This window comes from Desmodus rotundus, chromosome 3 (assembly GCF_022682495.2).
Source record: "Desmodus rotundus isolate HL8 chromosome 3, HLdesRot8A.1, whole genome shotgun sequence".
In the NCBI taxonomy this organism is placed as follows: Eukaryota; Metazoa; Chordata; class Mammalia; order Chiroptera; family Phyllostomidae; genus Desmodus; species Desmodus rotundus.
Window position 1 is genome coordinate 188,966,127 of NC_071389.1, and position 143,534 is coordinate 189,109,660.

Consider the following 143,534-nt stretch of genomic DNA (forward strand, 5'->3'; position numbering starts at 1 on the left):
AACGGAATAGGTAGGAAACTTTTTTTTTTAAATTATGTAAACATGACCTGCCAAATTACAGAAAATGATGAAATGAAAACATTTAATATTTATAATTCATTCTAACTGTAGAAATGGCCCTAAAGCATGCTGCATAATTACTAACTTATGTTTTCATTATACATGTTTATATTAATGGGTTATATCAAATGTCACCATTTCATAGTAAAGTATTGCTTTTCTGTTTTCTCTAACTTCCCTAAAATCATCTTCTTTAAAAGGGATAGAACATGTAATTAGAAGGGAATGAGATAGATGTCCGTTCCTTATCCCCACATGCCATTTATTTGATCAGTCGGTACTAGGTGGAGGTCACGTGCTGACTGTGTGGATGCCTACAGTTGAGAAGAAACCGATAGGTTATTGTTTTGCCTTTAGTTCAAAATGATGTCACTGCAGTCTGGGTAAATTACAGTAAGTTCACATATTTGAAATCTCTGAAAAGATTAAGCATATTTAAATGTTTAATATTAAAGTGCTGAGAAACAGGGCTTGAGTGTTTCACACCTAAGTTAACATACGCATTTGGATGATGGTTTTCCTTCCTAACATATTAACGTTAATATTTTCATTTTTTTCAGACATACTGTAATTTAAAATTAGTGTGAACATTTGTTGTAAATTCACAGAAAACTTAATAATGTTCAGATTCTCAGGAATTAAGTCCTAACTATAACATTGTCAGTTCTAGTTAAATTTTGTAAAAGATGGCAAGTTTGTTACTTGAGTAGGGCCTCCCTCTCCCTCAATTCTAATAGAATACAATATGTATAATAAAACATTAATAAATATAATTTCACAAGTTTACTTCCCCTGGATGTTTATGTTCAAAATTAAGTATCTTAAGACAGTATTTAACATTAACCTTTTTGGAGTTCCCTTTAATCTTTCACGTAGCAAGAAATTTCAAATATAAGATCGGCTCTGGCTCCTCCCCATGCATCCCAAATGAAGAATCTTTGTTTTCTTTCCATCTTCTTGACCTTTCTGTTGCTTGCTATTTTCATATAAAAAGAACCTACATGACTAATTTAAAATCTTAATCCTGGGATCATTTAGTTTGCACTGTTTAATGTTAGAAGTAACTGTGGTGCCATTTGCAAACATGACTTGAACTGAAACAGTAAATGAGAGCCTTTCAAATATTATGCTGGAACAGACACGAGCCTTTTAAATAGCAGCAGAAATTGTTCTTGGTGAAGTCTGATGCTCCTTTTCTGAGGTAGGACATTTTTAAGATTGTGGGAAAGATGAGATAATACCATCACATTACATCATCATGGTTCTCTTTTATGCTGGGTTGGCTAAGTGTTAAAAGGTAGACTAACCAATTTTATTAATTTTAGTTCTTTATCCAGCTGAAGTTGCAGATGTTTCAGACGGATGGTATTTCTTCTCTAAGAAATAAAAAAGTTCTAATGCTACGTTTAAAAAAAAAAGGCTTTAGGATGTTAGGAATAACAGGTTGTCAAAGATTTCAGTTAAAAAAGTATCCCGAGTAAGTGGAAATCTAGAGATTAAATGAAGTCATTGGACTATTCAGCAAACTCAGAGATGGTGAAGGCAAAGTTAGAGTTTAGCTTACACAAAAAGTTCTTATATATTGTATTATATATAAAAAGCCTATATAGGCAAGTTTATGGATATTTTCTTCTATTTTAGTAGTTTGGTTCTTTACCACCTCGTGTACTTGATAGTTCCAGTTGTTCCCGTTAGTGGATACTTACTCAGTAAAGTAGATGAAATTTATCTTCCAGTCACTAGATCTGATGTCTAATTCTGGGATCATCTTCAGGGACTATGCATTCTGTAACACTTGTAAGATCTCTGGGTGGTGAAACATTCCACAGTAATGATCATTAAAGTGAGGGGAAAGGAGTGAATACTTTCATACCCTGAAGCACCTATCAGATTTTTATTATTTTATTTTTTTTAAGTATTTTTTTATTGACTATGCTATTACGGTTTCCCAATTTCCCCTCTTTATCCCCCTTCCACTCTGCCCTCCAGCATTCCCTGCCTCCCCTTAGTTCATGTCCATGGGTTGCACATATAACTTCTTTGAGTCCTCTGTTTCCTATACCATTTTTTACCTTTCCCTATTTTATGCCTACTAATTATGTGCTTCTTCCCTGTACCTTTCCCCCCCTATTTCCTCCCTTCCCTCTCCCCACTGAACTCCCTCTGTGTGATGTCCATTTCTCTGATTCTGTTCCTGTTCTGATTGTTTGGTTTTTTTCGTTGTTTTTCTTTTCTTTTAGGTTCATTTGTTAATAGTTGTGACTTTGTTGTCATTTTGTTGTTCATATTTTTGATCTTTTTCTTAGGTAACTCCCTTTAACATTTCATATAATAAGGGCTTGGTGATGATGAACTCCTTTAACTTGACCTTATCTGAGAAGCACTTTATCTGCCCTTCCATTCTAAATGATAGCTTTGCTGGATAGAGTGATCTTGGATATAGGTCCTTGACTTTCGTGACTTCAAATACTTCTTTCCAGCCCCTTCTTGCCTGTAAGGTTTTTAAAATTCATTTTCTTTAAGTGAAAGAAGCCAGAAACAGTTCACCTGTTACTCTCTTCCCACCCCGGGAACCACCAATCTGTGTCTATGAGCTTATTTTTTTTAACTTATTTTTTTTACATTCTACATGTAAGAGATTATATGGTATTTGTCTTTCCCAGATTTATTTCACCTAGCATAATGTCCTTGAGGTCCATCCGTGTTGTTAGAAATGGCAAGACTTTCTCCTTTTTTGTTTTATGGCTGAAGAGTTTTCCATCGTACAAGTATACCAGTGTATGTGTTCATCATGCATTGATGGTCTCAGGTTGTTTCTGTATCTTGGCTACTGTAAACAGTGCTGCAGTGAACATGGGAGTGCAGCTAGCTACCTTTTGGAGTTACTGTTTGTCTTTTCCTGATAAACACCCAGAAGTAGAACTGCTGGATTATATGATAGTTCTGTTTTCAGTTTTTTGAGGCACCTCCATACTGTTTTCCATAGCGGCCACACCAAATTACATTCCCTCCAGCCTTGTACTTTTCTCCACATTCTCACCAATACTTGCTATTTTTTGTGTTTTGGATGTTAGCCATTCTAACAGGTGTGAAATACAGTTTTTATTTTCATTCCCTGGTTATTAATGATACAGAGCATCCTTTCATGTACCTGTAGCCCATTTCTTTTGGTTTGTGGGACGATGCCCAACCCACTGAGCTACAGCAGGCAGGGCAATGCTCATCTCTTAATCAGATTGGTTTGCTATTTAGTTGTATGAATTTGTTGTGTGTGTTTTGGGTATTAGCCTCTTAATCAGATAGGATGGCAAATATTTTCTCCCATTTAGTAGGTTGCCTTTTCTTTTTGTTGATGGATGTAGAATCATTTTAGTTTCATGTAGTCGTCCTTGTTTAGTTTTGCTTTTCTTTTTGCTGTCAGATTTTTTAATATTCTTAAAAGTTTCTGTTTTGTTTAAGATTTCATTCATTCATTTTAGAGAGAGGAGAATGGAGGGGGGAAAGGAGGAGAAAAACAGATCAATTGCCTCTTGCACATGCCCCGACTGAGGACAGAATCTGTAACCAGGCAAGTACTCTGACTGGGAATCGAACTGGTGACCTTTCGCTTTGTGGGATGATTCCCAACCAGTTGAGCTGTACCGGTCAAGACTGGTGTCAGATTTAAAATAATCATCACCATGACCTTTGTCAATGAGCTTACTGGATGTTTTCTTGTAGGAGTTATATGGTTTCAGGTCTTACATCCAAGTCTTTAATCCATTTTGAGTGAATTTTTGTGTGTGGTATTAGGTAGTGGTCCAGTCTTCCCAAGACCATTCATTGAAGAAACTGTCCTTTCCCCACTGTATATTCTGGGTATAGTGATTTTTTGCTGGTCGTGACTGCTGTTAGGCTCCATTAATTTTGTTTTCATTCTGTGGTATTTTTGTGATTAGTTTTAGTGTACTGAATTTCATTGTTTTTCTTATGACTTGCATGCTTTGTTGCTTAGTTAAGCCCACACATTCTTTAAAATTTTTTTTAAAAGATCAATTTTAGTTTCCAACAATATTATTCATGACTTGCGATTTCTTCCCCTCCCATTCTCAACAGTTGTAAGCAAGAAAAAGAAATTCTGGGGACTGTGGCTCTTGCAATCTGTCAGAGAACTTCCTGATCTGATACAATTATGATATATACAAATTTGTAAGACGTTAGTTAACACTGAAGTAATAACTTTATGGTGTGTAATCTCATACTCAGACCAGCTTAGTGTGTCTCTGATTGTGTACACATTATACAAGAAGGTTTCTCAGATGGACCCTATATAACATTAACCTAATTTGGGGTTCCAAAAATTATTTTATTAATCCACCATTTTAAAAGCAAGACCTTTTAAAAAGTTGGCATTGAGACCCCATTATTCTGCTCATGTTGAATACAGGTATTTTTTGATGGTCATCCCCTCCCCTTGTGATTTCATTCTGCTCTAGTGTTTTAGAAATTATCAACTTTAGTTTTCTTCCAGGGATGTTCTAGAAAATAACCACAAAAAAGCAAAAGAAAGAAACAGAATGATAGATTTTATTTGCTAGCATTTACTGCTAGGTTAATTTATTACAAAGACAACGACATTCTGTTGAATTGGATTATAATTAAATACACTGTACCAATTCAAGATCATGATACTTATTTCACGTATCAGGGGAGAGTGGAGTCTGCTGGGGTGCCAGAGTGGAAGTAGGAACTTTATACCAAGCCCCACCACCAACTGTTTTTCAAGTGAGTTTTAAAATTAATCGGTTCCTTCCTTGAGGAGGGTCTGGCTCAGAAGAAAGAGGACCGGGCAGAACTGCACGTGTCCATGGAGATCTCCTACTAAAAACAATACCACCTACAGGACTGTAAACTTTGGAATGCTGGTTCATTGAGGATCCACTGTGCAGCCAAACATCTGTGGTTACTACTCGTCTGCCAGTCGTTTTACTGCATGATGCCTGAACAGCTGTCAGAATAGACCTGCATTTTCGCTAGTGCTTGGGCCTCAAAGCAGGGCTTGTCACCTAACTGCACAGATTAATGCTGGTAGGACCAATTACGAGACGAGCTTGATTATAAATACATGGTTTTCAAAATGACAGGCACTTAAAGCTTATTAAGTAAAATACAAAAATAGATTATATTAATAGGAAATATTTAGTGTTTATCAAATTGTAAATCTAGGCTTTTGCTATTTTTAAAAAAGGATTCTGGAAACTGAAGAGATGAAATTCAAATAAAGTGAACATTGCATTTTCTCACAACTTTCATTCTGCACACTGAGTAACAATCTAAGAAAAGGACTTACCACAAAGCACCTAAGATAACATTTGTAGATGGCTAGGAATGCTGTCCACCATTTCTTACTGTCTCCCTCCCAAGTCTCAGTACCAAGGTATGAGAGTGAGCGATTCCATGAGCGATTGTCAGCATTCTGAAACCAGGCCGTGTGCCTGTGTGTTGGAGAAGTTGAAGACCCTTAAGGAGGTAGCTCTCCTTCTGGGTGCTCTTCCCCCAAAGGCACAAGAGTTACGCTTCAGATTCTGCGCCTCTGTTTTCACTTGGAATTCCGTCACTGTCATCTGGTTGATCGGTTAATAGTACATACTTTCCATCATTGGTTAGTGGTACGGACAGCATTAATTGAGCCAATGCTTCTGGATCCTGAGGTTATGGGAGTTTAAGAAGGAGAAAAGAAAATGCTTAAAATGCACTTAAAACCCCTTTGGCTCGGCTTGCATTATGTTCTGTCCTCTAGCCTCATTCCTTCTTACTCGTCTATGTGTGCCTCCAGGTGAGTCTTCTTGCTTCTCTGAAAAAAAACTCAATTGTGTTACTTCTAGAACCTAGGCGTGGGTTTTCCTTTTAGCCATAATACCACCACACACACAGATCATCGTCCTGTCTCTGTCTGAGGGTTTGCAAACTATGGCCATTTGGCTCACCACTTGTGCCACGCCCACGTATTTCCATACTATATCTGTGGCTGTTTTTGTGTTACAACAGCAGAGTTGTGTCAGTGAGACAGCAATGATCAGCCCAAAAGGTGTGCCATCTGGCACTTTACAGAAAAGGTGTGCCAACCCCTGACCTAGACTGTGAAATACTAACTTGCATTGCTTGTCACTTCATGTATGTCGGTGTTAGTCCTTGTCTACACTGGAGGAATAGAACCACACTAATACGGTTCTCACTAGCTCCATGTTAGTATTTAAATTTAAGTTAAATAAAATTTAAAAATCCAGCTCCCCAGCCACACTAGCCACATTCAATCTGCATATTTCCCATTATTGCAGAAAGTCCTCCTGGACAAGGCTGAACTCTACAGTAGCAGCCCCTCCCCCAGGGCCAGAACTGCATCTGTCTTGCTCACTGCTTAATTCCAGGGTATTTCTTAACAACCTTGGATCTCAAAAGCCTGGTGGGTAAATGGAAGACAGTAAGCTGCTGAAAGGGAGGTGTGAATCTTCATTTCTAATAAGTTTCTGGGTGATGGGTGCTAGGCCCGTGACCACTCTGGGGAACAAGGCCTAGGAGCGCACGGCAGGTGCTTGAGTTTGTGCCGTCCTAATATGGAAGACAGGAAACCTAGACAACAGCAGCAAGCGAAAAAGAGAAAACAGGCTACAGCAGTGACGTTCTTAAGAACTCCACCTGTGTTGCCAGTGACTATGGGAACTAGCTGATCAGAAACGTGGTTAGACACTCAGGAAACCCCAAACTTGGCCGCACTGCCTAGGGAGCATTGTTGCTTTTGGGGAAAAATACTAATGTGTATCGTTATCTTTTGAGAAGCTGCTAAACAAGCATTAAACTGGACCTTACCTTTTGAACCTCAATGATTTCTTTTCCCAAATTAATAGCATAACATATCTGTAAAAGATAAGAAAAGTGGTGTTTGGTAACAGTAGAAAAGGATTAAGAATTTTAGGAAAAAATGTGATTATGGAAATACGAGGTCACCGTCTGCTCACGTCAACATGGGGACGTGGCTGTAGGAGACACATCACATGGGGCTCTGAACACGAGCGCCCACCTGTCCTGGTCTCCTGTTGCCCTTTTGTGTACAAAGCATCCCAGCAAGTGCAAAGAGAAGTGACCGCGTTTGAGAGCAGTGGCAGAGGGGTACTTGCTGAAGGAAGGGCTGGTTAGTGTTGATTACTTCTAAGTAGCGAGTGCAGTCAGTTTTTCGTGCTAAAGAGAACAGTGTAGATGTATTTGGTGTCTGCTTCCTTGGTTTGCTTTCCGAGATTAGATTTTCTCTGCTGTAAACTTTTGCTTTGAGGAGAACTGCTTTTAATATGTACTAATAGCTCTACAAAACAATTAGTATCTCACCAGTACAGTTCATCATCATTCAGTGTATTCTGGTAAGTATTTCCCACAGGGAAATTTTCCTTCAGCGGGGCCTTCCTAGGAGGTATATTATCTAAACTCCCCAATGGGGACTTGCGCAACAGGCAACTATATGGGGGGAGGGGGTGCAAAAAAACCTTTAAATATATATATATATTTTTTACTAAGAATCTTAAGATGAAAAAAAATAAGACCTTTTCGCCTTCCGAGTTGCTTTCAAAAACATATGTGCTCAGAGACTCTCCGCCCGTGGATTCAGGCAGGCGGACCACAAAGCCAACCAGTCTCTTGTTTTCTTGATGAGCAGCGAACTGGGTGACACTGTTAAGCTCAAACTGGAAGACACAGGAATAGACTTAATATCACAGAACACACTGGGATTGAACAACAGACAAGGCATTCTCCATGGAAAAAGTCACGACCGTAAGTGCGTTGGTGACAGTCATTTAGCCTGTGTTTAAGGTGCTCACAGAGATGAAAGGAGGAGCAGTCACCAAAGTCGGCGTGTACTTACATTGGCTCTGGATACTTGAGTCTGAGGATCTATTAACCTGAAATTTTAAGAGACACTGTATCACAAATGGTGGATAAACTTAGAGGAGTTTGTGGGTTGTCTTTGCACTTTTCTTTTTGACAGCGTTTTCTGATGAGCTAGGGTTTTTCTGTGCTTTCACATACAGTTACTCTGATGTGTTTGGTGACCCTTATGAGGACAGTGAGCCAATGCCTATGAAAGATTCAGGACGCACTTGGAGAAATGCTGTAATACATAGCAGGTTTATTCATAAGAACCCAATTCTTTGTAACAAATGAACTGATTTCAATGAATGGAAGAAATGATATTCTAGTTTTTGCCACAGACCTGGCTAACTTTTCTGGAGCTAACACTTACTGAACACTTTATCTTTGTGCCGGTCATGGTTATAAATGTTTTACATGTATTAACTCATCTATTCCTCATGACAACATGAGGGGGGGGGTGTAGATAGTTATCTTTCATTTTATAGCTGAGGAAACCAAGGCACGGGGTTAAATAACTTGCCCAAGGAAGGTCCTACAACTAATAAATGCCAAAGCCAGGAATAAACCTAGACATTTTGGCTCCAATGCAGTGCTGCTGTTCTGTAGAAACAGTGTAAGCCTCACACATAAAATTTCTTAGCAGCTACATTTTAAAAAGTAAAGCAGATGGAATTAATTTATTTAATAGACCTAAAAGACATGTTACTAATATAAAAGTTATTAACGAGATACTTTGTATGTGCCAGGGGCAGGACGAGAGCTTAGAATTTTACATTTGCAGCACTTCTCACTTCAGGCTGGCTGTGCTTCAGGTGCCGCGTGGGGCTACAGAGCCGGGCAGGGCAGCTCTTAGAAAGCCTGTGTAGACTGTGGCCTGAGAGGTGTACCATAGGTCTTATCACCTGAGCCCCCAAGGCATTTTAAATTGCTTGGCTTCTTGATTTCACACCCAACAAATATTGATCACATTTTCTTTGTGGTGGTCTTATCTCAGGCAGGTTTATGTCCTGTATTTATTGTTAATTTTCATAGATAGTACTGAGAAATGACAAAAAAAAATCCACTTTCCATTTTCAAGCTCTGAGACAGTAACTCTTGAATGATGGCAACCTCATGAACAACAGGATTCACTTGCCACTAAATTCCTAAAGCTATCACTAATGGAGCATCTTCAATACATCTTACAAAATTGAAGTAAAAGGAATGGGGCAGAAACAAGAGTAGCATCTTCACTTAATCCAACTGAATATCCTAGTTATGAACATCCTAAGTGGGTAAATGTGCCTGGAAACAGTAACCAGATAAAGCTGTAAGAAGTTCGAAAATGAAAGTGTACCTCAGAGCCTGACTGGTGACCATCAGATGGGATTCAGTCATACGGAAAATGTTATGAATGGCCCGTGCAGCCAACACTTGTCTCATCGCTTCGTAAATCACTTCGGTAGTGTGGTCTGTTTTAACTGCCATCGATCCCAAAAACCGGACTAGGAACATCTGTTGCAAAAGAGAATCTGCAAGACAGCATTTTCTGCTCAGGATCACATTCACATCCTGCCTGTGGCTGCCTTGCACCCCGTGTCCTACGTGATGGTCTGAGAACTACGACCTCAGGTTTGCTCGGCTTTCCACCCAAGTCTCAGCAAACTGCCAAAGCTCCGAACCTCCTGCCGTCTACATTTTGCCTGTTTGGAACTACTGCTTGGACTAGAAAAGCCCTGCTTTTAGCAGTGCCAGATGAGCATCCTCCTGCACTAAAGCTAGGGGACTGTGTGCAGGTGGCATTATATGCATCGTACCTTTCCTCTGAGAATAGTTTTTCCACCAGAAAACACAAAACCCCTGATTAAGTCCTCATATAAAAGAAGGCTTATTTGAAGAAAATAAGGCCTGATGTTGGGTCTTTCTTATTTATGATAGAAGGGCAGTGATGTTGCACTCCATAAACTAATGGAGATCTCAAACTAAGTTTGCTTATCTGATCTATTGCTCTTCCTGTGCTGGCTTCCTGGTCACGGCACATAAGTGTTTGTCTAGACTGCTTACAAACTGGTCTGTGTGAACAGGCAGGCAGACGTAAGTGGAAAGTCAGAGTTCAGGCAACATTTTTTTTTGCCTGAAGCTTGATATGAGGAGTGCCATTCTCAAGTCCTACTTTCATGTGTAAATAACTAGCATTTCGTTCTAAATGAGTAATGACTCCATGTATGACATGTCAGTTATATTTTCCTAACTCAGCTCCAGTCACGCAGCCGGGCTACAGAGTGGTCTCGCCGGCCCCTGCCCTGGCTGGGAGCTCCAGTCTTGCGCTGTGGAGCAGGGGTTACGGGTGTAAATTGAAAAACACGAATTCAAGTAACATTCACGTGACCTTCAAATTCAAGAATGAGTTACTTGTGCTTTTGGTTTTCTAAAATGAAATAGCACATTTATAACTCACCCAGGCTGCGTTTAATGTGATCGTTTTATCCCCCGATTTGTTTTGTAACAATGTGACACCAGATTGGGATCCCGCAACTTTCTAAACAGCAGGAGATACAGAAAGGTGTGAATGTGGCCAGCGGTGCAACAGCTGTATGAAGCCTGTCAGCTGCCCCTCAGTTTTTATCCGAGACCCAACTGTGCGCGTCCCGGTCAGTTTTCAGAGAACGTGTCTGTGGGCCATACCTTCAATCGGGTCACTGCTTTTTCAGGTCACTGCTCTCCAGAATGTGATGTCACATCTGTTCATGGCCCTTGTCATTTTGTGCAGGGGAAAGAAGCAGTGCAAACCACTTACCTTCTGCTTCTGGGAATGTGTCATCCTCAGTCTCACCAAAAGGGTTGATCCGCCTAAGGGAATGGCCAGAGTCAAACAATCATGACAGCTTCAGCTAAAAGGACACTGAGCACTTGACCTCTAAGTCAGAATGCCTTGGAGGTGGGTGGGGACACAAGAAACGTCAAATTTATTTTCATTTCTTCCAGGGCTGACCTCCCATAGCCCATACCTGCTTCCTCGGTTCTGATCAAGGAATTCCGTAGCAGGAAGTACAATGTCAAACTGAATGGGCGTCCCAGGGGCAATTAGTTCTTCAGGTTCCGGCACAGTGACTGTCGCTTTGGGAACAATGTCGTCATTTTGCATCTCTGAATTTTCCAGGTTCTGGCTAAATTAAAGTACAAGATAGGAGGGGAAAAACAAAATCCCTTTTAATCTTATGTCTTTACAATCAAATGAATATATGTTGAGTGCTGATGGAGACCAGGGAGATTTCAATCAGGCCCTCAAACCATTCTACAAACAAATCTTCATAAAACGTCATCCCATGGTTGAAACACTTCGGATCATCCACTGCCTGCAGGCAGAGCACTCCACACCCCTGTACTACTTTTCACTACCGGCCGGTCTCCTGTCTGTATTGCGTTGGCCAAAAGTCCGTGGTATTCTTTCTGCACGACGGCTCTAGTAGTGCTTAGTTGTCTTCAACTTCATTAGAAGTTGTTAACATTTTGTTAGACTGTACTGTGACAGCTGTCATATCAGTGTGCGTTAAAAAAACATCAAAATTGGTGAATTTTTGTCCAGACATTTCACTATTGAAGATGGAAGAAGATATGCAACATTTTTGGCATTATTATGCTTTATTATTTCAAGAAAGGTAAAAACTAACTGAAAAAGATTTTTGCAGTGTATAGAGAAGGTGCTGTGACTGATGGAATGCATCACAAGTGGTTTGCAAAGTTTCTTGGCACGATTGACACTTTGGCCAAACAATTCTTTGCTGTGGGGCCGTCTCATGCATTGGCTGATGTTTAGCAGCACCCCTGGCTATCCCAATCAAGAAAGTTATTGGTGAACATGAAAAAATATGTCTTCTAATTCATGGAAAAAACATAACAGACTTTCTGGCCAACCCAATATCTTTCTCCCTGTGAGACAGGTTTTTGAGGACAGAGCTAAAATTAAATCATATTTCTTACTTGGTACATAGCAGGCAGTCAAAAAAGTTAGCTGAGTAATATTTCTTGGCTTAGCAAACCTGGCTCTCACCTCTCCCAAGAGCCGCCTCCTTCTCCAGAGCTACACCAAGCACACCGCATGCTCTTCCTCCTTCCCGTCTCCATCCCAGTCACACAGCAACTCTCTCGTGCTTCCAACACCAGCTCAAACTCCTATTCACCCACTAGATCTTTCAAGCCTGGTGGGCCCTCTTGTCCCTCTGCATCCCTGTGGCTCTTCTAAGTCACAGGGACAGTATTGTACCTCTCTGTGCTTCCTGAGCTATACCGGTTCTGACCACGCCACCCATTCTCAAAGCCTTCGGTGCTGCTCAACACTTAACACTACTAAGCAGGGCACCTAATTCTGTCAGACAGACTGAAACCTATTTTCTGGCCTTACCTTCGTCTCCGTATCATGTATGCAAAGCAGTGGGAACACTAGCCCCACGCTGCACAGCACCGAGACCCTGAGAGTTACTTTCCTGCCTCTCCCGGGGTCATTCGCGAATATCTGTAAAACACTTAGTGGGGTTCCTTCTACCAGGCCACTGGAAAATGGGTACCAATACCGTCAATTCTAATTTGCCCTTCGGTGCCACAACAAATCAGATGGCTCTCTATAATGTAACCACATGGAAACTCCCATAGACAAAAAGGAGGGACTCCTGGAACGAATCCCGAGGTAGTATTCAGGACGAGAGAACAGGTACGTGCATGAAAATGCTCCCTATAAATGAAGACAGCAGACGGTGGAAAGGGCAGCAACCTAAACAGTCAGTGGCTAATAGTGATGGAATAGTGTGTCGTATTAAAAGGGACAAAAAAGGGTAAAAATATGGGAAACTGACGTGTGAAGAGGCAAAATAAACGCACACATGAAGATACCGATGTGTGTGCAGCCCTGGCAGTGACATGGACACACAAAAGGTGGTTTTGTTCCTCATTTTTAAAAAAATGTGTGTTTTGGTGCCATAACTTTGTTGATGCTGCTAGTAAACGGGTGGGGGCAACCTCCCACCAGCAGGGCCCTCCATCGCAAGTCCTTCGTGCTTCGCGCTCGCTCGGGCTGCAGCAGCGCGGTCGGGGCGGGGAGGCCTGCATGTTCTCCGCCAGGTCTGAATCTGGGCGCTGCCCCTCCCCTGAGCTGTGCCTGCGGGAACATGTTTAGCCTTTCCCGGCCATTCCTGGCCAGTTAATGCTTTTGGAGAACTGGGCTGCACACCACCCCGGTGCTTGTGGGGATGAAATGACAACTTGTTCAAATTCCTAACTCACGTTTGGCTCCACAAAATCTAGCCTTCCTTTGTCCTTTAGTTACCTGGGACATGGGCTTTCTTGTTTTTTTCTAAAACTTGTAACGGGAGTCACTGCTTGGAGAGCCGTCTCATTCAACTTGATGGCGACTGCCTAGAAATCCGCAGGAAGACAGGCTCAGTCCCAGGAGGCGGACGCTGGGCTTGGAGGCCGAGAAAAGGGCGAGGTGCGGGGAAAGCGGCCGTTCGTTACCTCGGGGTTGTCGGTCAGGTAGATCTGCCTGGAGATGTTGTTTATTGCGCATATCCACTGTGGAGGACATGGAAAGAAACGCTGAACCCCAGAGTCCCAACGTACTGGGAAGGAAGGGAAACAAACAAAACCTTTACCTCCTCATTCTCCTTTCTGCTTTCCGCCTGGAGGATTATCCCCCTGAAATAAAGAGCATCTAAGTAAGTGCTTCCCAGATTTCAGCGACTGAGGAGTATGCTACAGAAACAACTCTGCCGGCCTTGCATGGAAAAGGCCGGGAAGGCAGCAAGTGGGAAGGAGAGAGAATGGGGTTCCGGGTCTGGCTCTGTGGCTCATTCACTGTGTCGTCTGGACAAACACTTCCTCTCCCTGGGCCTCAGCTCCTCGGCCCAGGTCTGCGATTCCTATTACAGTGTTGACCACCCCAGGCCCCCCCACCCCCTTAGGCAACCTGGGCTCTGGGCCAGCCACTGCTCCCCACCCCACCCAGAGAAGGAGTTTGCAGCCATTCCACCCCTTCCCTGAGTGGAGAGAGCTCCGCCTCTGGGACAGACAGGTAGTACTGCCCTGCCTTTGTGAAGGCTTACTCTAAAGGGATCCACGTCTGCCAGCTCCTCGTTCCTCATCTCATCCGGGGGAGGCGGGGAACAAGGACCGTATCCCTACTTCACATCGGAGGAAACTGGGGCCCAGAGGAGTTACGTGTCTGCCTCGGATAAAACCCGGGCAACTTCATTCCTAGGTCATTCCTCATCGCTCAGGGAGGAAGGTGCTCGGCCAGTCCGGGGAGATGGTCACCGCTACACCAGCAGTGCCGCACCCTCCCAAACAAGCTACTGTTCAAATCACAACTTGGAACCCCAGCAGACAGCGAGGGCCAGCAGAGCAGCTCTGACTGCAGGACAGGCTGCCGTGCCCCACAGGCAGGTGAACCTCAGCACCTCCCACTTCCTGGGGCTCTGACCTCCCTGGAGCACAGCTGCGAATCCCTGCTCTAAGGGGGAGCAGCTCCCACAGGGGTGGGGTGGACTGTGAATGACTACCGGGCTGCCAGTTTGAAAGCAGGACCCTTCTGGGCCGTGAAGTGTGGGGACAGCAGGCTAAGGAATGACACTCCTGCAGCTGAATGTACTGTTCACATCTCCCATTTCAGCTGGAAAAGCCGACTCCTCAGGCAGATCCTCCTTCCTTACTGACTCTCCTTCGGATACGAACTCCCCACTGGATATGAACCCAAATGCTTTGGGAACAGGTGGGGCGTAGCCACAGCCTTCCCTGCCTGAGAGTCTGTGCCAACACACAGCCCCCCTTATCGCTGTCTTACATGCGGGTAGTCTCTTCTCTAAACCACAGACAAACCTTCACTGAGCCCCTTACAAAAGGCAGGCTGGATCCCAAGGGGTCATGTGTCCTTGCTTCAAGAGAACATAAAACCGTCTTCCCAGGACCAGCTGCTCCAAGGAGGAACGAGCTGGGAGGCCAGGCAGGGGTGGGGTCACTACTCATCTTCTCCACCCCAGTAAAGCCACTGACTTACGATTTCCCATTGGGCGTGGTGATCTGGAAGCAGTAGCGTCGGTCTTCGCAATCCACCGCCATCACAGAGCAGTTGTCCAGGTCCTGGATCAAACCTCCAGCCACGGCTCCCCGGGGCTGACACATGAGATTGCCGCCTTGGGTGAAGAAGTAGAGTCTCTCCCAGGTAGTGGTGACCAGCCCTGTTTTACTGTAAGGATTGTGCCATTAGTACCAGGAAGCATGAGCAGCACCTCAAAGTCTGCCGCCTCCCTATGGGCATCGTGACACTTTAGAAACAATGTCTTCCTTTAAATTAAAGCAAAACTGCCTTGAAAATAATTCAAGTGCAAAGAGCAGCAGAAAAGGTGCAACTGAGCTTGAAGGACCTGGGAGGTTACGACCCAGCTCACACGGGGATGCCGGTCCCAGGGTCAACTCCACCAGAGGGCGGGATGCGCCTAGCCCTGCAGCCACACTGGCTGCTCCACCCGGTACCTGGAACAGAACCGGTCCGCATCATTAGGCACTGAGACCTGGGAGGTCCTTTCTCTAGGACAAAGAGCAGAACGGCTTGGTATCTACTTAGAGTCACCAGGGTCACCTCAGCCCATGGCACACCTGCCCAGCATCCTGGGGGCTTTTACCAGATTCGGTTTTGTTCTAACCAGATGTTATTGTTTTGTGGGCTGTTTACAAGAGGGAAATCGGTTCCTGGCAAAGAGCACCAGGACCTTGTGGAGTTTTCTCTCTGTGCAGAACTAAAGGAGACACCTGGCCTGTGATCAAGAAGCTCACAGACCTTTGAGGATCTTCCTCAAAGACAGCAGCTGGTGGTTCCTCTCCGCAGGCCCTCTGCCGCCGGGGGCCACTGAACACACTGGCCTGATCCACTATTTACTGACCAGCGACTTGGAACAAGTTTACACAGTAGGTGCAATCATCAGCTCTATTTCACAGATGAAGCTGTCGAGGCCGCACCCCCCCCCCCCCCCCCACAGAATCTGTTGCCAAAGTCAGTCTTCCCCACACCCGCCAACAGCCTCTCTCCGCTCTTAGATGCAATGAAACCCGACTGTCCCTCCAATTCCAAATGGACGTTCAGCGACCTGAGTGTTAAGTGTGTGGCTCAGTCTAGATGAACTGAGATGACTGAAAGCTTCGGGCCCTCAGCCTCTGCCTCAGTGGGAGGTCTCTTCTCCGGTCAGGGGACTGGGGGGAGGGGAGGGTGGGCCAACGCTCAAAGGTCCAGGATGATGAGAGTTAAGAGCAGTCTGTCTACAAACGGCCACGGTGGGCAGGGACCGGGTGGCCTGTGGTGACTTGGGAGCCCACGCGCTCAGTTCTTACTCCCATGACTCACGCCCATCTTGCAGGGCATCTGGGACCTGGGACCCTGGGGTGACGCGGTGGGAGTCCCTCCCCAGCCTCGCCCACCCCCACCCTGGCACGGCCACTCTAGGAGCGGGCACCAGCATCCTCACTTTCTAAGGTTCAGGTAGCCAGCCTTCTGGATGAGGTTCCTGTTGACCTGTGGGGCAGCCACGTCCGCGTCTGGGGTGTAAACAGATTCGTCAACAGAGAGGAGTTCTTGCTGGGACACCCGCATCTTTTCTGCTTCAGCTTCCAGTTCCGCCTGAATGCTTAAGACAGAGAGGAGTCAGGTCAGTCACTCCGCACGGGCCGGCCCAGCACAGAGGGGTGGCAGATGGCAGAGCTGCCCCCACGGCGCCCTGCCTCCCAAAGGGACCCGCAGCTCTCCGCCTCTCACGTGGGCCCCGGACGCTGGAGATCAGGGACTCAAGGCCATGTGACTCGAAGTGTTTACATGACCTCTGATTAAAACAACATAAAGAACACCAGTGAGCCATGCACGAACCCAGTGAACCGGAGTCTCTGCCGACAGAGTGGGATCCGTGCTCAGGACCACTGATAAAAATTTTAGGAGAGCTTTGATGAGCCCGTTCTCAGGGGCAGCACGGGCAGGCGGCCTTGCACGTGCCGGAAAGGCAAAAAGGAAACAGCAGTCCTTCCTGCCCCCGTCTTGGTTCAGGCAGGAGCCGGGAGACGGCCAGTGGACACAGGAAATGACCAGGAGCGGTGAAGGGGCAACCACCAAGCCAGGGTGACGCTTTTCCTTTTAAGAAAGCCGTAAGACTGCCCTGCCCGGTGGTGGCAGGCTTGGTCATGAAGGCCTAACACAGTCTGCTTACAGGACATGAGACAGGATTACAAACGCAGTGTCCCACCACGGGAGCTCCTCAGGACGTTCTCCGGCAGGGGCCTGCCGGGAGGTCAGTCTGGGCTTGCCCACTCGGCACTCTCTTGTCGGAGACGCACCTGCCCACCGCCTGCGTCGCATTTAGCGCAGCGGGTTCCAGCAGTCGTCTGAGGGAGTTTTGGCTATTTTGACATTTGAATGAAATGACTGGGGACTCCAGGACTAGTGGCCTCAGGACAGGCCACCTGGAGAACAAACCTCATTAGCTACACCTGCTTGTCATTGCCAAGGCGAATAGAATGGAATATGAGAAAAAAGTTAAGCAGTACAAGGGAAGAGAGGCGGGAAAGAGCCAGAGGCTTACAAAACTGCTTAGGACGGTTCTTAAGCTTTTGTGGGTGATAGAAGTCTTTGAGGACCTGATGAACGGTAAGGATTTTCTCCCCCGGAACAATGCTCAGGTGCTGGTACCAGCAAGACAGAAAGACACAGTTCTGTCCCCCAGAAACCATGGGAAGTCCTCAAGGAACCACGTCTCATTTCCTGACGGAAGCACCCTGGCACTGGAGGTGCCCGCGAGCCTCCTCCCAGCTCACTGTTGTGACGCTGATGACAGGCGGCACGGGGGTCAGAGCAGCCGCCACATCCTTTACCTGTGGGCAGGGCAGTCTGAAGAGATGATGCATTTTTTAAAAGCAGCAGCTGCAAGACTGAACTGCAGTCTGTTCCACTGACTCGGAAAAGGCTTATTACTGCCTGAGCATCTCTCATCGGTCAGTGCGGCGACCAGGGCGCCTGCGAGGCTGCAGCACGCCTGCCTGCTAACCCGGCCGCCCTCAGAGGAAAGCAGAGCACTCTTCTGAATCGCCCACAGCACGTCCGCACCGGGCTCAGCCTTCTACCCTGTGAAACCTCAGTATTAACAAAGGAAGACCCTAAGCACGGGAACTTGGACTTAATGGAAAGGACCCCTGTGGACATTTTCATCTTTTATTGATATGTAATCTTCGAATGTAGCAGGTGGGACTCTCTCTGGGCTCCCCACAAGACAGGAACTGAGGAAATCAATGCTTTTTAGCTACACTACTCACAAACGTCGGCAGGTAAGAAGAGGGTGCTGTGTCTGCCTTCAGGGCGTGGCCAGAACCCCCCCCACCCCACCGCCCAGAGGGGCCGAGCCAGCAGAAAAGCGAAAGGCACAAAGACCCAGACTAGAGCGCAGCTTTACCTCTGAACCATGTCCGCGACGGAGGATAAAAAGCTGTCCATACTTTGGGAAAACATCTCTGCTCCCTTCTTAAAAAAGTTAATCTGAAAGACATAATTCCGGTAGTCTGAAAACAGTCCAGGAAAGGGGACCGGTGACTTTACGGTGAGACTGACAGTGAGGAGACAGCAGACACTGGCTGGCCGGCCCTTCCTCACCCGCAGCATAGGTGGCATCCCTACGAGCCCCCATCCCACCAGCTGAGTTACCCCCAAAGCCTCGGGTGCACGTGTAGAAAGCGGACGGTGAAACCTGCTGTGTTGCCCTAAGGCTGCAGGGCTCAGGAATTAGGAAAGTTAAAAAGCTTGCCATATACCAGGTGTGTCAGTAATTACTACGGAGAGTTAATTTTGTCGTTTATTATCAGCCTTTTTCCCGGGTGAATTTTAGATCGTGGGTTTCCTGAGGGCAGGGATTAGGTCTTTTTCACCTCTGCACCTGCAGGGGCTAAATCGGTGTGTGACAGGTGACAAGTGACATGCACAGTCCCAACAAGAAACAAGCAAGCAGCGTGAGGTGGTCTCCCAGAGGGGAGGGCTGCCCCCTGACCAACCCCGTTCACTGATCCACGTGCAGCTCTGAACGCAGGCTGGACGGTGGTGACGTGGCCGCAAAACTGCTGAGGGAACTGGGCTGGAGACCCTTAACAGGCCCCTCCAGCCCTGACACCGGCAGAAAGGGGGCCATGCACGTAAAGGACGCAGCGGGGCCCTGGTGCTGCACGGGTGCTCAGTGCAGGCGAGGCCTCCCCCCCTGTGTTCTGTGATGGGAGCGCGCTCCGCCTGGGGGAGAGCGGCCGGAGCAGACCTGAGGACTATGCGGTCTGAAATGAAACTGTGGCCGCTGGCTTTCTGCGAACCAACAGAAGGAATCCCTTACTTCCTGTGAGTCCCGGGTATTCCCGGCTGGGTCCCCTGACAAACCTCGGAGGACAGGGGAGGACAGCCGCCTCTGTGCCTCACTGACATTTGCAACCACCCCACCCCGAAAAGCTCGAGCTTCCATTTTTCTGTGGCGAGGTGAGTTTTGGCATGAGCTGCCGCTCCCTTTTACACACCTGTCTGCAGAGAGGTCACAGCTGCAGACCTGCGTCATGAAGGAGGGACGACGTTCAGCGCGGACATGGGTGTTGTCTCAAGTCACCCAGCCTGTCCGTCTGACCTGAAGCAGCCCTGCCCTGGTGGGGCGCACAGACCTTGACCTCGCACCCCGAGGAGACTAGCAGGCGCTATCAGAACGGTTCTGAGGCCTGGGAAGTACGGACACCACATCCTGAGTTTTCACAGCGAACACGGATGATGATCAGGATTATCCTAACGCAAGGCAGTGCAGGCAGGGAGATGTTCTGGCCCCACGATCTCTGAATCATACAGCGACGAACACAGTGAACCCTGGAAACACCCACCACCAAAGCCTGTTACGTGGGCATTATGCATCTCTAGGGCCACACTGTCCTGGTGCCTCTTCCTCTCCTGCCCCTCCCTGGACAACCTGGAGTTTATACTTAGCTCCTTCACCGTTTGCTCAGCTCCTAGGACAGTGCTCACGTGTTCCCTCAAAAACCTGATGAATGAGTGGGAGGAAGGGCTGAGATACTGGCTTCCAGAGCCACGTCACATGCCACTCGCCCCATAAACACTGCACTGGAGTTCGTCCGTGTGCTCTCGTGGACCTGTACACAGATTACACACCCATTGGTGTGCAGGCCTGAGGAATGCATCAGGACTCAATGGAAGACCTGTTTAACTGCGGCCAGGCAAGGCAGGAATGGAGTCATACAAACATCATCCTCTCCCCTGCGGTAGATGATGGCGGTAGGTCTGATTTACAGGAACGTCGTCCGAACACCAAAATTCATGTGCCTTTGTGAGCGGTGGGGAGTACCATGGTCAAGGACCATCAGCTAACAAAGGTGACACTCAATGAACACTGATGTGAAAGGGCTGCTCCGGGCCCTGGCCAGGTGGCTCAGTTGGCTGGAGCATCATCCCATACACCAAAAGGTTGCGGGTTCGATCCCCAGTTGGGGTGGCAACCAATCAAAGCTCTCTCATACTGTTGTTTCTCTCTCTCATTCTCCCTTCCTCTCTCTCTCTAAAAAATAAATATATCTTTGGGTAAGCATTGAAAAAAAAATTAAAGGGGCTCCTTCTGAATCACCCAAAGATTCATGGGGTTAGACAATGACCTGGTCTAAGGATTAAAAAGTCTGGAGGGTCAGGGGCTGTTTGGTCTTGTGTCTTGAAATCTGGATACTTTTCACATGAAAAATGGACGTGTCATCCTCAGTCCTCAACAATGCTGCCGCTGCCCAGCAATACCTGCGTGCTGTTCTGCTTTCCCAGGAGTGCTCGCATTTGCTACCATGTCCTCTTCTCCCGAGGCGAGCAGCATGTGCTTAAAGGTGCAGGCTGGGGAAGAGGGGTAGTCCCCGGCCATGAACAGTGAAAGCAGCCACTACCCAACACATCCCTGAATCTTTTAAGGCCCCTCCTCTAACTAACCAGGCTCCCAACTCTGTCCCAGGCTGGTAGGCGAGGCCCATCAGTCAGGGGGGACAGTGTGACAGGAGGGTTTCACAAGAGCAGAGGGAGCACTGCATTCTCCGCCAGGCCACCAGGGCAGAGCTGCAACACTTCCCGGAAGGACAGAGGAGGGCAACAGGGAGGACACACGTGTGGGCACAAGTGCGTGTCGTGAGCAAGCTGGCCACTCCCAAGGAGTTGCTGAGGGCTGGAGCCCACAGCTAGGCAGCGCCGGTTTTGGCTCAACCCCCAGCTTTACTTGGATGACACAGAAAGATTTTATTGTTCCATTTAAGTATTATCACTGAAGGCATAAGCTGACTCTAGTGTCCTCCTCATTCAAGAAGGTAACAACCACATTAAGATGACCGACGTCTGATTTTTGGATGTTTAAAAATCCTCTCCTTCCCCCTTTCCCTAAATGAAAGTGATGTTGCATTTTATTTTAAAATATATGCATTTTTTAAATGTATTATTAAAACAATAGGTGCTCACATGTGGGATTTTTTTTTTAAAGTTGCCAACTTCTTCCTTCTCAACACTTCGCTTCCTCACATCCCTCTCTGTCCCTAGGTCACCTGAGAGAAGGTTCCTGGTGTGTTTCTCACAAGCAGGAGGGAGGTGTGGAGTCAATATAAGTGGGGCGAAAGCAGGGCGGGGTGGCGGGTGAGGGCCGGTGTCCCTGGCCTCGCATTCCCACTCCCTCCGCCCTGGCCAGGCCGGCGCTGCGGCCCAGGCCCCGTCCTGAAACTGCAGCCTCCCTGCAGACCATTCAATGCGGGAAGGAACCCAGCACGTCCTCCACAGCGACTTCATCAAGTGCTGGCAACAGGTCTCCGCAAGCCGAGCTGCTGGCACTCACCCCAGCCACGTATCACCTGAGCACGGCCCAGCTGAGGGCAACCTCGCCGCACAGGGCGGCAGCGGACCGGGCGGAGTCCCAGCTGGTGAGCCTGGCTCTACAACCTGAACCGTCAGCTGCTTCTCAGACAGAGGCACCAGTCCTGCCTGTCACCTGGATGAGAGACAGGGCCATGCCGGCTCCTCCCCACAGGAGGCATGAGGTCAAGGCCGTCATCTCCTGCCTGTACGTGCGGCCTAACAAGTCCAGCTAACACAGATCCAGCCCAACTGGAAGCTCTCCCGGTGCTGAACATGGAAAGTTCCCCGGGAGGCTGTGCACTTGTGCTTCTTCCTCTGATGGCGCTTCCCTCCGTCCTGTGTGCTGCTCCCCCCGCAGAACACCGTGCCGCCCTCCACGGCCGGCCTGGGTCTTACCTGTCCGTGGGCAAAGCCCAGCATGGGCTCCATCATGGCCACGCGCTTCCTGTGCTGCAGCGCGTTGAGGGCACAGTAGTACTGGAGGGACGAAAGGTGCTGCTTCCGCCGGGTGGCCGTCACCTCTTTCACCACTTCAGTCTTCACCTGTTTGAGAGGTGGGAGGAAAACCTCAAGTTGTCTAATGGACATGGCCGTTCTATAAGCTCATGCAACTTCCAAACATGTCCGTTCACACGTTAGAACCACGTCTGTGACAAAGAGAATAAAACACAGACAGGGCTCCACCTCGTGTTTTTAGAAGTCCAAACTAAAACCACCAAAACAGCAGCATCTCAGCATTTGAGAGGCTGCACCGGGGTGAAGCCAGTACCCTCCTCTCCTGGCGGCACCACGAAGTGCCACGCCCCTTCAGGAGAGCCGCAGGCCCGAGCACTGAGCGCCGCAAACACGGAGCTTCACCTGTGTGGCGGTACTCCAGGAGGCCAGGCCACAGAAACAAAAGTTACATGCCCGAAAACATTCGGTATTTCTTACAGTAGTAAAAAAAGCTGGAAGCGTGGGTTCAAAACTCAGAGTGAACACCCAGGGCTAGAGGTCCAGCGCCTGCGTGGTCTGGGTCAGTCGCACGCACACCCAGCGTGAGTGAAAACCATGTGCGGCTCTCACTTTACAGGGGTTCCGACTTGGTGTTTGACAATCAGTGTTTAAAGCTGGAATTGGGAAGGGGAAGTCTACTTAGAATTAAAAAATTAAGAAACCCACGTACAGGAAAAAAAGGTAAGAAATTAAGACATCCTCGAGACTACAAACTCGCAACAGACGCAAAAGGAGCTTGTGAATGAGGCGAAAAACACCACGTAAGGCAGGTATTCTTACCTTTTCATTCTCCTTTTTTTTAGGAAGCCTGCTATACTTTGCCATCGAGAGGTCATGCTCTAAAAGTAGAGAGACATTTTAGCACCAGACAGGCTGAAAGGCAAGAACACTCACTCAGCATCTCTGGCCACAGACACACTGAACTCACACGCATCTCCAAACCCAAACGCCAAGAACACAGATGCCTACCGCTGCTGGCGAGTCCAAACAGATCCTTTAAAGTGCTTACTTCTGCACAAGAGAAAAGAAACATCTTAGAGCACTGAAAAACAAAACGAGCCAACCCAGAGCTTCATGCCTTCCCAAGAAAATACAGGTGTCTGCGGGGGTGAGGGAGGCGCTGCCAGCAGCTCTCGGTCCTCTGCCCTCCCGGGCTCGGCCTGGCGGCTGGGAATCCTGGTCTCATGGAGCTCAGGCTGCAGCCGCACTCCACGCTCAGGGAGCCCTCGAGGGTCAGTGACGGAGAGGGCACTTAGGGACGAAGGCTGGTGGCCAGGTACCATTCATGGAGATGGGGAGTAACAATGTAAGCTCTGATTCTTCAGCCCCAATGTGTTTTAGTTCATCTTTCCTCAGAATGCCCTGACTACACCCAAACCCCAGAAATTTCCTGTCACTGCCATTTTAACATCTGACAAAGGAATACACGGCGCTTGTTTTAACGAGAAAACGTGAAGCAACCTATAGTACTGTACTGGCAACGAGCCCACCCCAGTAACTGTCACCCCTGGGGGTGCTACAGCCATCACCCACAAAGACGGCTGAACAAAGTCCAAGACCAAAAGAACCACGAAAAGATCAATGAGACCGAGGAGTGTTTGAGGTTAAAAACTTAAAAACACAGACATCTAAAAGAAAGTGGTATCTTCTACAACTTTAACTCTATTTTTAGTTTGTCAAAGCAAAGCATTTTCACGTGTTTTATGCTGCTTTTCAATTTGCCTCAAAACTGCCTCTAGTTTTTCAATTTCTCTTCCTATCATTTTTACCCGTTCTGATATGCTGCTTTCTGTCTTTCTCTTCGTGCATTTTTCCTTATTTCTCTCTCACTTTTTACTTCCTTTTGGAGCAGAGTTGTAACGTTTTTCCTTATCAATTTTAAATACCTTTCTTAATGGAAATGGCAGCAAAATGAAACTCCGCTGTCTCGGGAGGGGGTGCCAGACTCTGAGTTGGCTCTAACGCTGACTCAGGTGCGACCTGCACCAACACTTCAAATTTGCCTTGCGTCACCCAGAAAGGGTGCTGTTAGCCTGTGGCCTCCTCGGGTGAGCCAGGAACACAGTGAGGGTTCACGAAGAGTTAAACTGAACTGTTCAGAAGAAAGGGCATTTCTCAGTGACCCACACACTTAAAGAAATTAGTGCATACACATTATTCTGAAGGTATGAATAATGAATTAATATTCTGAAGGTAACTGGCACTGAATTCAGTGACTTTACCTGTGAGATCCTTTTCTCGAAATTGTACGATAGGTAGAACCATTGTGTCTGCCAACTGTTTGGCCAGCTCTGTATGGAGAACATTAAGCTGAAAGAAAGAGAAATCTATTAAAGAAAATTATATCCACTATTACTCACACTGTCTTACTTAACCCAGAAACCACAGTGCACACTTCTGAGTGGTTAGACAACTCAGTTACATCTCCTTAGCAAATAAATACCCTCAAAAGGCAGAAAATGACAGAGGCCTAGAGGTGCTAAAAACTAAACACAACCCGTTGGCCGTGTATGAAAAGGCTGCAAATTCGATTCCCAGTCAGGGCACATGCCTGGATTGGGGGTGTGATCCCAGGCTGGGGCGTGTGCAGGAGGCGGCCAACTGAGGTCTCTTTCTCCCCTCCCCCCACCCCTAGAATCAATAAACTTGTCCTTAGATGAGGATTGAAGGAAGAAAAACAAAGGTGGCGTTCTCACTGAGCAGGCAAGTTTGCTAAAGGAGTCTCTGCACCCACAGTTACTGCTTGTTTACCGGGTAAACTCAGGTGCAGTGTGGTCGGTCTAAGCCACACCCGCCTGGGGAACGCCATACCTTCCCGTGCCTGCGGTGCATGCAGCTCTCCCAGAGCTCAGCACAAGTCGCCACTCCCCAGGCCACTGTGAGCTCTCTCTCTCAGAGGGCTGGAGTCACACTTCAAAGACAGGCCTGCTGGGAACCTGCTAACCCTCAAACCACAGCCAGCTGTGGGCCTGGAAATTACTCTCTGGAGAGAGAAAGCTCCCCACTGAAACAACGCAGCTGGATTCCAACCCTCTGCTTTTTAGAAAAGAATCTTTCTAAGAACAACAAGGCGACTGCATCCACAAGTGATTCTCCACATCAGATAATTCTAACAGCTCCTGGTTCCTTCTCCCCCTCTACCTCAAGGCCTTACTAAAGTCCTGTTGTTGTCAGCGGTCATGGGGAAATGAGAATGGTCCCCGTCAGCACTACCGTCTGGAGTTCTTTTTGTAAAGCGGCTTCCCGTGCTGGACACCATTTAGTGCCCACCTGCTCTGTGAGTGAGGTGTTATTTAGCACCCCCGTTTTACAGACAGGCAGGTGAGGCTCCCAATCCAGACAGCGCATACGTGGCACCACTGGGATCCAAAAGCCATGTGCTTCCCTCCCCCGCTATCTGAGTCACACAGTTTGTCTTTCATGCTCTCAAAGCTGCCGAAACTCCAGACGTCAGCCGTGAACACAGAAGAAGGGATTCCTTCCCCTGCGCCGCAGACTTTCCAAGATTACTGAGGATGTTCCAGGATTCCTGCCGGGTGAACAGGGGGAATCACCCAGCAAGCATTTTTTGCAGTGAACACATGGCAAGGTTTCTTTCATCAGTGACAGCAGTAACATACGTGTCCCCTTCTGCACAGAGATCTCCCCCGCCCACTACAACTGGTCCTTCAGGGTTGTGCCTGCAGAGGCTGCTCTGATGCGCTCGCCTAAGGTCAACCACTTGCCAGGCAAGGAGCTATAGGCTGAGCTGGTCCTGTTCTCCCTGCCTTTCAGACAAGCCAAGGCAGGGCAGCTTCACTCAGCTGGGAATGCACGGAGACGGTCGTGCCAATAAACTAGCCATCAGGACAGAACGCGTTAATGATTTTTCCTGAATAACTTCAATAAGAACTGCACTGTATTTTACTAACACGTAATCGAATGAAAGTCAACAAGTATACCTACTATGTGCCTGAGTCTGTGCTCAATGCTCTGATATAATTATTTCATTTAACCTTTGTAATATTCCAATTAAGCAGGCTTTCCTGCTACTGCCGTTCACAGGTGAAGAAACCAAAACTCAGGAAAGTTAAGTGGCTTTCCAATGATTATTCACCTCAGGAATGGCAATTTCTTAGATACGCATTTTCTTCCTCATTTCTTCTTAAGGGTCAAAGGGAGTGCATCATCAACTTTCTGCCTTGGGGCGTTTGAGAGGAAAGGCACCACCATGTCTAAACACAGTGCCTTCACTGAGCGGAGTGGACAGAGCACGCACTCACTACCTCCTGGTGCTTCGGCAGCATCACACAGAAAGTGGGGACAACACCGTCTTCCTTGCGTGGCCACTGTGAGGATAAAGCAGTAACTTGGACAGAAAACACTCGCAGAGCAGAGCTGAGGGCCTGACACCCGCTTGGCAGATGGAATCTGCAATGGTAACGACTTCCCGTCTCAGATGCACTCCAAGGAGTGACCGAGAAACCCTCTTTTGGGGAAGTTACCAAGGACAACGATCTCTGCACGCCCACCACACAGGAGATCTGGTCCCGAGGCCTTCTATTAAATATAAACCGCACAGATCTGAACTTTCAGTCGTTTTCTTTAACTTCTCAGTCACGTCACTGGTCTTGAGAATTTTTAACCTGGTTTAGGCCCAAGGAGAGAGAACAACCTCCAAAACTGGTCTTCTCTTCCCCCATGAGCTAACCGCTTTTACTCACAGTCGTTAGAAAGAAGAAAACTTTGGGGAGGCCATCACCCTACTCGCTCTTCCAGGCTCCTGTCCTTTGGAAATGATTCGCTCTCCACTAAGCTAATAATCACTCCTGCCCATGAAGATACAGTTGTGAGTAAACATCTCACACTGGGGATCTTGGTTCCGGGGTTTTGACAACTAACCCTATTTCCTTAGCAACTCTCTTCTAGTCCAGAAAACACGTGACTTCCGTAGGTGCTGTCTTTGCTCCCCGCCCTGGTTATTTATTCACTGTTAACTAATAAATATTCTTCTCTTCATTTTCCAAAAGAAATTATTTTTGCCCCTTTCTAGTTACATTATCCATCCACTGTAACACACATTTTGGAGGAAGTTACAGTAGCGAGATAGAGGAAGACACTCCACAAGAACCAACCTGTCTCTTACATCGCCAGCGCCCAGCACAGCAGCTGCTAAACAGCAGGTGGTCAATCATGTTTGTTGAACGAACGAGGAACTTTGGACTAATTCGTTCAATGAATGAACGTGCTATCAGTATAATTTTATATGAATATTAGTTTCTCATTTTATAAACTAAAGGCAGTGTCCGCTTCGTATTAATGATTCAACAGTTAAGTGGCATCTGCATAATCCCTTTTTTGCGTATTCTTTATCAGGATTTTCTATGACAAGTTTGCAAACTCCTTGAGATGAACAGTTTATTCCTGCCTAACTTTGCAGAGGGTTCTGCCCCGCACTAGTAGCATCTGAGCTCTCTTTTTACAATTAGGATCCATGTACTTCACTCCTACAACAATGGCTGTTTTTCACAAGTCTTCCAAGTGTGTGGCTACCATACGGCTACAAGGGCAGCTGTGTGAAACCTTGGGGAGTGGGCTGAATCGTGCCCTGGCGCCACCTCCCCTGCCCCCACCGAAAGAAATGTCCTCCTAGGACACATAAACATTTGAGAAATGGCCTTTTCAGATGTAACAGAGGATCCTGAAATGCAATCATCCTGGGCTAGGCAGCTGGGGCCTAAATCCAATGACAAGTCTCCTTATTAGAAGAGAGGACACAGACGGGAGAGAAAAAGCATGGGGGTGAGGTGGAGTCGGGGGAGAAGGCCATGTGAAGTCAGGGGCGGAGATTGCAGTGAAGCACTCACAAGCCGAGGACACCTGGAGCCACCAGAAGTGGCCAGAAAGGATCCTCCCGCAGAGCGGCTGGAGGGAGCACAGCTCTGGGGACGCCTTGATGTCACACTTCTGGCTTCCAGAACTACGCGAGAATAAATTTCTACTGTTTTGAGCCACCTACTTATAATTTACTGCAGCAGCCTTGAGAGACTAACACGCCCTCCTCTGGAAACTAAATCCTTGGGAACCTTTCTTTTGGCCTGTCGTTCATGTATGCCAAAGCCCGTCCCTCAAACCAGGAGCTAATATGACAACATGCAGCCTCTTTTATGAGACAAACCTTGTCCTATCAACGAGCTGAGGTAAAGTCTCAGATATTTAGGTAGATACCTAAAAATGGAAAATAGACCAAATAAAAACTAAAAGAAAGTTCAAAAACAGAATCAAAAAAAATTTTACCACATTGCCATCTTACCTCATCCACCACTTTGGAAAAATAGTGAAGTGTAGAAATTACTTCTTCATCGCCTTTGCCAAGAGCAAAATTCTAAAACCAAAGAACAAAAGAGCCAGGTGTCACCTGAACGCTGGGGAATTCAGCACCACACTCTCCACGTCAGCCTCCTTTCTTCTCCCAAGAGCACACCACGTCAGAGCGTCTAATGGCAGAACGTGAGCTCTCCCCTTCGTCTGCCCCGACAGTGCACCCCACCGCCCCTCCCAAACGACTCCTCCCCTGGCCAGCACGCTTCTGGTCGGACAGCGTGGTATCTTTGCATTCACTTCTGGAGTTGTTGGTGTCAGTGCACCTGCAGCCCCTCGGGGACCGTGAGCACCCCCTGAAGGGCAGCTGAGGATTCCTGTAGGCTAAGGAGAACACATGATACAGGCTCTGAGATAATCGCCAGTTAGAATTCATCCGGGGGAAGGAAAAGGCGATCAGAAAGAAAACAATGGAAAGGGACTATGGGAAAAAAGAGAGGGACGGAGGCCACGGGGGCGGGCATGAGGGAGGTTGGGAGGCCTCTAAAGAAGGCCTTCGGAGAGGTTCTTTAAAGAGCTCCGGTTAAGGGATTCCTGAGCACAGCATCGCGGGCCACATAACTGTCGAGTTACCTGCTTTTCATATGCCAGGAGTTGCTTAGAGAGCTGCTGAGTGGCCAGGCACATTTCGTTCTGCACGGAGAAGAGAAAAGCAAGTCAGACTAGTCCAGTGCATACACAGTCTCTGAAAAACGGCACCTCAGAGAATTCCTTAAAAATATGTGCGTGTAAAATAATTATTTTGTTCATAAATTATTTGGAAAACCAAAATCAAAGGTTAAAGCTTGCCCCCCCACCCGACACCATTTACAAATGACTGCTGCTTCTGGTTGTCGAGCCAGTAAACAAATGCAGTGAGTGAACAAGTATAATGTGCTCAGCAAGGACACGGCCCGTCCTCCCGGGGCTCACAGGGGAAGCAGATACCAAGAAATAGTTACGAGCGTGACGAGAACCACAAAGGAAACACTGGGTGCGTCAGGGGGTTCTGAGAGGAGGGCCCAGAGGGTCTCTAAGGAAGAGATGTTTTAAGCAGCCCCTGAAGAAAGATTAAGAGTTAGCCCTGGGACAGCTCCCCAGAGGGCGGGGCCCCCAGTGGGCGAAGCGCACAGCCTGCCTGTTGGAAGAGCTTCAGAGCAGAGTGCAGTGGGAACAAGGGGTGCAGGGCGTGGAGGCGGGACGAGGCTGCCAGGGCAGGCAGAGCGAGGGCACGCAGGACTCGGTGGCCCAGATTTAGGCTTTATTCTAAGTGCAGCGGGGACTGAAGCAGCACTAGGACACGATCAGATTGTACCAAACTGAGAGCGCTGGCTCAGGAATGATGGATGGTACCACAGAAGCACAGCTGCAAAGCTTGGGGAGGCCCCTTCTGTGCCAGTTTTCACCCGCCAACACTGTCCATTTTCCTCTTCTCTTTCTTATCCCTCTAATCTCTGGCTGCACAGTTTTCTACAACTACCTCCTATCACCCCCTCCCCACCCCATCAATGGACCCAGCCTAGAAAACGTGTCTTATATTTCTAAAGCTCAGCAAAAGCTTCTCTTCAGATTCAGGGCTTATTCCCAACAGCAGAGTAGTGCCACCAGGTCCGGCCTGGAGCAGATGGGGGCTGGGGGGCTGGCCTGCCATGGCCTTGGCCTTGGCCTCGGCCTCCACTTACTTTAATACTCCTGGGTTTGCTGTTCCTTTGGGTAAGGACTGAGCTTTACAGGGGCTTGTTTTATTTTTCATGGTTCTCCTTTGAAAGACCGAGCAGAGCCTAATCCAACGTTTTTAGGACCCTTTTTGCAGACAGCTGGCTAGCCCCTTCCCTGGTTTCCTTCATTTGCCCCAAGGACAGGCATTAATGGACCCTGGAACGGGGCTCTCTCCTTTTTTCCCCAAAATAAAGTCAGGTGAGTACAATAAACATTCCTGGCTTTGGCACCCTGCTGGGGAGCCACCGCTTTCCAAACTAGCCGGAGCCGGCAGCTGAGAGAAAGGCAAGTGGGCAGGTCCACCAGCACTACGCCAGGCATCTGGACAGGGACGGGCCACAGTCCCCAGCACACAGCCGGCACCCGGCAAATGATGGATGAACAAACAAATGAATGAACAAACAGGGTCAGGGGATTCATCTAAATTCCAAGTTTAAAACAATACCCTCGATTGTGGTGTGAGGAGAAAAATACTGCCTAATCCCAGCCGGAAACATCACAAACATCAGGGAGTGGGGGGGGGGGGGTGAAAAATAAAATGTGACTGCTGGTCAGGGATAAAGCAACAGAAGGACACAGCCCACTGCCACCTTCAGCAGTGTTGTTCTGAAGATCACGGCGTGTGGGAACCAGGGTCTCAGCCCACTCACTGGGCTGATTCTCTGCTGTATCAGCAGCTCCCTTACTCCTCTGAGTTATTAGCACTGGGTTTAAGACGGATGTGTTCAAGCTACCGGGGCGTCTGCCTGGGGCCGCGCCATGCACGCTGTGCTTCACTGACCCACAGCATCACCACGGCAACAGCGGGGAACATTACAGGGCACTTAATTCCTGCCACACGCCACCCTGAGTGCACCCCAGCATTATATTCTGTCGTCCTCTCCCTTAATTCTGACATCCCTGTGAGGCAGGCTCTGTTTATTAACTCAGTTTTACAGATGGAAAAACTGAGGCACAGAGAGGTTAAGCCACTTGCCCAAGGTCACGCAGCTAGTCAGCAGCTGGGCTGGGATGTGAATCCAAGTCTGTCTGATTCTAAAACCCACGACGTTAAACACTACTCTCTGAGATCCCAAGTCCTGCTGAGAGGTAGCTGAGAAGGTCTCTGCTTTAGACTAGAGTTGACAAACTTCCTGTAAAGGGACGGTCATTGTTCTCCGCGTGAGGTGCGTGGTCTCTGTCACAACTGCTCAACCCTGCTGTTGCACCACGGAAGCGGCAGGAACAGCCCACAAACGAACGAGTGCGACTTCACTCCAATAAAGCTTTATTTACAAAAACGAGAGGCCAGCCCAAGGGCAGGTCATCTCCGACCCTGCTTTAGCCAGTAAATGTTTCAGATGCGCCACTTTTCTGCCACAGCCCCCTCCGGAGGCGCTCCATTAAGCTACAATATTTCAGATTCAAGAAAAGTTTTCTATTTTTCTAATTCATTCTTTTTTCTTTTTAACTTTGGCTAAGTCTAAAACATTACTCCCCCACGTCTGTAGCCTTTAGAGACTGGTCAATAGATACGATAACCACCCTCTCTGCCTTCGAAACAAGAGGGGGCCACAGGCTACTTGAAGTCTTCTCTTCTCCGGAGTTCACTGGCAAGTGCTCCACAGCTCACGGAAAACCGGCCAGGGAGCTGCCAGCACCACGCTGCACGGGGGCAAGGAGACCGCACATGTGCGCGCTCACACGGCCCCAGGGCGCACGGAAGGAGGGCGCACAACACACAGCAGCTGCTTTCCAGACGACTGTGGGCAATGGATCTGCCTCATCTCTGCTAGAAATGCTGGATGAAAAGCTGCGTTTTCATGCGTGTGTGATTTCAGGCGGCAAGATGCTGTTCTACCAGCATGACCTCACTGGGAACGAGCCAGAAGCCAAAAATGGCGCGTCACCCATCCTGAGCTTTCCTGCGTGGAGCACATTACAAGGAAAGTCTTCGAGCCGGGCCAGCTGTTATCTGACTCAGCCTCATGGGCTGCGCACCAAGGTTTTATGAACGGCTTTACCCACACCAGCTAATTAATCCACACCCTTGCAGGTGAGTCTGCACAATTATCTCTGCAACGAGACTTGCCAAACTGGAGCTTGAGTAAAGAGTAAACCTGAGTAATCACGACAATGAGGATAGTTGCTACCCTTTATTGGGCCCCTCCTAGCGCTTGACACTGCTGTTAAGTGTTGTGCATGCACTACCACGTTTAATCCTCGGAGCGTGCCTACGAGGTAGGGACCATCAGAAAGGATAATGACTTCCTAAAATCACACGACTTGTAACTGGCAAAGACTCAGCTCAGATCCGCCCGAAAGCTAAAGCTCGAGTTCTTAACACTATGCTACTCCCACCCAAAGCCCCAAGTGTGTGTCTAGTCAGTTCTCGGTGGGCAGGCCCCATCGGGCCTACGATAGGGACGTAAATCCCACGCTTTTCTAGCCGCAGTCCAGCAAAAGAGGTGGCCCACGACTTAGATTCGTCGTGGGTTTCCGCGAGTGCTTCCTGACACTCTGGAAGAACTCTCTGGTCACTGTCTACGCCACTTGGTGCCTCACAGGAACCCTTCACAAAGATGGCCCGATGAAGGGTTTCCTGACAGGCGTTCCCATGTTAAACAGAACCTCCCGATGCTGTCACCAGGGCAGAAAGACCCGTGGTTAGCAAATCTGGAAGGGAAACTGAGATTTTGGCAAAAGAATGTTTATCTTAAAGTGGCACAGGGCACTTCCTAACTGCAAATGTCACCTGAAACCCCTGTGGACGGCACCGGCTGGGAGCAGGGGCAGAGGAAACCCAGTAGTCACAGTGGCGATGTGGGCATTTGCTTTGATCTATACCAAGTAGTTGACCAGAAATGCTTCCTAGAGCCAAGTGGCTGACAGTCCCACCTACCAGTGCCTACCACAGAGCCGGGTCACGGGGGCTCTAGTTCAGGAGCCCTGAGGTGGGAGGTACGTGGGCGGGGGGAGCACAGCAGGATCCGGAGGCAGAGAGCTGGGTTTGGGGGCAGCCGTGATTCCCGAGGCAACAGGGAAGCCCTGAGGGACTTGGGCAAGCGAACGACAAGACCAGATGGGAGCTGAGAGAAGTCATGAGCGGCTCTGGTGGAAAAGAAACGGTGAAAGGAGACAATGGCACGAGGGTCAGGAGATCAGATGAAGAAGGCAAGTGAGAGACGGACACGGGTCTGAGCCGGGACCACAAAGCGGAGAAGGTAGCAGAGATCTGCAGCGTATTCCTGCGTCACAACCAACAGCGTGTTCTAGGTGAAGAAGGGGGAGGAGCCTAAGAAAACTGGGCTCTAGTCTGGATGATGCACGGAGGATAATGCCCCTAGCTAAGGACCCAAGGAGGGGACAGATCTGGGAGTGACAGTAAACTGTACAGTGGGGCCAGGCATGGTGCTGGGCATCGGAGACAAAGAGAATCTGCTCTCTGGGAGCTCGCAGTCCACAGAGGGACAAGGAAACCCCACTGGCTGCACCTTAAGTGCACTGGCCAATGAGTACACAGGGCACCTGGCACATAGGTGCATCCTGGCCAGGAAGGGAGAAAAGTTAGAAAGCAAAGGTGTCAGACACATCTTGGACCTCAGGTTAGTTTTAAGAGCCGGGAAGACCATTTGCCATGGAAGGGCCGATGGGGCTGCCTGCCAGCAGGAATGGCATAGCAAAGTCTTGAGATGTGTAGAGGGGATGACACATTCTAGAAGAGCCAAAGGCGAGGCTGATAGTGCATGAAGGTCTCTGAGCGCCTTACTGAGTGTAACCTCTGCCTTGGTTACAGGGACTCACCGAAGCATCTGCAGACAGCGAGGGAAGGGAGGTTTGGATGTGATCAATTCAGCTGCAGAGTGGAGGAGGGATTGAAGGCCGAGATACCTCCTGAAGACAGGAAGACCGTTTGGGTCAATGCTGTGAGCGCCCGGGTAAGAGTATGTATACACTTGCCTCTACTCAGACACTATGGAGATTCTGAACTTATTTAGCTAATAGTTTGAAACATAGCACATCTTTCTAAGTAACCTGTCTCTGCTGGGTTCGTGCCTGAGAAAGGTGTACAGCTTCCGTCATCCAAACGACCAGTAACGCAGCACTCCGTCCCCACCCTGTGCACTCCGTCCCCACCCTGTGCAGAGGCCCGTCTGACAGAAGAAAGGACCAGACGTGACCCCAGGGCCTGCTTCAAAGTGCGGAAGGCAGCGTATAGCCTACAGCTTCATTCTAGTGCTTCAGCCAAGTAAAATTTAAAATCTCCCCACAATCAGCAAAACTGCTCACGTAACTTTCCTCTAGTTGTTGTCGCCCTTCCCCTTTCTGAAACAGGTATGGAGGGCACCTGCAATCTCAGAACACAGAAATTTACCATGAGGTCTGATTAAAATACCTTTTATGAACATTTATCATTTATAAGCAGCATAAACCTGGTTTTTAAAATATAACAAAAACCTACATCTTACTAAGTATCTCTGTTTTCGAAAACAAAATTATAAAACTATATGAATCTAATTCAATAGCTCTAGGTATAAAGTATTTAAAAATAATGTTTCTCTAAGTTATATTTAAGAAAATATAACAGAGAAAATGGCAGAATGAAAACACTGAGAGAAATATATATACCGATCAAAGAGAAATCAGAAATGTTTTCTTTTTTAAATTCAAAACAAAACAAAACACCGAAGTCTTCAAATAAACCCGAGAACCGCACCAGCCCTGACCCAGCTGATCTGAATGCCAATGGCCACTGCCTGAAGCTGCCACCGAGTCCGGTGGCACTGACCAGATGTCCCGCTAGCCTCTGCCGCAGGAAATGCCGGGGCAGGAGGAAGGATTTCTGGCCGGGAGGAGAGCCCATGTGATGATCATCTGGTGTGAATTAAAAGCCAGCTACAGCCTCTTGAAATGCAAGACCCACTTAACTTTGGCAAAACTTAAGTTTTCTGGCTTGAAAGACAAAACGCGTAAGAAAGTGCCTGAACATCAAGTAAATGATTCTGACAGATAAGGAAAGGCAGCTGAGAGACTCCTGGGAGTAGCAGAGACACAGGCCCTTAAGTCTTGGTGCTCTGATACAATACTTGAAACAGAAAAACAAATCACTTAATGACCATATTTAAATTACTGAATAGCAAGCAAGTTCAGGTATAAGCCCAGTCAAAATATTTTACTTTCTTAAATTTTGAATATTTAGGGGAAAATACAAAACAGACAATACAAACAAACAGGGCTTAAAAAATTGACAAAGTATGTCCCCAGTTTCTGAATGTCTTACCAACAAACATGCAAAACTGCAAATGAGCACAATTCATTTGGTCATTAAAATAGTTCCAATTAATAAGCAACACTTAAAATACAGTATAGTCTGCAATTCTCTATCTCTGGCCTGACCTCTGGCTATGAACTTTCAACGAGATCTCTTTCCCCACCTCTGATGACCCACGGACATCTCAAAATCAGCCTTTCAACAGAATTATGCTGATGTATCAACCAACACACACGCATCCGTCTCCTCTTCCCGTGTTCTCCCAGCTGTCCACAGCTGGTGTTCAGGCTGAGTCTTCCTCTACCCACAGATCCCTTCACATCCAACTAGACGCTGATCCACCTCCCAAACTCCCCCACTTCTTCCCATCTCCACTGCCGCCTGCCCAGTGCAGCGACCATCCCCAGGCTTAGTAGTTACGAGTCCGGACCCTGCCTTCAGGCGGACTTGCTCTGCCATGTATTAATGGGGTGAACTTGAACAAGATACTCATCATCGGAATCCTTAAGTCTCCTGACCTATATAAAGTGAGGATAATAATAACACCCACCCCACAGAGTTGTCGGGGAATTTAAATGAGTCGATCCAGGTACGAGCCCCTGAAACCGTGCCTGCAAGCTACTCAGTGTTCCATAAACCTCGACGGTCACAACCATCTTCCCGTGAGGTGCCCAACACAGTTCTTCTGGGTCAGCTGACGTTCGCTCTCCCAGCACTGCTGACGCTCTTAGGTGGTTGTCTGTCTGTCTCTCCACCCGCCTGTAAGCTCCCTAATGGCTAGGGTTGCGCCTTCTTCCCGTACAGGACGTGAATGACCGACTACTGAAACAGTGAGAGGGAATGACTGTCCGTGAGTATCAAGAGCGATACAATGAGTACAATGAGTATCAGTACATGTTGTTATTAAATACAGAGTGTGCTCTTTCTTCAGAGACCATCGATGACGAAAAGAAACATTCACATGTACAGGTTTAAGTCAGCAAAAAATCAATAATCGAAAGAATCAGCTGCCACAATATTCTGATGTGTGACACACTGGATTTTACTTTTAAGAAACTCTCTTGGAAAGTAACATACATGAGCACTTCTTGATCTTATAAAGATTCGCTTTTGCTACTCAGCAATTTATTTTCCACGGTTTTGCAAGCCAGAGATATTTGTTCCTCAAAAACAAAGAAGCCGCCCCATAGTTGCAGAACTGCGGCTCAAGTCCTTTCAGAGGAAGCGCTTGAAAAAACATCCCCACCCGCCTGCACTGCCATCTCAGGCTGCCGTTTACGAGCAAGACAAAGAGCATGTGTCAGAATACTGAACCCACTCATTCACAACGCGGAGCAGCAGACTCAAACGCTTCCCTCTGCGGCTGAATTTTTAAAAAATTAAAAAGCAATGATGTGGTCCCTCTCTACCGGTGCTACTAGTTACAGGGAAATTACTCTCTTTCTTCAGCAATGAAAACAGATTGTCCTCGTTTTGGAAGGTGAACCGAAGTGAGATCAACAATTCTGATTTTATTTCCAAATTGTAAATGGTGTTGCTCTGACTCAAATTTCTCAGCCTCCTGAGAGAAGTTCCAGATGAGGGCGGAGGGCCCCTCCTCTGCTCCTCTCCAGGTGAGGGGACAGCGGGGTACCTGAGCTCCATAGACGCGCTGCATCGCCTGGAGCAGCTGGTTGGTGTAGTCCGTGAGGGTGCCAGCATCTTCCTCAAACACACTCAGTAAAGAGCGAGTCTGCAAGGAAAGAAGAAAAGAGGTCAATTTCGTTCCTAAGTGGAAAAGTTTCGAAGGAGGTAGAACACACACACACACACAGACGGGGGAGAAGGGGCCTGTTCTCTGGCTTTACTTTTTACTGGCACGAGTACAAGTCGATTCCTACAGCTTTAATTTAGGACTCCTTTTCTAATCCTTCAGCCTACAGCACAGGGACAAACAATGCAATTTGAGTATTGGGGCCAGAAAGGAAAGCCAGTTTTTAAAAGATTAAGACTCAGGACTATTATCTGTCTCGACGTTAGCCTCTACCTAAGCTCCAGTTAAGTCCATCCAATAACTAAGAGTGTAAAAGGGCAGCCTCTCCCTTCGAGCCCATAAACCGAACACCACGTCGGCCCTGTCTGTGTCCCTGGGGCGTGGACATCATCCCAGCGCTGCATCGTCCCAGCAGCTAACCATCTGTCTGGGTCTGCCATCTTGGACTTCGTACAGGAGTGTGTCATTCTTTCCTCTCACAGGACTGCAGTCAGTCTCCTCGTCTCTCATCTTACATTATCCAACCAATTTTCAATTTGTGTACCCTGGGTCCACCAGTGGTAGATCTGGGCACAAAACTCAAAGAGCAGCTTAGCAAGAATCCAGCTCAGTTTCTTCAGGAACACGAAGGACGCAGAGCTCCAAGAGCAGGGGCAATGCCACCAGGTGAAGGCGGCGCCTATCTGACACACGGTGAGCACGAAGGAAGCACTTCCTTACTGGGTGGCATCTGAAGCAGCAGCGAGGCATCATGGAAGGGACCACATCTACACAAGGGACTTTTGTTAGTGTGCCCAGCACAGTGGGAACTTAAAATACTAAGTCAGTGATAATGAGATCTGTATTTCAGAAGTAGATCTAAAACGGAAATAAGTTACAGAAATGCCTTTACGAGGTGATATCAAGACGCTTTACAAAGAACAATTCGTTAGAGCTTATTATTTCTTTTTCTCACCTATCTCAGGTAAGAGAGCAGCAGTAGCTGACCTCACAGCACCTCAATCACCTGGAGCAGGAACCTAGGCGTTTGGATCGGTGGTTCCACCGCTGACTTTGTGCCACAAATTCCAGCGCACTTCTCAGCGGTGCTGCTTACCCTGACTTTGCCCCAGGTGATCGTTAAGGCTAAAAAACACGTGCTCTGAGATCACTGTACTCCGTTAGATACCAATCCTTATCTCCAGGAGGACCAGAACACCATGAGTAAGGAAATGTGAGAGAGGGTTTTAAAAGCTCTCAGTGAGAGCAAAACATCACGGGGCGCACAGAACGTGTGATTCGTATGTCAGAATGGAGTTCTTCAAACTTTTACAATTAAGACCCGCGGTACAAAACGTATTTTACCGAACAATATCATTAGTATGCATACACAATGATTTTTTCCCTATTCTGTTCTGTCCTATTTGTAAACAAAGATCACAGTTGTGACCCACTGCATCTACTAATCCATTAATGGATGTCAATCCATTAATAGATGAAAAACACTGGTTTGGAATTCTTCACTACATCTCTTCCAAATATACTTTTTATTTGGGAAAGAAACAGACAGTCAGAAGACATTCTCAGAACCTAGTCTGGGTGGTCCGTCACTCTCTATTCATTTGTTCTGCACGCATCTCATCTCTCCTTCCCCCAATACGCGATGAGACACTGTGCTGGGAACCCAGACGCAAAGGCGATGAGAACCAGCTCTGTGCTCTCCAGAGGCTTATAGTCTGTGGCACCTCTCAAACGATCTGGGATCAGCTCGGGACCCCGTCAGTCCTGGACCCAAATCTGCAGAGTTAGATAATGAATGTGCACGAAGCGTCCACCAGTGCCTGACATGTAGTGACAGCAGATGATATTGACTATACAGAAGATAATGAACTTTCGCTGATACATTCTGGATGGTAAGGGCTTTCCATGTACGATTTCACTTCAACTCTGCAGCAATCCTGCCATCCACACAGCTGTCCGTAAATGTCACCTAACGGTAGAGGACTTCTCCTGCCCATGGTGCCTGTGCTGGAGGAGCCCACCAAATGCTGTAACTCTGTTACCTTTCTTTGCTACAACTAACGTGTCTAGGAGAATGGGCAGGAACAAGAGTGATACAACTAGATTGAGGATATTTAAATTTTTTGCTACTACTGATATCCATTTAGTTGAGACCTATTTATGGTTTTTAATACTCTTAGGAATAAAACAGAATGAAAAATGAGAGGTAAGATGAAAAGAAAGGACTTGTGTAAACGTCCTCCACAAAGAGAACAGAAAGAAAGCTAAAGCTGCCATTTCCTCTGTACCTACGTGTCAGACACTGTGCTGAGCACTCAATATTTGTTACTTCATTTAATGCTTCCAACAACTTTATGAGGTAGACACCATGGTTACACTAACCCTATTTTATAGATAACGAAACCAGTTCATCGAGGCCAGGAAAATTGCTGGGCCTCCCACGCTGGGAAGCAGCTGGCGGGATGTAACCCGGGTCTGCTGGCTGCACCGGCTGTGCTTCCCCGCTGCAGGAGTCTGCATCTGTCCCCTAGAGGGGTGAGTTCTACCAGTGGGCATGCGCTTTGGTCCGAGGCCCAGAGTCCTGCCTGCAGGCAGGAGAAAGGCTGCCTGGAGCTGGCTGTTCTTTGGTCATCTACGGTCATGCTCTCACCTATAATAACTTCCAAAGAACCACAATGCAAGTGTTGTTTTTTTTTCTTATTTATACTTTGGACATATCTGACATAACACCCATTAAAACTGACAGGAAAACTCCAATCTTCCCTTTTTAATTTAACTAGGTCATGATCTCCCCTGGAAAAAAATATCCCTAGCTATCTCAGAGACCGTTTGGATTCTGAGGCAGGACAGTAAAAAGCCAGGAAAATTCCCTGGCAAGGGGAATGGGGAAACTGAGGCAGGCGGCTCATTCAAACTGGCCCCATCCAGCACCCTGACTCACCTGCCTCCTTCTCCCTTGCACGACCACTACCTTAATCACTAAGCCCTCAGGACAGTGAGGTTCTGGTCGGCATCAAGTAACCTTAGGAACAAAGCCTTGGGTCTGTTGACCACAGGGAGTTCTAGTCAAACTAGAGGTAACATCTAGGTCTCAGTGGTGTTTCAGCTCCAGGCCCAGAAAAGTGGCAAAACCAAACTAAGCAACACCGTGGCTGATGTCAGACAGGCTGCAATGACTAATGACCCCCCAACCTAGCGCTGACCAATCAGTAGAGACCCCAACCCTGAAAGGACAGACCTGGAAAGCTGATGAATAGTCTTGAGATCCTCTCCTGAGACATCCCCTAAAATTCCCAGTGTTACAAAACCCTTAAGGCAAAGGACCCAGTGCCAGGTCTCCCCAGCATGCCCCGCACCCCTCTTCCCTGCTTCTTTCCTCAGGCACATACCTTTGCTTCCCTTCTCCTAAGCTCCAAGGGCCCTTCTTTTGCTTCTGTAACTTGTTTCCTGAGTCAACGCAGCCCAGCTGTCTCACTTCTGCCTCCGTGACTTTCTTCCTAAAAGGCTACATAAACTTCTTGCGCTAGAGTTCTTGGCTCTGAATTTTCTTTGCTGAACTCAAGAACCAAGGTCCAATACCGCCATTAGCAATTATCACTTACCAGCTCCACATCTGCTTAAACTTGCATTTGGAACAACAGGGATGTTCTGAGACATAAGGAAGGAATGAGACCAACGACAAGGCAAAGGTACACCAGTTCAAAATTTCTACAAAAAAGTCAGAAAGCCATCACTTACAAAGACAGCAACAGCCGTCACGTACGGAGGCATGAAGACCCTTCACATACGCTACTTATTCTTCCTAAGAATGCCATGAAGTACCTATTTTCATTCTGATTTTAGAGATGTCAAAACACGAGCTATGAGAGGTTGAGCAACTCACTTAAGGTAACAGTGGCAGAACCAGGATTTGAATTCCATCCCTTTTCTACTATCCTACACTCTCAAGAGGATGCCTGGCCAGAAATGCAAAACCAAACACCCTACGGACGCGACCTCAGCTCCGTGTCAGCCCTCTATCTCAAAGGAACTGGGCGTTACCTAACAAAATAGTCCTAGACATTTTTTACTCAAGAATAGCCATCTAATTATATAATGGTACCATTTTAATGGCTCTGATTGTAAAACGTGTATATTTAAATTATAAGTAAGTATTTCATAATGTAAAAGCAATTAAAGTCCTTCGACCTATAAGTTGGCAGAGGGAGAGAATGTCTCTGTAGAGCCGAGTCTACTGAAAGAAAAAAATGTACTGTAAACGAAGAGAACAGCAGTAAAGTCTTCTCCACAGTGAAGACACGACCTCCAGGCCATGTCTGGAGGCATCTCGCCCGACTACAGACAGGTCTGGTTTAGTCAGAGAGAGCTATTCCCAGCTTGACTACTCACTGCACAGCCTCAGAGCTAAGTCTTCTATCTCTCTGTGCTTCAGTTATGCCAACTGCAAAGGAAACAAGCAAAAAATCAAAACCAAACAGCAAGCAATAGTGCTTTTGTCCTCCACTTATCTCAAAAGCAGACTATTTGCACCAAAGAGAACATGTGACGAAGGATGAGCTGCAGCGGCTCAAAGCCGCATCTGTGGCCTATCACAGCAGTGCCCACGCTGTACTGGAACTGCAGCTCTCCCGTCTCCGGGAACAGACTGTGAGCCCGTGGACGGCCAGCACTCTCATCTCCTCTGTCACTGCTTCCCAGCACTAGCAGCGCCTGCGGGGAAGTACAGGCTTACTCCCAAACAGCAGTGGAGACAAGTATGTCAGTCCCTGAAACTCTGCCTCTCGTAGATAGGAGGTAGCAATGTGGGCACACACGTAGACTAGTTGTATTAGACATCATGCAGTACTGAAAAGGAGGAAATGAATCGGCGTGCGTAAAGTCAGGCAACTGCTATTCAGACCTTCCTGGGCCACTCAGTTCAAATACAAAAGCTTTTGTGTTCGCTTAATGAAACCTATGCAACCAGGTTACTGGAGCAACCTTCATAACTACTCCACACAAAACTAGAGGAAACGAACAACAGGTGTTTCTTAGGATCTTTTCCTTTTAGTGAAACAACATTTTAGGTCACTCATGCTAGACAAGCCGGGTGTTAGGTAGCTGGGCTAACTTGAAGGGTACAGGAAGACTGTGCGGGTTCCAGCCCTGCCACTGGATTGAACTCTGCCACTTGATCATGTATAATCTTGGGCAAGTTATTTGACTTCTCTGCTCCCTGGTAATTTTAACAGAGCACCTACCTCAAAAGAGTATTGGGAGGACTGAGTGAATTAATATAAGTAAAGCATTTAGAACAGTGTGGGACACGTAAAATGCACGTGGGATACAGGCGTTTGCTATCGTTTTTATTCTTTACTCATAAAATGAAGGAGCTGGATTAGATGCCTCTCAGTTGCAAGTCTGAGAGTCTCCTGAACAGTGAAGCTGCACCAGGCACATGGCCACACGAGAGTGTTAAATAAATGTGCTCAGATGATTATCAAAGACCTTCCTGAAGGTCAGCATCCATTCAATAACCTTACCCAGAAACCTAGTAGGGGGACACCCAAGTTTCAAAAGCAATGACAAACTCCCTGCATTAAAGGAACACTTCAGGAATGACAATGCCTCTCAACCTCCTCTTCCACACAGAAGCTCCGACTGAAAAGCCATGCTGATAGTGATAAAATGTTAAGCTTCCAAAGCCCCTTAAAGATCACCTGCTCCTGGTCCCTCATTCGGCAGAGGAGAATACTGAGCCAGGATGGGGATAGTGACTTGCTCAAATCACGTGGGAAGTCAGCCTTAGGGCCAGCATTAGCACCCAGGTCTCCTGACTTGTTTGCCGGGCCTCTTTCTACTTCCTCAGAGCTCAGCAAATCCAGTAAACCCCTCGGAAATAGAGCCAGAAATTCGGGTGACTTATCAGTGAGGGCTCCATGGAGAATCAGGGCAACCTCTCTCACCTCGCTCCACCACCACCAGGTTCAGTTAGGAAAGCAATGTGCTTTGCACCTCGGTTTCTGCAACTTCAAAGCAAGCGCAAATCCTCGTTCAAAGTGTTATTGTTAGAAATTCTACATGACTAACTTCGATCCCACACAATATGCGTGAGAATGGATGAAGGGCTTCTATGGGGTACTATAACATGCCAAATGTCAAGAGACTTCAAAGAGGACTTTAAAAGTCAACCAGACCAGCAGGTACCAATTAGAGAAAACAAACAAGAAAAACAAAACCAAAATCACTGCTCGCTTATAATTCATTACAAAGAAATGGGCACAAGGCAACTAAGCCCACAGCCCCTCTTATGACTTATTTGGAACCGGAGAGATGCAGAGTGGCTGTAGCTAAGCCCAGAGGATCATCCCAGGACTGCAAACCACTAGGAAGAAAATGGAAAGGAACCAAAGAGAAGAGAAACTGTGAGCGGAAAAGAGGTTAATCTCATTCTTATTATCCAAGGGTTTAGACACCAGGGAATAAAGAGACTTATTTAAATATCCCAGGGATGCAGAACCAGGAAAGTAGGTACGAAGCTGGGGAAGTGTTAATGGAGAACAAAAGTTCCCTGGGGCAAGGTGCACTGAATTATGAACTAATGCCATTCTGCAGCCGAGCTACAGGTACACACCAGCTTTCACCTGCAGAGCTCAAAGGACCTGACGCTCATCTCGAGGGCGCTGATGAAGCTCTGCGCGACAAATGGGGCTGGTATTGCTAATCTTCTCTTCGCAAATGAGAAAACAGTGCCAACGGGAGGCCTGGAACCGCCCGGAGAGAGATCCGGGCTGTGCCTCCCATTCTGGCCCTCAGTGCACCAGGTCCCATGACATCGGTAACAGCAGTAGCAGCAATAATAAAGGTGACTCCTTTCTTATATACAATGTATCCGGCACTGTGTGTAACAACTTTACAGGCACTTGCTTATTCAATTCTAACCCCTCGGAGAGGCAGGTATGATTATTACCCCTATTCCACAGATGACCAAACTGAGGCACAGAAAGGTTAGTTCTCTGCTCGAGGCACTCAGCTGGTAAGTGGTGGAGCCCGAGCAGAGGCCGGGCAGCCTCGGTTTCAGCCTACTTTGGAAAGAGGTCAGGACACAAAGGCTCCGGCCGCGCGGGGCTTGCCCGGGTTCTCCAGCTCTGCCAGCAGAACGCCCGCTCCCGGGGCAGCCCGGGCTCGGGCCGCGGGGCCGCGCCCGCCCCCTCCTCGTCCCGGAGGGGACCCCGAGCACTCCCTGCCTCCACCCCCGGGCGGGCTGGAGGGGCCTCCTCGGCCTCAGCCCTCGGGCGAGGGCGATCGGAGCGGCGGGAGGTACCTGCGGGCTGTCCTGCAACGCCTCCTCCAACAGCAGCTTGTCCACGGCGGGCATGGTGCCGCGCGGCGGGGCTGAGGGCCGGACGCACGGGCGGAGGGCAGCAGCCGCGGCCACCGAGGATGCTCCTGGCTCAGCAGACCAGGCGCACGCTCTGTGCCCGCGACCGCCCCGCGCGCGCCCACGCCCGGCCCGCGGCCGCCCCCGCCCCCTCCCGCCCCCTCCCGCCCCCTCCCACCCCCAAGCCCAGCCCACCGCGGAGCGCGATCAACAGGAAGTGCGGCGGGAGCCCGGCCTGGCACCGGAAGTGTGGCGGCCGCTTCCGCCGCGCCCGCGCCCGCGCCGGGTCAGCTGCCCCAGACCCTCCGCGGCCCCGGCGGCTTCTTGAAAGCTTGGGGTGTCAGCCTCCGCGGTTAAGGGGCGGTACTTGCGCCTGTGGATGCAGGTGAAGCCCAAAAAGGGGAACTCGCGGGCGGAAGGATAAGGTTTTATCTGTCTGTGGCTGCCCAGAAAACCTTTGCGTCGGAGGAGCTGGCGCGAACAGATTTTGCTGTTGTGAGTCCTGTCACTTTTTCTTAGGGCAGGAGAACTCGACACTTCACCACTTTTTCTAGGCAAATCTCAGTGCTCCAGAAATAACTCTGAGACCAGAGAGGTCATCTAGTTTTAAGAAAAACCGGATCACTAAGTCATTTGTGACACTCATTTTGGAAACCACAGCAATTTGATTTGAGCAATATGATGAGGTCTCGTCCTCGTGGTTTATGTTTTGTTGTTTTGGAAAAGTTCATAATCAAGTTTTTAGAATTGGAAAGTTTAGGTATTCCAGTTCAGTCTTGTCGTGTATAAAGAAAGGTTTTAAAAAGGGGCCCAGAGAGTGAAGTGATTTGGTCAAACAGTTAAGGAAAGCTAGAGGAAGAAGAGGAGGAAGGGAGAGACGGAGCCAGGAGGGAAGAGTGGGAAATGGAATTTGACACTTTTTCTCACCAAAGACGGGGGTTTCAGAGTTTCTTCTTTAGGAACCAGTAGGATATGTCCAATAGGATACATGTCACCAAAATCGACAAGCAGAATATGATGAAATTACACAAATTCTATATTCTGCAGAAACGCCTAGGTATATTAAGGCACAATCTGATTTGCAGACGACGCCTTTGAAAGGCTGATCCCTTGCTGCCTGACCCCGTGAAAACTCCAAAGCCATTATTTCCAGCGAGCTCTAGCCAGCATCAACCTTTCCCCAGCCATTGTATGGCCTCCACGGGGAAATCATCCAGCATCCTTTTCCCCACTAAATTCTTTCTTCTTGTGTAGATAAGTGCTCACATCTGTATTTTCTGTCAAGTACCATTCAGGTATTTTCACCTCATGCAGTCTCCCAACTCTCTCCGGACTGAAACCCTCTTCCACAACGTCAGACTCAAACTCTCCCTTCCCCTTCCTGGCCCTAGAGATCACTCCGTCCCCTGAACCGCGGTCACCTTGATTGCCCTCCAACGTGGCTTAGCCAGCAGCACTTTTTCTGTGTGTAGGTCTTACTCCTGGAAATAGTAAGCCTCTGAGGAGCACAGCGTGTTACATTCCTTTATTCTGAATGCGGAGACACATGGTAGCAAATACACCAGTGCTGTTTGTGACATGCTCATCTATTCCAACTCTTCCGATTACTTAAGTGTCCCCCAAGCTTCCATCTTGCTTTGCTCCTGCCCTTCCATCCAGTTAGAGACACAACAGTTATTAATCACCTACCAGGTAAGCTATAGTGATCTTGCTGATGATAAGAAGAGTATGATTGTCTCTCTCTCTCTCTCTCTCTCTCACACACACACACACAAATGGTATGATTGTACCAAGGGCAAGAAATGCATACATTTTAATTTGAAATTAGATATAAAAAGGAGACAATCTGGAACCCTGGAAAGGTCTCAGAAGTCCCCTTGGGAATCACACTTTTCATCTCCTAATTAAAGTTACTTTTCCTCAAACACCAGCATTCAAAACTGTTTAATCGGTGTTTTCACACAATGCCATTAGTGTTTTTACATTTTATTTCTACATTATGGGCTAAACAGCCTTAGTGAGATTTCTTGACACTTAAGTATCACTTATAACATTGTTTCTATGGGCCAATGCACCCCAAATTCAAAACAACTAAGTTACGAAAACCAACTCTGGGACTACAATACGTTTGCAAACGGTTAATTTAATTAATTTCATCCATTAATTCTTCCAATCACTTGTTCATAAATATAAACCGCTCGATGTTAAGCACTGTGTCTCCTACTTATTCTACTGCCTTTAGTATGACTCATTCCAATCCTGGAGCCAATTATCTTCTTCTTCAACAGATACTCTGTGAAAAACTATGTAACAGGAATTTTATATAAGCATGAGAATTTTTTTAAGTTTTATTAAAAAATATCTGTTCTTATTAAACTATTATGAGGGTGGAATTCAAACATTTACCCAACTGCATCTGAATCGCTGGACAGCTGTGAGGGCGGCGACAGAAAGTACAAAGGTGGGCAGTTCAGAGCTGCCGTATCCTCTGGGGAGAGGAGGGATGAACTCCACGGACCTGTAACCTTTTACCCATTGAGGCCAACAGGGGAAAGGGCAGGAGCTGTTTCCACAGGCACCTATCTATGTGTCTTGTATTAGCCAGGCCTTTTCCGTTTGCAAATAACAGACACCTAACTGCAATTAGCTTAAAGAAAACATAAAACTCTGGAAGAGACTGAGGGAGATTCTGTATTTCTTAGATTATGTGCATACTGATGAGAATGACCCTGCAGAGGGGCGGTGGCAGGGGTAGAATTGAAGATACAGGACAGTGAAGTGGCAATAGCAGGAGCACAGTCCTTGAACAGACAAGAAAGGGGTAGCATCCAAATCGCATATGAAGGGGATAGAAGCAGGAACAGTGCATTTGGACGGATACATGGAACAGTGGGTTGGTAGATTAAATGGAGGAGGATGAAGGTGTTCTTTTTCGATTGCTTTTATTTTCTCAGTAAAATAAGAAACGAGGTCATCAGCTCAAAGCATGAGGGTGACAGGGTGTTTGAAGTTTGAGAAGAGAGGGAAGGGGGTGGCAAATTCATCTTGTGGCATGAGAAGATGAGGTATAAGTATTAATATGCCCATTTTACAGATGCTGAAACTGAGGCTCAAACAAATGACATGGCAGAGACGAGGTTCCAAAGGCCAGGACTGTGCCTGCTGCACCCCAAAGGGAAAAAAGTGGTCAGCTCAGTAGGAAGCCTAAGGCTAGTAGACCCAAGGACCTCTCACCCCTTGCCTCCCGGGGGCCTACATAGCATCTGCTTTTTAAATGGTTGCTGACTGTTCCTGTTTTCTCCACCTGAGACTCCTGTGACATCAGGCTGTTGCTTCACTGACTGTCATTTCATCTGCTTTGCCTCCCTCCAGCCAATCCGTGGCAGCCAAGAGAGAAAACTGAAGACCTCCACGGAGGTATGTAGTCCTTCAGGTCTGAGAGACCACCATGGAAAACAATAAAAAAGAGAAATAAAAGGAAAGAGCTTTGTCAGTTCTGAGTATACATCTCCCAGTGGGGATTGGCCTATGACTTTCACTGAAGAGACAGATCTGATCACAGTACCCTGCTGTTTAAAACCCTTTACGGATAACAGGAGCAAAAACAACAATAATAATGAATGGGCACTTACCGAGCTATTTTATGTGCCAGGAACCATACCTGCATTTCACCTGCATTAATACTTTACTTGCATTACCTCCTGGCATCTTATCTAAAAGCTCCTTGGTTGTTTGCTGTTATAAGCCCCATTTTAAAGGTGAGGAAACTGAGGCCTAGGAAGGATAAAGAAATGCCCACAATTAGCTAATTTCAGTGGTGGCATTCAAACACAGGCAGTCTGCCTCTAGAAGGTATTCTTACCCAAACTCTTCAGAGGTCTTCTTCAGAAGGTCCTCATAGCCTACAGTGCCCCATCTGCATTCTTCAGCAGGGACACAAGCCCCTGAATGATCTAGCCCTGATTCACCATTTGCCATGACCCTTTGCACACCTGCCATCTGAAGGTCATTGCAGTCACTGAACACGTTCTGTTGGGCGTGCCTGTGTGCGTGCAGAGATTTTTTTCCCCTCAGCCCCAAAAGCCCTTCCCTCCCGGAGCCACTTGACATATTCATCTTCTGAAGCTCGGCTAAGTATCACTTCTGTGGTCAGTGAAATTCAATTCAGTGCGTATTAATTCAGCATGTACTTTGTTCCAAGCCCCAGACAAGGTACTGAAAGTTTAATGATGTAAAAGAGACATGGGTTTCCTGCCTTCAAGGGAGCTTCTGTTCATTACAGAGATGAGCGTTCTGATGAGGGATGTCCAGGCTTCAGGGTGCACGTGGTGGAGGCCACGGCTGACACTTCTGGAAGTCAGGACAGGAGCGTGGATGAGAAAAGTGGCCACCATTGGCCAGTCAGTCTCGCCTGCAGCTGTTGCCGTGTCTTTACATTTGTGGCTCTGTCTGCTGCTCATGGTAAGTCATTCTTGCAAGTAAATATATCAATATCAGTAAGTTTATATGTATAGTATACTTTATAAATCTTTTGAGCAGTACTCCAAGAAATAACAAGTTTGGGAAGAAAAATGCATCCTTCATTAGCAATTTCCACACAAGATCCTGCACTGTGAGCTGGCTAGAGGAGATGAACGGTACAGCTCTGGGGAAGCTGGGAAGTTGATCTCTCATCAGGCTCAGTGCACTCTGCTAAACACCGAGCCTTCGTCCCACAGACCGCGGGGGGAATGTGACATGGCGCTGCCCCCGTGGAAAGCAGATCGGCAGCTCCGCAACGTGTTCGCATGACCCAGCAAGTCACTCCTCGTGTGCACCCAAGAGACCTGAAAACGTCTGTCCACGCACAAACGTGGCCATGAATGTTCAAAGTATCAATATTCCTAATAGCCCCAGAGTGGGGGGAAACGCTAACGTCCATCCACTATAGACGGTTTAACAAAATCCGGCATTATGTTGTGCCCGTACGATGGAATGTTGTTATTATCTGGCAGTAAAAAGGAATGAAGTACACATGTTACAATGTGGATGAACCTTGAAAACAATATGCTACATGACAAAGCCAGACACAAAAGGCCACATATTAGATGACTCAACCTATGTGAACTGTCCAGAATAAGAGACTGCATAGAGATAGAAGTTGATTAATGGTTGCCAGAGAGGCTGGAGGGAGGAGAGAATGGGAGCCACTGCTAACGGGTGTGAGGCGTGGCGGGGAGGGTGGCAATGAAATGGTCTAGAATTAGGCAGTGATGGTGGCTGGACGACCTTGTGAATCGACCAAAAACGCCATTCAATTGTATACCTTAAAATGATGAATTTTATGACATGTGAATTATAGCTCAAAAATAATTGTTTTTAAAATGTGGGGTTCTGTTATTGAAAGGGAAGAGGAATAAGTAACAATTTGGGGACAACAGTCTCTGCCACAATTCCCTAGAATGAGTTAGAAAAGATTCCCTTAAGAATACATTGGGCTAATGGGAAAGTAGGGAAAGAAGGTTCTATAAAGAGAATGTGACAATAAACAGGGAGGCAGGCTCGAGGAAAGGTCACAGAGAGCTTTTCTCAAGATCTGAAGCCTTGGGCTCAGTTTGTTATCACCTCCTTGTAACTCTGTTGGGAATTAAGACGTGACTTTCCATTTGAACTCATAAAACAAGACAAAGTTTAGAAAAACAAGGTTTCAACGATAAGGTCATTGACTTTAAACTTATGTAAAATTAGTAACGAGGCCCTCTGGCACCAGTGACTTTTAAACTGGGAGTAGTCAGAGCCTGGGAAACGTTCCGGAGAACCCACTGTAGGGCCCTCTTTGCTTTTGGTCATTAAGCAAGAGACTTGAAAGTTCAGCAGTGTGATTATCCCTAAATTTGAAGTCCTGAGTTTAAAGAAAGGAAAGCCGAGAACAAGGAACGTGTTAGGAAGAAAGTGGGGCATCAGAGAGAGATGACTGACTTTGGAGTGAGACACGCCTGCCTTTGAGCCTGGGTGTGGCATCTTGCTGGTCAAGAGACTTTGGGCCGTTCTCCCGAGCCTCAGTTCACTTCTCCGTGATATGGGAGTAACATCTGTCACAGGTGGTTTCCCGGAGCACTTAGCCACATGTCCTGTACTAGTCAGGGCTCTTTCAGTCCAAAGGGACAGAGCCTTAACTGCAGGTAGCTTCAGAAAAATAGAAAAGGCTGGAAGAGGGTAGGTGGAGGGGAGTGAGGGGAGACTGGGTTTCTTAGTCCAGTTCCCTGGAAGGGCAGAATGCAGCTCAGAACTGTGGGATCCAGGAACTCAGAGGCAGGGCACAGGCTCACTGCTCATCCTCTCTGTAGGCTTCACTCTCAGACCCGAGTCTCAGGGTCACTCAGCTTTGTTGGGCAACTGCAGACTCACTTCTAGTGCTAAAGAGGAAAAGGACACCTCCTAGCTTTAGTTTGAAAAATCCTAGGGATGGGCTGTGATTATTTTGGCTGAGGAAACCTACCTGCTCACTCCTTGGACCAGTAACTGTGGCCAGGTTGCAGAATGATTCCCAGCCTAGGTCACAGCTACACCCCAGAGGCCCGAGGAGGTGAGGTCTGTACCAGAAAGTGGAGTGAGAAGCACTGTGCAGACCCAGCAGAGAAGTCTATCTAACCCAGGTCCCAGACCAACCTTCACCTTCAGCCCATCTCTCCTCCCTCACCCACCGCACACTCTCTCTTCCTCCTGCCCCACATCTCAGGGAATGGCATAGTCAAAGGCTGAAGCCAGAACGCTGGGAGTCAAGCTATATTCCTCCCTCTTGCTTACCTCCCGTATGGAATGAATCACCAGCCCCAGGAGTCTGCCCACCAACTCCTTGTGCTCTGCCCATTTCTCTCATCCCCCGCCCTGCTCTCACATAGGCCTCATCGACCTTTCTCCTGGTTGTACCGCACTCTGCTGAGGGCTGTTTTCCAAAAAACAAAGATAATTTTCTTATCATGTGTCAAGACTTTCTGATGGCTCCCCATCAAAGCCAGCTACATAAATTCTGGGACCCGGTGCGAAATGTTTAAGAAGCAAGGGAAAATGCCATTAAATGTACTAAAATATGAAAGTATGAAGCTTTTTCCTTTCCTTTTGTTTTTAGTAGTCTCTCTCTCTCCCCCCCTTCTCCCCTCTCTCTCTTTTTCTCTCTCTCAACTTGGCATGGTGTTTTTATTTGCCATTTAATGTAAACAAAAATTCAAATTATAAATTATTAGCACAAACTTTATTGTTCACCTTTACATTGTGCAATGCCTGTTGTACATGCAAATACAGGAGCCTTTAACTCATATGTGGAATCACTGAAATGATACAGTTTGTATTTTGTAGCCCATTGCACAACACTAACCCAACTGTTTTATCTCACTTCTTAGTATGCACACATATTATCAAACCTCAGTAGGAGCTGGTAGCCTCCATAATATGTACTTGTTCTGAGTTGCAAAACTCCCGCGCATAGTAGGTCCACTGGAATTCTGAGCTCATGGGCCTTCATGAATCCCACATGTGAACGAAGCAGAAAGATAGTGTAGACATGCATATCGCATATACCTTCTCTGCTATGCGCTGGCATCATTGTCCCATTGGACTTCACTTACAAAACACACATTCAAAGACAAAATTAGTAAGAATTTCGAGACAGCCGACAGCAGAGCGGTAAACCGAGCCCGGGGCCCAGCTGGGCATGGAGTACTGTGGGACCACACAGGTCGCATGTCCACGAAGCTGGTGCTGCTTCCTGTCTTCCAGAGAGTGAGTTCAGACTACTTCCGATGACATCCCTTTATGATGAGGCCAGAGCCTCCTCGCTTTCCTTTGTCAATTCAATCGTCCACTGTCTATGTTCCACTGAATTTTTTCTCTTGCCAGGATGAACTCCCTGTAATCTTCCCTCACACCATTCTCTTTGCTGAAATGTCTGCGATCCTCCGCTCCTCTTAAAGTCTCAGTTCAAAGGCTGTCTTCCCTGTAAATGCTGCCTCCATTCTCCCAGGGAGCCTGAGGCCCCATCTATCCTTCCCCCCAGGCTGTGACAGCCTGTGACCGTTGCACATTGCTTCGCCGTTGCTCGTGCATCTATCTCCCCAACGCTGTAAGCTCTTGGGGGCAGAAACGGTCCCTCTACTGCTTAGAGTTCTCAGTGCCCAGCAGAATGTCTGGCAAGTGATAGGACCGCACTCAATAAAATCCTTGTATACTGAATGAAAGAATGAAACAATGCCCAGCATACAGTAGGCATTCATTAGTTAATTGATTCTTTCAAAAATATCTACCGAGTGCCAACTATATAGCGGGCTCTGTGCCATGTCTTCCTTCCCACAACAAGTACTTACTGAGTTTCTCCTGCATGTCCAGGCCTATGTTAGGGGCTGGGAATGCATTGGGAACAAGACGGGCAGGACCCCCCTCCTTCCGAGACCCTACACTCTAGTTGGTTCTCAGTAAATGTCATTTTACTTCCTTCTCCTTTCCCTGTGCCTCCCAAGAGGTAACCGAATCAGCCATACATATTTTAAGGCTTTCTCTGCTTCCACCTTCTGCTCAGGATTCTCTTTCTCGGCTCCATTCTCAGGCACCAAGAGATGGATGTTTGATCTTCCAGGACTTGTTTTGTTTTTTTCAACCACTGCAGAGGCCAACACAGAATGCACATGAAACCAGCCCGTCAGCCCCATTAAATCATTCCAGAGATTACTCCACTGAGTCTCAAGAAAGTCACAAGGGCTGACTCCTGTTTCCAATCTCTTCTCCTCACCTCACTGTTTCTCTCACCAATTAACTTCCTTGTAACACGGATCACACCTGGTAATCAGAACTGCATGTGTCTCCGCTGGAGTGCAGTCGGCTCCAGAGCTCGGCTCAGGCTAACCAGAGACCGAACAGAACTGTTGTTTGGAGGCTGGAGTTCTTGCTGAGATAGGCCTATTTTCCACCCTCCCCTCTCTTACCCTTGACCTTCCCTCCGCTTCATGTAATTTCTAAGTGTGTTTCAGTGGGAAGGAATGTCATGAAGGCTTCTTTTATCAAAGGACCTTTGCTCATACAGAGCTGATTCTCTCCATTGTTCTCCCAGCTGAGATGAAATTCTTTATGCTCAATCATGGCTAAAAGAAGAAATATTTTGGAAAATTTGAGAAAACTCACTTCAGAAACTATTTATGTCTTAGAGAACGGAATTAGGTTTTAGGTGAAGAAGTTGCTGAAGGGTCAGACTGTGGGCTGAGTTGTGCCCCTCCCCTCACCAACTTCATTTGTTGAAGCCCAAATCCCCAATGTGCTGGTATTTGGAGATGGGCCCTCTGGGAGGTAATTAGGATGGGATGAGGTCCTGAGGATGGGACCCTCATGATGGGCTTAGTGGCTTTATAAAGAAGAGGAAGGGAGAGAGATAATTCCCTCTCCACCAAGTAAGGACACAGTGAGAAAGCAGCCATCTGCAAGGCCGGAAGAAGGCCCTCATCCAGAACTGAATTAGCCAACGTCTTGGACTTCCTAGCTTCTTGAGGCCATAATTAACTTCCACATGCCTCTTCTGAGTGCTAGTCACTGTTGAATAGTTTGGGTCCCCCGAAGATGCTGCTGTTGAATAGTTTGAGACCGTTCACGGCATGTTAGAGGCTAGACTGAACACATCAACTGTCTCAGCCACTCACTGCACTTTATGATTTAAATGATGACCCCATCTGACCTCTGACACATTGGAAAGAGTAGTGGGGTTGCTGGATCCAAAGATTGCTTGAAAAAGCATTCATGGACTTGATTCCCAGTCCGTGAATAGATTTTCATGGAATTCTTGTTCCTGAATAAAGTGCTGTTTATGGAGGACTCAGCTCTTAGTCACAGTGTTTTGGCTCACTCTGCTTCCCCAGAAGGTGCTGGAGGAGGTCATCGAGAGGATCTGACCACAAGTTGACCTGAGAGCTGGACCCGGGCAATCAGAGGCTCCTCCCCCCTCCACCTCTTTGGAATATGTGCTCCACCCACCGTGCCCACAGTGAGAGCCTTTTCAAGGACACAGCCCTGAGAGAGCTAGGTGTCATTAAGACCATCACGAAATACATGACTGAACACAGTGAAGGCCTCTGTGTAAACTTTAAGATTCTAGCGGGTGAGTGGGGAGATTCCACTCTTGCTACTGCCCGAGATGAGCCTTGTCAGTAAGTCCCTGGCTTACTAAACCTCCTCCTGCCACTGGAGCAGTCTGCCTCTTTCTTTGGTCTCTCTTTGCACTCCATGCATGGGGGCCAGTTACAAACCAAAGGAAGTTCGCTGAAGATTTAAACAAGACAGATGGGACTGGCCCTCTCTAGCTTGAAATTGTTCGTTAGCAACTTTGCCCATCAAATACAATGTTTTAGAATACGTGGGAAATAATACTAATACTACTAAAAATAATTAATAGTAATAATACCAATAACAATAATAGACAGTGACAACTTCCATGAATGGAGGCCTAATATACGTATGTAGACCTTGTGCGACATGCCACAGACATCGTATATGTATATGATCTTCCAAAAATCAGGCAAGGCGTGTATCATTGTCCCTGCCCTGCGCGTTAGGAAACGGAGGCCCCGTGGCCAGCGTGGACGTGGAACTGAGAGTTGGATTCAGAGCTATCTGACTCCAGTGCCTCTGCTTTGTTCACCGCACGGCGCTGGCCTCTGTGCCCAAAATGCCATTCCGTTCCTGGATCCTGCCTTCTGGGGTCCTGTGTAATTGAGTCAGTGTTTGATGTTAGGAAAGCACAACTCTGCTGGTCCGGGGAGCAGTGAGAACATGTCTGAAGTCGGACGCTTCCTGCAAAGACGCCTTTGATCTAGCATTTGAGGAATGGCGTGTGTTTCCCGTATCATTGCATTGTCACTTTGTTATTAAGAGAAACCTTTTTTGGGGAGAGTCTGAAAATCTTTGAACAAAAGAGCCTGCATTCTTATTTGTTTTGTTATACAGAATAGACTGGGCATAACTAATTCTATTCTTGGCGCGTCGAGGCCATACTTTATGAGCACGGGTTACGATGGTCTGACATGGACACTGTCTCTCCCGGGGCCACTGCGGGCTACTTATGGGGAGCTTTTGATCTATACCGACTGGCACGGTCTGCTTTCTGTTTTGTTGGTTTCTGTTTCTTCTGTCTCTCTCCTTCCTCCTAGGCAGCTGGCTGTCACTTTTCCTGACATACTTCCCCACTCCCCCATTTTCCAATATGCTATATCAGAACTGCTATTTAAAAATCACCTTGAGTTTATTGAGTTAGAAACCTTATTTTTCAAAAAATTTCCATTCACTGTGGGTAAAGGTCTGTGGTTGCCTTTAGACCCTCCCCTGCAGGCAATGTGCGTGGGCCTATGATGGTGCTTATTCTTACCTTCCTTTCTCTGTTTAATTCTGGGTTTGGGACTGTGTTTTGGGTATCGTAGCCTGCTGTCAGTCTGGCCTTTGAACAAGATGGCATGACTTATACGGCAATGATGGATGCTTTCACTTCCAAGTAAAAGACAGCCTCCCTCAAACTGGCTTAAACAATTAGGAAATGTATGATTTCACACAACACTAAGTCCAGAGATAGGGCAGGCTTCTGGGTTGTTTGATTTAATGGCTTAACCGTGTGATCAGGGACCCAGATCTTTCCACCCCTTGGTTCTGCCATCTGCAGAACAGCCATGACAGCAACTGGGGCATCATCGATGGAATTGAGGGAACCCTTGCCCACACATAAAACATAAGTTCTTGCCATTAATCTGATTGGCCAGTTTAAGCAACAAGCCTGTCTTTGGACCAATGACAACTGCCAGGAGGAATGCAGTGCTCTGATTGGCCTAGACCAGGGGTCAGCAAACTTTTTCTGTAAAAAATCAGGTAATAAATATTTTAGGTTTTGTGAGCCATATAGTCTGTGTCACACAACTCTGCTGTTGCACCAGAAAAGCAACCACAGGAAATGATGGGTGTGGTTGTTTTCAAATACACATTATTTATAAAACAGGTAGTAGGCCCGTGGGTGAACCTCTGCCCTAGACCAACAAGGATCCGCCCTGGAACCTGAAGATGAGCCAATGTCTCCAGAGCCATGTAGGGAGGAGCAGGCCTGTGTGAAGAACTGGGGAATGAGTTCTGTTAGGGGGAAGAGGGATGCGCACCCCTAGCAGGCAGTGGGTCATTGTGTTGTCCTTTGGAGGACTAGAGTTTGAAACCACTGTCTTTTCAACTACAATGAAAAACAAGGAGAAGGACCATGGATGCTGGTCAACTATCTCAATATAAATTTGATATACCTTATCATTAAACTGGTTACTTTAAGAACCACTCTCTTCTTTGCCTCTTCTTTCGTCACCCCTGTGCTCTAGCCTTAGAAGGCAGCACATCTCCTGGAAGGGGACAGGCTCTCCCGAGCACTTGCTCCTCCTTTTCTTAGAAACATGTCCTCCCCTCCTTGCCACCCCTCTTGGATACGTCCTAGTCATCTCTCAAAACTCTGCTCCATCATCAGAGACCTTCCCTAAGGTGGCTGCTTCTCACTCAGGGCCCACACAGCCCTGCACATCCTTCCATTAGGGCACGTGGCACCCCACACTGTACAGATCTGTTTATAGGCAGGTCTTCCGCGCACCTGACTGCACTGCCCTGGAGGCCCTGGCCCTGCTGTGTGTCCCATCCCCTGCTTAGCACAGTCCCCCCCAGCAGCCCCTCAGTGAATGCTTCATGAATGAATGAGTGTTTATGCCTTGGACAGTGAAAGGGAATTAATTACTCTTTTAGTATGTTTTGGTGTTATCATGAGGCTGAGTAGCAAAATGTATAAATCACTTTTTTCCAGATGTCTTTCTTGTTAAATATGAATTTCAAGTGTTTGAGCCTCTGGTCTTTATGTATAAATCTGATTTGATGGTTACCATGTGCCTGTGTCATTGGGTCTGACTTCCGACTTCAGTTCCACAGCTGTGCCCATGCGGTAAGACCCTGCTCAATCCAATATTCCCACCCCCACCCCCCCAACCTACTCATGAACAGGTGCATCTTTCTAGCCTCTGGCTTTTTGCTGAAAGGCCAGTGCAGGAGTGTCCGACTCTTCACTTTTGTCTGGTCCTCTGCCTGGGTATATCCACTGGTCCTTTTGCTGATAGTGGAATCCCATTCCTGGCTAACTTGGCATTTGCCGTATGGAGCTTGATGTATTTGGAAGTAAAGCTCTCCCGTGGGCAGAGGAAGGGTCTCTCCTCCGCCCGCCCGTACCGCAGCAGTCCCCAGGAGTGGTTAATGCCTGGCCTTAGAGAGATGGCGCCCTGCCTTGGCTACAGATGAGCTGTTTACTTGGCTTCTCTAATCTGCAGCTACCTCACTGATAAGGTAGAGCTATAAAAGTCCCTACCTCATAAGGTTTTTATGAGGATTCAATCAGAAATGCATATAAAGTATAGCATAGTGCCTGGTATACAGTAAAGACACAACAAAAGCTACTACTGAGGCCCAAAATGTATGTGATTGTGTGCATTAGTAATTGAGGATATCAATACATTTAATTTTTCTGTCTAGAGATTCCAGATATGACTCATCTAAGCTTCTGAGGGAGGGTTTTCCTTTTTTAATTTTTGACGTTAGAAATTTCAAATACACCAACCAGGAAGAGCAAAATGCAATAGAGTTTCTGGACTAGATTCAGCTGTAAGAGCAACTTCAAATATCCGTGGTTTAAACAACATGGAAGTTTCTCTTTTACGTAAAAGCCCGGAATTGGCATTCTAGAGCTGGTATGGTGGTTTCATTCTCTGAGGGCCTCTGGGATCTTGGCTTTCTCCCCACCCCGATTTTATTGAGGTGTAATCCACAAATAAAATGCTATATATTTAAAGCATACGGCTTGATGATTTGATATGCACATACAGTGTGAAATGATTGCCACAATCAAGTTAACACATTCATCACCTGGCAGTTACCGTATTTTGCATGTGAGAACACTTGAGGTCTACTTGCTTAGCAAGTTGCAGGTATACAATACATCACTGTTAGCTGCAGCCACCACGCTGGGCGTTAAATCCTCAGACTTGCATGTACTCATCTTATAATTGCAAGTTTGTACCTTTGATTGACACATCCGCATTCCCCCACCCCCCAGCCCTCGGCAACAACTATTCCCTGTTTTTATGATTTTGACTTTTTTTTTTTTAAGATTCCACTTATAAGTGATACCATGCAGTATTTATCTTTCTCTGCCTGGCTTATTTCATTTAACACAATGCCCTCTAGTTTCATCCACTTTGTTACAAATGGTAGAATTTCATTCTATATGCAGGTATCTATATACATACCACAGTGTCTTTATCTACTCACCCGTTGATGGACACTTAGGTTATTTCTCTCTCTGTCTTGATGCTTCACCATCTGTAACCTCCCTAGATCACTTTATGGTCCAAGAGGGCTGCTCAGTTCCAGCCCTCAAATCTACATTCCAGTCAGTTAGAAAGTGAAAGCAACAAAGAAGTGTGCCAGCTCTCTTTTAAGGGGGATTCCTAAAAGCTGCCACATGACAGTCCCATTGGCTAAAGCTGAGTCCCATAACCTTGCCTAGGTGCAAAGGAGGTTGAGAAATTTAATCTGCATTCTGCATTGCCATGTGCTCAACCAAAAATCAGGGATTCTAGTACAATTGAGAAAAGGGGAAATGAATACTGAAAACGGGCTCTGCCACAAATACCCATCCATTTCCCCTCATGATACTCTTTGTACTCAGAGCCCACAAGTAAGGACGCTAAAACTTCACAGTATTCTTTTTTTTAATCCAATAAATAGGGCCCAGCATTATGCTTGGCACTGACACACGTGCCCCAAAGCTAGGCACTGGGGATACAAAGATAAGTAAGAAATGGTTTCTTCCCAAGTAAAATTAATACAATGTTTCATGTGCTGTACCAGTGGTGGTTACAAAGTCTCACTGGATGTGGGAGAAGGAATGATTAAGCCTTGTGGAGGAGAGCGTGTAGGGCATGGTCCGAGGAGTCCTTCCTGAGAACAACTTGTTTGGGACCTTGAGAGATAAAGAGAGCCTTCTTAGGAATGAGCAGACACAAGCCAAAAGCAACTGCTGGGAGCATTCTCAGCTGAAGGCAAGAGATTCTTAGGCAAATAAGTGAATTCAGGCAAAGAATTGGGGGGAAATGGGGGAGGGAAAACCCTAAGGAACCAGAAGGAAAAAGATAGAATACAATAATTTTTCCTTATTTTCAATGATGAAACTTGGCCCGACTTAAATAATTGACTTAGTCCAATTATTTACCCCTGACATATTGGTTATGTTTCACGCTGAAGAACAAATGTAGCATAATGTGAATGAGACAGAGTGACCCCTTTTAGGGAAATATTTAAAGTATTGTACTGTACACATTAGCTGATATGTGCATGATATGAAATTTCTGCTTAAACATAATAGGAAATAATCTCATAGAGTAATCGGAGCTCCAGGGGGAAAGCTTTAACAATGGCAATAAAAGCGTTCTTACCTAGTTCATTATTACGGATGGGGAAATGAAATGATAAAGTTAATAGCTTTCCAAAATCATGGGCATTACTGTGAAAGGAAGTCATATCTTCTCATTCCTGGCGATGTTTGTTTCTCTCTGAGCCAATTTTGAATGTGGACAGAGAGTTATTTTCTATACGGCAGACATTTAATGTTTCAAATTACAGTCTGTTTTCTAATTTCACCTACCATGTACACATTCTAATACAAGCTCACAAAGTGGCTGTGAAACTGTGTTGGTGAGGCTTTCATCAGGCACCTCAAAACCAATTTCAACAGCCTAGGTAGTGAAGCTACAAAACCATCGCTATAAAGGTAGACGCCATCCACGTCAAAACTGGATTCAAAATAATTTGCAGCTGCTTCTTTTGCGAAGAACACAAAATAACTGCAATTTAGCCTAGGGAAGGAGAGAAAACATACCCAGCCATCTACTGCACGCTGAGCGCACCGCGGAGCCGGAGCCGGAGCGCCAAACCAAGTCCATGGGTGGTCCTGCTGCTCTCAGCAAGAAGAAAAAGGGTAAAATAAAATAAAGTAGTGGTTAGTTCGGGCTGTTTTGTCCCAGTTGGTAAGGGTTTTTTTTTTTTTTTTAACGCTGATAAACTTGAAAGGCTCACTTTGAAATCATTTCACCATGTAATTGTTAAGGAAATGCAACACAAGTTGCCCAGACAATAAATATTATCTGGTAAAACTTCTGCTTCCCAGTGGGTTTTTTTTTTTACTTTAAATAATTTTTATTCTTCAATTACAGTTGTCACGCAATGTCCGTTTTTTTCACAGCATTTTGTTTGTGACTCGTATTATCGCAGGTACTACTTTTTCACGAGGAGTTGTCTGTCAGGCGCTCTCGCACACCTGGTTCTTCTCCTGCAGAGGAGGCGTGGACTGCATTGCCATGGCTTGGCTTCAGGGTGTCTTCGGGACGCTGGGGGTTACTGAAATGTCTCTCTCAGCACATCCTGATGCACACACAGGCCAGAGCGTTTGGGCGCAACCTCAGGGGCTGGCGGACGGTTTTGTGGACTATGCGCAGTCTCTCTGAGGCCCGAAGAGCGCGGCTCAGACCGGGGAGTTCCACCACGAAGGTCCCCTCCTAACTGGGAGTTGGAGGAACCACTGGGAGTGAACCACAGTGGCAGGCAGTTACCTGTTCGAGGATCCGTTTGCTAAAACGCCCACGTGGCTGAAAGGTCTCTATTGGCCGTCTGGGGACTCCTACTGCAAGGCGCAAATCAGGGAACGAAAAGCTTTTAAAAATAGGAAAGAGGTCATCTTACCTCCCTTTTCAAACTCTCCCATGTTTTCCCATCACACTTACTGTAACATTTAAAATCTTTTCCATGACCCGAAAGGTTTTTCTTACCTTCCCTGTCCCCTGCCTACCCACGCTCTCTGCCCCGCACTCCACCCTAAGAATGCTTCCTTTGCGTCTGCGTCAAACACAGCGCGCTGGTTGCTTTACCTCCTTGCTGAGGCTTTCTTACCCCAGATCTTCTCAGGGAGGCTCCTCCTGTCACTCAGGCCTCGGCCCAGACGCCACTCCCTGCCCACGGAGTCTAGTGTGGCTCCCCAGACGCTCTGTTGTTGGTGTTTGTGATACTCCTGGCACTTAGCACTGTCCCAATTTTCCTGTTCATTATGTTTATTGTCCATTTGTGTGCAAGTTCCCCCACGGTGGGAGGGATTGTGTCTGTCTCGCTCCCCGCTATATTCTCAAGTTCGAGCCGAGTACAGTACTTAGCACATAGCTGGTGCTCAGTAGAAAGTTGTCCATTAAATGAATGAGTAAATAAATGAGTAAGCGAGGATAGTAGTAGAGAGAGTGGCCTTTATCTCCATTCTCATTCCATGCTATTCACCGGATAGGTGGCTTTGAGAACGAGGGGACTACACTGAGCTTCTCCACATCAAGGGGACGCAGTGTAGTGAGGACCGCAGGACCTGGGGTCAGACTGCTGAACTCTGCTACGGTGTGACTTCCAGTAAATTCTTCAACCTCTCTGCAAAATGGATGTTATAGTAAAGGTACCTGTCATTTGTTTTGAGAGGTAAATGAGGTAATACATACAAAGTATTTGGAGTAAAAACTGGCCCATGTTGAAGGAGGTCCTCGAGGAGCCCTGATCACCAGTTGAGGCCCTGAGCTGCAACCAGGTGGTTTGAGGGCTCCTTCTCCCCACACCTGTTCTTGGAATACATGCTCCGCCCACCATTCCCACAGCCATTGCCATTTCCAAGGATGAAGCTTTGAAAGAGTAAGGTGTTGCTGAGACCATACGGATGGTATATGTGATTACAACCAGGTGAGGCCTTTGTATAAACTTTTAAGATGTTGGTGGGTGGTGCGGAGATTTTGGGACTGCTCAAGACAAACCCCATAGGTCAGTTCCCTTGCTTATTAAACCCGCCACCTACCAATTGTAGTGGCCAGTCTGCAAAGCAATAGCCCACGACGTTATGACTGAGCACTTGTTTAATGGAGCTTCAAGCCTCTGCTGCAATGCCCACGTCCTGCCTCCACCTCCTTGTCACTCCTAAACGTGAGCACGCCTGGCAGGACTGGAGCCTGCCCGGGCGTCCTCGCCGAGCCTCACAGCACGTGCTACGGAAATTTCTAGGTCCCGTGGGTTTAGCTGTACATTCATTCCTTTCTCTCTCACTCGCTTTTGTTTTTTACTCGGAACCCTTTGAGAGCTTTTATTTTTTAAGCACAACTTTTTCAAATTAAAAAAAAATTAAATCATTTTTATTGTTATTCTATTATAGTTGTCTCACTCCCCCCCCCATCCACCCCACCACCGCTCCCACAGTCAGTTCCCACACTGTTGTCCACGTCTGTGGGTCATCACCCATGCTCTTTGTCCACTTCCTTCCCCTTCTTCCCACCATCCCTTTCTCTTTTAATGAAGAGAGCACGTAGGAAAGTAAGTGAACGTGTAGTTTTTAGAGAATAACCTTGATTTTTTTCAAACTTAAAAGCAAAGGTGTAAATCATTAGAAAAGTTGGCTGTCGGATGAGATTGAAAAGTGTTGGTCTTCATGGCACACCACGCAGAGATGGGACAGAAAACACAGTGGAGAGGAGAGCCCCAAGCATGTCCGCTGTGGACGCGGGTTATAGGTGATGACATTACCCAGAAGTGTCCTGAAACCAGGGCCTGGAGAGGGATCTTTCCTGAACCCCATGAGGCCATTCACTGTCCACCAAGAGTAATAAATGGGATCCCTTCCCCTCCACAGGGGAAGGGCCAGAGCTGCATTGTCAAGCAAAGAGAAGAAGCCATACCCTTCATAATAAATAATAAATGGTTGACTTTGTAGAGTCAACCTTCCTCAGCAATGTAATTAATTAAAAACCATACGTAAGTCAAAGCTTTAAAACGCTATTAGGCCCCTGGTTGGTGTGGCTCAGTGGATTGAGCACCAGACTGCGAAGCAAAGGGTCGCCAGTTCAATTCCCACTCAGGACATGTGCCTGGGTTGCAGGCCAGGTCCCCAGTGGGGGGCACACGAGAGGCAACCACACATTGATATTTCTCTCCCTCTCTTTCTCCTTCCCTTGCCCTCTCTCAAAAAAAATAAATAAAATATTTTTTAAAAATGGTTAAGATGGTTAAAAAAATCCCCCAAAACACCACTATTAGGATGTCTGCAATTTAAAAAAGCAAAAAACAAAACAAAAACAAAAAGAAAACCCAAAACTCAAAATCAGAAAATTACAGTGTTGATGAGCATGGGGAGAAGTTAAAATCCTTGTGCCTTGCAGTCAGGAATGTAAAATGTGCCGCTGCCTGTGGAAAGCAGCAGGGCACTTCCTACAAAAAAAGTGAACACACAGTTTCCATCTGATCAGCAACTCCACTTCTGGGGACACACCAAAAAGAACCGAAAGCAGGGACTCAGACAGATACTTGTACATTCACGCTCACAGCAGCATGACTCCCAACAGACAGAAGTTGGAGGCTCCCCACACGTCCATCCACAGAAGGCCCGATAAACAACCTGTGGTTGCGTGTATAAGGGAATATTATTCAACTTGAAAAGGAAGGAAATTTTGACCTATGCTCCAACACAAGTGAACCTGGAGGACATTATGCTAACTCAAATGAGCCTGTCACAAAGTGTCAAATAGTGTATGAATCTACTTATATGAGGTGCCTCGGGAGTCAAGTCCGTGAGACAGAAAGGATAAAGCTAGTTGCCAGGGTCTGGGAGAGGGAGAGGGGGAAGCCAGTGTTTCGTGGGTGTGGCATTTTAGTTCTGCAGGATAAAAGGAGGTCTTGGGTGGATGGTGGGGGTGGTCTCCCAACAATGTGAATGTACTTAACAAGGCAGAACTGTACATTTAAAAATGGCTAAGGTGGTAAGATTTTTGTTATGTGTGTTTTATCACAGTTAAAAAAATCAGCAGTCCTGTCCCAGCATGCCAGAATGGTGCACGTAGAACAGCAGCAGAATAAATGACTCCAGACCAAAATCCAGAAGAAAGAATTACCCTGGCCATGTTTGTCTTAAGGTCCTTTTCTTTGGACTGCGCTTCCTCTGCGAGGAGGGAATAGGAAAGTGATAGCTGAAATCCACCATGTGGTAGTTTGCGATATTATATTTCACAGGAAAATAAAATGTATATAGTTTTCTTTGATATTGTGTTCCATCACCCTCTTCATCTTGTGGCCTTTGTAAAATCCCGAGAAGAAATATGCCTGAAGACTAGTTACGGATCTAAAGACTAGTTATGGATCTGAAGACTAGTTATATATCTGAACCGGGTGGCATGACGGTTTCTCCCCAAACCAGACCTGAGACAAAAGTTTGAATGTGAGTTGTTTAGCTGACAAGTGCAAAAAGCACTGGTTAGGGAAATAGGCAAGGGCTGCAGAGAAGACAAGGAAGCTAGTAAAATGCGTGCTGTTAAACCAACCACCTCAGTGGTCATTGAAATGTAGCCCCACAGGAAAATTGTGGGAAATGGTGTAAAACCCACATCTCAGAATAATCCTACCCAAGGGACCGGGGCTTGGGGTAGACCGAGGGCGCTGATGTGGGGAGAGGCTGCATTACTTTCCTGGTGCTCTGGCACCAGGAAGCTGCAAGCACGTGCCAGTTGCAGGGCCTTACGTGGTTGCACACAGAGCCTCCAGGTCCCAAGCTGCACAGGCTGGGAGCTCTGGCAGCTGGAGCGCCTGAGTTGGTGAGGGCTGTGGGCAGGATACCAGGAGCAGCTGCTGCATTAACCATTGCAATCAAGGCCACAGTGCAAGCTAATCTGGTTCATGTCCCAGCCCTACCACTGCTAGCTGTAGGACCCTTGGCAAATTTTTAACCTTTCTGAAACCTCAGTATTTAAGCTTAAGAATTAATAGCAGCCTTATTAGACTGCTATGAGCTTTAATTAAGAAGAATGATGTCAAGACAATCCTCACACATAGTTTGTCCTTAATATATATGTAATATATAATATTATAATATAAAATATATATATATACATAGGGTAGGCAGAAGTAGGTTTAGAGTTGTGAATATGTGAAACAGTTAATTCTTGTATTATTATTTATGAATTATTGTATTATTTTTCTATACAAGCAACTGTAAACCCACTTTTGCCACCCTGTGTTTACAAATTCTTGGGGTAGTGAGACCAGGCAAACTACGCTCTTATCGAATGTATGATAACGTTTTGATCTGGGAGTGTTGCATATTGCCAACTACATTGGAGAGAAAAGACCCTTTCGTATGTCAGATCAGCACTGCGAACGGGTATTCAACACCCACAGCATCTCAACTGTTATCCCCAGAGCTTTAAGCAACTTGTGAAAAAGTAATAGGAGAGAACTTTTTGCAACCTGGCAGCTGACTTCAGAGCCCTCTCTATGCTCAGTCTGTGGCTGAGTCCCACGTGCAAGTCCCAATTCAATCCTTTTAGCTATTGGGTGTGTGATCTTCCTCCCCTTAGCCATAGACTCAAGGAAAGCTGGGGTGGGGGAGGGAGGAGTTTGCAGGTTTCCAAGGCAACTGTGTAGCTCAAGGCTCCCAAAAGACCTCCACATTCTCTTCTCAGTTTGGGGTCCTATGTCATTCCGTTCCTGAACAATAAAATCTTCCCTTGGACCATACTTCTATGGGAAGAAGGAAGTTGTCAAAAGAGGAAATCATTATTGTGTTACAAAACCTCTAAAAGAATCACATAAACTGTTGATTTACCTATGTGCTTGTTTTCAAATGGAAAAAAGAAACATCTTTTTTAAAAGTACCCTTCATACAAAAGATACTGACATTTAACGGGCTTTTCTTTATTTTTTTGTCAATAATATTATTTGTCAATAAGACTGCTAAGAAGATCTTATTGACATGCTGAAAAAAGTCCTGTTGCATTTAAACTTCTTTTTCTATTGAAAGAGGAGGCTGTGCATATCTGCATTTGGATGGTTCTTGAATCTCAGGTGACAATTTGATTTGGGTTTTTTTTTTTAAATATATTTATTGATTATGCTATTACAGTTGTCCCATTTCCCCCCCCACTCCACTCCATCCTGCCCACCCTCCTCCCTCCCACATTCCCCCCCCCCCCCATAGTTCATGTCCATGGGTCATACTTGTAAGTTCTTTGGCTTCTACATTTCCTACACTATTTTTACCCTCCCCCTGTCTATTTTCCACCTATCATCTATGCTACTTATTCTCTGTACCTTTACCCCCTCTCCCCCTCCCACTCCCTTATTGACAACCCTCATGTTCTAGTTGTTTGCCTAGTTTGCTCTCGTTTTTGTTTTATGTGTGGTCGTTAATACTGTGAGTTTGCTGTCATTTTTACTGTTCCTATTTTTGATCTTCTTTTTCTTAGGTAACTCCCTTTAACATTTCATATAATAAGGGCTTGGTGATGATGAGCTTCTTTAACTTGACCTTATCTGAGAAGCACTTTATCTCCCCTTCCATTCTAAATGATAGCTTTGCTGGATACAGTAATCTTGGATGTAGGTCCTTGCGTTTAATCTTGGGTAATGTAATTATGATGTGCCTTGGTGTGTTCCTCCTTGGGTCCAGCTTCTTTGGGACTCTCTGAGCTTCCTGGACTTCCTGGAAATCTATTTCCTTTGCCAGATCGGGGACGTTCTCCATTATTTGTTCAAATAAGTTTTCAATTTTTTGTTCTTCCTCTTCTCCTTCTGGCACCCCTATAATTCGGATGTTGGAACGTTTCAAGGTGTCCTGGAGGTTCCTAAGCCTCTCCTCATTTTTCCAAGTTCTTGTTGCTTCATTCTTTTCTGGTTGGATGTTTGTTTCTTCCTTCTGGTCCATACCATTGATTTGAGTCCCAGTTTCCTTCTCATTACTATTGGTTCCCTGTACATTTTCCTTTGTTTCTCTTAGCATAGGCTTCATTTTTTCATCTGTTTTTTGAACAGATTCAACCAAGTCTGTGAGCATATTGATAACCAGTGCTTTGAACTGTGCATCCGATAAGTTGGCTATCTCTTTGTCGCTTAGTTGTATTTTTTCTGGAGCTTTGAAGTGTTCTGTCATTTAGGCCATTTTTTGTTTGTTTGTTTGTTTGTCTTGGCGCATCTGTTACTTTAAGGGGCGGAGCCTTAGGTGTTCAATGGGGCAGGGTAATGCTGGTCGCTGTGCTGTGATGCTGCACGTGGGGGAGGGGCCGAGTGGGAGCAATGGCGCCCGCCTCACTCTCCTCCGGATTTCAATCTTTCACTCCGATACCCACAATCAAACTGGGCCACTCTGGTGCTGGTTCCCGAGTGGGTGGGCCTGTGCACGCCCCAGGCCCCTGTGGGTCTCTCCAACGACCCCTCCCGCGAGGCTGGGAGTCTGCCCTGCTGCCACCCCAACCCCCAGGGGCTCTTTCAATCAGAGGTTTGAGGCTTTATTTCCCCGAGCCGGAGCCCTGGGTTGCGCAGTCTGCTTCGCTGCCCGCCGTTCGTCCGGTTTATCTGTGGGCGAATGTGGTGCCGCAGGGTGCTACCCGCCACTCTGCCTGCCCCACTCTCCGCCACTCTGAGTCTGGCCCTCTGGGTTTATCTGTGCAAATGTGGGGCCGCAGGGTCTGCTAGTGCTCGGACTGCCTGCGCCATTTGTCCCACACTCCGCCAGTCTCAGTCCTGCCACAGCCACGCGAGTCCTCTCCACCCCGGTGCCCGTCTCTGCCCCTCCTACCAGTCTGGATGAATGTTTATTTTTTATTTCCTTGGTGTCGGTCCCCCTTGCTGTTCGATTCTCTGTCAGTTCTGGTTGTGCGAGGAGGTGCAGTGTGTCTACCTACACCGCCATCTTGGTTCTCCCCTGATTTGGGTTTTAAAGCTGGTCAATCTCCCCAGTGACATTACGGAAGACCCACTTTGCAGAAGTGCAATCTAAAGGAAGGCAAATGGATCAGTAAACATGGGTGATTATTGAGTTTTCGAAAGAATGTTGCTTTCTAGCAATTGTTCTTGAGAAGGGATTTGCGCTATCTTCCAAGTGTTTTTAAGCCATGAGCCAAGATTTGTTTTTCAGTGTGATGTAAGAGTATTTGGAGCCAGAGCCAGAAGCTACAAAGGGTTCGATTTTCAGTCTCTTCTTATCCTGTGCTTGTATGGCAAAGAACACCTTGGAGATTTCCAGCTCAGTGGCTCACGTTTCAGCACTCATTAATATTTTCATTTTGTTTCAAGCCTAGAGCTAGGGTTGTTTTTTTTAAAAATACTAATTTCTCCTAACTTAGATTTCATGTTCTGTTTCTCATGATTATTTCTTAATTTCAGTCTTTTTGCTTAGTCATCCAATTACTCAACTATCTATTACATGTGATACCCAAGTTTTCACAGCCTATTCTGTTCAGAGAAATTACCAGAAAACCCAAAACTTAATGCTTTTCACTTACAAAGTCACACTCTGCCAAAGCAGGACTGAAATTTCTTGATTGCTTCTCTACTTGGCAGAAATCTGGTTTTTAATCCTTATGTATTAAGTTCCAAAGTGCATGCAATTTCTTTTGTATTACACATGTCTCTAACTGGGTGCAAAACTAAATAAAACCCTTTATTGATTATTATCATTATCATTATTAGTAGTAGTATTACTATTATTTTTAGGAGCATGAGTATGGCTAGTGATGTATCCGGGCCATGGAATAAGAAATTCAAACAAATGGCCTGCAGGAATCACCTCTAAAGTACTTGAAATTGGTTGGGAGGAATTTTCACAATCTTAACAAAAAACTGCATTTTCCTTTTTTACCTTTTCTAGCCGTTTTGGAGTTCTCCAACAAGATTAAAAAAAAAAACATTCTTTATTCATTGCATTTGCCTTAATACTGACTTTCATTATCATTGAAACATCTTGTTCCTGCAATTTTTCCTGCCGGTAGAATTTAAAAAACAACAACAACACACAAATAGGCCTCTGTGGGTTGATCTGGGAGCCCTTCCCTTTAGAAATTTTTCTATGAGAAAACACGTTCCAATGCGAAATGAACAAAAACAACACCATTCTTTTGTACATCGGCCATGGCTCATTTGTACCAGGTTAAGAGCTTGAAAAGGAAGTAAGATGGATGGAATTCAAGTCCTGGCTCTGCTTCCAGCTAGCTGTGTCACGCAGAGCAGGTTTCTTAACCACTCTGACCCTCTGTTTCTTCTTTTCTATCACGGGGGAAAGGAGTACCCACTGGAGTGGGTTGCTGTGAAGTATTAATGATGTAATGTGTGTAAAGCACGTAGTAAATGTTCAGCCAATATTAGCTATTATGATCATGTTCTTAAGGTCCCCGTTACACCCTGGACTATACAAGCTGGAACTAGAAAGATCAGAGCTCAGGGCAAAAGTCCTTTCTTATGCACGCAGTGGCTTATTACAGAGAGATACGCACAAATAGGAATTCATTGTATGACCTGGAAAGTTTCACCATCACTTATGTCTCTGTTTTTTCTTCCTTAGAATAAGTGTAAGTAATAATAAAACTAGCCTCCTTTTTCCTCCAGTCTTATTGAGAGATAATTGACATATAACATTGTGTAAGTTTAAGGTGTACAATGTGGTGATTTGATACATGTGTAGAATGAGAAATGATTAATACATAAGGTTTGTCAGCACCTCCATCACCTCACATAATTACCACTTTTTTAGTGGTGGTAACACTTAACGGTCTACTCCCTCTGCAACTTGCTAGTGTATCCTACAGTATTGTTAATGATAGTCGCCATGCCACCTTCTAACTGGAAGTTTGTACCTTTTCATGGTCTCCCCATTTCCCCCACCCCCACCCCAGGCAACCACCATTCTATTCTATTTCCATGAGTTCCAAAACTACCTCTCCTTAACTCAGAGAACTCCTGAGTAAATGAAGCAGAGAATCTTTGCTGACGGTATTTGAATTAAACAATGGCATGTCTAGGGTGTCACAAACCTCAGACTTGTGCAATTTTACACACAGCATCATTCTCCATGGGTAAGCGGGTGAGAGGCCAATCTACATAACTATGACTGTGTTGGCCGACGCACCTGCATTGGGATATTTGGGTTTCTCACATTCCAAAATTTATTCAGAAGCTTTGGCTGCGTTGAAGAACTTTGGAGACAGATTGACTTGAGCTCCCTCAGTTCTGCCATTTACTAGCTATGTGACCTTGAGGAAGTCACTTAATTGCTCAGGGATAACATCGGTATTCCCCTCTGAGGGCCATGGTGAGGATGAAATGGGATGTTGTACAGAACACACTTAGCACAGTGTCCAACACAGGCTCAGCGCTCAAAACGTTAGAGATGATGGTGGCGATGTTGACAGTGGTGATGGTGGTGGTGGCGGAAGTGAGGATGATGGTGACGATTTTGTTAACTTACTGCTTAAAATTGTCTGACCTATTGTCTGACAACTACTCATTTTTCTTTTGAGTTGCTGTTGCTGTAGCAGCCACAGAGGCTTAAAATACAGACCTGAGCTCTCCAAGGATGTTTCCCTCTCCATTTTCTAACATAGACTTTTTGAAACTTTCACCCTAGTTAAATTACACTGTTGGTTCCATATCCACCTTCTGTTTTATAAGACATGTAATTATTAAAAAAGGGAGAAAGAGAAAGAGATGATGTCAAATGTGTCTTTCCACGTTTTCTTTTTCTATTTAATACAACGAATTTTCTGCCTGTTTTAAAGAAATAACGACACTGGCAGAGGGTGCAAATTGTCATTTTGATGGGTCCTCATAGTATGTGACAAGATTTGACAAAGACTTTTCCAAAGTTGTTAAGTTTGTCAAAATTCTATTCGGTCCTCTGTCAAGACATACCATCGCACATCGTTTTATGAATCCAAGGACTTGTCAGAGAAGAGTCTGTTCGGGGATCGTCGTCTGTGCTCCTCGGGCTCCCGGCACCACCTGCAACCTGAATAGCTGTGATCTTATATCCTGGAATTCCAGACAAGAGTTAATTTGGAAAGAGGTTCCATGGTGACGATGTTTGTGGTTTTGTACGCATACGTCGTTATGTAGCTTAGACGAGACATACCGAATTTCCAGACAAGAACAATTCTAATTAGCTATTTGTAGTGAGTCATAAAGGTAATGGAGGAATGGTGAGAAGTATAAGGAAAAAGGGAGGTAAATAAAACTGGATAAACTGACAGAGCACATTTGAACAATGAAGTATAATTTAAAACATTTTTATGTTTGATATAAGTTGAACATATTTATGAGCTCTGAGTTCAACCACCAGCCCCTTCAAGATAGGAACTGGGTTTTGAACTTCATTAAGAACTGCTGGTGCCAGTTCTGGTGTGGCAGAATTCAGGCATGGCTGGATCCAGAAGCTCAAAGACTGATGAGTTCACTGGTCTTTTTCTTTCCATGTCTAGGCTTTGCTTTCCTGTGTTGACTTCATGCTGAGACAGGATTTTGCCAACTGGATTGACGCCTGCTGCTTCCATGCTCCTCAGCTAGTGAAAGCAGTGGGGAGGTGAGTAAGGGGTGGAAAAGCACTTTTCCAGTATTGCTAGGAACAGTTCTAGGCTTGACCCTCATTGGCCTGACTTGAGTCATGTGCCCATTTCTTAGCCAATCACTGTGGTTTAGGGGGATGAAGTACTCTCATTGGACATTTCTGGGTCACATGTTCACTCTTGGAGCTAAGGTGGGAAGAAGGTAAATCCTATTTGACATTCAAAGAAGGGGTGTTAGTCCAAAAGAAAAATCAAGGTTCTATTCTCAAGAGGTAAAATAATTGATATGTATATATTATACCCCTGAGGCTACCTGTCCTCTCTCCTCTGATTTACCACCGAATTTCTCAAAAAGGAATATTGTAAAGAAGCAATCAAAATCACCGCTTTGGAACAAGACATTCTGTGTTAAAATTCTATTATTGCTACTTACTAACTTGGTCGGTCCTTGAACAAATGACTTAATCTTGTTGAGCTTCAACTTTCTCATTTCTAGAATGAAGGTAACAATAGAATTCACTTTATTGGCTGCTGAGAAGATTAAATGGAATAAGGCTAAACGACACTCGGATGCTTGGATCTCATAAGAATAAAATTAATGTTGTATTCCACAGAAGCTCTGCTAACTACCGTCTACTTAACCCGTGCATCCGATTGAACGCCAGTCTCCATTACTTCTTAAAACATACAGAGAGACACCCATGACACATTACTGGCATGTCGAATATCTGGGCACTTCTGTTCTCACCCTTTGACCTGCTTATTCCTGTTGAGCCTTTTATGGTACTTGCAATTACATGATTAAGTAGTCCTAGGAAATGTCATGTAAGTGCTGGAACAGAGTCGTTTCTGCAGATTCTCTCTTGAATGCCTTGTGAATATTTTGGAAAGACTTGATAAAAGGATTGCTTAAGAGAAGTGTTACAAAAGTAGATGTGAGCAGACTAGTGTAATAGGTTGAGGAAAACAGTAAAACGCTAGAAGGATGCTGTCCCCAAAATGGTTCACGAGGGGTTTTTATTCTAGAAACATGATACGGAGCTCGAATCACAGACCTACACTCAAATAAAAGGCTCTGACTGCGTATCCACTGGATGGTGACTGCATACCCAGTGATGTGTTTTCAATGTGCCTAAGGTATTTACGATTTTTTTAATGATACTATACTATGTTAATTTTTTTCTTTTCTTTCTTTCTTTCTTTTTTTTGGCTGTAGAACAGGCTGTATGATTTTATTTTTTATTTATTTATACATTTTTTAAACTTTTTTATTGTTCAATTTTTTTTAATTAACCAAACAACAACCAGTATCAAGTTCCCCCTAACCAGGCATCTCCCTACAGAAGTTCACAAACTCATGTTTCACATTCTGTACGAAACTGTTTTTTATCCTCGTACCGCCTTCTCCATCTGCCCACGCTCTAGCTCTTTTAGAATGAGGACGGGTCTTCTTCATTTTTATAATCTCTGTATTGCCTAAATTTGTGCCTTTCATACAGTAGGTGTTACGAAAATGTTGCTGAATTGATCTCATAGTGGAGAGTGAAGAAAAATAGAACATCAGCCAGTTATAACGAGGGTCTTAAAACATAGTGTTAGGCTCCTGGAATTTCAGCATTCCGTCGTCTAGCGGTTACGACGACAGGAAAAATCAGGTGGGGGAGGTAGCAGCCTATGAGTAGCTATTTCAGATGTCCTCTCCCAATGCCAAGATCACTGGCCCCTCCCTGCTCTAAGGGACCAACATGTCCCTGCCGTCCCACAGACCTTCCACTGTGCTGGGACCAAGCATGGGCCTTTACACAAACAAGGTTAAATAAAGCTTTGTATTATTTCAAATCTGGGACATACTGAACTCACAAGGCCTGAGTAATTATGAACCAAATAATAGCCTGGCACTTGCTGTACAGGGAATTCTAGATAAAGAGAAAAGTATTCTGTAATACCTTGAGTTGTTTTTTTTTTTTTTTGGTCAGCACTCAGTGATCCCAGAGGAGATTTAAAATATTAATACCACCAGATTTTTGTGTGTGTGTGTGAAGCTCTCCCGCAAGGTCATCAGTTTAATGTAGAACACGTGGGTTTGACCATTCTTCTGAAATCTATTTTTACTACAGCAAAATCTAAGAACAGTGGCTGTCCATGGGCATCTCAGGGAGATGTTTGTTCCTTGTGTGCTTGTAACTGAAGTAACATTGAATAAATTAATGGGTCCATTTCATGTTTGAGAGTGTCAAATTGAGAATCACAGACTTTCAGAACCACAGAGCTAGGCTTAGCTCGGATTTTTCCAATTCAACACCCATGAGAAATACAATGTTTACTTTTTGTGAACAGGTTCCCACATCAGAACAGGAAGAAAAACCACCTCTCCCCATAGTAACTATCACTAATCGAACACTGTCAGCGTCCTTCAGCAAAAGGAGCTGGCCCAGACCACCGGGAGCACGCTGGGCTGAGCCGTCTGAGTCATCACTCCGTGTAGCCAGGGAGAACATGCTCCGTGCGGAACCATGGGCATCCCAGTGAGAGGGGGTTAGAAGGAGCCTATTACAGGATTTGGGCTTTGGCTGGGTAATCTTGGGGAAGGTCTGATGAAGCAAAGGCCTATTCCAGATTGGATGTTGTCAGAAGGCAGGGACAGTCCTAGGATTGGGCATCTCGATACATCTTAGCACCAGGGAAGGGGGACTAACGTGGGGGTAAAGCTGTAAGAGGTAAAGGGGTAGCAGGTGCTCGTTCTGTCAGAGGGAGGGGGGTATTTGGTAATCTGTGGGCTCGTTTTGTCTCACTTTATCGTGGGCTCAGAGTGGCCTCGGCTGATGTCAGTGTCCTGTGAGATTGTTTGTGTTCAGTATGAGAACAACATGAGCCTCCTGTTTTCTCAGCACTAAGTGTGCACTAAGTGCTTTGCACACATTATTTCACTTAATCCTTACAATTCTATTAGGCAGATGTTATGAGTCCCATTTTACAAGTGAGGAAATAGAGATGTGAAGAAATTAATGTCAGCAGCAAGCAGCCAGAGTCAGGACTGACCCGAGGCTGACTCCAAAGCTCACATACTATTAACACATCACATGTATGACCCTCGCGTGCCTTAGAAATGCAGAAAGGACAGAGAACACCTGTGTGTGTGGGAAAAGCAAACTAGACTACAGAATCTTGGCACGTGGCTTTCTGTTTTCCTGCCTTTACTCTCTGAGGTCCTAGATGAGCCACCTAACATCCCTGTCCTCCCAGATTCTTGACCCAGCTGCTTCCATAACATTCATCTCCAGTCCCTTTGGCCACCTGTACTTGTCTCCTCACATCTTAGGACTTGCCATTTCTCCAAATGGGTCATCTCTAGAAACTGAAATTCCCAAATTCCCATATTGGGCTACTTCTTCCATTACTTGTGCTCATCAAACTCATCCTTTTCCTTTCGACTTCTCCCTGTACTCCCAGCCTATCTCCCCCTCCTGGGCTTCATTCTATTTTCTTCCCTTTCTACCTTGGGCTATTTGGCTCATCAATCAATTCGCCAGATCCCGAAACACTCTCACCCCTTTGACCTTCTGATGGTTCTCTCCCCTGCCTTCGCGATGCTTTTCAGCTTTTACCATGTGTCTGCCGCTATTCTCAGCTTTTTTCAAAATTTAACCCATTTAATCATCACAACAATCTATGAGCTAAGTAGTATTTTCCCCTCCTTTTGCAAACAAGAAGACTGAGGAACACGTGAAATAACTTGCCTATCAAACAGCCCGTGGGTGGCAGAACCATGATTTGAACCAGGCTGCCTTGCCCCAGAGTTCATGCTGGTGGTCCTTATACTCCTCAGTATGCTACCTGAACCACTGGGCTCTCCGACAGCCGCCTCTTCCTCACTGATGCCTCTGGTTACTGAATGATTTGATGAGTCTGCTGGCATCAGTGCCTGCAAGGAAGTTTTTTCTCACAAGACTAAGTTCCTCAACTCCTATCTCTTTTACCCCAAATTTCTCTGCACTTAACCTGGTTTCTTCCCTTTTCTTATCGGGAGATACAGTTGTTGCTATTTTTAATTGAGTCATTTGATTTTCTGTGCATTTCCCTGTAGTACTAAACATCCACGAATGCCGGAGTTATGCTCTGTCTAAGATTTTCAACCCATGGGTTCAACTTCTGTTTTTAAAAAAGGATTTTATTTATTTAGTTTTAGAGAGGGGACAGGAAGAAGAAAGGATGGAGAGAAACATTGATCAGCTGCTTCTCACAGGCCCCCAACTAGGGACCTGGCCTGCAACCTAGGCCTGTGTCCTGACCAGGAACTGAACCGGTGACCCTTCAGTTTACAGGCCCGCACTCACTCCACTGAGCCACACCAGCCAGGGCAATAGGTTCAACTTCTAAGTCAATGCTTACCAAGCCTGATAGCATGTAAAAATGCCCCGTCTGCGCAGCAAGTAGGATTGGAATGTCTGCCACTCCCCAAGACGGGTACTTATTGAACCTGATACTAATGGAGCCGTTGGCTGCAGCCTTCTTCTCTCACCCGCGTGGGCTGTCCAGTCTGACTGGCAGAGCTAAAGCATGGCTTGTATGGAGAGGACTCTTGCCAGCCTTCTCTTTCCAGGGATTAAACCATGTTTTCATTTCTCCACTGGCTGGAATTCTCCTCCATCCTTGGTGAAGTTCCTCCTGGAAACAGAATGATGTCACCCACCTTGGTTTTTCTTTTTTTTTTCATAGTTAGTTTCCTTTATAGAATATCACTCACCTTGTGATGTATCCTCTGGCTGCCTAAGGGCCACTGTGGTCACACCCACCTACGGGCGTGGGCTTCTCTGATCTGGGAATCAACAGTTCCTATGTCATGGACACATTTCGATATACTTGCTACACTTGAGAACATGATGAAAGTTACAAAGACCTCTTTACACAGCAGCCAAGACATAAAGGCAATCTGGGTACCGCCAGTAGATGACTGGGTAAAGAGGACGTGCTACATATATACAATGGAATATTACTCATCAATAAAAAAAAGAAATCTCGTCATTGATGACAACATGGATGGACCTGTGTGGTATCATACTAAGTGAAATAAGTCACAGGGAAAGACAAATACCACATGGCTTCACTTATATGTGGAATCTTAAGCTAACAAACAAACAAACAAAATAGAAACAGATGCATAGATACAAAGAACAAATGATGGTTGCCAGAGAGGAGAGGGGAGAGGCGGTGGGTGAAGAGGTGAGGGGGAACAAAAGGTACAAACTTCTAGTTATAAAATAAATAAGTCAGGGGGTGTAATGTGAAGCACGAGGAGTATAGTCAATAATATTTAATAACTTTATACAATGACAGGTGGTTCCTGGACTTGCCTTGGTGACCATATCATAAGGTGTTATGTTGCAAACCTAGAACTAATATAATATTGTATGTCAGCTATGCTTTAAGTTTTTAAAACCCCTTTGTGAGTATATATTATTTAAGGAAATATTCTGAAATCTTGTAACAATTTTAGTGGTCTGCAGATTCCCTTGAAGTTTTGTTGTTTTTCAGAACTACTCATTTTTATAGCCGGTATAATAGCTCATATGTGGTACTTAGTAAATATTTGTTGAATTGAATTACATGGGCTAAATATCAATTTAACAATCTTAAATGCAGAAACAGTTTGATTAATATATTCATTCCAAAACAGGACTTTAAGTGGTTAATGTTTAGACAGTTGCTTCTTTAAGGTCTTTTCCTTAGTACGCTGGCCCCAGTAGAGACAAATATCATTCTTAATTCAACAAGGTTTCAGAATTTTTTAAAAGAAATATTAATAGAACCCAACATGAGAAAATAAAAGCAAATCTCTCAAAATCAACTAAAATGCATAACACTGAGTGCGTGCATAGTTTGCATGTTCCTTATCACAGTGGTGCTTAACCTTTCCCCTAATTCAGCAGACCTATTGATGACGGAGGCTCACAAACACACTGATTCCCGTGGCAGTTGGCCGAGGGCCACGTGTGCACCTGAAGGTCACAGCAGAATGTCTGGGGAGATCTACAGTTCAGAAAAAGCTCTCCCGGGGATTCTGGTGTGGCCACCTCTCTCTGTATTCCCATTCACACCCTAAGATAACAAGGCCTACTCAACCATTGACTTGGTTTGGCTTATTGGGCACCAGGCCTCCTGTTCCTCTGTTTATTTGCTTAGGAGAACAGACTTCAGGTTAGACTGCGTGGATTAGAATCTTGGCTCTGCCACTTAACCTGTCTCAGTTTCACCGCTACCATCTGCTGCCAAGAGCCATCTCTTCCTTTCTGTCCGCCTACAGAACACGAATCTGTTCAGAAATTGGCTAGACGTTCCTGACCTCCAGTGGCAGCTCCAGTGGTGGCTCCACAGAGTGTCCCAGCCCCAAGGTATGAATCATGATTGGTCAAAACAGTCATAGAAATCTCTTTCCTTTTGACCAGGGATTGATCCAGAGGTAGGCTGTGACCTAGTTACAGCCAGCGAGACATCAGCTGACGGTGAGGTGAGGTCGGCATCCATCCTTGAGAAGAAAAAACTAATCTTTGCTCTTCCAGTCTGGGTGCTGGCAGGATCCTAGAGGGGAGGCAACTATCCCGTGGCTTGCAAAGGAGAGTCACTATGCGAGGAAGGGAGGCGTAAAACACAGAAAGAGATTGGTAGTTTAATTGTGTTATAGAGCCTGTGCCCCAGCTCTGGACTTTGGACTTCTTGAGAAAGAATAGTGAGATAAACACACAATTCATTTGTCAAGCCCCAGTAGATTTTGTTACTTTCAGGATGCATTCTAATGTGATATACTCAGTTATAACTTATAAAGCAAGGATAAAAATAGAATCAACTGAAAAGGAAGAAATAAAATGATCTCTGTCCATAACATGGTCATATATGTAGAAAACCCTAAAAATTCCATGCAAAAAACCTGTTAGAACTAAAAAAAAAAGTCAGCAAAGCTTCAGAATGCAAAGTCAATGCACAAAAATTCGCTGTGCTTTTTACAGTAACAATGAACAATCTGAAAGGGACATTGAGAAAACAATTTTATTTACAATAGCTGAAACAGTCTTGAGAAAGAACAAAGTTGGAAGTCGGACACTTCCTAATTTAAAAACTTACTGCAAAGCTATAGTAATCAAAACAGTGTAGTACTCACATAAAACAAAGATAGGGACCCATGGAATACAGTAGTGAGCCCAAAAGTGAACTCTCACATATATGGTCAAGTGATTTTTGACAAAGATGCCAATTCCATTTAACAGAGGAAAAAAATAGACTTTTTCATCAAATAGTGCTAGAAAAACTGGATATCCAAAGGCAAAAGAATGAAGGTATACCCTTGCCTTACCCTGTGTGCAAAAGTTAACTCAAAAAGGATGAAAGCCCTAAACATAAGAGCTAAAACAAAACACCTCCAAGAAGAAAACAGGAGAAAAGCTTCATGACATTGAAGCTTGATTTGTCATCGAGTTCCTAGATATGCCACCAGAAGCACAGGGAACAAAAGAAGAAATGGATAAAATTCCATCGAAAGAGGGCTTTATCAAAATTAAAAACTTGTACCTTAAAGGACATTACCATCGGAGTGAAAAGACAAGCTACAAAGTGGGAGAAAATGTTTGCAAATCAAATATGTGATAAAGATTAATATCCAGAAAATGTAAATAATAGCTACAACTCAACAACAACAAACAACCCAATTAAATGACCTTAAGGCTTAATAAACATTTTTCCAAAGAAGATATGTAGATGACCAATAAGACATGAAAAGATGCTCACCATCACTAATTATGAGGGAAATGGAAACCAAAACCACAATTAGTTACCACTTTACATCCATTAGCATGAGTATTATTTTTTAAAAAAGAAACAAAATAACAAGTGTTGGCAAAGATGCAGAGAAATTTCAACCCCTGCGCACCGTGGGTGGGTGGGTGGGAAAGTAACTTTATGCAGCCATGTGGAAGTCGGTATGGTGGTTCCTCAAATAATGAAACAGAGTTACCATTTGAGCTCCATTACCATATGCACCAACAATTCCACTTCTGAGTATAGGGTATATCTGAAAGAATTGAAACAGGAACTCAGAAAGATGTTTTTATACCAATATTCATAGCAGCATGATTCACACTGGCTAAAGGTGGAAATAACCTACGCATCCATGGACGGACGAATGGATAAACAAAACGCTATATACATGCAGCGCGATGTTACTCATCCATAGAGAAGGAGGAAATTCTGGCGCAGGCTACAATGTGGATGAACCGGGAAAACGTGCTGCATGAAACAAGCCAGACACAAAAAGGACAAATGTTGTATCATTCCAGTTACATAGGGCACTTAGAATAGTCAGATTTACAGGCGAAAGTAGAACAGGGGCTCCCAGGGGCTGGGAGGAGAAACGGGGAGTTACAGAGTTTCAGTTTGGGAAGGTGAAGTTCTGAGATGGGTAGTGGTGACGCTGGCACAACAGCGTGAATGTACTTAATGCTGCTGAGCTGGACACCTGAAATGGTTAAGATGGTAGGCTTACGTATATATTTTTTAAGATTTTATTTATTTAGTTTTAGACAGAGGGGAAGGGAGGGAGAAAGAGAGAGAGAAACATCAATGTGTGTTTGCCTCTCACGAGCCCCCCACCCCACCCCACCCCACCTCACCCCACCCCACCAAGGACCTGGCACATACCCTGACTGGGAATCGAACCAGTGACCCTTTGGTTCACAGACGGCACACAATCCACTGAGCCACACCAGCCAGGGCATATGTTGTGTATATTATACCACAATTTAAAAAACAGTCCCGATCCCTCAGGGAAGTTGTGAGCATTGAATGAGGTAACTCCTGTAAAGCGTCAGGCATGATGTTTAACATGCAGATCCCATCCAACCCGTGTTGGTATGTTATTAATATTGTCATCAGAGTCCCTGTAACTTGTTCCTAAATGTCCTGCCCTTTCTCGTGTTGAGGACGGAAGCCCTGGCATTCCTAGGCTAAGCCTCTTCTTGTCCCTGAGCCAATGGTAACAAGCTCTGCTGGAAAGAGTCTTCCGTTCCCAGAGAAGCTATCCTCATGGCACCTATCAGAGCCCCAGACCACAGCAGATGCCTCTCCCTGGCCTGAGGAGGACTCATTCTGACCTTGAGTCAGTCAGGGGGACATTGTCTTTGACCACCTTCTATGTGGGGATAGAGTGGAAAATAATACAGACTCTCTGCCCTCCAGGAATTCGTTTGTAGTTGAGAAAGACAGGCAATAATCATGTGGCTGAAAAATAAGATGATTTCCGGTAATGAGAACAAAATAGTATAGTATGATAAAGAGTGGGTGGAAAGAATTGTTTTGAAGTAGAGTGGACTGGGGAGACCTCTTTAAGACACCCAGGCTAAGACCGGACTGATGAAAAGGAGCACGTACAGACCAGATGAATGGTTGTTCCAGGCAGAGAGAACAGCAAGCCCACAGTTCCAAGGTGCGGAAGAGCGTGGAGTGTTTGAGGGGTGGCGGGAAGGAGGATGCGGGAGTGAGGGTGGAGGTGGCCAGACGTGAGGTTGGAGATCTTGTAGGGCCCTGTAGGATTTGGTTAGGATTTTGTTTCTTGATCCTCGAGCAGTGTTAAACCATTGGCAGTTTCCTGGAAGAGGAGTTAAGGAGTCTGATCTTTGCTCGGGGTGCTGTGGCAGGATGGGTGGTGTCTGGGTAACAGTGGCGGCAGGAGAACTAGTTGGGAGGCTGTTGCACAAATCAGGCCAGGTATTGTGGCTTCAGCTTAGGTGGTACAAGTGGAGGTGCTGAGACGCAGAGTTGCGGTTATATTTTGGAGGTTGAATTAGGAATATCCCCTGCTGGCCTGAATGCAAGCTTTCAGAGAGAGGCAAAATCAGAGTAACCGACCCCTAGGCATTTGTTCTCAGCAAAGGAGACTGTGATGGTGCAATGTATTGAAAGGGAGAAGGTTTAGTGAGAAGGCAGGTCGGGGCTAGTAGGGGAGAGAGAGTGACAGAAAGGTAATGGCTTTGTAAAATTTAGGATGCCTGTTGGACTTCCAAGTTGATATCTGATTCTGGGGCTTTGGGGTGGGGTGAGAATTGAGAATCATGAACATAGGGATGGTATTTGAAGTCTAGAGATCAGAGGGAGAGTAGAGAAGAGAGAGGGCCAAGAACAGAGCCGTGGGCCACCTAAAATCTAGAGGACTTGCCAAGGGGAGATGCAAAATAAAGAGACCTAGAAAGAGTGGCCCTTGAGTTAGGAGAAAATCCAGGTGGTTCTGCTCTTCCAAGGAGCTCTGAGAAGACTTTTGAGAATGAGGGCGTGGCCAACTGTTGTAAATGCCGCTGAGAGGCCGAGTGAGAGGGCAGTGGAAAGGGGACCACTGGCTTTGGCTAGATGTGGAGCAAAGGTGACCTTGCTAGTGGAGGAGTGGTAGCGACGACAGCCCAGCCGCACTGAACTGAGCAAAGAAGAGGAAGCGAGGACATCAACTTTGGACGGGTCTGTAGAGGAAGCTTACTGAGAAGGGCTTCCTGCTGGACTGAATGGGGGGTAAAGAGTAGAGAGACACTAAAATGCCTCCCATGGCTATGGCCTGCCACTGGGTGGGTGGGTGAGTGGGTGGGGGTGCCGGTCTCAGAAGTGGGCTCATTGGCCCAGGATGTTGGGAGACTGGGGTCTGGGAGTGTGGGTGCTGCCCTTCAGCTCCACGTCTGCCCAGGGCTCTTTGGAATTTGCATGAACTGAAGAGCCCCTTCCTTGTGGGTGGGCTAACACACTTGGTCATTAATTAACAAAATTTAATTTCAAGAGAAACCCATGTAAATGCCCAATAGTTTACATGCAGGTTTTAAATCGGATATGCGTCTTTAAAATCTAAAAAATAAAACAAAAAAACCCCAAACAAAACCCAACCAATATTAGCTCTCAGATCTGCTGTGCCGCACCACTTACGGCTTCTTGAGAAGCCATTTCTTATTTATTAACACTCTCTACTGCCAGAAGCTTTCTTTTCATTTTATTTACAAAAAGCAATTAGCACATGCTGCTTTCAATTATTCAAATTAATTAACCTCGATTTATGTACTCAGTTGTGGGAATTATTCCAGGATTACTTACCAATCCAAATAAGTTCTTAAAGATAGTTAAGTGATGAAATAAAAGTTGATTTTTAAAGTTCAGCCAGAGAAAAGAAAAATTAGCTTCTATGATAATTTTTAATTTGAAAAATACCCATGAAGAACACCCTTCCCTGAAATTTTTGAGATTACTCTGACAATTTTAAGGAGATGAATACGAATTTATTTTGTTTAAAATGCTAGAAAACAATTTCAAAATAATCATCAGTGCTTTCCCTGTAATGATGTTATAAAATGTAAACAAGATTTTAAGAAATTATCAGTATCCCTGGGAAGGAAAAAAAATTAGACCTTGCTGGTGTTTGGCTGCAAATTTCTCTATCATTCTGGTTCTCGGCGCTCCATCTTTTCGCTAACTTGCGATTGAAGTGCTCATTTCAGGAAATCGATTTTAAAGAAGGAGCAAAGCAAACGCAAGAGAAAAGGTAGGCATGTATTTTCTGAAGACTAAAGGGAAACAGTGTTCTCACTGCTGGGGACCATCTTCTGCGAAACCCAGGGATGTAAGCTAATGTGCATTTATGGTTTCTACTTCTTCATTTTGATCATGTACTTTCCCTGCTCAAAACCTTGTTTAAAAAGCTGTATTTTTTAAAAGAAGCTTTTAATTTCATAAAGAACAGAAGGATACACTGAGAAATACCCTCCGTTGGGTGTCCAGCCACTTAATTTCCCTTTCCAGATTCAATGCTTCCAGCTGGTGGTGCATCCCTCCCTGCAGAGATTTCATACATTCGTATGCAATTACAAATACACGTGTGTTCATTTACCAACTCCTTTTAAAAATAACTTTATATTTTGAGCTAGTTTATGAATCCCAAGAAGCTGTAAAAACATTGCAGAGTTTCTGTTTACACTTTATACACCTTCCCCCAAAGCAAAAGCACAAGCATAGCACACTCTCTAAACCAAAGAAATGACATTAATATAATTGGTATCCTACCAACTCAGATACAGACCCTCCTCCACCCATTCATTTTTAGCCACCCTATTTTCATATAGTAGCGTATTATGATAGCATAATATAGCATATTACATTAGAATAACAGCACATTATACTTCTGTTCAGCACCTTAGTTTTTTACACTTAACAATATAACTTAGAAATGGTCTCATATTGATAAAGTTCTTTTTCTTTCTTTCTTTTTTTTTTTTTTTAAAGGCTGTAGTATACCTGCATGGGAAATCAATTTAACCAGATTTTTATTGCTAGGCTTTCAGGTGGTTCTCAACCTCTGGTAATTTCCAACAATTCTATAATGAATAATTCTCTACACAAGTTATTTTACATGTTTGAGTGTAGCTGTAGAAAGGACCCTTAGAAGTAGGATGACGGGGTCAAAGGCTACGTGGATCTGTAATTTGGGGATCGCCAGGTTAGCCTCCAGAAAGATTTACCGATGTACATTCTCCCCAGTTTTGTGTGAGAAAATTCTGATTTCCTCAAACCCTTGCTGACATAGTTTATTGATCTGAGAGAGGGAAAAGTGCATCTCAGCGGGGATGTAATTTTACATTTTTTCTTGTTGCAAACACGGTTGAGCAGATTCCCACAGATTTAAGGGCCATTCGAGTTTTCGTTTTGGTAGTATCTCGCGTGTTCTTTGGTTCTGAGTCGTGAGACCGTGCCTGCTGATTGGAGGAAATGTTCATATTCAGGGAAATTAGCTATCACTCTAAAGCTTCCAGTATTTCCCATTAACTTGTTGCTTGTCTTTTTAAAAAAAATGTAATTTAGCCCTGGCTGGTGTGGCTCAGTGGATTGAGCACCAGCCTGTGAACTGAAAAGTTGTGGGTTCGATTCCCAGTCAGGACACATGCCTCGGTTGAGGGCCAGGTTCTCGGTCGGAGCTCTTGTGAAGAGTAACTCATTGATGTTTCTCTTGCACATCAATGTTTCTCTCCCTCTCTGTCTCCCTCCCTTCACCTCTCTCTAAAAATAAATAAATTAAATATTTAAAAAGTGAAATTTATTACCCTTTTCTTGGCTTCTGGAGATTGTTTTGTACTTAGCAAATATCAGTGAAGATTACCAAAACAGATGTTCAGAGAGTTGAGAGTTTGCATCTCTGAGAACCAGCAAAGAAAAGTCATGAGCAGCTGGATTGGACTGTTTAGGCCATGGGACCAACAAGCAGAGGACAAGGGCCTGAACCAGATATTGTGGCAGAGGTTTCTGAGTAGTTGCTGTTGGTATGTTGCAGATCCCTAGTTACATGGACTCCAGCTTCACTGAGATGATTTCCAGCAACCAACAGATGTTCTAAGACAGAGAAAGAGAGAGAGACAGAGGGAGAGAGGGAGAGAAAGACAGAGAGGTAGAGAGAGCAACAGAGAGAGACAAAAGAGAGGCCTATAAAAGGTGATGATTATAATAGTGGAACTCGGCATCTGAGCCAAGTAAAAAGGTGGAGGAAGACATGGGAGGTGGAACCAGAGACAGTGAAGAGGTGGTGGGGTCAATGGGTTGGGGGGCTGGGGAGACAGATGTTGTTGTACTTGGTACTTGGGAAAATGAGTTGGAAACACGTGAAGCGGTCATCAGGGAAGGGGTGGAGTGCTTAAGACTGAGAGGGTGGAGGTTGTGGCAGAGGCTGCTGTGTTTCCACAAAACCCATTTCCTTCCCCTCCTGGGAACAGAGCTATACTACATTTCCCGCCCTCCCTTTTAGGTGCTTGGGGCCTTGTGACTGAGTTTTGGCCAAGGGAATGTGGTCAGAAGAGGACTATGAAATTTAGAGGTGCGGGGATCAGGGGATTGCCTCAGGAGGGGAGTGGTGCAGCTCTCCTCCCCATCCTGAAGAGATGCATGTGAAAAACAAGCTTCATCTACCCAGAACTGCTCACCATCGTTATCTCTGGGCTGTGTATAGAGCTGGCGCTGGGAAGAATTTAATTTTCTGCTCTGTACATTTCCAAAGTGCCTACATTTTTTTGCAAAAAAATTAATCCTTTGATATGGATGAGGTAAAACACAGCTCAAAAAGTAAAAGGAAGGTAAATTTATAGAGACCGGAAGTGGGATGGTGGTTGCCAAGGGCTGGGAGGGTGAAGCGGGGATCTGTGGCCTAATGGGTAGAAAGTTTTCCGAGATGAAAACGTTTCGGAGATTGGTTGGGCAGCAATGTGAATACACTTAACTCTGCTCAACTGGACACTTAAAAATGACTAATGTGGTAACTTTTATGTTATGTGTACTTTACCATACTTTTTAAAAAAGGTACTGCAAAGGAATTTTTTTAAAACGTTTTGAGAGGCAGAATTTAATACACCATTGGAATGAAGACAAAATCCAGATAAGAAGCCTTCCAAATATTTAATGACCATATATGGTAAGCCCCTGAGAAATGATCATTTGATAATTTTAAACCTTATGCTTCTCAGTGAAAGAAAGCGAGAGCCAGTGGAAATAACCACGGTCTTTTTTCATGAAAATGCCTTTTGATATCAACCACAGTCTTAGGATATAGAAGGAAAATATCTAGAGTTTGTTTCTTAACATTATTCTCCATCAAAATCCTGAAATAATTAAGTCAGATAAGCTCTGATGTGCAAAACTTCACATAAGTTTATTGTTATGGATACCCTACCAAATAGGTTTCTGATCAAAGGTTGTATTATCAGGGGTAAAGAAGGCTAAAGGTCATTTTATAGTAAAGAAGTCAGTTAATCAAGAGGACCTAGTAATCTTGGATGTTTTTAAGGTTCACATGCTTAATCCCCGATGTCCTAATTGGGAGCCACCAGCCAACAACCTGGTTGGAGTAGGGGTAGAAGCAGTTCTTGCAAAGCAGGAGACCTAAGTAGACATCATAGTAAATGCCCATTACAGAAATGTTTGGTTTGGTCAGTCCAAGGATATAAACAGAGACATGCTACAGAGTCCTGGATATTAGGGTGTTCTGGGAAGCCCAGGTGATACCTTCAGCAAATCTATACAGCATCCTTTCCTTCCTGCTCTCAAGGGTATGTATTATTGGCATTTGTGGAAGAAGTGAAGACATTTGTGAAGCTGTCAATTTCAACTCTAAAACTGGCTTATTTATTTATTTATTCGGGACAAGCCAAATTATTTTGTTATAGATTTATGGCTACTAAATGATGCAGAGCATTTAATAAAGCTGACAGGTTTTTAAATGCATATGTTTGTTTATTTATTTTAACAAAAGACAGTATGCTTTTTACCACTCAAGGAAAGTGACCTTTGGCAAAGTGGAGTTCTTTGATACTTGATTATTTCCCATTTCCCTTACTTCACATTTCTAAACCCACAGCCTCTAGGTCTGGTTTGCACGGCACAGTGAAGGGGATACGTGAGCATGAAACTTCTTTCTTGGGCTCTGTTTTCACACGTATCTGACAAATAGCTCAGCTTTATTTCTATGTTAATTCCTGTGCCTTTATCATGATTTCACATGCGTTATTTCTTGGTGATTTAATCCGAAAGGTTTTCTCCCGCTCCAGATTTGAGGAGGTCTCCATAGTGCTTACCCTGTGGGGACTTGGTGGAGGAAGGGCCAGTCTGCAGTCAGTGTGGCCACAGTCTCATAGGTGAGGGGACCTTGTACACACACAGAGAGGGGATGACAAGGAAACCGTCTACAGTACCATTTTGGAATTCTAGTTTGCAGGCACGATTTGGGGCCACGCTTTATATTTACTTGAGGGGTTACTGGCTCTCTTGGGAAAAATAAAGAAATAAGAAGACATTTGGAACTAAGGGATGGCCATGGAAACATTTGCTTTCTTCTCCAAATACTTTCTGACTCTTTTTGTTATAAATAACCCTCCTTGTTCCAAAATAGACTTACCATTTTGCCCTTGAAAAGTTTGTTTGAAAAACTTGATTTGCTGAAGCAAACATTTTGTTTAGGAAAAAATTGTCTAGAAAATTGTTCCAGCTAGTATAATTTTCATCCTCTCTAAATGATAATAAATTTTCGGCAAAAACTTTTTTTACCACTCAGTTACCTGCTGTCTTTGCATTACTACATAATTGTTTCAGGCTTGTATATAGCTTATCTCCTGACTGCAGGGGCAAAGGTGGATTTTATTCTCTTTGCACGTCCTTCAGGGCTGAGCATATCCCTCTGCAGATAATACGTGTGCAGCAAGCATTTGCTAAGTGAATGCATAAAGCGATGGATCAATGATTACTGAAAGCTTAACAATTTTGAGGCTGTCTGAAAGCCTTCTTTGCAATGTATTGTGGATTATGTTATACTTTGTTTTACAATAAAGCAATCTATAAGCGGGCATTTCATATTTAGGCATGTTTGCATTTTGAAGATATTGATGACAGAAAACGTCAGGAGAGACATCTGGGACTAGAGAGAGAGAGCCTCCAAAGTGTGGTCATGTGAAGAGTCTTTGGGAACAAGGGTGGAAAGAAAGAAAAGGAAGCTTTTTAGAGAAGCTGGTGATCATTACGCACAACACTTAGATGAGGGTAAAGGGGTAAATAGGGTTCTGATGTGTATGTGTGTGCTGGGGGGGGGGTGATTCCCACACAGTACCAAGTAACTCTTCAGACACCAGCTGAGTGTTCTACCATTCAACTCAGTTCTGACGCTGCCTTCCTGGAAATATCATTAGATCCCGTAGGTTAATCATTCAGTCCTACAAGAGTGCTCCACCCCCAACTTCAGGGCCCAGTTATCACCTGCACTTCTGACTGACCAGCTATAGCCTGGAGGTCCCAGCGATTCCCTCCTTGGACTTCAGACACCAGCTGTAAGTCCAGGTTGTTACCTTTACTGCTAACTGGTTGGCAATAAGTCAGAGGTTTCCTCAACCCCCACCTTGGGTTTCATTAATTTGCTAGAGTGGCTCACAGAACTCAGAGAAACCATTGACTTACTAGATCACTGGTTTGTTGTAAAAGGATGTAACTCAGGAATAGCCAGATGGAAGGGATGCACAAAGCAGTGTACGGTAGTCCGCCCTTATCCACAAGGAATGCGCTCCAAGACCCCAGTGGATGCCTGGAACCACGGATAGCGCTGAATCCTATATATACTATGTTTTTCCTATATATACATATGCAAGATAAAGCTTAATTTATAAATTAGGCACACTAGGAGATTAACAATAACAATGAATGACAAAGTAGAGCACTTTTATTACGATACATGACAATGTAAGTTATGTGAGTGTGGTGTTTCTCTCTCAAAACATCCTACTGTACTGTACTCATACTTCTTGTGATGACGCGAGATGATCCAGTGCCTACGCGATGAGATAAACGGATAAGTAACTACAGTTTTTATGAATAACAGTATGTTGGCCACTGACAATCCAACTTTTCAGGAGGGAACTAAAGCAGAAAAAATTTAGCTTGATTTATGGATCTTTTTATGAAAGGAAGTGAGACAAAGCATTTTATGTATGGAACATATAAGATGGTGGGTAGGCATTTAGTTTCTCCGTTTCCATCCCTGTAAAAGTATTTTGAAGGCTTTCTTCTCCTTGGACTATAAAGTTTCCACCTCCAAATTTCAGTATGAGTTGTTTATTTATTCCTCACCATTTCTTCTCCTTTACTTTCTGTGGAGCTGAGCGCTTGCAGATGTCAACATTTCCTTGAGGCTTGGTACTCACGGTATAATTAGAAGAACTTGCATCTTGAGAGAAAATACAACTCCTTTAATTGAGAAATTAAAATAGGGGACTTTTCATCTCATTTGCCTGATGCAATGGTCCCTGAAATTGGCTGATGATCAGAATGCCCTGGGAAGTTTTGCACATATTTTCCACTGTTGATGAATTAATTTCAGTGGCAAAAGTAATATGTGCTTGGGGTTAAAATAATTCAAAAAGTGCAGAAGGATGAGAAGTTGAAAGTAAGTGCCCTCTCTATGCTAAGTGAAATAAGCCAGACAGAGAAAGACAAACACCATATGATTTCACTTATACAGGGGTGGACAAAATATGTTTACAGTTGTGAGTACACGAAATACAGAGTTTATTCTTGTATTATTACTTATTGTATTATTTATTATTTGTCTTCTTGTTATTATTCTGTATCCTTACTTATGATTTATCTTTTAGGTAATGATGGCTGATAATCTAAATCTACTTTTGCCCACCCACATATGAGGAATCTAAAGAACAAAATAAGCAAACATAATAGAAACAGACTCATGAAGACAGAGGATGGACTGGCAGTTGTCAGAGGAAAAGGGGATGGGGGGCCTGGGTGAAAACGGTGAAGGGATTAGAAGTACAAATTGGTGGTCATGAGGCAGGATAGTAAGAAGCCAGGGAAATTCCTTGGCAAGTGGAATGTGGAAACTGAGAAAAATGGCTGATTCCAACTGGCCTCATCCAGCACTTCAACTCACTGCCTCCCTCTCTCTCACACAAATGACTCTCCGAAACAGTAAGCCCTCATGAGCACAGCGACAGAGTTTTGGTCAAACTAGAGATAACATCTAGGCCTCAATTGTGTTTCAGCTCCAGGCCCAGAAAAGTAGCAAAACCGATGAAGCGACACCATGGCTGGCTTCAGGACCAGAAGCAATGACCAATGACCCCCAACCTTAGTGCCGATCAGTGGAGACCATGACTCTGACCCTATCTACTCATTTTGATGAGTCAGCATATTAAAAACATACCTGGAAAGCTGATGAATATCCTACTGAGATCCTCTCCCGAGACCTCCCCTAAAATTCCTGCTTTTAAAAAACAGATAAAAAATCTTAAGACAAAGAACCCAGTGAAAATTCTCTCTCTAGAGCATGCCTGCACCTTCTTTCTGCAGGCATGTGTCTTTGCTTTCTTTCTCCTAAGCTCTAAGGGTCCTCACAAGACTTGCAACCAGGAGAGCAGTGGGCAGCAGCAGCTCATCCTGGTCTACCTCCCTGAACATGTCTCCAGTGGCCATTCTTTTGCCTCTGTAGCTTGTTTCCTGAGTCCATGGTGCCCAGCTGGCTCACTTCTTCTGTTTCTGTGTCTTTGTTTCCAAAAGGCCAAGGCAGCCCTCAGAGCAGCCTGCTCGAATCTTCCCTTGGAGTGTACTTTTGCTTTGCATGCTGAACAAACTTCCTCCTGTGCTACAGTTCTTGGCTATGAATCTTTTCTTTGCTAAACTCAAGACCTAAGGTCCAATATTGCTGCTAACGGTTACAGAATAGTCACGGAGAGGTAGAGTACAGCGTAGGGAATACAGCCAGTAATATTGTAATAACTATATACAGGGCCAATAAGTACTCAAAACATCGGGGGAGTCAGTCTGTAAAGTGCATGCCTTTCTAACCACTGTGTTGTATATCTGAAACTAATACAGAATAATATTGAATGCAAACTATAATTGAAAACTAAAAAAAAAATACCATTAAACCTAAGGAAAAAATGCCAATGCCCTCTCCCATACTTTGGGCTTCCTAGAATAACTCCACAGTGTATTGCCCTCCAAAAACTTTTTGTACATAATACAACCATATGCTCATTTACATCTTTCCCCTGCTACAAATGTAATTGTTCTACATCTACCATTCTGTATGTTGCTTTTCCAGGCCACTGTCTTCTGAACACCTTTTTATGGAGCATATACAGCTCCACTCCAGTCTTTCAAATGTGTACGTGCTCCATGAAAATGATTCTGATTCACTGGGTCAGGTGAGGCCTGCAAGTTCTACTTTTCAAAGAAGCTCCTCTATTATCAATACGTCTGATGTAAGCTAGTCCACGAACCACCACTTAGAAGCCACTGTTTTAGCTCATGGGGCAAAACATGTTTTAAGATGTATCATTTCCACGTTTGGCTGAAACTTTTCCTCATTGGGATTGGACCCTATGTTTTCCTTCCTGTTGCTTGACAAGAAGGAGAAATATAATATACAACTGTCTCCAAACAGATTTTTTAAAAATGACAATAAGATTCTGCTATACACACAAGGAAGAAAAGTCTTCTTGGCAACTAGTAGCAAGTATGGAAGATGATAGGTAGAATTTATCATAAAAACAAGGCGATGTTCTGCTGAGAAAGTCTCAGAGCAGGGACGCCATCTAACCATGGCCTCCACGGGCCTGCATGCAGAGCAGAGAATAAACATTTGATGTCTGTAGATACATAGGTGATAATGGCAAAGTAATGAAAATGAAATACCTCCCTTTTTAAAGCTACAATTATATCTCTCCTATCAAAACCATCTTTACCTTGAACTTGAGTCCTGGTGAATTGCCTTAACTATTTTTCCCTGTCAGGAGATGAAGACTTTATTGTTGAAAATGCTATCCAAAGTTGTGTGGGTGGCAGTTTGAACAGGCTTCTAGGAAACAACAAAAGTCCATACACCTGCTGGGGAGCTTCTCTGCCCGCCCCCCGCTCCCCCCATTAGTAGCTTGTCATCCACCAGCAGTGAAAAGTGTTTTTCTGTGTTTCTGCAGGATGAGTCATGGCTGGTCAAGTTAAGACTTGCCAAGAACCCTAATGAAAGAAATAGACATTAGAATCCATTTTCTCCCTTAGTGAAGATTACAAATGATGTGGGGGAGGGGACTTGAGAATATCGGATCCGTCAAGTTCCTTAGCTTAGCAGAGGGTACCTGCCCCCTCCAACCTGAACATCTCCCCAGCCTGTGACGAGTAGCAGAAATGATGAGCTTCCAAGGCGTGAAGATCCAGCTTTGTTTATTAACCACATTATATCTTCCAAACTGAAATGCAATCAAAACCCCAAAGACCTTTAAACATAGTTCTTACTATACACACGTACGCACAAGAACAACTGGAATAGAAGCTGAAACACTCAAAGAACATTCTCAGAGATGCCATTTGGGACTTTTTCAGCCACGAGACTACCTCGTTTTGGAAATTGCCACTTTAAAAAGTCGAACAGAGTGAGAATGCATATTACAACTATGAAAACTATGCAAGAACTGCATATTTCAGTTTGCACTTCTAACTTGGTTCCTGAAGACACATTCACTAATTAATCCATTTGTTAGTCACTACATCAGTTATAGTTCTTTGGGTACAGTTAAAAATGAAGTCAGATTCACTTAAGAAAAAAAAATGAGACAGATTGAAAAGAAATCACAGTTTTACCCAAAGGAGAAATTTGTCATAGATAAATAAGGGCAAATCTTTAAAATTAAATAAACTTTTTTTTAAAGCTAAAATGATTCTCTTCTATCAAAATCATCTTCACCTTGAGCTTGGGTCCTGGTGAATTTCCTTAACTGTGTCAGTTAACAGCAGGCCTTAGAGAAAAGTAACCAGAAACGCTCAGGAGAGTCCATGAACAGGCTCTTTTGGGCTTTGCTATGAGATGACTCAGCTTCAGCTGCCTTCCACCCGGTGTCACGCTGCTCAGGATGCAGGTTCCTGGGAAAGGGTTGGACTGGCCCAGCTTGGATCACAGCTTACTCCTCCACCACTTGTCCTTGGTGAGATGTCGCGGCTTATAGTCCCACTAGGGCCACATTGAATGGGAGGTGAGGAGTTACCCAAGTGAAAGTCGGATTCTTCGATAAATAGAAGGGGGAAGAAATGGTGGGCCAGCCAAAACCAGAGGCATCCACTGCTCTCTCCTAGTATATTAAGTAAGCTGACTTCAGGGGCAAGGAGCAATAACGAATAGGATTGAGAACAGCAGAGATTTAGTTGTCTCACTACCTGACAAGACGTCCAAAGGTTGGTGGTCCCAGAAGATACTCCAAAAATATTCGTGATGAGTAGACATAGAGATTGGGAAAGACAGGAGGCGGCCATAAACTGGGGAAGTGAGAACAGCTAGAAAAAGCAGGGGAAATAGAACCAAACAGTAGCATTTATTTATACTACTAGGGGAGATACTGATCCCTTTAAAGCCAGAGAAGAGGTAAAAACTGATGCTCTCTGTGGGAGAGAGGAAAGTGGTAAAAGTGAGATGTCTTTTCTGGTAGCATGGGGTGGAGTCTATGGCACAGGTGGCAGGTGGCCTACGAGCAGAGAAAGTGCACCTGGGCACTTTCACAGATGCTGTGGGGCTGCAGTGCACATCTCAGTTTTCGATGAGCATGGCCACATTACGTGACTACCGCAGGGGCCCAACTCTGGTGACATGGCAAGTGAAGAGATTTGCTGACTTTAAATGCCTTCATTTGACTTTTGCTTCTCATGCGAGGTGTGGCTCGTTCTCAGTGATGTTGCTGAAGCACTTCCCAGCACCCTTCAGCAGGGTCACCTGAGGGCCAAGTCCCCACTTGCAACTGCAGAACCTGAAAGGGCTTCGTGCATGTCCCTGGCAAGCTGTGGAGGATAAGAACTTCATTCTGGGCCAAAAGGTGGGAATTACTTCCAATTTACTGTGCAGGGAAATCTAGGTCATGGTCTCTCGTGGCCAATGAGAGCTCACTGGATGGCAAGAGAAGCTCCGATACCAGGCCTGTGTGCTTCACGGGGACCGGGGACTCCAAAGCTGTACTTTCTTCCAATGATTTTTTTCTGCTTGGCTGTACATTTCAAAAGCAAGTGCTTGGGAGACTAAAGATCGAGAAAGTCAGGCAATGCTGCCTGATCTTCCCTTCCCCAAATCCTGGGAACACTCTCTGATCTGGTCGGTTGACTCCTTCTTCAAGTTCTCATTACTCCGATTCTGTGACTCAGTGAACGTTGGCCTAACATCCCTCAGAGAAAAGTAGCTCAAGTTGACTGAGCGCTTACCAGGTGTTTGGCTAAGCTCTGGGAATACAAAGTTGGGTAAAACCTTGACGTGGTGGAATTTGTTTTTTTTTAATTTTTATTGTTACTCAATTACAGTGGTATGCCTTTTCTCCCCATCCCTCCACCCCACCCCAGCTGAACCCACCTCCCTTCCCCACCTCTACCCTCCTCCTTGATTTTGTTCATATGTACTTTATAGTAGCTCCTGTAAACCCCTCTCCTCACTATCCCCTCCCCACTGGCTATTGTTAGATTGTTCTTAACCTCAATGTCTCTGGTTATATTTTGTTTGCTTTTTTCTTCTGTTGATTATGTTCCAGTTAAAGGTGAGATCATATGGTATTTGTCCCTCACCGTCTGGCTTATTTTACTTAGCATAATGCTCTCCAGTTCCATCCATGCTGTTGCAAAGGGTATAAGCTCCTTCTTTCTCTCTGCTGCATAGAATTCCACTGTGTAAATATACGATAGTTTTTTGATCCACTCATTTGCTGATGGGCACTTAGGTGGAATTTGTATGTTAGTGATGCTGGTGTGTGTTGGGAGGCGGAGGTAAACAAGAAGCGTTGATACAACGTGGTCAGGAATGTGTGTGCAGGGAGGAGGAATTACTGCTTCCCTGGAAAAGAAGAGACGACTTGCAGAGGAGGCGAAGGGCTTCAGAACAAGCCTTCCCAGAGTGTGTCACTTTGGCATGTAGACTGTTTTGAGCTAAAGACCATCAAGGCCCAAAAAGACTCAGAAAGAGCTTATTACCTCTCCTTTAACAGCCTGACAGAGGGCCTGGCCCAGTAAGAAAACAGTCACCAGAGATAACTACAAAGAGTATGGGTTAGGTTGCGGGGGGGAGGGGAATGGGGAGGCGGGTGTGGAGCAAGGCAGGGCCTGGAGATCAAAGTCTTCTCTGTGTCCCATTGTTGCTGAAGAGATTTATGTATATTAGCTCATTGAATTCTCAGGGCAACCTTCTGATTAGGTAGTATTTATTTTCCCTTTTTTACAAACAAGGGAACTGAGACAGAGAGAGAGACTCAGCAACTTGGTAGTCAGTGGTGAATTTGAATTTGTGCCCAGGTTGTCTGGCTGTAGAATCTGTGCAGTCTGTAGTTTAGATTAAGACCGTATCGTAGGATTAAAGAGGTTAGGGGGCTTTAGATTTTTCAGTTATAAATATCAGGAGCTGCCTGGCTCCGAAGTCCCACGCCTTCAACTTTTGCTGTTCAATGTTAAACATAATAAGAGTGTTCATCAGGGTTATCACGAAGACATTTAGAAAACTAAATCTCTGTGGAATTAAACAGAGCACAGTAGAGAGACCTCTGATTCCTGGTGGGGGTTGGAAACAGTTAGTTATGGGGGAGACGAGAAATGCCAGGTGGGTGGATTGAAGGTTTGTAAGAAACTGGTGTTCAGAACGCAGCTTCAACCTGCAGTTTCTAGCTGGAGGCACGTATCTGAGATCACATGTTAAGATCCCCAAGATGGGAGCCACATCATGTACTGAAGCATTGAAAAGCAGAAAACGTGTCCCTCGTTATCTCTCTGAGCCCAGACAGATCTTCCTCTATTCAAAGGGCCTGAATTTAGAAGTCCCGTCCTTCAGCAATCCCTTGAGTCCAGACACAGGAGTCCAGATTCCTTGTGCTTTAGCTAATGATTAAATGTTCCCTTTTCACCTTCCAGTTTTCTCCTTCTTTTCCAAGCAATTTAATCGTAACCATTTATGTATATTGTTTAGTTAGTCATGGCAACGAAGCCATTTGATAGGCCAATTAGCAACTAAATTTAGATGTGATATTGACAGTCCAGCTGCGTCAGCCAAATTTTTAAGATTCTAGCATAAAGGCTTGACTAATCTCCACGACTAGCCAATGCACTTGGAAATGATGGCGTTGTAACTGAAGAAAAAGTTTCTCTAGCATGTTGGAATATATCGCTTTGGCTTTCAAGTACATTTGCAAGGCAATCACCAGGGGGGGAGAATGCAGCTCATTTGGTTTCATTTAAAGCAGTCTATGAAACAATAATCTGCCCGGGAGAGGAATTCCTTTGGGAGAAAAGGACTTTTTGGGAGAAATGTAGATTTCAGAATTTCAGTATCAAGCTCCCTTTTATTTTCCTGTTTAGAGAAACAAGTATGGAGCTGTTAACATCCTATCTTTAAAAATTAAATTTACAACAGTCTGTTGCAATGGAGACTTCATATATATGCATCTAAACTGTCACTCCCGGGTTTCCTGAAGGTTGGTACTGTTTTATAATTTAAAAAAAAAATTATTGATTGATTTTAGAGAAAGAGGAAGGGAGGGAGGGGAGAGAGGGAAGGGAAACAGAGGGAGAGAGAGAGAGAAACATCAGTTTGTTGTTCCACTTATTTTTGCATTCATTGGTTCATTCTTATATGTGCAATGACCAGGGATCAAACCCACAACCTCAGCATATGGGGAATGACACTCTAACCCACTGAACTACCCAGCCAGGGCCACGTTTTATAATGTAAAATATGTGATCTTAAATTTGATTTAAATAAAAGGGCATTTACAAGTTTAACATTAAATTTGTAAATGAATACATAACATTGAGAGAGTCTCTCTGCCTGTTTTTTCTGAAGCCATCAAGATGATTCAACCATGTTTCAAATCTTTAAAAAAATATGTAAAAACCCCACATAAACAAAAAAGAATTTCAGGCACGTTACTTCCAGGTTACGGTTTGAATTCTAGCTCGAACTCTCATTTCATCAGGGCAAGTCTGGCCACTCTGCGCAGGATAACAGATGTTTTTCAGATCCTGAGTGTTCAGCTGCCCAAGGAAGATGCTCACGATTCCCTGAAGGAAATGAGGATATTTACTTAAGTTTGCTTCAGAGAAAAGGAGTAACATTATTTACTTTACATGTCTGTTAAATGTTCATCCTGGTGCTCATTAGGCGACAGGTTTGTCACCTGCCTGCTGGAAAGCTGTTCCTAGTTTCTCCTCATCGTTGTAAATAAGCGTTGACTTGAGTAAAACCTTTTATGCTAGATGTCTGTTGGACCTGTTCAGTCTGTAAGTTCACAGGAGCACAAAGCAATGTGCAGGCTTTGATCAGGTCAAAGTATGGTGGAATAGACCCCAGTTTAAAATGCAGCCACTGCCTGGCGGATGTGGCTCAGCTGGTTGGAGCTTCCTCCCATAACCAAAAGGTTGTGGTTCAATCCCTGATTTGGGTGCACACCCATCCCCAGTCCAGGTGCATGTGAGAGGCAACAAATCAATATTTCTCTTTCACATCAATATTTCTCTCTCCCTTCCTCTGTACTTTCTTTCCTCTCTCTCTAAAAGCAATGAAAAAAATGTCCTCAGGTAAGGATAAAAAAAATGAAAAAGAATGCAATACATCTCCATTTCTGTGAAATACCCAGAACAGGCAAAGCCCTGGAGACAGAAAGCAGATTGGTGGTTGCCAGGGACTGAGAAGGAGGGTGGGGAATGGGAGTGACTGCTCAAATGGGTGCAAAGTTCCTTCTTGGGGTGATGAAGAGGGCTTGGAACTAGACAGTGGAGATGACTGCACAACATTGCGAATGCTAAATGCCACCAAGTTGTACGGTTTAAAATTGTATGTTTATGTTATGTGAGCATTAATGTCAACTTAAAAAAATGTACTATGTACTAACATCCAATTGTGAGGGCTGGCAGTGACTGGTGAGGGAAAACGATGCTTCACGAGGAGATGGAAGTCACGTGCCTATGTTTGGCTTCGGCCCCCCCCCTTTAAAAATGGCACTCGAATTAGACATCAACCTAGACGAAATGAAGTAGATACGTTGTGAGAGCTCTAAAATGGGCTTTCGCCAGATACCTGATGGTAGGACGTTGGATCACAATTCCTGGGACCCTTTCTTGCTCTGAAGTTCTAGGAAGTTTGCCTGGCACACTTGGCTCTTCACCGTTGGGGCTCCACCTGTTCATTGGTTGTGAGCCCGAGTCTTGGTGCCCTGAGGTGGCCATAGCTGTAACACAAAGCCAAGACGCCTTAGGAGCCCAGCATCTTCCTATCCTCAGGTGTCACCTAAAATGTCACATCACCATCTAAGTAGCTTCTCCACTTACGTTTTAATCTCGGCCTGTTATGTCAGCTGACTATATATCTTCATTGCCCTTACCCAAACCGCTGTTTTGGGGGCGTCTTCCTTTTTTGTGTCTGTCTCCTTCTTTAGAGGGTCAGTGACATGGCAGCACAGATGGATGCTCACACATATGCCTGGGCTCCTGCTTTGGCCCAAACACCGAGCCAGGCACTGGAGAAAGGATGATGAAGCCAAACCAGGCCTGATCTCTGTGTTAATGAATGGACAGCCCAGTGGGAGAGACAGGTGTTAAGCTAAGAACCACATAGAAACTTAGAGCCGCAACCGTGACAACTGCTTTGAGGACCGAAAGGCTGTCTAACGGGGAAATTTAAGCTCGTCAGGGAGGGGAGACGAGGCTTCTCTGAAGAAGTAACACTTGGCAAAGTTTGAAAGTCAAGCAGGAATTAATCAGGCAGAGGAGAGAAAAGAGTACTCCAGGCAGAGCGCAGCCAGTGCAAAGGCATAGTGGTGGGAGGGGCATGACTTGAACAAGACACCAGAGAAGGGCGGGTGGATGGAGGTCAGACCAAGGGAGCCAAAGTTAGGACTTTTGTCTTTATCGAAAGAGTAATGGGAAGCTATTGAAGATCCACAGGAAAATGGGGGGGGGGTGAGTTATGTGTGATCTGATCAGATTTACATCCTGAAAAGGCACTCTTTAGTGCAGGGAGTGGAAAGGGAAGGGGAGCCGGCCTTGATGCCTGACCAAGCTCTCCTCTTCTTCCCCTTCCTCTCTTAGTCCCTGATGTCTGGATGGAGCGATAGGGGCAGAACAAGCCCGACCAATCAAATTGCCCTGGCTCTGTCAGAATGACTGTCAGCAATTTAGCAGGAACTGCCAGAAAAGATACATGAGCTTGCTCTTTGGCTTTGAACTTGAGCACACAAGAGGAGCTGCTGCAGCCGTCTTGCCATCATGATATGGAGAGTTTGATGCCAGCGGGAGTCACCAGGTGGGGCCCGAGAATGTGGCCGAGCTGAGAGACAGTTCGAGGCTGAGTCCTGATGACTTTCTGTATCTCGTTAAAGCACAGCTGAGGTTGTCCTGGCTTATGTACATATCAGTTCCATGAGCCAATGTTTTCTTGTTTTGCTTCTGCCAAATCTCACTCAAGGGTGAGGGGGTTGTAGGCAACACGGGAGCCTGGAAGCGCTCTCCATCTGGGCATGCCCATCTGCTGCATTAGGACAGTGGAGGACAGGGATTCCTGTTTCAGCTACTCCTGCCAAGCAGAGGGACACCAGAGAAGGGGGGGCAGGGGACAAAGGGAAAATGGCCTTCGGCCTGGGAAGATGTAATTTTGGATTCCTGGTAATCTCATAGTTAGAATAAGTTGTGTAAATTTATCCTTGTCTGTACTAAAAAGTTATTGTGTAGGTGCTATTCTCTCTTGGTTTCCTAGTAAAGTTCCTCTTGGAAGCTCAGGTCTGCTCTTGGTTGATCTGAACAGGAAAGGGAAGGGACCAAGAACCAGAGAGGTCAGAATGCCCTGGAAGTTGTAGGGTGGAGAAGGGGTGTGTGGCAGCCACTGAGGCCAAGCTTCCGTTCCAGGGAGTACGCCTGAGGCCAGGTGCCAGGAAAAAAAAACAAACGTGGCTATCCGTTTCTCTTACCCATGATGAGGCTCCCTGCTAAGTACCTTCCAACGCAGCCTCCCCAGGCAGCCACTCTTGGAGCCCCAGCAAACTTTAGGTTTTTAGAACCAAAGCTGCCTCTAAATCTGATGATTATTTGAGGCCCCAAGGTTGGCACTTGTCGCCCTCCCAAAGGAGGAATAATACCCACAAGGGAGGATAAGTCAGGGAGATGCCACCATTCCAGTCTGTCTTTCGGGATGAAAGAGGAAGAACAGGATCATCAAGAGAGTTGGACAGGAAACGAGAAGCCATGGGTTCACGTTCTTGCTCTGCTGACTAATAAAGCCACGGTGAGCAAGACCTCTTTGCTCTCTTCCTCACTCTCAAGGGAGAGCCTTGGATTTGACGTTCTTCCTTCAAATGCTATATATGTTATAGTGGATAACTGCCTTCTTAAATTACTCAGAAAATGAACCCTCTCTCAAGGTTTGGGAAAATCACTTCCTGTTTAAGAGGACTCCCACCCCTCTCTCAACTGAAGGCTTCTTTCTCTCTCCGAGCCTATGCAGCATCTAACCTTGGATCTTCCCTCCCCGGGCTTTGAATCTAGACAGAGTGGCACGTAGGTAAGTGAGGGTGGGGTTGGGCGTGTGACAGTGACAGTGGTGGGTAAGGGCAGGGCAGGCACAGTGGCACTAGTGGACAGGCGCAGGGCACCAAGGCTGCATTGGTCCCCACTGCCCGGCCTCTCTTGCTTCTTGACTGTTTCCCATGTTGGGTTCCTAACCTTCCTATTAAGTCTGTGAACCAACCAACAAAACCTACCCTTTAAGCTCTTCATGAGGATTCAATGAGATGATCCATGCCACGTCCTTAGCAATGTGCCTGACCCATGTTCAACTAACAGCTCAAACATGTAGCATTATTGTTTTCAAAAAGATGATGTAAGTTGTTTTGAAAAACCAGCCCTGGGATTAATAACGGCAGTTGGGCTCAAAAAATGTTTTTACAAAGATTTTCTTTCTCTTCCCCTCACCCCCTCCTCTTACACTCACACAAAGGCAATTTCTGTGCTCTCACAGTGCAGCAAGGAAATAAAGAGTATGGGACCTCATCTCTGTCCTCAAGGAGCTAACGGTCGCATCAGAAAGATACGAAATACACAGAATCAGTGTCGTCTGTTTAAAAATGTCCTGTATGGGCTGAATAAGTAGCATAACCCATACGAAAATGTTTTGGAACATGTCCAAATATTAAATAAGGAGAACTACAAGGGAAGTCCCAATATATTTCAAATCACCACTTCCATAGCAATATTTCTCTCCGAGACAAATTAAAATCGATAGTAAAAATGTTAATACCTTTTTAAAAGAAATGCATTTGGAAACAAAAAAGTTCTCACTGATTCCTGGATTAATAGGTAATGGAAATTATAAAATATTTACAACTGAATAACAGTGAAAACACAAAATATCAAAACTTTTGGGAGGCAGCACAAGCAATATTTAGAAGAAAGAAAGATGTGAATGACCTTGGTGTTTAACTCAAGAAGTTATTACAGAGTAAACTCAAAGAAATTAGAAAGAAGAAAATAATAAAGATGAGGACTGGAAATAAATGAATTGAAAACAAAACAAGAAAGATAGTCAAAAAAATTAACAGCGAGTTCTGCAAACTCTGATAAAATGGACAAATCTATCACAAGTCAAATCAACAGATAAAGAAAAAGTGCAAATAAACACTCTGGGAGGGCAAAAGGGGACACAGCCACAGCTATGAGATTAAAATCACCACAAGAAAACACTGTGGCCAACTTTATGCCAATGCACTTGACCATGTGCCCTGTAGCAGATACAGGTGGCTGCTGTATTTGTCTTACGACAGGGTAGGAAATGCTATGCTCTGATTTGATATGATATGGCTTGTTATGATAACACAATCTTAACATCCCGGTGGCTTAAACACAACGAAAGTCTCTTCTTGCTCATGTTACAGGACCAGTGTGGCTGTGGGTGGGGACCTGCCTGATGTAGTGACTCAGGAATCCAGGCTGATGGAGGGTGAGACTCCTCCGCCTGTGCTTCTTAGGTCCTTGCAGCTGGATAATTTGGCATTTGAGATCAAGAGCTCCTCCCTGTGCAGCAGGCTTGGAGACACGCTGCTCAGATCTCCGTCTAAGACAGAACCTGCTATGAGCAGTAGAGTTGGCAGACAGCCCCCAGCTATTGGAACTTTCAGGATCTGCTGCTGTGTCCTACTCCAGGCCAAGAGCTCTCTGGGCAGCTGGCAGCCCAGCGTGGTTCCTAGGGCCTGGCCATCTCCCCCGAACCTGGAGCTACCCTAACCCTTACAGGAAATCTACATTTGAAGTTCCCGTTGGCCTTGGCCAAGGCTTCCTCAGAGCTGCACCGCAGTCAGAACTTCTTCCTACCCGGTCCTCCTTACGTAACTCTCTTCTTATTTGCCCCAACGGTGTCAGATCTGCCCGGCGGCCTGAAGGCTTTCCCAGCCTGCTTCTGATCTCTTTCCCCTGTACCTTTCAAGCATTACCATAATAAATCTCTTGCATTCCTGACTCCTGACTCCTAGCAGACCAGAACTCACAGAGCCTCTAAGTCATATTTCACTTTTACTCACGTTTCATTGGCCAAAGCTAATCATATGTCCATGACCATCTTTGAGGGGGGTAGAAAGGCTAATCCAGAATAGAACTAGATATTAGGGCACACTTGTGTATCTATTAAACTACTGAAATAGATATTAATTATTCCCCTCCCTCTTTTTGGGGGGGCCAGCAAAGCCCCAGTTTTGTTCAGGTGTCTATCCTGTGCTCCCTGTCCTGACTGAGGGGTAAGTTGTAACTTACCAGAGCCAATTACAACCATCCTATTCACCTTCTCAGTGGTTGGATCAGGAGGGGGAGTATGACCCAATTCTGACCAATGAGATGGGAGAGGAAGTGTCCTGGCTTTAAAAAGGGACAGGAAGGGCGAAAGGCCCTTTTCTGTTGCTGAGATTGTTGTGTGTGGATGTGTGGACGTGTTACTCAGAGCTGAGGCAGTCACCTTGTCGCATGTCAACAGGGAATGAAAGAAAAACAAAAATAAGACTCAGGCTGGTAAACTTCTGTAGGGAGACTTTTATGGAAGAAAAATCAAGAACATTGAGACTTATTTAAGTCCATGTTCTCTTGCCTCTTGCTTTCTTTTTCTTATCAGACCAATTTCAGTCCCACACCTCTCGCCTTCACATCACATCAGCTCTTGTTTGAAGAATGAAAACAACAGCTAGCAAGTATGATTCAACGGGCACAGAGAAAAAAGCTAAAATTGACCAGTCAGGAAGTGAGGCAGGCATTCATAATTTTCTTTTGAATCACTATTTTTTGAAAACACCCAAATGCAATCAACTGTTGTCTATAAAGTAAAACAAAGTCCTAAAAAGGAAAAAAGAAACACTGGATTACTCTTTCACTCCATAGCAGGGGGAGAGACTGCCATTTATGGGGCGCTTATGATATGCCTGACACCTTATCAGGAGCTTACCATATGCTGCCTCACCAAGTGACTTTGCATTGCCCTTTTGTAAGGAGTCAACTCCTCACAAAGCCCATCATACCCAGTGGGATCTGGCCCACCTCTCCAACCATCTCCCTCCATCGCTGATTTAGCCCAGCCACCCCGACCTTTTTCTGTTTATGAAACATACCGGCATGTTCCTGCTCCAGGGCTCTTGCACCTGCCATTGCCTTTACCTGAAATGCTCCTTCCTCGGTCTTCCATCTCTGATTTGCTCCCATCAGTCAGGACTCGGCTAAACCACCCTGCTCTCCGAGAGGCCTTTCTTGACTATTCTGCCTAAAATAGCATCTCTCCCTCCACCCCTAGTCACCTACTCTAGTGCCCTACATTACTTTTTTTTCCCCATTGAGCTTATAGTATCTGAAATTATCTTTTGTTTGACTTTGATCTGTCTGCTCCCATTAGATTTTCCTCTGTGGCTTGCTCCCTGCTATACCTCAAGCATTTGGAAAGGCGGCGGGCACAAAGGAGATGTTCAGTAGTGCTTGTTGAAAAAATGGAGAGATAACACACCCTGTTGACCTTATCTGGCAGAGTACATATTATTTACAAGGGTCAACATCCTCCAGCCAAAGACCACCAAGAACGCACAGGCAGTTGAACAAGTTGGGTTTATTCCTTGTTGCAGTAAAAGACAATGCACACTGTCGGGGGCCACAAGGTAGCTCAGTAACGGGGTGTTAGAAAGGAACTTACAGGTTTGGGTTTGAGTTAGGTGATTTTGATTAAGGTTTAAAAAAGCAGCATCCCCCCCCCATTTTTTTTTTTTTTGGATTGGACGTTGTCCGGAAGCAGGGGCAATTCAGTGATGGAATATTCTGAATAAATCTCATCTGTGAGGCAGCAAGGCTTGAGCGAGGCTAAAACTGTAACTGGTAAGCGAGTACTGCAGCCGTCATTCACACGAGCCAGGGCTGGGCGACATTAGGGTTTCTGTGGTTCACCAGTGACTTTGTTTTTGTCACACTTAGACAAGATTACTGAGTGGTCGTGTCTGATACTGGTGTCTGTGCAACTGTGTTTAAAGGGAGAACACGAAGGCCTAGCTGGGTCAGGCCCATTTCTGGATGTCAGGGTCTGTTTTTTCCTTTCTCATAAGTGTCCTAGGGCTGGAGTCCTACATTAGAAAGTGCAGAAACAAGCCAGAGTATTTCTGGTGGCCAGCTGATAGTCCCCCACTCCTCCCACTAATTCTGGATTTGCACGGGGGGCGCCATTGAACCGGGATAGGGGAGACCAAGGTAGAGAAACAGTGCTCCCAGAAGTCAAACAACTCGAAGACATCCTTATTTGTCCGAGAATTAATTGCCATCACAGCACGTGCCCAGGTAGATCTAATTTTCAAACGGTGGATGGCATGTCTTTTTTTTTTCCACTTTTTTTAGTGTATTTTTTCCCCATTACCATTTAGTTCCCTTATAAACCCCTTCCCCCCAGCAGTCACCACACTGTTGTCCATGTCTATGAGTCCTTTCCCCTTTTGCTCAACCCCTCCACCCCTCACCTCCCTGGGATACCTTTCGTATCTTGAGCAATAGGATTACTGGGTCCTCACCATTGTCTTGAAGGTCCTGTTCAACAGTCCACTAGAGCCTTGGTTCTGCTTCAAGGTTTTCTCTAAACACAACTGTAGAGTTTTTAGGAAAGTCTTTCAACCAGTATCCCTACGCCCTCCGGACTCCTATAGCGCCCTGTATTCCTCTGGAATACAGAGGAAACGCCCCTGCTATATTGTAGTTAATTGACTGGTCCCCACATCCTTGTATCCTTGGGATTTAATTGTCACAAAAAACTTGGTACAGGCTAGGCTCTCTGTAAGTATGAAACGGATTTAAGATGGAGATTTAATTTCTGGCTTCAATTCATCTCACGAAACATTTACTGAGTCTGTATTATGAGCCAGGACATTATGATAAATTAACTCGTCCTTACCTTCAGGGAATTAGTATTCACTTCTAATCGATTTAAGAAAAAGACTACCTGGCATTTATTTAGGATCAGGCACACGTGCAGCTGAGTTGTTATTGCCATTTTATAGGTAGAACAATCCATATACTAATGGGTTAAGTACTGTGCTGAGGTCAGGGGCAGGGCAGCGGTTTTAACTCAGACAATCTGACTCCAGTAACACTTGCCCAACTGTTAGGTTGAAGGGTGCCCTGTAAATTCACAGTTCGGCCATTAACTCAGAGCGGAGGTCCTGTACCCAGGTTATCAAAATTGTGGCATTTATTTTAAAGTGGAGTAAGTTAATATGACCAGCGTGGGGAATATTTATGTTCTTTGTTAGCCAGTGTGAACAAGGGGACAGAGAGATGCATCTGGTTTCTGTTACAGCAGAAATGAATTTCAGTTTAGCTTCAGAGCTGAACATTATTTAGTCAGTAACATCTCTTGAGCTCCCACTGTGCGCAAAACAGGTGTTCCCTGCCACTTCCTCTGCTCCCCACATCCTGGGAGGAAAAGAGAAGGCAAAGAGGTTGTGCAGGGTGAGCAGATGAGCGTTCCGGGCTCCTTCGGCACATCCCCGTGCTCTCGCAGGTCACACCTCTTAGCCTAGCCCTGGCCCCCAACCCTTTAAACTCCCGCCCCCTCTTACTGATTACCAATGCCCAGCCAGGGAGCCCGTAGGAGGCTGCGGATTGGCCGGCGCCGCGGTTGCCGAGGTGACGGGTGGGCCCGGTGGGTCCCGGAGCAGGGTGAGGGCTAGGGCGCGCGGTAGTTTCCGCCGCGCCCTGGCCGGTGCGTGGGCGGCAGGAGGGGTGGCCACCGCAAGCCCCTCGCCACCGCGCTCCGCGCCGGCCTCCCGCTCGGGACGCACCGCCTTCGCCTCCGTCTCCGCCCCCAGGACCGGCGGCCGCCTGCTTCCAGCGCAGCTTCTCCAGCCAGCGGTGCGATGGGCTGCGGGAACTCTACTGCCACCAGCGCGGGCACCAGCCGCGGTGAGCGCAGGGGGAAGCCGGGGGCGTGGGGACAGCGAGACTGGGAGTGCTGTGGGGAGTCAGCAGGGCGGGCCACCTCGGCAAGAGAGCCCAGGAGATAGGTAGCGGGGAGGAGGGGTGCAGGAAGCCGGGGAAGGAGGGCGTGCAGACCCCTGTACCGGTCCCCATCTTTGGGACGAGAACAGATCACTGGCTTTTGGAACCACCGAAAGCTGGGTATTTCCCCCGCGCGGGGGCGGTCACGCCTGGACGAGGAGAGCCTGCAGGGCGATCCTGCGGAGGGAGCGCGGGGAGGACTGGCGGCGGGGCTCCCCTGCGGCGGCTAGGCTGGGCATTCTCCGGGGGGAGAGGGCTCCTAGTGGTGGTCCGTGTCCGTGCCCCGCGCTCCCACACTCGTCCCGGGACCCCCACCCCATCGCCCAGGCCTCACCCCAGCCCCTGGGAACCCAGACGCTGCACCTTGGAAAAGTGTAGCAGAGCAATTCGGGACTTTTTTGGTAGTGCTGCTGGGGGGATGCGAGTGGGGTTGAGAAGTGCAAACAGGGCTCTAAAAATTCATCCCAGTCGGTCTTGATGCTGAAGATCGCTGGGCTGTTCGTAGGATTTTTCTGAGAGGCTGCGGTATAAAGGGACGTTTTGGGTATGTGACAGAGTTTTAATATTAGTAGTGATCTGTTCCTGTATGTTTTTTTATTACAAAATTAAAACACTGAAACTTCTTTTTACACCACTTCGTATCATTGGTTGGCAGGTGAGGTTTTCTGGATTCCCCCTGTCACCCAGGCTTTGTATCCAATGACTTATTCCAAAATTCAACCCTGCCCTTTAACCCCGTGTCTCCCGATTTAAGAGTCTGGATCTGCTTTGAGTGATATCCGCTGACCTATTTTAGTGCCCGTTAGGATAAAGAACTTGTATCTCCTCCAACTGAGAATCAGTCAGACGCCACGTCCTGTCCCAAACAGCAAATGTTAGCAGCCGTCTGACGCTGCAGTATTTCCTAGGCAGGGCAGACGCCCTGCCAATGACTTTGTGACCTTGGGCCTGTCACTTTGCTTAACCCAGACCTTGGTGGAAGATGCAGTTTAAGATCCAAGCCTTATTTGTTTACTTATTTTAGAGTTCATTTTGATGTTCATATACTGGGAGCAGGTATGGAAATCTGCTCAGTTAATTGGCCGAGTTTGTTTTTTCTCTTTGGTTGTCCGGGACCACACATATGGAATATTTTAAGAGAAGGTGCCCAGATAATGATTTATTGAAAAGTTTATCTCTTACAGGTAACATTTATTATCCTGAATTAAATTCCTATCCTTGTGACGTGCAGAGAGCGAGCCACCAGGGAACAAATCATTTCGATTCATGTAACAGTGACACAGGTTAGTTACCGCCTTATGCTAAGGAGGGCAAGATCAGGATTCTCCACGGAGAGCGGCCAGAGCGCTCTGTACGGAAACCTGGAGCAGTGCCAAGGCCACATCCCACACACACCATGAATTACATTTCTTAATCCCACATGCCCTGCGGCCCTGCGCGGCCCACTGCATGTGCGCCGCCCCCAACTTTACAAAAGGGTAGGGGCAATTATCCACATTAAAAAAAAATCATAGGATTTGTCACAGATTTTCTTTAAGGTGGATCCAGTTTAGTTCCTTTACACTTTTTTTTTTACTGAACTGCTTATCAGGTGTGGGGACAGAGAGGGAGAAGTGCCATTGCTAAGTCAGAATGATGATAAGGTAGCTCTGAAATGGGCATGTAAGAAAACGGGAACATATGATTCTCCTTGCACGTATCTGGTTGACCTTCCCCACGCCCCCCAGGGGCACGTCCTTTATGCCATCCAGGCAGGTATAGTTGTGTCGGAAAAACCACTTACAGCTCAGTCTTCTTGATAACTAGCCTTCTCTTTAGGAAGGACAGCTCTTGCAAGTGCGCGCTGTCCTCCCCTCTAGCTTGTTCTCCACTAAAAATTACTCTGTGTGCAGAGGAGAGCGGTGCTGAGTGCAGACTGTGGAACACTGAGGAGCAGAAAACATCACGAACAGGGGGTTGTTGCACCACCTCTTTGCGGGATCTGCCCTTGGCTCTGAGAAGTCATTCCCCAAACCTGTCCCTGCTGGTGGGTCTAGCTGGCTCTCTTGGGGATTTGGTCATTGTTATTTTGAAATTTTTTGTTAGCTGGGAGTAGGACCTTAGTTTCAGAAAGGAAATGCATCAGGATGAGAGATTTCAGGTTAAAAAAAAATAAACCCAAGTGCAAAGGTACCTAAATTTCTTGCAATTGTGAACTTTGACATCAGTTTCAAATATGCCATTGACCGAGCTGCAAGCTTGAGTACTAAACCCAAGCTCATGAAATGCATTAAATAGTTATTGTTCCTGTGCTCCAGGTACTTGCAATGTGCAACTTCTGAAATGTCCCAGGATCATACAATTCAATAGCTATACTTTAGCTTTTCAGCCAAAAAAAAAAAAAAAAAGTACAGAGAGATGGTGGGAAGGATGCTGAACTTCAGCCTGGAGAGTGAGGCTTGATCTTGACTTTGGCACTGTGCTGGTTGCGGTACTGTGGCCACTTCATTTCACTTATCTGGAGTTCCAGGTTGAAAGCACTCTGTACTGTAATTATCACAGAATAGGGGAGTATTACCCTGTTGAAGGTGAAATGGCTTTCCCTGAATATTTTCCCTAATAACGTGGTAAATCCACTTTCAAAGGAAGCATTAGCACGTTATTGATAAAGCTCCGAACCTGAAATCTCCATCATGAGCCCTGTTTCACTCCCTAAGTAATTCAAGTAAAAGCAGATCATTGTTTCTCCCTCCTCCGAGCTATCTGGGTGACTGCCTTCCTTGGCTTTTGTCTGGTGGAATTGGTTAATATGATGCACTGGTATTGAGTAAATGTGATTCCGAACGTCCACTTTGTGTCGAAAGGGAGATGCAGTAACATGGTCAATGACCGGAAGAAGTCACCCCTAGATCTGCCAGGCCCTAGATCATTCAGGTTATATTTCCGTTGCGGGGGATCTCTAACGGTAAACTTACACGCAGCGCCCTGTGTGCAGAGCGCTGTACTCTTCTAGGAATTCAGGGCAAGAGTCCAGGCAGCCAGCCACGGTGGTTGTAGGGTGAATTCAAACTTTCTTGCCCTTGGGAAGTTAATAGTTTAGGTAGGAAGAGTAACATTTGAGGACAACTGCCAAGCCAATAGAACATACATTGAACATCCACGTGGCCAGGAGGTGTTGAATGACAGAGTTCAGTGAGAGGAGGCTTCCGGGAGGAATTCGGCTGTCAGTCTAGATGGGGTCATGGGAACCGTTTAGATGACTCAAGAGCTGTCTCCATTTGAATGTTTTAGTAAGATCGCTCTCTCAATGGCGGAATGTGATTTTTCCCCACCGAGAGCTAGAGTCGGAGGACTTCTTATGTTTTCCTTTCAGCGAAGATTCAGTACATTTTTCCTGCATTGTCTAGAGAGTCTAAACTAGAGAGAAACATCTGGATTAAATAGTCCCTTTTTAAAGGCTTGTGTTTTCTATGAGGCAGGGAGCTTTTGCTCTCTCTGGGTTTCTCTCCGCCATCAGATTTCTATCCCTTTGTTTTTCTTTGAAAATATTCCCTAACCAGGCAGCGCACTGAGTAAGCCTGCATTTGAAATAATGATTTATAACAGGTCAGTCATTCCCTCTTACAATCAATACATATAGATTGTTAAGCAAATCTAATGTAAACCAGAAAGTCCCTTAAAAGTTTGGATGGTTCCAAATATCCACAATGGCCTGTTTTGATGCCGGCTCAGGCTGTAGAAATTCTTTGCCTCAGCGGAGTTGTTTCAGAAGTACTCTGCTGGTGAGAGTCGATTGAGTTGCTTTGTTGTCGTTTTTCTCCCAGAGGTGTGTAACTGGCAACCATCTAGCCGTAATTTTGTGAGCATTTTATTATAAGAATGTTTCTATCATGGTTCTATTTATATAACAATATATCAATATATTGTTATTTACATAACAATAGTGCGAGGAGGAGACGTTTAATAATTACTTCATTGTATCAGTGTACCCAGGGAGTTAATGTAATTCTTTTGAGTCCAATTATTTAGATTAGTTATCCTCACCCTCAGTTAAACAAATCATTGCACTCCCTTGGTGGTGTAGCTGTAGAGTGCAGCCTTCATCTGAATCTATAAATGCTCTGGTAGCATTGAAATGCCACCACTGTGCTCGGCATTCGTGCGGGCTGAATAATGCTGGGAATACTATACAGCTTTGTTGATATCATCAACCAGCCCTGTTATGTGCTGCTCAGCTCGCTTAGGCCCGGACCCCACCATCCTCCTTTCTATTCTTTAAATGCACGGAGTTCTCTTGTTTTCTCTAGGAAACACTTTCTGCTGGAGAGCTGATATTTATTGTCCCTTTTGTTCCCCTCCGCCAAATGTTGGCTTTCTGAGACCCTCCGGTCTCCTGTTCACCGCTGTGCCCTCGGCCTCTAAAACAATATCCAAACTTTCAAAGGAATTTTTTCACCTTCAAAAAATATTTTTTTTGTTTTGAGTAAATAAGTATATTTGGGGGGAAAAAAGGTGATACAAAATTAAGTCCTAAATTGTGTTGGGGCACTGTGACTGATACAGCAATTGAGAGAACAAAATAAAATCCCGGGCAGTCTGGGAAGCCTGCCTGGAAGGAACTGTACTTGATTTAGCTTTGAATATTCTTCACACAGTGAATATCCAATTCCAGTTAAGAATTGGATGAGCAGAAACAGGAGGGAGGGCACTTTTAGGGCCGTATGGAATCAGAGGGACGGAAATGGGCTTGGCCCATTTCAAGGCAGTGAGAAGTCAGGCCCGACTGGCTTTAGTGGTTAACATTGCTGGCTCGGAGGTAAGAATAGTTAGGATGGGGCAAGAAGGACAGAGAGGCTTTTGTCATTTTGCCATGGCAAATTCTGCTTATGTCACTGATCAGCTGCATGACCTTGAAATTCTTAACCTTTGAAGTGTTTGTTTTGTGAAGCATATTAATGATGGCTACTGTTTCCTGATACTTCACATCAGCAAATGGAACAAGCAGAGATTTCCTTGGGGTGTGTGAGAACTGTCACACACTACGTGTGAGAGGGCACGAACAGGTTGCCCAAAAAGGACACGAGGGACCTGGCCAACTTCAGGACCACTTCATTCTCCAGGGAACAGAGCTTAGTCAAAACAGCGTATTTAGCAAGATACCAAGGCCACTGAGCGCAGGTTACAATCACACTTATGGTTTGGGGCTGCACAGTCCTTGCCCAAAGGTCTCCTGTTGCCAAGCCCTGTGGGACACTTGAGAGGGGTAATGACCTGTCTCCTGGAGTCCTGGTTTAAACGTGGCCGTGCCCGTGCCCAGGTCCTTTCAGCTGTCCCCCCTTCCATGATGGGGGTAAGCAACCGATGCAAAGTTAACTGAGTTAATGTATGTGAAGTGCTCAGAACAGTGCTCTGTATAGTGTTAAGCACTCAATATGCCATTTATTAGTAATATCGGGAAAGACATTGGAAGCTGGTGTGGAAGGAAAGAGCGAGCACCTGGGATGACGTGAATTAAAGCTGCTGTCTGGGATCAGTGAAGCCACGAGGGCCCGAGTGGTGGTGGCGTTGATATCCGAGACCCTTGGGAGACAGCCAGGCTGAGGGTGGACTTCACGTCAGGGAGGAAGGAAGAGGGGGAAGCGAAAATGCACCCAAACCGTTAATGCCTGGGGAACTGGCAGGAGATGCTGCTCCCTCTAAAGGGGTGGTAGGAAGATGCAGGTGACCAGTGTACTCTTGGCTGTACCTGCCTTGAACAGCGAGATGTGGGAATATCTCACTCAGGCATCACCACTGGTCCCACGGAGTCAGGAAGTTCACTGTTCCAGCTCCCCAGAATTGACCTCACAACCACGTGACCTAAGGAAATTATTCAGTCCTGGCATGAGGCGCTTTTAGCTCAATGTAGGCGTGGCTTGAATTATCGCAGCTAAGTGTCAATGCGTTACCTTCGGTCTGTACTCACACGGCTGGCTGTATTTATTAATTTTTTTATCCACCGAAGGTGCGCTGTGCAACCAGGAAAACCTGTAAGCAAAGGGTTTTCTGTAAGGGCTCCCATGTTCATTAATATAATTTTATATTTCTGAGACACGTTGACCTGAGTGGGTTTTTTCCCCCATTGTTGAGGAAATGACTTAGGAATCTGTGTCTTTTGTTGGCTTCTTGAAAAATAGACGTTGCTCTGGATGAGCTGAAGAGTTGTTATTCTACTTCTTTGGGCCAAACACAGACTGTGACATCGTTTTCGAACTGTTGGGGGTCAGAGGAGACCCAGCAAGCTGTCACAGTTAAAGAGAATGTTGTTTATTTTTCTGTAGTCATGCTTCCGCCATTCTCAGGGGGGCTTTTTTGTAAAGCAAGTAACGGGTAAAACATTCCTGCAGATTTTTATTATTTCCCCGAAGAGCTATAATCATTTATGTTTCTGATCACTATGGTGGAAGAAGACTGATTTATAAATCTTTAGTACTTTGTGGAAATTCTTTCTGTATGTAATGTTATTTTTTGGCGTGTATTTAAATGATTACCATGTAGTCTGAAGAAAGAAATATGATTTAATATGTAATTTAACAGTTCATTTACTCGTGTGAAGAATTCCAGTACATTACATAAACTGTATAATAAAAGTGCATATAAAGTAGTGATGAAAAAAGGCATTAATAGACTATTTTTTCAAATGCAAAAATGCACATGATCTTTCTTTAAAAAAGAAAAATATTTTCTTTATATTGGAACTTGACATGGGTAAGGAACTCGTAACAATAAGTATATGAATCTGAAAAATGTTAAAACCGTGCTGGGAAGTACGGCTCACTCTCCTTCACTTACCAGACTGGTTAGGACTGAGAAGGGACCTCTGTCCATGGAACCAAGATTCAGACGACTGACCTGATGTAGCATCTTGCAGCTGGCTTGCTTTATCATTCATTAGGAAGAAAAGTTTGTCTGTTTTTGTGGAATGTATGATACACCTTGTAAAATTTAATCCCCCCCCCCTCGCCCCCAGATTAGCTTTGCTACATATCTCTTTTCCAAAGAGAATTTCTGTTTGGGAGGGGTGGGGTGGACAGGGATAAGGAGGTGTGGCAGGTTGAATGGTAACCTCTAGAAAGTGAAGTCCATGCCCTAATCCTGGAATGTGTGAATGTTACCTTATGTGGCAAAAGGGCCTTTGAGATGTAATTAAGTAAGGAGGTCATCTTGGATGATCTGGATAGGCCCGGAACCCAGTGATAAGTGTTCTTCTAGGAAACCCTAGAGGAGGCAGAGATACTGAGAGGAGAAGGTGGGCGAGGACGAGCAGAGGGAAGGGACCGAAGCCCAGGAATGCTCACCGCCACCATCTGCTGAGAGGCACTGTGCCCTCTTCCCTGGAGCCTCAGTGGGGAGTACGCACCTACTGACACCTTGATCTTGTACTTCTGGCCCCAGAACTCTGAGAGCATAACTGACCACTGTCCAGCTTGTGGTGAGTTGTTACAGCAACCACAGGAAACGAATACAGCAGGTTTTCCTGCTGTTGTTTGGGAATGGGACAAAGTTAGAAAAAAAGAAAATGTCATTAAAAATGTCTATACCTGGAATGGAAATGATTATTTGTTGACCTAAATCCAGCACAATTCCATCTTGGTGTGATTCATAGAACACGTCAAGGTTGTTCAGAGCCCCGTTTATTGGGATAGCAGATTGTTATAAGGCACGAAGAACATATGATAGGTTTTCCCTCCTGATACCATGCAGCTCTCCACTTCTCCGACACCAGCTGGTGGGCGTTCGCTGATTCAGCTCACATCTAATGCCCACTCCGTGCAATGCCAGTCGCCGCAGGTTTAAGGGCTCAGCGCCACACGATGCCCATACTTCAGACACGAGTCCCAAGAATTGGGCCCCAGGGCTGCGTGCAGTTTGTGGGGGTCTCCACATTCCCTCCCTCAGATTTCATAATTTGTTAGAAAGGCTCACTGAATATAGGTATTGTACTTCCCAGTTTAACCTCCCTGGTTTACTGTAGAGGATGTAAACGAGCTCCCCGATGGAGAGGGATGGGGGGGAGGCCTGGGAGGGTCCCGAGTGCAGGGGTCTCTGTGCCCGTGGAGTTGGGATGCACCACCCGACTGGCACAGGGATGTGTTTGCCAACTCAGAAGCAACCCGAACCCCGTCGTTTGGTGGTTTTATGGAAGTTTTATTAGGTAGGCACAGCTGATGGAATCAATGGCCGTTGGTGATTAGTTCAGTCTTCAGGCCCTCTCTCCTCCCTCCAGGGCTGGGAGTGGGGCTGAAAGAGCCAAGCTTCTAATCAGGTCTAGGCTTTTCTGATGGCCAGCCCCCATCCCAAAGCTCTGCCTGGTCTTGCCCAGCGTCACCTCGTTAGAGGGGAAAAGGCTCCTATCACCCTTATCATTCAGGAAATTCCAAGAGTTTTAGAAGCTCTGAGTCAGGAGTGGGGGATAAAAACCAAATATCTTTGTCTGATTTCACAATATCGGATTAAATTCTTTGAATGTTTGCATACATTGCATTTGCTGTGCGTGTTCAAGTAACTGAGACTTTGAGACTCATGAATAAAATATTAAAATCTTTTGAAGTGTGTAAAGTAAAAAGTGTACACAATCACGGTGAAATGAAGTGATTTTGTGAACAACCAAAAATATTTACTGCTTGTTAAAGAAACAGCGTTTCCTTACTTTCAGAAGGAAATGTTCTTCCTTACAGACCCTAACCATTTGCAGTTACTTTTTGTCTCTATAACTGCATGCGATACTTTTATGAAAGCAAACCTCCCCCTCTTCTATTTTTTTTTAGGAAGATATTTAAAATTATGATGATAGTTGATACAGTTGGAAAATAGTCATTAACTCTTTTGACCCACAAAAATTCTAACGAGTCTGTATATTCTGTGGTGCTCTTATTCCACGAGAATCATTATTATCTTTTTGCATCTCTATTTCTTCTAAGGCCATTATGTTAATACATCAAGGCTGTGTTAAAACGTAAAGAGTGTTTTGGCAGGAAATGAAGTGGTACCAACAGGGACGATGGCACTGTCCCTGGGCCTAGAAAGAAGGAAGTGCACCACTACAAATATTTGTTTAATGAAAGACAAGTCATGTGAACCATAAACCCAATTTAATGCCAATGGGATTTGGCCACTATCTGAATAGTTCTAATCGAAGTATTTTTTGCATAAATTGGAGACCTCCATCTGGTTAATTGTGACCAATGTTTAGGTGAAATGTGATTAAAATGTTACAGTGAGGGTAATGATATATTTTGTGCTATTTATAATAATTTTATGATTTTATACTTTTGCTGAACAAAGATATTTCACATTTATAGTCCTAGATATTCTGAGAGTCTCTCCGAGGGTTTCCAACAAATGCAATTTTTTAAAACTTTATTCTGGTCCTGGCTGGTGTGGCTCAGTGGCCTGAGTGCTGGCCTGCGAACCAAAGGGTTGCGGGTTTGATTCCCAATCAGGGCACATGCCTGGGTTGTGGGCCAGGTCTCCAGTAGAGGGCACACAAGAGGCAACCACACATTGAGGTTTGTCTCCCTCTCTTTTTCCCTCCTTTTCCCTCTCTCTAAAAATAAATAAATAAAATCTTTAAAAAGAATTTATTCTGAGAAGTTGTGTGTTATGGAGTCGTGTTCTACCCACCCTTGTAAACTTATCATCAATACCATGTTACCTTGCTTCAGAGATGCACATTCGTCCCTTTAAAAAAAAAACAGAGCACATATTACAATCAGGTGTATGCACTTGATGTAGTGTTTCAGATTTCTTGCTCTCTCTGCCATTATTAAATAGGTAGTAACAGAAATAAGGGACATTTGAGAACAAAGAAATGATCTCTGACTTCCTTTTGGGAGGTAACACCTACTGGGACGTTAGATGGTAAAGCCAACTGGGAAGAGGCCCCATGGGTGCCTGGAGCCTGGTTCAATCTAGGTGAGCTGGATGGAAGCTTCCTGGTGGCTGATTAGAATAAGTACTGATTAGGTAACGTGGTGCCATCTGGACAGTAATTTCACACACATTATTGTGGCCTGCCTTGAAACCGAAGCACAGAGATTGATGGCTGTTGGACAAATACCGGAGCAAGGCCTGGACGGAGGCCTACGGCCTTCCAGTCCCATGGTGTTCTTTTCCTGCCACCCTACTGCCATCCCTGAGATGGAGTGGGGTGGCTCTGTCCCTCTGCTGTCCTGGGGGTTGCACTGTGGCCCTTCACTGCTAAGTGGACTCACAGTCCACACGATAATCTCTGCCTTCTTTTCCCTGTAAGACTTCACAGAATCACAGTTTTGGATACGTCTGGTTCTCCCTCCCCTGACCTCAGACATTCCCTGTCCTTTTCCATGAAAATAAAAATGAGAAAATGAGGGTGTTATTTTCATTCTAGACTGTCTTCCAGCTTCTCATACTTGTTTTGACTTTGAAATAAAACGTTCATTTTCATGGGTTTTTGGTGGCACTAATCCTTTATTTTTTTTCTATCAAGACACTCCACTGTTGGCAGTGTTTCTTACGTGAAGTTTTTTTCTTTTTGTTAAGTTTTAGGATTTTTTTGTTTTTATGATTTCAGATTCCAAAGCAGTTTTTATTTCTATAATTGAGTTGACAGTTGTGGCACAGAAATATTATTCTTCTCTGAAGAAAGGAACTAAGTTGGTTACAAAATTCAACTTTGGTCAAAGCCTTAAAAGTCTCTGTTTGAGACAGTCTCGATTATCTTTATGCTCTGCTTTGAATCCGCAGTGTGACAGATCCTGAATTAGTAGAGCTGGGCCCTAGTTCTGGCCAGCTTGACCCTAACTTTCCCGCAGACTGGCTTGCTTACTTTGCCGCAATTCTTCCTTTATTTTCATGTGTCTGTAACTTGTGCACAAGTATTTTCATTTCCATTTTGTAGATATGGAAATTGAGATATCAAGTTAAATGTGACTGTTGATAATAACTGAGCTATTTTTATGGCCAGACTGGGTGCTGTGTTTATATGTATGTTTATTTTTTTAAATCTTCACAGCCCTTGAGAAAGGCACTCTTACTATCCTCAGTTGACACATGAGGGGAGTGAGGTTTTACCAGGGTTATAGGACACTTGAGGCCACAGAACTTGGTTCTGTGTGGCTAGATGAAGGCGTTGGGAGAAGTGGGGAGCTCGGAGGGTGCCATCGTGGGCCGAGAACCTGTGATGAACAACGAGAGTGGGGTCCACGTGACTGGCTGGGAAGCAGAAACAGAGGCTTCAGCAGGAAATAGGAGCACCCTTATACGTGTAGGTAACTCCCGGTGGAGCTGGGCTGTTGTCCTTGACACTTCCTAATCCGCTTAGGACATCACGTCTGTTTTGTCTGGTGGCCTCGCTTTAGTTGCAGAGTGAGATTTATAGCAATGCCACCCAGCTTGGAAGGGGTGTGGCTTAGAAAAGAAGGTATTTCTCCAGTCTTTATCTGTCACACGGGAAGATTGGATTCGGCGATCTGTAAAACCCCTTCAGAACCAACACCTTGTAATATGTAGGAATTGTTAAAAATGGGCAGAATAAATTATAAATTTAAGATTGAATTTTATGATTGTCTTGCCCTCCTTTTTCTGAAATAATCTTTTAAAACACCACTTTCTCAAGTTGCCTCTTATAGATTATTCTTTTAATCGGGTATTGGGCTTATGATTTTTGCAGCAATACTATCACACGAATACAAACCTATCTTTTTTTCTTTCCTAGGCTCTGCGGGAGCAGCTAAAGATGTGTAAGTACTTACTGTTATGATTTGCTAAACTCTTCCTGAGGAAGACACTGTTTTTCATGATTGTGACCTTGAGATATATGTAGCCATGGCCAAACAGACATGGGAATACTTTCTGTGCTATGTGCAAATCAAGGTTATCATTCAGTTTGTGACTAAAGTACTGTTTGAAGAATGTGATTATTTGTGACTTTTCATTGTAGCTTTTTAGTCGCCCGAGGCCTTTAACGCAGAACTCGAAGAAAGGGAAATGTCCAGGTTTCCCTCCCAACTTCGGTAGAGATTTCTGCTGGTTAAAAGCAAGTGGCGACGGGGACTTAAGCACATGGCCCTGTGATTGTGCAGTGTCTTCGAGTCAGCCGCAGGCAGCGGCTGGAGCCGAACGCTGAGCAAGCGCACAGGGCATCGTGTTAAAGTTGGTGATCAGGTACGCGAGTGGATGTGCGTGGCCGTTCAGCACAGCCAGCCAGGGTGGAGTTGATCTTGAGAGCCCAGGACACTGAATGGAAGCGCTGCTCTGTCTGAGAGGTTTCTGTGTCAGTATCTCCTTCTTCCCCCCTCTGCATCCCCACCTCCCATCTGAGTAGAGTGAGGACTTTGCACTAGTTCACTGTTTAAGAGTGTTTGTGGTTACTTCAGGGAAGGTGGGATCAACCCCGGCCCCGCTCACCCCGCACTGGTTCCACGTCGGGACTGATGGCGCCACACACGCACCAGGAGGGTGTGAAAAGGTTTATTACTCACACAGTGAGGCTTTTCGGGGAGGGCAGGGTCGGTCTCATCCTGGTCCGTTCAGCTCGCGTGAAGGAGGGGATGCCTGGCTTTGGTTTTCACTGGGATGGGGAGTGGGGCGGGGTGTGCACGGGCAGAGGCTGGCTTGGTTCACTGGTTCCCAGCAGCACCAAGGAAGCAGCGCCTGGCTTTCTTCTCAGCTTGCACGGCCATGGGGCGGAAGAGGGCTGGGGGGACTGGAAAGCTGTCAGTGGTCAAACACACAAAATAGACATTTTTTTAATTACAAGGAATACTTAAAAGAAGATGGGGATGGGATTGTATAGTGTGTTGGGAGTTAAATGTGCATTTTATATGGGACTTCAGGTACAAAAGAAGCAGTATAGATCGCTTCAGTTTATCATGAAAACATTTGGCCACGGAGTTCAGCATCCATACCTCTTTCCTGTCACTGCAGTGTGCCGGTCACTGCCTTCCATTTTTATATGTTGTTGCTAGATTAATTTCCTCAAACACTCTCCTGCCCTTTCAGGGTCTCTGCTTCAAAGCTTTCAATTTTTTTCATTGCCCACTGGATTGAGCGCAGAATCCTTTGGGAGTAGGAAGGCCCTTCGTGTTTTAGCCTGTAGCTCACCGACTCCGCATGAGGTGGGAGGAAACACCGCAGCCAGGCCTGGAGCAAGGCCCGGGCCAGAGAGGCGAGCTGACCCGAGGTCCGTGAGGTCGCTCTCGGGGGCCCAGACGGACTGCACACCTCCTGTCTCGGTTCTGAGTGTTTTGCTCTTCTCCCTGCCTGGAATGGCATTTTCCCCAATGCTTTTTGTAAAAATTCTATTTTTCAGGGCTTACATCTTATTCTTTGGGGAAAGAATTTGATATAATCAACTGGGTATAATGTGTCTTTCTCTTTTGAACTTTGATAGCAATTTGGACCTCTCTTATGATACATCATATTGGGCCTTTATTGGAGTTATTTATCTTCTTGTCTTGTCCCTGGAAATTCAGGGAAGTGAAATGTCTTGCCCATCTCCACTGTAGTTATTAGTGTTGTGCTTAATGAAGGTGTATTAAATGAATTCCATCAATTCTTTTCAAGCGGAGATTGATGTCATGACTTTCTCTTTCCTTCAGATCACGAACATTTCTAATAAAATTTATTGATGCCTTGTGGACATTTGGTCAACAAAATTAACTAGTCCAGGATGTGAGATGTCATTGAACTACTTTTTAAAATCCTGAAATCTCCAGATTTAATTTTTCTGTGGGCCTATATATAGCTCATTGTATGTCCTATAATTAAAATGATATAATTTTATTGAGTAAATGACCCTTTTAAAAATAAATGTAAATTTAATTGGAAAAGGTACAAGAATATTATAGTATTACTTTTCCATGCATAAAAGTTATACTCAAACATGTTCTTGTTTTAAAGCAGAAGCTACAGATTTACATATAAATCGGACTCTAATATTAGGTGATGCTGTGAATGAACAGGACCTGAGAAATTAAGGCAATTTAAACTTCTTATTATGAAGATTTAAACCTTTTATTTGAATTTAAAGAAACTGATCCCAGACCAAAGGTAGTAGTCAAAATCACTCAGCGGGCGCTGAGAGTGCAGAACTTCAGACGGGGCCACCACTGGGTTCTACAGACCACAGAGAGTCTTTTGGAAGAATTATGGTTATTTGCAGAAGTCAGAAATACTATACTTTCTCCCTTAATATATAAGCAAAACTCAGTTCTTTACGGAGGCCTGCAATTTTTATTTTATCTGTCTTTTCCTATTTATTCATAGGCAAGAAGCCAGGATATAATAACAAATAAGACATTTCTTCCCTTAAGTAGGTCAGTGTTTCCTGGGGACTAGAGTACAGTGTGATAAGTGCTAATTGTTAAAATACTAAGACTTTAATGCTAGTCTGGGTCTTCAAGGGGAGCAAGAGCTCCTGCGGGAAGGGGGAGAAGGACAACCCAGGGCCCAGGAAAGAGCCCGCAGAGAGGCGCTGGGGGCAAGGCCAGGCCAGCCCGTGTGTTTCCACGGAGAACAAGCATGTGGCCGACGGGCTGTGGCTGGCTTCTGAAGAGCCCTGGGTGCCAGCAGTGATACCTGAGCTTGTATGCATTCAAGAGCCTTTAGACATTTTAAGGCAGGGGAATTGAGTAATTGTGTTTGAGCTTTAGGATGATAAATATGAGGGAGGGGTGGAGGCAGAGAGAAGTGATGGGGGTGAGGCCGCACGAGGGTCAGACTGCGGACAGGACAGTCACCACGGGAAAGGAGAAGAGGAGACGGAGTCAGGGTCCACTTGGAAATAGAATTGGTAAGGCTTGTCCAACCACTGGATGGGGGAGGAAGGGGAGAAAATCTGAGGATAACGCTGCAGTTTCCAGCTTGAGTCAAGGGAAGGGGTGGCTGATGACCCATAGAGGTCAGATGGGCTAAAGGGAGAATACAAGCCATAGGATACAGTGTAGTAGCCACACTGGGCACTGTGGGGACTGTAGTTTCAGGGGATGATGTGCGTCAAAGTGGGCGGGAGCGAGGAGCCAGGAAGTGTGCGTGGTCTTTCATTTAATGTCTGGCAGTAAGGGACAGAAAGATGTTGGTTGCTGAAAGAGGAAGCATATTTAAAAGATATATATATTTCTCTTATAAAAGAAATACCAAAAAGATTTGGAAAGTATAGAAAAGTATCTTTTTTTTTTTTTTTTTTACAAAAGAGAAAAAAATCAGCTATTATCCTACCACCAGAGACAACCATCATGAATAGCTTACACTATTTCATTTTTTCTTACTACTGCCTGGCTCATGTATGTGCGATTTTGTATATTGAAGTCTATTACTCTTTCATTTAATTTTTGCGTGGAGGAGATGTAGGTGTACTTACAGGATAAAGGGTAGAAACCAGTAGCATTGGAAAAGCTGAGGGCAGCACAGGGAAGTAGTTACCTGTGGCAAGGGCGAGAATAATTGATGGAAATAGATACTAGGACAAGGGAGAAGGATTAAACATGTAGAAGATTAACCTTAGAAACCTGAGATAAGGAGGAATGTTTGGGTGAATATAGAAATTTAATTAGCTTAAGAGAGACTCACATGCATATCAGGGAGTGAGCCTTTCTCTCTCTCCCTCTGTCTCTTCAAAATTGAATCACTGTGCAGTGACAGGCAGAAGAAATACAAGTGGATTCAATGCGATGACATTTGGCTATTTTCAAAAGCCTGCAGAAATCAATGCTTTTTTTTTCTTTTTTAAAAGATTTCAGTGAATGATCTTAGCTATTTGGCACAAATAGGTTGTGTTGGGATATTTTTGGTTGGAAATGGCAGAAGCCCAGCTTAAACTGGCTTAAACCAACAAACAAAAAGGAATTTATTGGCACATGATACAGGAAAGCTCCAGGGGTTTGGCCTTGGTCGCAGCTGGGTCCAGGTAATCAAATGACAGGAAGAAGCTCTCTCATCTCTGCCTTCCTGTTTTGGGCTCCATTCTTAGGCAGCTTTCCACCATATGGTGACAGAGATGCCAGTTTATATCTTATCAGCTTAATAATTTCCGTGGGAAAAGTGCTTTTCTTTCCCTGTGGTTTGATTAAAAGTCCTAGGGCTGGGCTGTCCCTGGCCAGGACATGGGGGTAGGTCATATGCCTCTCTCTGAATTAGTCAGTGGACCAGAAGGACATGAACTTCTCATTGTCAGGCCTAGGTCACGTGCCCACTGCTGGAGCCAATCAGTGCCATTAACTCCACATGACTATATGGCCAAAAAGTGGGAGAATAACAGTTCCCACACCAAAAAAAAAAATTGGGATGCTCTTACCAGAGAGGGGGCAATTATATCCAGGCTGGCAGAAACAAAGCATATTCTCCATGGAGGTCAATTTGCATGTTATTTTTTGAAAAAAAAATCTCAACTTAAAACTTTAAGCAATATTCGTAAGAGTATTATAAATATGTTTCAAATAAGAAACAGTATTAAACAAGTTGACTGAACTTTAATATTTGCCATTAAAAATAAAATGCCTTAGTTACTCAATGTAAGCAAGATAATTCAGATACTTCTTTCACTTGAAACTTGTAAAGTGATATTTCCTTAAGATTCCGTTCTTGGACTTCTGGTCAAGATGGAGGTGTAGGCAGACACATTTTGCCTCCTCGTGCAACCACAAACAGGAATTACAACTAAATCTCAAAACAAACAACACCCAGACCTGTCAGAAAATTGTACTGTATGGAAGTCCAACCACCAAGGGTTTAAACAAGCCAGAGTCATTTGGATTGGTAGCAAGGCTGGAGACATGGAGATGTGGTGGAGAGGTGAAGAGGTGCAGTATGGTGTGGAGAGGCAGTGGTGGCAAAATGGGGACGGGCAGTCCCATATTCACGTGTGGTGGCTAAAAACCAGGAGGGACACCTTGGGAGCGAGCAATCCCAGCCCCAGGCCAGACTGCAGAGCCCAGGATTCCAGGGCTGGGAAGATGAGTTCCCATAACTTCTGGCTGTAAAAACCAGTGGGGGCTGGGGCAGCGGAAGAAACTGCCAGATTTTCAGAAAACTTCACTTCAAGGGCCTGGATGGTCTTAAAAGCCACACACTTTGGGATTCACCACCAGGGCAACAGCTGGAGGGTGCCCGTCACATACAGGGAGTGGGTGAAGTGACTGGAAACAGGGCGAGTGCTGGGCAACCCCCTGAAGCCAGGCAGTGGCACAGTCCCCTCTCCAAGCCTTTCCCCGACACAGAGCCGCAAAGCAGTGAAGCGTGTTGCCCCATCCTGGTGATTACCTAAGGCTCTGCCCCACACAATTCACAAATGACTTTTATAGGGAGTCCAAGCAGTTCTACCTAGTACATAGAAACAACCATAAGGAGGCTGGCAATTGAGGAGACAAAGAAATATGGTCCAAAGAACAAAACCCCATGGAAAGAACTAAGTGAAATGGAGATAGCCGACCTATCAGATGCAGAGTTCAAAACCCCAGTAATCAGAATGCTCAAAGAACTCATTGAATATGGCAACAACATAAAGGAAGAAGTAAAGGTGACAATAAGTGAAATAAAGAAAAATCTATAGGGAACCATCAGTGAAGGGAAGAAAGCTGGGATTCAAATCCATGATTTGGAACATAAGGAAGAAATAAACACTCAACCAGCACAGAAAGAAGAAACAGGAATTCAAAAACCGAGGAGAGAATAAGACGACTCTGGGACATCTCCAAAAGTGCCAACATCCGAATCATAGGGATGCCAGAAGGAGCAGAGGAAGAGCAAGAAATTGAAAACTTATTTGAAAAAATAATGAAAGAAAACTTCCCTAATTTGGTGAAGCAAATAGATATACAAGTCCAGGAAGCACAGAGGGTCCTAAACAAGTTGGGCCCAAAGAGAACTACGCCAAGACACATCATAATTAAAATGCCAAAGGTATAAAAGATAAAGAGAGTAACTCTCTGCTTTTCTCTTGCTACTGTCTTAAAAGTAGCAAGAGAAAAGCAGAGAGTTACTACAAAGGAGTGCCCATAAAGGACTGTCAGCTGATTTCTCAAAAGAAACTTTTCTGGCAAGAAGGGACTGGCAAGAAGTATTCAAAGTGATGAAAAGCAAGGACCTACAACCTAGATTACTCTATCCAGCAAAGCTCTCATTTAGAATTGAAGAACAGATAAAGTGCTTCCCAGACAAGGTAAAGCTAAAGGAGTTCATCATCACCAAGCCATTATTACATGAAATGTTAAAGAGACTTATTTAAGAAAAAGAAGATCAAAGCTATAAACGTTAAAAAGGCAACAAATTCACAACTATCAGCAACTGAATCTAAAAAACAAAAACCAAAAAGAAACTAAGCAAACAACCAGAACAGGAACGAAATCAATCATGGATAAGGAGATCATTTGGAAGGTTATCAGCTGTGAGGGGGAATGGGGAGAATGGGGGAAAAGGTGCAGGAATTAAAAAGCATAATTGGTAGGTACAAAATAGACAGGAGAATGGTAAGAGTAATATAAGAAATGGAGAAGCCAAAGAACTCATATGTACAACCCAAGGACAGGAACTAAGGGGGGGGGTTGCTGGAGGGAATGGGGGCACTGGGTGGAGGGGGGCAAGGGGCAAAAAAGGGGACAACTGTAATAACATAATCAATAAAATATACTAAAAATAAAAACAGAGATTCCATTGTTGACAAAGTAATTTTATTGTTAATGGAAGGTATCCACTATAGAGAAAATTGTCTTAGAATGAGCTAACATAAAGCATGTTCAAGCTCTTTTTAAAAAATGAAATTATCAATCTCTAATCCTGAGTTTCCTTGGAATCCTTTAATTTTGATTTGTTTCTTTACATAGACTCATATTGTTTTATTTTTTATTTTATTGATTATGCTATTACAGTTGTCCTGATTTTGTCCCCTTTTCCCCCCTACAGCCAACACCCCCCACTCCCTCGGTCAATGCCCCCACCCTTGTTCATGTCCATGGGTCATGCGGATAAGTTCTTTGGCTCCTCCTTTCCCTATACTGTACTTCATTAACTTCCATGTCTAAAGCACTTGTGTCAGCTGACTCTTCTCTGTTACAAACCTGAGGGTATGTGATGGACTCATTTCTCCTCTGTGAAGTAGCAGGCAGGGTGCAGAGGATGGGGTGGGAGTAGCATTGAAAAAGCAAGCCTTTTGGAAGCAGAGGGACCTGCCACCATTTACTAGCTGTGTGATACTGTGTCCTCAGGATTCTTACCTGCAAAATTGGGATAGTCATAACTGCAGGGTAACCATCATCATCATCATCATCATTCTCAGTCAGTAGCTCCTCTTGGTTGCAGGCTATACGTTCCACAGTGAGTCTAGCCCTTCCAGTGCCTCATCTCATTTCGTTCCCATGACTGTCTGCTGGGGCAGTAACGTGGTCTCGTTTACAAAAGAGGAACGAGGCCCAGAGGGCCTGAGTGACTGCTCAGGAGTTACGGTGCTTCTTGGATAGTAGATTCAGTATCTTAGGATAATACTTGGCATACGCTTTGCCACCCTCGTAAATGCTATAGATTTTTAGGTGGTTTAAGGGTTGCTGAAGAGATTCGGCAGAGCCTCTGTCATGCATTCCTGATGGCAGAAGACCCGTCACATGAGGGCCTTACCTTCATTAGAAACCACACGGTCCCCATGCTTGCGCATCAGGACACGGTTAAATTTTCCTTGGCTGGGACCCAGCTGGATAGGAGCGGGATGAGAGAAAGTAGATGGGCGAGGTCACCCAGGGATAGAGAGGGAGAGGTGGTGACCTGCAAGTGCTGCTGAAATGCCTGACTGCAAGGCACCTGCTGGAGTGGGGTGCGGGGACACCCTCAGGGGCCAATGAGTGGGGCAAGGAGGGTGCACTGCAGGTGAAGGCGCAACAGGAAAGCAGGCGTCTTGGAAGGGAGACTTCCTTCCCCCCTAGAGAGTGGAATTCTCTGCTCTGAAATGTCAGAGGTGAAGTAGTTCTGGGAACTAAGCTCCACTGAGCAGCCGCAGGAGTAAGTTCTTAGAGCGGCAATTACAGTTGTGGGGCTAGAGGAAGTCAGGGAAATGTGAAGCAGGAGGTCGACTGGGTGATTTTCATGGGATTCAAATCCTCCAAGATCATGATGCTTAGGAAGAAAGCCCAAATCTTTGGTGCATTGGGGTGTCAGAGCCGGCTCTGATGCCAGAGGGGAGAGGCTTTGAGTGGGGTGGGACTGGTCCCATGGGAGAGCTCTGCGGGGAGGTCGCTCCATCTCCTGTTTGGAGACTCTGGGGTATGAGAAAACCAGCTGCCTCTGCTCCAGGTTTTGGAAAAGCAATACCATCAGGGACAAGCTAGGTTTCTTTAGGCAAGGTGGGGGAGAGACCATTGCTAACTGAGTTATGGCAAATGGTTCTTTTACAGCCAGTGATGGAATAGCCCGTGTGCTTCTCAGAAGGAGAGCAGTAGAAGGGTGGGAAAGTTGTAACTGGGCTCTTGATCCATCACTGCCATGCAAAGAGGGAATGTTATCACATTCTCTAGAAGTACATTCTGGAAGAAAGGAAGGGACCAGCGTTGGCCAAGGGGCTCATCCAAGGAAGGAGATTTAAAGATAACTGTCCAAAGATGTTTTGAAATTGTGAAGAAGTGAATGAGATTGCATATAGGCCCAAACGGTCCATGATAAAACATTCTGTCCTAAATCAAATGTAATTAAGTGTTTGGTAGACCCGATCGGAAACATCCTAAAAAAGCAGGAGCCGTCCTGCAGACATTATAAAGAGAATTAAATAGTATTACTTTATTGGAGAACTGCCATGTGACTGGAAGTCATTTGTTCATTAAGAACCCTCTCCCCAAAGGTTATCGTGAGTGGTCACTGGAAGTGGTCAGCTACACACAAGGCCTCCAGAGGGTTGAAACCCTGTGACGTTTTTACCATTTCCAAATCAAACTGAGTGAGTGGCTCTGCTGCTCTGGAAAAAGAAGAGGCTGCAGCCTGTTTTTCTGCCTCTTAAGTCATTGCTAAAAAGAATAGCTCTAGATGTAGAACATTTTTCTTGATGAATAAGTAAAATAAATCTTTCTCTCTCTCTCTCTTTTTTTTTTTTTTTGTGCCACATAACTATGTTAGGTCTGGAAAGCCAGGCAAGGGAGAACTTTGTGCATTTTAAGGCAGGCTGTAGCCAGGATGAGTGAGGAGATGCCAGCGCGGGTGGGGGAGGCTGCTGTCTAACATTTGTCATCTGTGTTTATTCTTGAGAGTGCACATAGTGTGTCCATGCTGCGGTTCCATTATTTTACCTTTGAAACCCCCCTTTTTAGGTCACTGTGGATTGCTATTTTTATACAACCTGAAACTAAGCAAATATAGTGATAAAAATATTTTGATTGCCATGTAGTACTAAGGAAGAAAATAGCGGTGCTTTATATTTGTTATAGTAATTCCAGATGAGGTTTCTTTCGATTAAAGTGATAGTCATTGATAAGCTGGGAACCGTAGTGGTGTGAACTGATTGACGGGTTCAGGTGTTCTACACGGATATTCCCTTTGAAAGAGGCAGGCACAGAATTCAGTGATAAATAGGACGGGCAGAGGAAAGCCATCTTGCCGCAGAGAGCAGCCACAGACACGTAGCTGGTTGTGAGGCAGCCCACCTCCCGGAACCTTGACTTACAAGAAGTCAGAGTTTCAGTTAGAGAGAAGGTCAGTCTCTCTGGTTCACCTAGGAAAGGTCCACAAAGCCAGTACAAAGCAGGTGGATGTGTGGCCCCCCAGAGACTCTGGGTCCGAATGTTCAATCTGAGAAGGGTGAGAAGAGTCCTGTGCTGCTGTGAGCAGGTTCACGGGAAGCAGGCCAGAAGAGCTCGGTGGGAACTCTGAGATATGAACAAAGCAGTTTGAAACCTGAAGTTATCCAACTGTAAGTTCAGTTGTGGTTGCTGATGGCTGGTTGTTTTTTTTTCTTTTTCTCTTTCTGACACACTTGTGTGGGAGTCAAGTGTTGGGCCGACTTTGGTGAGATAGGTAGCACTCAGCAGTATTCTACTCTGCAAGGGCGTGTCATTTTAAAACTACCACCTGAGGAGCTTGCCTGTTGGGCCAGTGCAGAAGGCAGATTTATCTTAGAGGGTGACTTTGGATTATTGTAAACCTTGTGAAGGGGTGACCCCAATTTCAGCTGCTGGTCAAGATGTGATATCTTTATTGAAAATAATCCACGTAGCCCCAGCTCCTGGCATGCAGCCTTTGGTCTGGCAAACCCTTTATCCCTGTGCCAGTCTGCAAGGATTACCAGAAGCATTCGCTGCTCCTGGCATGGCCAACAGTATACCATCACAGTCTTACCTGTGGGCTGTATCGATCTCCCTGCCTGCTCACACCCTCTCTTCTGCAGTGTCTCCATCTTACTGATGTCCCGCAGCACATCATACTCCAGTATGTTGATCACATTGTAGGAACTGGATCCGATGAACAGAAAGTAACACGTACTTTAGATGCCTTAGTAAGACGGTTCAGTGTGTGAGATAACCCCCACTCTTGCTGCCAAGTGAGGTATCAGTTGGTGTCCAGTCAGTGTGAAGGAAATCACAGTAACTATTTTCGCAGAGAGAGATTACTGTTAGGAATTGTTGTTAAGCAGGTGTTGGAGGACTGAGGAGGTAAGGAAGGAAGACTGAGATGAACAGAACTAGTAATGGCAGGAAGTGGCTGCCTGGGCTAGGGCTGGAGTGACAGAGGAAGGAGGCAGGGTTATCAAAATCTGGGAGCTGGAGGGAGAGGGGCTCTGGGGGGCTGGGACCCAGACTTCCGAGGGGACAGTGTTGCCTGGCTGCTGTCGGCATCTCAGGGCCTCAGGAGACAGGGGCTGCCAGCCTGGAGCTGTCACATCTGACTTTTGAAATCCATCAGTGATCACAGCTGCAGGCCACTTGTAGGCACTGGCCCCGGCCCCCCCTTCAGCTGTAGGGACTGAAAAATGAAGGTACTGGGTCCTGTTCTGGACCCTGGAGCCAGCTGCTGGGGCGATGCTGGCAGGAACAGCACCCAAAGCTTAAGAGAGTAGCCCTTTTCCTCCTTTGGCATTTTATCTGTCTCCAGCATGTCCTTGGTAGGACCTAACAGGGAGCCAGATGGCCAAGGAGAATGCGGTTTTCAGAGTTCCAGCCCCAGCATCACAGAGCGGGGGGTGAGGATTTGGTGCCGAGAGACAGTAGCTTGTTGTCTAGCACAGGTCCCCTGGCAAGAGCAGGTTTTGTCTTGATGTGCCACCTAGTTGCTTCCAGATCACCCTTGACCCTTTGGTAATTTGTGCTAGTTTCTTCATTGACCCTGGCCTAATGGGGACATGGGAGCCAGGGCAGGGGAGCGGGGAGGGACACTGGTCAACGTTACTCTCCACTTTCTGTGTTTGGGTGGTTTGGTTTATGGTGCCTGGTCCCTTACCTCCTATAACCCTGTGTTTTTGGTCCTCATGGTAGAAGCCTTATTCTCAAGGTGTCTTCCACACTTATGGTGGATTGAGGGGTGCTCAGGTTGTCCCCGGATTTCTTCTCTCACATTTCCCATTTTTCAGTGCCCCTGCTTGTAGGTGTCTGGGCCTTGACCCCTGAACTCTGTTTCAGAACTGTTATTCAGAAGAGCATTACCTCCAGGAGATTCATCCTGGCTGATGTGTGTCCTCTTGCTCCTTTTCTGAGGGAGCAAGATTGTGGGTAGGCTGAGTCAATAGAGATACTTAGGCCACTTAACCCCCGGGGAGCGTTGCCAAGGGCGCAGGGCAGCTGGGCCTCCTTTCCAGTCCATCTGCTGTGAGTTGGCCTCGTGTTTACTTTCACTTTTCTGGCTTGGCATAATTCAGTCTCCAGCCTCTCCTCTCTCAGGGAAGATTCAAGGGTAAGGCCATCTCCCTCTCTGCCTCTGCTGATCTGCAGAAAATAGAGTAATGGCGCGTGTTTCTGAGGACCTTCTAGACTCTGTCCGTGGCGCTGTTCTCCCAAAGCCCAGGGAGGTGTGGCTTTGTATTGCGTTCGCCCACCCTACTCCTGTGCTGGTTTGGGGGCAAATTTTATAATCTGTCAGCCATAACAGCTGCAGGCCACCCAATAGCCACTCTTCCCTTGCTTAAGCTCTAGTGACCAGAAAAGAAAAATAAAGTCCTCAGTGAAACACAGAGTGGCTCATCTGAGAGCTCCAGGGGCGAGGGGGTGGGGGGGCGGGGATTGTTGGGCAGAGAGGGCTCTGGCCTGAAGTGGTTCTCACCGGGGCGTTCTGGATCTCGGAGGCTGACGAAGGGCCGCAGACCAACTTCATTACTTCAGAAACTGAGTGGAAATCTGCATGTGATCACAGTGAGGCCGCACAGGCCTCCCGAAACGTAAGCCTTATTTGCCTCTGATTCCAATTACATTAGCTCCCAGTGCATCAGAAGCTCCCTTGGGCAGTGTATGTCTGGCACAATATCAGCCAATTAGCTATTAAGGCCAGTTGATAACAAAATCTTTCAAAATACGTTTTGTGAGAGGAAACAAGTGCAGCGATATCTTGAAATGGTGTCCGGATGAGCAGCCCCAGGGTTCGGACACCCAGGGCATCATTCCGAACTTGCGACTCTGCCAAGGATTAGAATCCCAAAGGCAGGTTTCTTGATAAGTTGCTCGGTGGTAAGATAAACTTAAGGAACCCCACTTTTGTACTGCCCTGAGATAATGTCCACTTCTCTTATCAACAGGAAATAACTTTTCAGGGGAAGGGATTAGGAAATGGTAAAAATTGGTAGTTACAACGTGGTCACGGGGGCGTAAGGTACAGCAGAGGGAACACAGTCAATAATATTGTAATCACTAAGCATGGTGCCAGGTTGGTACTAGATTTATTGGGGTGATCACTTCGTAAGTTATATAAGTGTCTAATCATGGGGTTGCACACCTGAAACTAACATAATATTGCATATCAACTGTGATTGAAAAATAAAAAAATATTTTAAAAATAAGAGGCAAAAAAGAGAGAGAGAGAAATTATAGTCTAGTGAAAAGGAAGGCTCTGTACTCCAGAAAAACAAAATACTTTAAAATCTCAAAAAAAAAAAAAAAAGAGCTTTCAGGGAAGTTAGTCCCCCACACCAGAAGGTGGATTTTTTAGCTCTCACCTGCAGCGAGTAGTAACCAGGAGGCAACTCCACTAGGTTTTCTGGGCCTTTGGCTTAACAACTCCAGGTCTTCCTTTCACCAGGAAGCTTTGTGGCTGCCTGATGAACCATGTCTGCCTCCCGACGCTATAGCCCCTGCAGTTGAGGCAGGCTCACGCCCCCCCAGCTGGTAGGGTGCAGTCCTCTGGGACACAGACAGTGCAGCATTTGGTCCTCAGGCAGCTAACCACAGTATCTTGGACCTGTCTGTTCACCCGGGGATTCAGCTTAGACTAACCACGATTTTCTGAATGCATCTCAGTCTGGGCCTGGTTTTTCAAGTGAGTAGATTCTGATGTAACATCTGATCAGGACAACTCTGGTACTTGGGTAAACATGAATTACGAAGCAATTTGTCAAGTTCTACAACGATGGCTTGTCCATGGCAGCCGTGAGAAGTTTCTTCTGATGCTAATGAAACACGAAGACTCTTTTACCATCTTGGTTCCCTCTTTCCTTGGGTGGGATGATAAAAATTGCAGAGATCCAGCTTGGGAGATGGGGCTGTTTCTCTGATTGGAATTAGCATGGGCTCACAGCTTATAACGCAGGAGTTGGAATCATACCAGCTTGTGTTTGAATTCTGGCTCTGTTACCGGGCTGTGTAACCCTGGGCATGCTCCTCAGCCACTCAGTGCACCGTTTTCATCTTTAAAAGGTGGCCAGTACCCATCCTGCAGGGTAGCGGTGAGGATTAAAGGAAATGAGGTAACAGCACCAACAAAGTGCTGTGTACAGTTTACACAAGCAGGTTGTGAGCCAGGCGTGATGCCGAAAGCGTTTGTAAGCATGGTGTTGGGGCAGCTCCCACTTTAGGGGCAGCCGCCATGTTGGCGTGTCACCGGAAGTGTTTCTGACGTTTCCATCTGCCTGTTTGAGGGGCAGAGAGTGGTGGGTTAGAGTGTGGAGCATGGCTGTGCTGTCGGATGGGGTACATGTTGGGCTTGCTTGTGGGTCTTGCATGTTTATCAGTTACATGGCTCTCTGAACCTATTTCCTCAGGTCTAAGTTTTCAGAGTTGTTGTGAGGACTAGCACTGATGGTGTGGAGTGCCCCGCACTGTATGTGACACAGGAGGGGGTCCCTGGAGGTTCCATTCTTTCCTGTGTAGACTTCGGTCTCTGGTCATTGGATTGTGGAACCACTGTTTGTGGGAGGAATGGGTGAAGCAGCAATCTCATACATGGGGGCATACGTACCAAGGCAGGATGATAACTTATTAGGTTTAAAAGAATAGGCATCTTATAAGCCTTTATAAGTGGTATTTTTTTTTTAACATTTTGTATTATATCTGAAGGTTAACTTAGTATCCAAAGAATATGGCAGCTACATTATCATTTCCTGCCAGTTAGATGAGTAACGTTATTGATTAATGTTATAAAGGAGAATACAGGTTGGGTTTTAGCATATTGAGTATTTAATAAGGTACAACAGATTAAAATAATTTATGATTTTTTATATTTGGGGAAGTTAAAATATATTTCAAAACCTTCACTATACCCTTAATCACAATTAGGAAGGGAAAGAATGAAAATAAACAGATACGTAATTGGATATGAAAAGTGTAGCTGTGGCAGGAAATATGAACCTTTGTGTGTGTCCAAATCTACCAGTTACGTGTAGCTTCAAAAACCAATTTCGTGGTAATGGTAGTTACTCAGGGCCAAAGTAAGCCGTTCTGATAATCTTGAGTGAATTTATTTCGGTTTCCTATCATGTGCACCAACAGGTGATAAATCCATTCTAATTACAGGTAGTGAACAACACTTTGTTAGGCCGCTTCAATGAGCACAACACCATTTCTAATATCGCATAACCTTGACACCTTTGAATTAAAAAACGACCCACCGTTAGCAAGAGAGAGACGAGGTTGATAATTGTCTGGCCACTGTAGGTTATGCACTCACCGTGGATCGATTAGGTCTCAAGGGGAGTTTGCGCTCTGCTGGAGCACTAGCTGCGGGCAGGGCCAGTGTTTAACCGGTAATTGTCGCATTTATACTCCCCTCCTCTACAGACTCGGGACTTACTGGCTGTTGCAGCGAAGCAAAATCTCGTGCACGTGGACATTTGAAAAATTAACGACTTTGAAATGGGGGAGACCACAATTAGTCCCTAGAATTAGAAGAGTCAGTGAAGCTGTTTAGATGTTTTCAGTTTGCTTTTCTTCTTCACTGAAGCCCCTAAGAATTACATGTTGAGCTCAGCTAGACATACTTAGATCTCGTTGACTTGTTATTTCCTTTCAAAAAGTAACTTATGTATGCTAACGAGTTCTTTAAGGAAAGCTTCCTGACACTCTCAGAAATTTGCCCAGGAATTCCAGTAGAATACGGGTTCCTCTTTTGCAAGGAAAGAGGCTGTGTGTTTTACAGTACTGAGTCCCTCTACAACTTCCCTTTAATCTTTCCCCCTTCTCTGTGCAGTAGATCATGTATAAAATGGATGCAGTTTTTTTTGTTTTTGTTTAAGATTAAAAAAAACCTAATTGACATGAATTTTTTTTGCACTAAAAACGTCATTCATACCTGGAGTTGTGCCACTGACTGGCATGAGGAACACAGAGTCATAGTGTGCTAGGACTGGAAGGGACCTTTGGAGTCATCTGGTTGACCCCTTGTTTTACAAATGCCATACAGGTAGGCCACTTGCCCACTGCCTGTTTGTCAGGGAGCAGGTGGCACAGCCAAGAGAAGAACCCCAGCTTCCTGATGTCTCATTTCTGTGCTCTTCTCAATTTCGGCTGCCCTCAATTTTTCATCTTGTTTGCAGTTGGGCCCTTTGGCATTTGCTGGGTTTGAATATTATGATAAGTAGAAAATTAACAAATTTTTTAGTGTATGAATGCTTGAGGTGGAGACAGAAATACTGTGTTACAGAAATACTTGGTGGAAGAACTTGAAGTAAAAGACTGTAACTCGGAGTCATTTTCTCCTCACCTCAAGTGTAGTCTCACAGCAGGTGTTTTTGACCTTGCAGAACAGAAGAATCGATAACAGAAGATGACAAGAGGAGGTATGTTTGATATTGAAGCTGGCTTTAATTTGGATAATTTTGGCCACATCTCATGGATTTAATTTAACATGGATTAATTTAGCTCACAAATTTAATTTAACACTGTAGCACACTACCAGTATAATAGAGATTCCACCAGGAAAAGTTTTGGCACAGAGCATGTGATCTGACAAAGAACTTGCCCAGGGTTCGTTATCTTTGCTTCTTTCAGGCAAGTTTGGTTTTTGTCCTGTGCACGTGGCCTGCGGCGGTTTTCATCCTGTGGCTTTGGCTGTGCTCTTCTCCCTGACCGGGTGGCTGCCCCTCATTCTCTCAGCCGCCCGTCCTCCCGTTCCTCGTTCCTCCTCGGCTTACCTGCTCCCCGCTCTCATTGCTCCTCAGCTCTCTGTCTCCGAATCTTGTATTTTGATCTACCTGTAGATGACATGTTTTTTTGTGTGTCCATAGCATTGAATATATCACTTTGGCTGCTCTGAATTCTTGATAAATGTCACATGTCACTCCACTGTATTTAGTACTACACTAAATTATAACATTCTAATTTCTTTTTTTTCTTATTGTAAGTAAGATATCTAAAATTTCTACCAACTCAATACAGCTTTCCTTTATATATATGTAGCTTCTTTTTTAACAGAAAAAAATTACATTTCCAAGGGCAATAATATTTTAAATTCCACTTTTGAAAAATCATGAGTTACTTTAATAACTTGGTTGAGGTACTCCATGCTTCTATTGCGTTCTTCAAACATGTAGTACCATTTAAGTCGGTCTGATTTTTTTCCTGTACCCGCTTCTTTTCATGAAGAAACTACGGAGGGGTATATGTCGGTCTCCCGTCTGAAGCTGTCCATATGGTATCGAATCAAGCAAAGACAGTTCGAAAAAGTAGGTGAAATCATGAGATACTTATTTTCTCTAACGATCTATTTTAGGTTTTGTGAGAAAATGCGAAGTTTGTATTTCAGCGTGACCCAACCTGCATACACTTGAGTGGCAGGGAGCCCCGCGTCTGTCTTTGTAATCATTTTTACCACTGCCTGCCCTGTACAGAGGGAGTCGTAATTTAGCTTCTGTTTGTGGTCTCACTCCATGGGTACTTTAAATTTTTTACTGATATCAGCGGTGATCAGTGAGAAAGTGAAAGCTAACGTGTCATTTCGTTCATGGGGGTTTTGTAGAACTCAAAGGTAAACTCCTATATATATTACAAAGATGACTGACTGATGATCAGTCTGGTGATTCGAGGGAGAGTAACCGCCTGCTGTAGGATTAAGTGAAGTGAGGCTCCCTTTTCGGAGTTTTACCGGTCATTGCGGGGTGAATGAAGTCCTTTTGACGGTAGGCGCGACCACAGCCTTGCAGATGGCTTCTTGCGTGAGCAAACTCTAAGTGGGGGCCGTGTAAAGAACGCTGACTTACTAAGTACTGTGCGGTTGTCCCGTGCCCAGTGTGAAAGAACTATTCGGGCTGTAGTGCATTAATTTAACGTACTTTAGTTATTTGTTCCTCATCCTTACTTTCTACTTTACGATTTGAATTAGCAAATAATATATGCTGTGACTGTTTGAGCTTTTATAAGAAACCAGAATTGCTCTTCATAATGCGAACACTTACCTGTCTTACTTTTCTCTTTAAGATTAGAAGACAAACACATGACTGAATAATGGAGAGGTACTGTATATTTTTCTAAATAATTGGATGTGTTTAGCCTTGATGATGAATGAACTGTAGATATTATTTTGCTATGTTATTTCTAAGGAATCTTGGGACTTCGAGATTAGGAGGGGGTTTCGTCTTGTGGTTAAAGCTGTGGAACCGAACGTGTTTCATTGCAAAGAGGTCTTTAACCGTTAGATCAGTTTTCTTCGTGGGCTTTAAAAAACATTTCTTTTCTTTCAAATGCAACTTAATTCATTTAAAAAGAGCAAGCCAAGTGTTTACCAAAAACAATGAGTTTTCAGTCTTCATTGCCAAAAACTTGAAGAGTCTCAGACCTTGGAAACGACAGGGAGAGACTAGAGGGGCTGGGGCTGGGAATTAGATTGGGGTCAACGTTAAGCGTTTGACCACAGCCCGGAGCCAGCGAAAGTACAGAGAGGAGATGTATCAGTGCCACGGCGCCAGCGGAGACGGGCAGTACCTCAGTACCCAGTTATGCAGGCAGGAGGAGTAAACTCATAGTCCAGGTTTGCTGCTTGGATATCATAAAACATGTTCATTGTGGACAGAAGGAAGCATGGTCTACATGATGCACTGTGGACCTGGGATCCTGGTGAAGAGCTTGGAGCTAGAGTTACAGTAAGACGAGCAAGAACAAGGACAGGAGAAAATAGCTTTCATTTGTTAACTATGCCCCATCTCTAAAAGCTGCCAAGCAGCCATTCGTAGAGAATAGGAGCCTCAGCTCACCTGGTCCAGCGACACTTCCGTGCTTGGGTCCCTACTGTCTTTCGGTCTTGCTGAATCACCTTCTGACTCTTTTGAACCTCCATTAATCATGGACGCTGTCTCCTGAGATTCCTGAGACAGTCCCTTCTCTTTGGGGAGCCATACAGCCTTGGATTTGAACTCAGGCTCTTTCACTTATGAGCTGGGCAAATTACTTTCCCTTGGTTGCTTCCATTTTTTAAATCTGTAAAATGGAACTAATGCTTAGCTTGTGAAGGGTGGTTGTTAGGATTGAGTATGAAATAAATGGTAGCTTCTGCTACCCTCATCATCCTCATCACTATCATCATCATCATTGCGATATGCTTTTGGTAACCAGCACCCAGCCATTGGCAGACCCAATGCAAGACTGATTTGGTAGTGAACCAGCTTCTTGCTGAGGGACAGTACTGGACCTGGTGTTTGGGATGGGGAGGGATCACAAAATAAGCTCACAGGTGGAGACAAATAAGCTTTCCCACTGGGGCATGAGGACATGGAAACTGTAACCAGTTTCTTTCTGGTAAGAAATGTATCAGTCTTGGCTAGCACCTTTGAAAAGATTTTCCCATCAGGGCAGCAGCATCATGGGATTTGATCCCCTAGTACCCACAATCATGTTAGGGTGTTGAGTTTCTCTAGGAATTTGATTGAGATTTTCTATTTCGTATTTTTTTAAAGATCTATTTATTCACTTATTTTTACAGAGGGGAAGGGAGGGAGAAAGGGAGAGAAACATCACCGTGTAGTTGCCTTTCATGCACCCCCTACTGGGGGCCTGGCCCGCAACCCAGGCATGTGCCCTAGACTGGGAATCGAACCACCAACCCTTTGGTTTGCAGGCCGGCACTCAGTCCACTGAGCCACACCAACCAGGGCGATTTCTCATATTTTTAATACAGTTCTAACCCTCCATGTTGATTTCTCAGTTCCCTGCCAGTTTTCCCCTACTGTAGTAGTATTTTTGTTGTTCGCATCCAATCGAAAAAGAATTGAAAACAGGGTGTATTTCAAAATGCATGGGATGGGGTAGGAAAAGGTGTTTACAGATAGATATCCGGAGACTCGGCAGCTCTGCTAACACAGGACCTTAGATGCATCCTTTACCTTCTCCCAGCTTCTCCGCTTTAGTTTTTTCGTGGGAGACGAGATGATTGCTACATTTTGTATGTGGACCTAAAATTCCCAGATAACAGTTTAGCAACATTGCTGGTAAGCCAGCCCACGTAACTTCAGACAGCTGGCTAGAATATGTCCTTCCCGCTCCTGGCTGTAAATGTATATTATTCTGTTGCCCTCCCTCTGTCTTCTCAGTTTTCCCTGTTTCTATACAATCGACTTGATCCTGATCTTTCCCCGCCTCCTTTGAGTTACCCGCAAAGACTTCTCAGTGGAGAGGCTGCCCCTTTCCCTTAGTTGATACTTATCTGTAACACAGCTGAACTCACGGCCTTCTGGGCTGACATTATTGGGCAGAAACCCTGATGTAAATGAGGAGTATCTTTTGGACCAAAAGACATTTTGATGGAAAGGAGTGAAGACACCCTCTTTGGCCTGCCGTGTAAAATCTTCTCTGAAATAAAGCCACTGAACTCACTCAATGAGCAACATTCAAAGTTGCCATGGTTACTTTTTGTAGCAAAGTGAGAAATGATTTCAGAATCTTTAAAAATTACTCATGTCACGATACAAACGCGTAGTTTCTTCTGCAGATGACTCGAGGGTGAAAGCTGTGCTCTCTTAGACGCGTGGAGCACTGCCAGCCCAGAGGAGCTTCAGGGGTGGCTCTCAAAGGCCAGTGGATGGACCAGCTGCGTCAGAACACCCCCTGACATAGTGTGGATGGCTAGAGCCCGCCCAGGAGAGTCTGCCCACGGAGGGAAGGGATGGGTTGTGGCCAAGCAGTCTGTCCCTTTCATTTGGGTGATGATGACATGCAGCTAGGTTTGGGCATTATTTTGTCGTGTTTTAAGTGTCCATGTATAAGTCTCTTTTTCTACCTGATTTTGTCTCTATATCAATCTGTGGTCGGCACTGTGCTGGTCGTGCATGAAGTCTTCAATAAATAAATATTAAGTGAATGTTGGATGTATGTTTTACTTAAAAGAAAATCAGTAAATAATTTCTAGGCTTAAAGCTGATGTATTTTTATTGAAGTTGTACCTTTTCAAGCTCGCTAATTATTTCCCCTTTGTCTGTTACCTTCGTAGCTTGCTCATCAAGATTTAGAAGGTATTCCGCTCCACGGGGTGTTGTAATGTGCACAGACATTTTCAAGGAGATTCTAAACAATCACTCGCCCTCGCCCCCGCCCCCACCTCCTCAAAATGTTTAAGCCGGTAGTTCAGACCATGGAGCACCCCGAGCGATGTGGTACCAGAAAGGACTCGGTTAAACAGGACAGGCGGGTGTGGAACTTTCTGTGGCCCGTCTGCACAGACCAGCTGACAGACGGCTGCCGCCCAGCCAGCCCGCTCCGTGCCGGCAGCGTGTCTGCCCCGCCGTTCAACGCCATTTGTGAAGATGGTGTCTTTTCACTGATACTCTTTTGATAGTTTTTATATAACAAAATCCTCATTCTGTTCGTAACTGAAGATAATAAGGCACTATAAATGAATAACCTGAAATCATATATTTGTCTGTTATCTTTCACTGTTTCTACTTCACATTAATTTTTAGCTGTAGGATTGTTAAATTGATTCTTACTGTTGTCTCTTGCCCTTTTTTACTATTTGGTTTTCAGCTTTATTTAAGTGTCAGAAATTCTCCTTTATTAGGAACAGTATGTGACATTGCAATATTTTACAAGGAACCGCTGAAACTGGCACGTCATATACACATTTTGATCAATTTCCTGTTTTCTTCAGTCCAAGGCTCCGTGACTGCAAACCCTTCCCAGCCGTCGAGTCTCCCATTCGGCCCCCGAGTGGTCGCAGCCCCTCATCACATTCCTTCCACCCTGTTTCACGGACTTGTGACTGGTGGTCAGTGGGGTATCGGGGGAGTTTTCATTCGATAATGACCATGTGTATTCATGTACTATTGCAATGTGAATTACTCAATTTACCAATGTATTTCAACAATTAAAACATTTTTATCCCTCGTTACTTGGATTTCTTAATTATTTTTCAAAAGAACACTTTCAAGGAAGTCATACATGTCATTGTCATGTATTAATACAGTATATCAATATGTAAAGATAACGTATAGGTAGATTACCATGATAAAACAAAATTTTTCATAAGAAAAGCATTATCTTATATATTTGGTCCATACAACAACCATAGGGACATCAAAATGATTAAAAAAAAAAAATTGAAGGTAAGAATCACCAAGAGCCCTGGCTGGTGTGGCTCAGTGGATTGAGCACCAGCGTGCGAACCAAAGGGTCACTGGTTCGATTCCCAGTCAGGGTACATGCTTGGATGTGGGCCAGGTCCCCAGTAGGAGGGACGTGAGAAGCAACCACACATTGATGTTTCTTTCCCTCTCTTTCTCCTTGCCTTCCCCTCTCTCTACAAAAATAAATAAGTAAAATCTTTAAAAAAAAGAATTGCTAAGAATGGATTATGATAAATGTACGCCTGTCCTCTACCCACAAGTCCACAGTGGTATTCAGGTGCACTGTCAGCAGTTTATCCTATTCAATACATTAGATAGAGTCGCTCTTTGAAAACTTTTAATTCGAAAATAATTTTAGACTTGCAGACAAGCACAGAGGTGGTACAGAGAGTTGTACACCCTTCACCCGGCTTCTCCCTACATAACCACAGTACATTTGCCCAAACTGAGACATCAAGCATGAGCACAATGCCGTAAACTCAGCTGCTGTCTTTACTTGGATTCTGTGCATTTCCTCATAAATGTCCTTCTTCTGTTTCGGGTCCAGTCCGAGGCTCCACTGCATTCTGTTACATTTGGTATTCCTGTTCCCCTAGTCTCACCTTCCTGGCGTTTTTTCAGTCTTTCCTTGTTTTTCATGACCGTGATAATTTTGAAGCCACTAGGTGACATTTGGAAGTATTTCCCTCAATTTGGATTTGTCTGATGTTTTCTTATGATTAGGCTGGGGCAGTAGATTTTTGGAAAGAATATCCTCATCATGTATCTTAATAGCTCATGAAATTAACATGACTTTTACTGGGGATATTAACCGTGGTCCCCCGGCAGGGGGCGTCTGCCAGGTTTCCCCACTGTAAGGTGTCCAGGTTTTCTTTCCCACTCTTTATTCCTCATGGGTGAGTCACAAGTTTGGACCACACTCAAAGAAGAAGAGAGTTAAGGTCTACTTCCTAAAGGAGCGAGTAACAAGGGATTTTCGGACATTTGTTAAATGCAGCACAGTAATAAGTATTTTCGGGGAGGAACTTTGAGACTCTGCCAGCGCACTGTTTCTCTTCAAAGGTGTGCCTGCCGCATGAGCCCCATCCTCAGGCGTTGCCTGCAGCGTTATCCCTGGGCTGTCCAGGCGTGGTGTGCGCTTTCCTCAGTTCTTCACTCGGATTACTCGGAATTCTTCTCCTAGGAGTGTTCATTTGTTCCTGTTCCCTATTTATTCATCTATTCAATCATTTATTTCTATCCATATGGACTCACAGACACTCATTTTGTTCTTTAGGTTATAATCCAATCACCATTTTATCAGGTTTTTTTTTTTGCACAAATTGTTGAAGCTTTGACCATGGGTAATTTTTTCAGGTTACTTCTTGACAAACCCCATCTTTTCACTGCCCTTCCACCTACTTAGGTTGACTTTTAATAGCAAGCAGGCCTGCGAAATGAAGTTCCAATTCAGAAGTTAGTTGAAACTTTCCTAAAACTTGACCACATTTCATTCTCTTCCATATTATTATAAGCCTTAATGTTCTCCTTCAAGCAGACATTACTTAAATTTAGAACCTCCTGGGTATTGTACTTTAATCATGCTTGCTGCCCACCTACCTATGTCTTAAGACTAATGATTATAATAACCTTTATTGGGTACTGAGGATTCTGGAGTGACAGACGTAAGACAGGAGTAACTGTTAACATTAAGATCTTTCAAAAGAAAAGGGAGTCTTAAAAATGCCTAAATTTTAAGTTAATAACTTTTCAAACAATGACTGTTGATTATTTTCAAGAATATCATTAAAAAGTAGGTAAGGAAGAGATGAATTTCAGAGACTTTCTGATGAACAAAATTATCTTATTAGAAAAGGTTTTCTTAAGAAACCTGAGCCAGGAGACATTTATTCCTAGATTAGTTAAAAGACATGACTAGAGTTTAGTTTTGGGAGAACCATCTGAATCCCTAGAATGTAGCAGTCTGGTTTTGGCCGGTACAACCAACTTCTGGGGCTTTAAAATTAAAGATGGCCTGGCCCAGGGAACTGAGAGTTTTTGCAAAAGTGATCTGGAGTAGACTCCAGGGAGAGGGGCAGAGGATCGAAGGGGCTGAGGCAGTCCAATGGGGAAGCTGTCTCTCTGAGCCGTTGAGCTGGTGAGATCTTGAAGAGGGAGATAGAACAGGTTCACTTCTGGAAATGGGAGCTTTGTGTAGTCGAACTGTAGCCATGCCTGGGGTAGTGACATCAGGAGTGAAAAAGGGAGGTAAGGAACGCATTCCTAGGAAGGTAGTTTACATCTTACTTGCTTG

The 143,534-nt window shown here is 45.3% G+C and overlaps 2 protein-coding genes and 1 long non-coding RNA gene across 5 annotated transcripts; 2 read left to right on the forward strand and 1 right to left on the reverse strand.

The window, feature by feature from the left end:
• Positions 1-4,605: 4,605 nt before the first annotated feature.
• Positions 4,606-44,916, reverse strand: APPL2 (adaptor protein, phosphotyrosine interacting with PH domain and leucine zipper 2). 2 transcript variants are annotated; one of them, XM_053921992.1, is made up of 21 exons: positions 44,717-44,916; positions 37,294-37,392; positions 29,285-29,344; positions 28,644-28,715; positions 24,574-24,661; positions 23,321-23,362; positions 23,132-23,190; positions 22,253-22,399; positions 18,411-18,493; positions 16,446-16,604; positions 14,984-15,172; positions 13,584-13,626; positions 13,447-13,503; positions 13,259-13,347; positions 10,947-11,105; positions 10,736-10,788; positions 9,296-9,470; positions 7,952-7,988; positions 7,632-7,772; positions 6,907-6,954; positions 4,606-5,745 (listed from the first exon to the last, which is right to left on the reverse strand). In XM_053921992.1, exons 1-21 carry the CDS (start codon positions 44,768-44,770, stop codon positions 5,611-5,613), a joined length of 1,989 nt encoding a protein of 662 aa, XP_053777967.1. In that variant the 5' UTR covers positions 44,771-44,916; the 3' UTR covers positions 4,606-5,610. The 2 variants fall into 2 exon arrangements, with proteins under 2 accessions (XP_053777967.1, XP_053777968.1); XM_053921993.1 differs by lacking the exon at positions 4,606-5,745 and adding an exon at positions 5,752-5,893.
• Positions 44,917-45,051: 135 nt separating this feature from the next.
• On the forward strand, positions 45,052-77,958 carry LOC123478598 (uncharacterized). Its single transcript, XR_006653854.2, has 6 exons — positions 45,052-45,268; positions 48,146-48,190; positions 49,056-49,234; positions 72,145-72,245; positions 73,255-73,365; positions 74,566-77,958. It is a non-coding gene; the product is annotated as an uncharacterized lncRNA (long non-coding RNA).
• A 29,038-nt stretch (positions 77,959-106,996) lies between these two features.
• Positions 106,997-141,021, forward strand: C3H12orf75 (chromosome 3 C12orf75 homolog). 2 transcript variants are annotated; one of them, XR_006653853.2, is made up of 7 exons: positions 106,997-107,223; positions 119,033-119,057; positions 135,437-135,472; positions 136,278-136,357; positions 137,109-137,143; positions 139,612-139,843; positions 140,110-141,021. XR_006653853.2 is itself a non-coding variant. In XM_045187080.2 (6 exons), exons 1-5 carry the CDS (start codon positions 107,178-107,180, stop codon positions 137,111-137,113), a joined length of 192 nt encoding a protein of 63 aa, XP_045043015.1. In that variant the 5' UTR covers positions 106,997-107,177; the 3' UTR covers positions 137,114-137,143; positions 140,110-141,020. The 2 variants fall into 2 exon arrangements, 1 of the variants encoding a protein (XP_045043015.1); XM_045187080.2 differs by lacking the exon at positions 139,612-139,843 and having other exon boundaries at positions 140,110-141,020.
• Positions 141,022-143,534: the final 2,513 nt, after the last annotated feature.

Excerpts from the sequence above, each read along its gene's own strand:
- APPL2 (XM_053921992.1), bottom strand. The coding sequence starts at position 44,770 with ATGCCCGCCGTGGACAAGCTGCTGTTGGAGGAGGCGTTGCAGGACAGC. Across the intron at positions 13,504-13,583 it reads GCAGAAAGGAGAATGAGGAG|TGGATATGCGCAATAAACAA; the intron begins GTAAAGGTTTTG and ends TGTCCTCCACAG. Across the intron at positions 13,348-13,446 it reads ACCTGACCGACAACCCCGAG|GCAGTCGCCATCAAGTTGAA; the intron begins GTAACGAACGGC and ends GCGGATTTCTAG.
- C3H12orf75 (XM_045187080.2), top strand. The coding sequence starts at position 107,178 with ATGGGCTGCGGGAACTCTACTGCCACCAGCGCGGGCACCAGCCGCG. Across the intron at positions 119,058-135,436 it reads GCGGGAGCAGCTAAAGATGT|AACAGAAGAATCGATAACAG; the intron begins GTAAGTACTTAC and ends TTGACCTTGCAG. Across the intron at positions 135,473-136,277 it reads ACAGAAGATGACAAGAGGAG|AAACTACGGAGGGGTATATG; the intron begins GTATGTTTGATA and ends CTTTTCATGAAG.